This window comes from Heterocephalus glaber, unplaced genomic scaffold (assembly GCF_053883595.1).
Source record: "Heterocephalus glaber isolate CG9 unplaced genomic scaffold, H.glaber_assembly_v1.0 deba00000331, whole genome shotgun sequence".
NCBI lineage: Eukaryota > Metazoa > Chordata > Mammalia > Rodentia > Bathyergidae > Heterocephalus > Heterocephalus glaber.
Window position 1 is genome coordinate 57,212,786 of NW_028258142.1, and position 144,179 is coordinate 57,356,964.

The window sequence follows — 144,179 nt, forward strand, 5'->3', positions numbered from 1 at the left end:
AAAATTAGGTTTTTCAATGTCTAACTGGGATTGTTTTAATACAGGGCCTTGAAAATGCTGGTCAAACATTTTACCACTGTGTTACACACCCAGTCTTTATTTAATGATTTATTTTTTGAGAAAAAGCCTCACTAAATTGCCTGGGCTGGTTTTGAACTTGCAATCCTCCTGCCATTACCCTGCCTGGTTCATGTTATAATTATTTTTTAACACCCTAGATTGAGGATGGTGTGAGTTTTAAAAATGAGCAATAGTCTTAACAACATCTGAATTAAGATTCAAGAAGCGACAGGCATACCATCCTTTGAATTACTACAGGGTTACTCATTTTGTGAGGACAAATATGGCCTACTCCTACAGTGCTTTATCAACTGAGTTATATTTTTTAAAGTTGTCTTAGTCACTTTTGTGTTGCTGAAATACAGTATGTAGCACCCACAACTTAGGAGGAAAGGTTATTTTGGCTCATAATTACAGTCCATGGTCACCTGGTTCCAAGGCAGAAAATGGCATGGCAGAGGGGCATAGCAGAGGGAAATCTGCTCATGTCATGGTGGCCAGGAAGCAGAGAGAGAGGAGGACGGAGCTGGAAATGGAGATGAATCCTTCCAGGTCACTCTCACAGTGACTTGCCTCTTTCAATCAGATGCTACCTTCTAACAGCAAGTCAGCTATATTATCCCTGTGATTTAGTCACCTTCCAAAAGCCCCACCTATGAGTACATTTTCAATCTAAACTATAACATTCTGCCCTTGGCCCCCAAAACACTCATGTGTATCTTCTGATGCAAAACTCATTTAGTCCATCTCTTTCTTTTTTTTTTTTTGGTACCAGGAATCAAACACAGGACCTTTCACTTTTGAGGCAGGTGGCAGAACCATTGAGCTAAATCCCTGGCCTTCATTTAGTCCATCTCTAAGAGTCAGTGAAGTTTGAATGATTTGAGCATTGCTGAAAAGTCCAAGTCCAAAGTCACCTCTGAAACTCAAGGCAAACTCTTAGCCATGAGCCCCTGTGAAAATGAAAAGGAAAGTTAAACACTGCCAACACATGGTGGCCCAAGTTTCCATATCAAAAGGGAGGAACTGGGGAATAGAAAGAAACTGGACCAAAACAAGAGTTAAATCTAGCAGAGCAAACATTAAATCCTATGGCTCCAGGTTCAGCACCCAGCACAAGTTATGGCCACAAGATGTGAATTCCAAAGGGCTTAGGTGGCCCTGTCCTTATAGCATTACTGTTTGCAACTTCATGGCCTCTCTCTTGAGCTGGCTTTGCTCACCGCCTATGACTTTCCTCAACAGAAGTTTCATGCTCCTTGCTTTTCCAACTTCCCAGAGTCTCCACTGTACTTTTGACTTCACTCTCATAGCTTCACGCACTACCCTCTCTGGGGCACATTGTTTAGCCTTATCTTTCAGGCCTTCTTTTTAAATCTGAGTAGAACCCTCCATGACTCTACAACTCTTGTGTTTTGTATTCCTTGAAAACAAACATCATGTAGATGACACCATGGTCTGCCACCAGGCCCAGCACTTGCCAGACCCCCTTGAACCATGGCTACAGAGATGTCTGGTGCCTGAATACTGTGAATGGAATCCCAGAAAACAATTACCTAGATGGTTGTCCTGGAGCAGGGTGCCCTGGGGCTCACTTCTCAAATGATAGTTTTACACCTTTGCATCCTTAAGCCTGTGATGGATGGGGTCTTGTGAAATGCCCTAAAACATTTTTTCTGTTCTCCTCTTGCAAAGTACTTGGCTTTTTAAAAAATGCTAATCTTTTTAGCAATCAAACTGTCCTCTGCTCCAACTTTACAGGCAGTTCCTTTCTGGCAAAACTGAAAAATTTTTAAACAGGCTTTATGCTTCTGTCTTCAATATATACCTTGCTATAAGCAGCAAGCAGTACCCATGCTACAGCCTGAATGTTGGGCTTCCTTTAACTTTCCTCCTCCAGGTTAATTAGTACACTGACCTTAATTTCAGTCTCTCACAATGTTATGAGATGAACAAAATGTAGACAAACTTTCTATTAGAGTGTGACACACATGGTCTCAAGTCCAATTGCCAATGGAGTCCTTGTTCCCTACTGAAACCTTCTGAGCTTGGTCTTTACTCCATGCATTTCTATTAGCATTTTCTGAGCTCTAAACAGAGTCTTCCATCAAATTTGGCTTATAACATTCTAGGGCTTCTACCCCAGATGGTCAGGTAGTCACAGCAACAACCCCACTTGTCTGGCACCAAAATCACTTAGTCACTTCCTCATCACTGACACATAATACCTAATACCCACAATTTAAAGGAGAAGAGGTTTATTTTGGCTCATGATTATAGTCCATGGTTGGGTGGCTGCAAGGAAGAAAATGGCATGGCAGAGGAGCTTAGCAGAGGAAAAGCTCTTCATGTCACTGTAGCCAGGAAGCAGAGAGAAAAGTGAGGACCTGAGAAGGGAGATAAATCCTTTCAGATTATGTTCCCAGTGACTAGCCTCTTCCAACCAGACCCTTCCTCCTAACAGCAAGTCAACTAGATCTATCCCCTCCCGATTCAGTCACCTTCCAAATTCTCCAACTGTGAGTACATGAGGCCTTTAGGAGACATACTCAATCTAAACCATAACAAAAATGTTGATTAAAAGTTCATTTCATCTCCCGCCTATTAGGATGGCTATTCTAAGAAAGTGAAGAGATAATACATGTTGGTGAGAGTGCGGAGAAAAAGAAACCACTGTGCATTATTGGTGATAGTTATATTGGTGCAGCCATTATGAAGAAGTCCTAAAAGAATTTAAAATGTAATTACCACATGACCCAGAAACCCAACTTCTGGTCATATACCTAAAGGAAATGAAATCACTCCACGTACAGACATCTGTACTCCCCTGTTCCCTGCAGCATTCTTCATAGAAGCCAAGACATGGAACCAGCCTAAGGGTCCATCAGTACACAAATGAATAAGACACTGTGAAAGATGTAATATAATCCAGCCTTAGAAAAGAAGGTGGCCTGGAATGTAGCTCAGCAGTGCAGGGCCTGCCTGGAAAATACAAGGACTTGAGTTTGATTTCCATTACCAAAACAAACAAAAAAAAAAGAGAGAGAAAAGAAGGAGATCCTGCCATTTGCCACGACATGGTGAACCTGGAGAATATTATGCTAACTGAAGTCACCCAGACACAGAAAGAAAAGTATTGAATGATATCACTGATCTATGAAATCTAAACAAAAAACAAAGTCAGATTTATAGAGATAGAAAATAAAACAGGTTACTACAGGCAGGGGCAGGCATGAGAAGAGGAAATGGGAAGATACAGGTCAGAGGGCACAAAGTAGCAGATACATAGGATGAATAAACCTGGAGACCTAGTGTACAATAGAAGGATTATAATAAAATTGTGCTGCATTTGAGATTCCTGCCAAATAAGAAATTTTAGCTCCTCTTGCCACAAAAAAAACAAAAACAAAAAAGTAACTATGTGAGATGGTGAATATGTTAATTTGCTTCATTGTAGTAACCATTTTACCATCTATATATCCTGTTATACACATTAAATATATACAGTAAGATTTATTTTTAAAAGATAAATGAATGTTGTTGTGTTCCTTTAAAACAATAAAAAGTTCATTTCATATGTAATTTTTAAAAAGAAACGGTTCAGCAAAAGGCAAAATGAAATCTCTTCACTTGTTCATTTCAGCAAATGTTCAAAGAAGCTCCCCACCACTAACAGAATGAGCTCACAGGAACATTCAGAATATGAGGATTCCTTGGTGTGACCCTGGGACCCTGAGCATTTCTGGGAAAACCTGTATCTGCAATCACAGTTGTATAGCTCCAGGGTCCAATGCTAGATTGCAAAAGATTTCCCCTTTTGGACTTCAGCTCAACAATAATTCAACAATGTGACAACTCCATAGGAAATGAACCTTGAACAAGAGTGATGGATATCTAGCTTAGCCAGAGCTGCCCAGGAAGCTCAGTGGTAGAGTAAGTAATTATATCCTATGGCCTTCCTTGCGCACAAAGAAACACTTGCATTATGCAACCCAAGCAGATTTTATACAAAACCCCGTTCCCACTTTTCCTCTAAGTGGTTTTTGGCAGTTGTAATCAGTTCTTAATATTTTGTCCTGGTTGCAAATAAACCTCCCCTGTCCACTCTTTGGACACACCAAAGCACTGAGTGTTAGAGCTGGGACTGGCCTCAGAGCTCATCGGATCCAATCCTGTCATTTCATGGCAATGAATTTAGAGGTTGAGAGAGGGGAAGTGACTCACCACAGTCACCGAGCAAGAGCAGAGCTTGGGCATGAGCAGAGCTGCTACCTGGTATCAAGAGCTTTTCCATGACTCTATGCCACTTCTTTTAACTTAATTTTACTTTGGTGCTGTGGTTAAATCCTGGGCTTCACACATGGTAAGCACATGCTATACCACTGAGCTACACCCTCAGCCCCACTTCTTTTAGATTAGCTACAGGGTGATGAGATGAGGTACTTTCTATATTGCTGACTGGTGTGGAATTTGCAGTCAGGTGACAGATTTATGGAGCGCCTACAGCACACAAGGGAAACTCTTCAATGGGCTTATAGTCTGGTGGGGAAGACAGGTATTAAACAAATAATCCTAAATGATTAGGTACATAACTGCAAGTGTGCAAACAGCTCGATGAAGAATCGGCTGCTCTGGGAGTGTTATCTCTAGGGCTGATACACGCTATTTACATCCTCATTGGTCAGTCCTGTGACTGAGCAGTTAAATATGTTGATTCTCACCCTTGCTTATCTCCCAAAGATGTTTACATAATGTATCAGTTACTTAAGCCATCTGATTCTGCTCCTCTTTCTTCTTCTGCCTGATGATTCTACTTCCAGGAAAACAGGTACCACAAAAGAACTGAAATTCCTACAAACACTCTTACTCTCTCTCAATTGCCTTGACAACTGGAGGAGTGAGGTGAACACTTCAGTTATCTGTGAGTCTATGTACCTGTGCTTTCCCTGGGACAGGGTGTATTGGATATTGAAACCTGGTATCACAGTTAATGAGTTCTTAAATTCCTTACCTTTATATTGAAACTAAAGCAATGACTTCAAAATTGAACACAGTTTTGAATATTAATCTCTCTTCCTCTCCAACCTCTCTTCAGCCCCCCATGAACCTTTCCAGGAGACATGCCTGTGACTACTGCTCATGCCAACACGATCTCTGTGGAGGGAGAAATCCCACCGTGAATCTTTCTGGAATAGGAGTTATTGTGTCCAAATCCTATTACCTAGTTTCAGAAAAGTGTAAAGAAGGAGCAGTTAGAGGCAACTTCTAGACATAGGGCTTCCCACTGAAGAATGAATCACAGGTCATTTTTCCACATCAAGAAAGTCTGAGTTTGGGACCTGGGTTCCACCTGGAGGAGTTCAGAACTTGATTCTTTCTCCTCTGGATCTCTTCCCAGCTCATTTTCCATCCGAGGACTTTCCTTTCCCTCCTTTTCCATCTTGTTCATGAGGTTTCCATAAATCTCTTCCTTTTCCTTTCCTTTGTCCCCAGATTGATTCAGATTGTTCTCTTGCTCTGTGATGATTCCCTCCTGGCATCTCCTGGCTTTTGCTAAGTGTTGTATTTTCGTGGGTGGCCCCGTTGCCTCTCTTTCCATTGGCCAGCCTGCTCCTCTGCTCCTTCCCCAACCTAGTCCTGAGAGCTGCACAAAAGGTGGAACGGTGCAGTAGAAGGAAAAGAGCAGAACTTCCTGTCTGGTATTTCCCACCCCTGGCCGGTAACTCAAGGGAGAGGGCGTTGGCTGGTCTGGCAGAAATCACCATGTCCAAAGCAAACTGGCCTTGAGTCAGAATTCAGCCTGGGTCAGTGTTTTTTCTCTACTGAGAAATTGAGCCAAGTTTGGCCAAAGGCCCATTCAAAGTCCAGTCTGGAATATGCATCTATTCCTCGTCCCTGTCTACTTTCCCCAGAGAACCCAGGAGGCCAGACAAGCTGTTCCCACACCAGCTCACATTAGGATGGCTTGACATTTTTCCTCTCTAGGAAAACCACTGGAGTTGAACTTGCCTGTAACCAAATCTAATATAGATTTAGGACTAAAGAATAACTTCTTTTTACAGAAACCTTTATCACAGGAGTGTTTTCAACAGAACATGCTTATGTTGCATTTGAAAACATGATTCAGTATACAAATGATTCTAAATTCTTCCCAAAAATATATTCATCATGCAGAGAAAGGCACACTATGCAAGCAAGTACTCCTCCAGTTTGGGGTAAGATGGTGCCAGCCTTACCTGATCATCTTGCTCTTGTCCTTATCTTCTATCTCATACTGTCTCCATCTCTTTCTGTGTTTTTTCCTGTTCTTCCCACGTATCTAAGGTGTGGCTATGAAATTTAACCAACACATTGGGATGTAGCAAGGTAGGCATTCAATACATGTTATTAAAATAATCTGATTTGAATTGCACATTCAAATAAGTATTGTCCTATAAAGTAGTCATTCTTAAATTTATTGCGGTGATGCTGCTGTACTTAAAGCATTATTTTAGAATTCATCTCTTTGAGTTACTTTCAAATTATGTACAACTCCAGTTTATGAGCCAAACAAAAAATTACAGACTCAGAGAGACCTTAAAAATCATCTGGAATGTTTGAAGAAATGGAGCCCATAGAGTTTATGTATTTGAAGTGGTTTTTTTCCTTCAATATTAAGAAATTGTTACTTTACTCTTTTGTAAAATAAACCCAAAATGACAGCTTTATTCACCCAGTTGATTAAAAGACTTTATTATTGTTCAATCCCCAGTACCATAAAGAAGAAAGAAAGAAAGAAGGAAGGAAAGAAAGAAAGAAAGAAAGAGACTTTATTAAGCCTGTGGACATTACAACATAGGAACTATCATTTATTAAATATATACTTACGTGCCTACACTTAAGCAAGTCACTTATCACAGCAAAAACCACACAGAAGCAATATCGTAATGTCCAGTTCATGGAGGAGGTCATGAAGCTTTAAAATTAAGTGACAACACAGTTACATGGCAGTGGTGAAACTCAAACCCAGAGCTCTGTGCTTGCAAAGTCTGTGCACTGTTCACAATTCTAGTTGCACTAAATAGAGTCAAAAGATGTTTTTTTCAGAATGTTAGAAATCATCAGATTTTGTCATTATTGTGAAAATGAAAAGAACTTTCAACTTTAAGCAAAGAATTGCCCACGAATCACATACATACATTCACACACTTGGTGTACACAAGGTTGTAGAACGATGATATTTGACAGGAGATTAAGGAGAATGTGGTCCACATTTTCATTATGTTTTAAAGTAAAGAGATTGAAGTCTAGCTAGAGAGGTCTCAGACCTTGAATCAGGCCCTTTCAATAGTGAGTGGCATGGCCAAGACTAATGTCTTCCATTCTGTGACTAGGAATTTCTCAGTTGTGCAAGGTCTAGCACTCTCACAGTCACGTCCTCTTGCTCCAGGGTGACAACTTCAGGACACCACCCAACCTAGGCACATCTAGAGCCTTCTCAATAAATCATTCCACACATTGGGAAAAGTCTCTGCAAGGTAACACACTGAAATGTTGCCTAACTTCTGAAGCTGGTAACGCTCATTCTGTGAAACTCTAATGAAAGACATCTGAGAAGAAAATCACATGAAAGAAATCAGAAGGAGAAGGTCACAAGGATCTTGAAACCCCACCTCCCTGATGCAGTTTTTAATGGATTAAGGCTTGGAATAGGGAGCAGTTTATGACTTATACAATTGAAGCAGTTAGCTAAGGACAGATCCAGAAGGTAACTTTGAAGGTCACCAATTCAGTTCCGCAGTTCAATGTTTTTTGCAATGCTACCACCTTGCCTCTCACACCTATCTGTCTGGGTAAAAAGGGTCTTTACCTGCCACAACTGTAATGCTTCTTAGCTGGTATTGTACATCAAGTCTATTCTGCAAGAGCAAGAGACTGCCACCATGTCAGACCTTCTCATAAGATGTTAACTCTTTCCAGTGCGAACATAGCAAGAGCCAGCCTTGCATGGCCATGCAGATGAAAGCCACAAGGAATGTAGATAGGGACAGGAATTATTGACTGTCACAACTTGCATTGCATAAGAGAATTTGGATGGCTCAGAGTTCAGATTTCAGTCACTAAGGTTTGCCATGGAATTTCTCTTTGCAAGCTTGTATCTACAATCTGCCAGTTGATATGCACATGGTTGGCTCTGTGTGTAGCCTGAACAAAAAACCATAAGAAACTGGGCTAGGGATTTAGCTCAGTGGTTCTGCAGCCTGTCTCACAAGCGCAAGGACCTGAGTTTGATCCCTGGTACCAAAAAAAACTCCTCAAAAACCATGAGAAACTTAGAGGAGAAAACAAACCTTGTTCCCTTCAGGGACATAGGAGGACTTGTTCATGCTGTGTTGTCTCCTCTTCCAGTGGATGGATAGTTCTTTAAGGGCTGGACCATGTCTGAGTCGTCCATGTGCCTGTCACCTAGCACAGCATATATGGATGATTTGTATTAAATAGTCATGGAATGAATAAGTAGATGCTGTCACCTAGGAGATAAAACAAGTCCGATACCAATATAATGTGCTTCAAATCTTTGCTCTCAAGATAATGCTAATAACAAGTGTCTTTGAAGGACAGGCAAAAGAAGTGGGCAGTGAGGTGTCTTGGAAGTGTAGGAACTCAAGTGCTGGAGAGATGGCTGAAGTTTGCTAGTAGTAGAAGCTAAGGAGGCTGCATTCCAAGAAAAAAAAATAATGAGAGTCCATGGATATAAATGGAAACTATTGGAGTGGTGGGCAAAACTTGGACATCTCCATATGGCGGACCCAGGCAGTTTCCTTCAAATCAATTTTCCCCAAAATGAATGTTTCATATCACCTACCAACCTACTCCCCACCTCAGTTGATAATCCCATGGTCTAAGTCAGAAACCTAGAGGTTGATTCTCTTTTCATCCTAGCTAATATGACATTAAGTTGACCTGTAGCTGCCTTATAAATATTTCTCAGTTGTGTTTCCTCCTCTCAATGTGAACATGCATGCTCCACCTCAAGTTGGCATAGCCTGTCACATTGCCATAGCTTCTAACTGGTCACCTGCCTCCAGACTGGCCCTGCCCAGACACCTACACAACAATTTGCTCATTTGGGTCTTTCTTCATTCTGAAAGTGTCATAGAAAAATTACTATGCCATGTAAGAAAGAGTATTGTAGAAATATATGCACAGATATATTCTTTTATTTATTTATTTATTTATTTTGGTACCGGGGATTGAACTCAGGTCCTTGGGCTTGCACAGCAGGCAGCAAAACCACTGAGCTAAATCCTTGGTCCTGCACAAATATACTCTTTGTGTGTATATATGTGTATATGTATGTATGACGATGACTATGGTCTGAATTTGTTAATGATCTAAGTTGCTTAAGTTATGTACGTATATTTAATTTAACATATATATATTACACTCAATGAATACCTAAACACACATACACACACACATATATTCACACATGATTACACATGTAACAGCAGTCTCCCCTAATTCATGGTGTTGCTTTCCATTTTCCAGCTACTTAGAGTCAACATCGGTCTGAAAATGCTAAATGGAAAATTCCAGAAACAGTGTATGAGTTTTTGATTGCATGGCAGGAGTAATGTGATGAGATCTCGTGCATCCTGCTCCATCTGACCCGGGGTGTGAATCCTCACTCTGGCCAGCACATCCATCCTGCATCACCATCTGCCCAGCAGTCACTTAGCCATCTCGGTTATCAGACCAACCGTGGTGGTAGCCCAGGGCTCATGTTCAAGGGACCCTAATTTTACTTGTTAATGGCCCCAAACACAGAGTAGTAATATAAAGGAGGCACCAGAGCATGAAATGAAGAAGGCAGATGAGCTCTGGTGCTATGTGGCAGCTCCACAGGGCCCAGGATGAAGATCACAGTGGATACAGGGTTTGGGGGCCTCTGTGGTTTGAGGTATCCATGGGGAAGGTCTTAGAACAGATGGGAGAACAGATGTGTACACACACATGTACACATAAAGCGCACACACACACACGCACATAATGGGTGTGTATATGTCAAAAATCAGGGGAAAGAGGAAAATAAGGATAAAGTAAGACAAGTCCAGATTTTAAAAAATCTAAGACACAAGTAAAGTGCTGTAAAGTTCTACATGGTAGCTAAAATTAAACTGCAATTTCAGTTCTAGGTTTTTGGTACAGCATTCAATAAAAAGAAGAAAATAAATTGAGTTACCTAATTTGCATTGCCAATAACATTTTTAAAACTCATGCTCTCTATTGGGGGAAGAATAGCATTTTTTAGCAATAAAATATGAGAAGAATGCTTCTCTTGAGACCTCTTAAAGGAAGTCTTGTCTGATTTAATGGACAAGACTTAAAAATATCCTTCAAGCAAATATGACAACAAATGTGGCATGAAAAATATTCTTTCTTAATATACGCTTAACACATAAAATCATAATACAATTGCAAAGTAGATTTAAGCAATTCAGACCAATTCTGATAAGTCTCCAATGGTCCCTTTTGACCCAGAAGAGCGGGCTCTGGATTATTTTCTTGATTGCATGAACATCATATACTTTAGGAAAAACTTTTAAAATGTTTTGTATATAATTGACTTCCTGATAAAAGTTAAGTCCTAGAAGTTTGGAGCTTAAGTGTCCCCTAGGAGCCCAGGTGTTAAAGTCTTAGTCCCCAGCTTGATGCTACCAGCAAGTGACGGAAACTTTAAAAGGTAGGACTGGTAGCAGGTCCTGAGTCACTGGGGGTGTGCCCTTGAAGGGAACTGTGGGACTCCAGTCTCTTCCTCTCTCCTTTGTGCCTCTGCCATGGAGTAAGTAGCTTTGCTTTTCCATATGCTTCTCCAAAAGGCCCCAAAGCCATGCGGCCAACCAACCATGGCCTGAAACCTCTAAAACCATGAGCCAAAATGAACTTTTCCTCTTTATAAGCTGATTATCTTGGGTATTTGTTATAGTAATGGAAAGCTGACTAACACATCAGGCTTAGGCTAAAAGAAAATGAAAAAAAATTCACTCTATTCCATCTAAGATATTTTTAAATATTCAGAGAGAAAAAAACTAGAAAAATATATACCAAAATGTGGGACTCTGGGTAATGTGTACAGGCAAATTTTTTTTCTTATTGTTAGTTTTAGTTTTTTGTACATTTTAACAGAATTGCTTTGGTTTCTAAATTGAGGGCAGCCTGGGGCTGGGGAGGCTGGGGAGGGAGGCTGGGGAGGGAGACCAGGCAGGAAGCTTCTTAGTGGCTCTGTTTGCAGAGAAATGGGAAATGGCTGTGGTATATATTTCTTAAATTTTTATTTTAATAAATTTTTAAATCAAAGCTATTTTAAAGTAATACATACCTCAAAATCTCACCTATTTTAAAATATGGACATATAAAAGACTGAGAGAATGTGTTCCAACATATTCTTAGTAATGACCTCTGCATAGAGTTTATGTGTAGTTTTTTCTTATCAATTATGCTTTTGTACACTTTCCAGAGTTTCTACAATGCACATGTGTTAGTTTTAGATTTTAAAAAGTAAAAAAAAAAAAAATAGTTTTCCTAAAAGATAATTCTGGAGCTATTCTAATAGGAGAGAATGGTTTACCCAAAACTCACTGTGTTATTCCTGAAAAATAATCCATTCAATGACCCCCTATTGCCTACAGAATAAAAGTCCCTTAGTGTGAGACAGGAGGTCCTTTAGGCCCCTGAGTACCTGTCCAGCTCCTCACTCTTGGTTTAAGCTCCTGGTGGCTCTTCAATGTGTCAAGCCTTGAGCTGTGGTGCACTCTTTGCCTGTCTTCCTCTTCTGAAAGCACATCACTTTAAGCTAGAGTAGTCACCATACATTAGACAGCTGGTGTCCCCTTCCCTGGGAGTCTTCCCTGGACTGCTCCTCTCTGTACACCCACCTGTAGTTGGTGACCCCCATCATAATGAATTCAAGTTCCGCCTCCTGTCTGTATTCCCCCAAGTGAGCCATGTGTGCCATTCACCCTCAATTACCCTGAGAGCTGTCAAATACCACAGAGGTTGTCCAAAACTTCCCACACGTGGGAAGATCAAAGGCACTCCTCTCCCAAGGTCTTCCAGAGACAGCCTTTGTTGTGTCCTGTGAAGACAGACAATTTCTGATTGATTGTAGGAGAAGTCTTTTGTAATGAGGTATTGTAGTCATGTGAGGTGTCTCCTGATCCTGTGCTGTCCTCTTGTGCTCTTATATGCTGTATATAAACTTCACGTTCAACTCTCCTTTGACTGAGAAGGTACTTAGTGTCCAGAAGATGTGTATGTACTTGGGCCCTGGTGGTATCACTTATAACCTTCAACTATCATGCGGTTTCCACCACACTGGGGCCAGGTGGGTGACTCTCTGCAACACTACAAGCAATTGAGTTTTTATTTGTTCTAGGTTCTGAATATGACACTCATATATTAGTACTCCTCTTACTGGCATCAAGTTTCTGTCATTCTAGATGGATCAAATTCCAGTTTTACCCAAGATTTTCTCTGATGGCAAAGACCACTTTGTGTTCACCAGAACTCACTCCCTCTTCTTCCCAGCACACAGCTGGAATACATTACCCAGCATTCCCAGCAGTTACCTGTGGTCATGTGACTGGGTTCTGGCCAATGCCATGGGAGTGAAAGGCCTGGCCATAACCTCCCATAGCCAACTTGCCATTCTCTCTTCCTCCATCTCTGAGGGGGAGCCCGACATCTAGGATGACCTGGGAAATTGAACACAGAAAAGCCTCCCTCCACCCAGGTCTCTGAACGTCTGTGTGGAGTAAAGCACTCTTACTCCCATAGCTCATTTATGCCTGGACAAGAAATAAACTTCTCTTGTGGGAAGCCACAGAAATTTTAGATTCGTCAAGAGCATTTACAATTATCTTAGGAACTTCACATTCCAGAACTCTTCTAAAGGAAGCACACTCCACAGCATGTTGCAAATGGAGCCTCTCATATCTGCCTCTTCCATTGTCTCATAGCAGAAGCCCACAGAAAGAATGCTCTAGAGACATTTTGGTGAGTAAGTAAAGACACGAAACTATGCTCTGGAATGAAATTTTAGTCTCTTAAAACTTGAGTGTGACAGAGGTGGCTGTCCTGACCTTTATCCCTCCAGCAAGCTCCTTGGAGCAGAAGGATCCTGGACATTGACACTGAAGAGAATTACGGTTTGGATCTTAAATGTCTCCACAGTAGAAGCTACAGACTCCTTAGAGACTGCCAATGCTTGACTGGGAAGACCCAGAGTACTCTGCAGCTTTGGGTCAGGATATTCCTACTCTTCACCCGGCTGGGACTACAACAGTGGCCTCAACCAGGCCTGATGCCATGCCCCCCAGGACATGTGATGATGTTAGGAGATATTTGTGATTGTCATGACTGGAAGGGATGCCATTGTCACCTATGGATGGAGGCCAGGGTGCTGCTAAACATCCTGCGATGCACAGGACATCCCCCAAGTGTGCAAGGATGTGTGTGCACGCACACACACACACTCACACAGTCACACACACACACACACTCAAAGAGCAGAGAATATTCTTCCCACCCAAAGCGTCGGGATGCACAGATGGAAAACCCCTGACAGGAAAACTGCAGCAACCTCTGAGGAAGATCCGAAGAATCCCCTGGCTGTGACCCAGCCTGGGGGTGGCCCTGCCTTGAGCAAGTCCAATTTAGTCAGCCACTAAGAAACCCAGTCTGGGCGCCATCTGAGGAAGAAGGGGTGGGCAATCTGGCATGGTCCAGAGGAGAGATGGAGGTGAAGGCCACCATGGGAATCATCAAATTAGCCATAGCAGGGGGGAGAAGAAAGGCTTTGTCAGAAGTGGCGATCAGATTTTGCCATCACATATTTCTGCCTTATCTTTGAGCAGTGCTAAGTGAGACACTGCCCTCTACTTTTCCCTTTATAAGAATAGAAACATATATTTAATGAGCTACTACTTTGTGCTGGACATGCTGACCTTTGGGGATGGTTTTCACTGGGAAAAGTTCTTGGGAGAAGTGTTGTTTCTCCATAAGAAGAACCCTAATGGCGAAGAATTGCCGCAGGGTTCTAGCACTTGGCTTAGGACAGCTCCTCAAAGATTTCTGGATTCTCAATCCACCAAAGTGCAAAGGAACTTTGGGAGTTTCTATTAGTGAGTGTGAAATCTGTAAAATTTTGGTAGAGTATGGAATAATTTTGGTGGAGTGTGGAATTTTGGTCAGTATGGAATAATTCAGTGGCATCTTATGTTCATTCCCTAGAAATGAATTAAGCATCTATCATTGTCAAGCAAGTTAGTACTGGGAATGCAGAAGTGAAAACAAGTGGAAGAAAGTGTTGGCCGGTTCAGTTCAGACTGGTGGGTGTGGGATGAGAGGGAGCTCCATGTGCCACAGGATGGGCACCTTAATCAGACTGCAGGCCGGCAGTGGGAGGAGAGGCTTGGAGTCATCACAGGGCGAATGCAGGGAGCTCTGTTTCCCTCTCCTCTTCTTATTCTATTGTTTTCCCCCTAGACTTCTCATACTGGTTCCATTCACCAGGAAAATTTGTGTACACTTCTAACTTCTCACAAAGGAGTTCCTTATGGAAGGAAGGAAGGAAGGGAGGGAGGGAGGGAGGGAGGGAGGGAGGGAGGAAGGGAGGGGAAGAGAAGGAAAGAAGGCCATGGCAGACCCTGCCAGCCCCTTGCCTCTGTCTTCAGCTCCTACCACTGCCTGGCACACAGGGACCCTCACCTGAGCCCATGCAGCTCTGCACCTTGAGGCCTTTCCTGGTTAGAGAAGTCTGCTGGGCTTGCATGCAGTGCCCAGGGCCATATGTCCCTGAAATAAGCATTAGCCATTATCAAAGGGGTGTTGGTGGATCCATATCCCAGCTCCCTGGCTCTCAGGGAGGGAGAATGTGTCCTATATTATATCCCAGATGTTCCCAGCTGCCCACAGCAGGGACCTGCTCCTCTGTGCACCCTGCATTGGCTTTTCCCACTCCCTGGCCGGTGCTTCCCGGGCTCTGCTCCTGCTTCTACTACTTCCACAAAAATTCCAGTCTCAGGTCTGCTTTTGGGAAACCCAGATGGAGACAAAGCAAGTGCCAAGGAACGCACACTCACTTCGTTACTCAGGTTTAACCAGTGCACACACCCTTGATATGATTATTCTCACATTGTCCTAAAGGGCAAATGTTTATTCTTCAGGTAAATCCATGCAATTCCAAATGGGCTGAAGAGTTAGGGGTCTATCCTGAAGAACAAGGTCACTTGACATACTCATGTGCAGGGTGACAGAGGCTCCTCGGGGGACAGTGGTACTGAGGTGCAAGGTAAGGGTACCTTTTCCTATTCATCTGCTAAATGTTTTTAGGGGGCAGTGGTTGAGCCAGGGTCTCACTATGTGATTTAGGCTGGCCTTGAACTGACTATGTACCCCAGGCTGGCCTCAAGCTCACAACAATTCTCCTGCCTCAGTTTCTGAGTGCTGTTATTTCAAGCATGCTTCACTAGGCCTGGCTTGATCTGTTAAATGTGACCCAGGCAAAAGGTGTCCCAGAGACTCTGTCCACATGCTGGGCATCGGACTGGTACTTCCCAATCCAGCCTCAGGGCCTGTGATTCAATGTGACTAGCAAGGATAGGTACAATCAACACTTCCCTATGTCCCCACTTGCAATCCAAGAGCCACTGAAGGCTGGCTGTGGAATCTGTGATCTCTTTGGATGTGCATGTGTGTGCACTTGGTGAGGGGCATCTTGATGACCTGACACTTTAATTAACCCATTATTCAAATGAGTTTGAATTCTCAGAGCCTCCCGGAGAGGCAGTGCGTGGAGGAGTGGTTGATGGAGAGAGATAGTCCACGATTAAAATGTCACATGAGACAAATGTCAAAGCAGGGGTCCCACCCGGGGAGACTTATGAATTGACTGCACCCTTCCCATCTCCACCCCCTCAATCACTGCTGATGGGCAGAGGGAAACCATTTTCTGCCATCTGGTTTTTGCAAAAGTCAGGCAGTAAGCTCCCGAGGACACGGATCTTATCTTGTGCAGTTAAGAATGAGCATATGGCTGTGTACACTCAACAAGCCCTCTTAGTACTGAATGCAATCATAAAAATAGCCCAATCGTGGATATTTGATAACGTCGGCTCGAACCTTAGTCATCACGTCTGAAGGGCACTGGGTTCCCCGGGCTGGTGCCTGAAGTCTTCCAGAGGAGCCCATCAGCTGATAAGGTGGCAGGGCTATTGTGAAAATCACACAGTAGTTCCCAGGATCCTGGAAAAACAGCAGTGAAATCACAACTCTTTTTTTCCCCTTGGTGTTTGATTTTGGCTCTGAGTTCTTTTCCACTGAGAACTGGGCCAACTATCTTGTATGAACCCTTCTGAGCCTGTGAATGCTGGGAGAAGGGTGCAGGAGGGAGGCAAAGACGGAGGGAGGGAGGGACTGGAGGAAGCTCACTGGGCTCGGAACACTGCTCTGAAGGCAGGAGCCCACTGCAGTGCTGTTTGGAAGCAGGACGTGAACCACTGGCAGTGCCCAGCAAGGCGTCATGGCCCTTTGGTGCTGGCTGGGTCTGGGCCCTTAGGCCAGGACTTGCTATGATTTCCAGGGTTTGCAGACAGGTCACTTTCTCTCCCGAAAAGAACACACAGATCTCAGGTGAATGCCTCCTTGTTTGGGAATCCAGAACTGAATTCTCTTGCAGGAGGAGCTAAAAAGTCCCTATAGCCCAGCAGGAAAAAGCTCATGGGGCTGGAGATGGGCTTCCTCAGGATATACAGATGTCATGTGATTCTGGCCATGCATGTTGGCGGAATGCTGGAATGGTCATGGGATGGACCTAGCACCAGGATTTCCTGGGGAAGAACTCCCCTTCGGAATGAGTAAGTCCCTCTCCCATGCTCTGAGAAGCAGTGGGGGACACCTGCCACACAGCCTTCCTGTGATGGTAGCAGTGACCCAGGGTGCTAGAACCCAAGTTCTGTACTGGGCCAGAACAAGGCCAGCGAGGGACAGTCGTGGAAGGAAGCACAGTCCCCAAGACCAGCCCTTGCCAGTTCCCAGCAACTCTAAGGGCTCAAACACTCAGTGCCAGAGCTATTTGCCTCCACGTTCAGGGAAATCATCCTTCCTGATTCCCAGAGCAGACTGTTCCTAGGAAAGAGCAGAATCTTGGGAGGAAATCACATCATCCACGAGGAAAGCCAGTTCCTTTGTACTATTTTTCAGGGCTGCCTTCAGAGCCAATAATCTGTCATTCCTTGAATAAACAAGCACCTTATCATATCACAAACATTTATTTAACCCTTTTCTCCTGCACTGTTACCAGCAGGGAGAAAGTGGTCAGCAGGGCAGCCAGAACCCTGTGGCAGAAATGCCAAATTCCCAAATGTGACACCCAATCTGTAAAGTGTCAGTCTCCCGTGCCTCCGAGAGCCGCCAGATCTAGTCACCCAGGCCCCACCGCCACTTTACACCAGCCTCGCCTCAACTCCCAGCCCACCCCACCCTGGTTCACACCCCTCCTCCTTTGCAGACAGGCCTTTCATTCCATCCAAATGCAGTCTGGACTAATTTGTTAGGTTCTTTAGCGGTTGATGAAGGAAATGGAGGGGAGGGGCAGAGAAGCTAGTGTTTACATTTCTCCTTTTAATGACAATCCACTTGACGTAGCTGGTGAGCGTGTGTGCGTGTGTGTGTGTGTGTGTGTGTGTGTGTGTGATGTTTTTCAAAGGCATATTCCATGACTCTGACATCACCCGAAAATGAAGCAAGCAGAGTATGTAAATTCCTCCAAGCTCCCACAATCTCTGTTTTTCTCTCTGTGGGTGAATTGTGTTTTTCTTTTCTGGTGTTGCTCCCACACAATGGGGCCAAATCTTGTTCAGGACAAAGAAACATATAAATAGAACATGCGTGTGGTATATGGAGACGGAGAGAGTCTGCCTGGACAGGCGTCTGGGGGCTGCTGGGAGACCTTGTGGTCTTGGCCTGAAGGGTTCCACGTCTGCAGGTCCCCGAGGTTACAAGTCAGAAATTTCAAATCGCCGTTGTCATTCTTGGGGACAGCTGTAAATGGAGAACGTGAGATATCTGTGTGAGAGCAGTGGAATGAGACAGGACGCCCGTACGTTTAGGAGGCTGAACGACCCCACCATGAGCGGCTAAGGCAGCACTGCATGACTACCAAGCCGGCTGAAACTCTCACCTCCAGGAGGGCTTGGCCAAGGTTTCCCTGTCAGTCATCCAACAGCAAGTCTGCCCCTCGCCCTGCACACGGCAGCTGAGCCAAAAAGACAGTTGCTAGAGCGAGTTTGAACACACTAATGGGTGTAGTCCCTGAGTAGTTATTTTTGTTTCCAAGTCTTGACAGAATCACTTGTTCAATTCCCCCACTGGGTTGTATCGGAGTTCTAACATGTAAATCTCTGGTAAGGACAGGGACTAATTTATGTGGGCTGCCCTCTGCTCGCTGTCACTATCGGGGTGGCCTTGTTTTTTTGTTTTGCTTCCTTGACACGTTATTCTTTCTCAGTCACCATCATCACCATGACTGGTTCTAGACAGCCTGTCCTTGTTCAGTGTTTGTTTAGAATGTGTTCTTAGGCTGAAACTCTGTTTCAAACAAAAAGAACAAAACCCCCGCCCGGTTCCTGAAGTTCATAGGTCTTTAACAATCAGAAAATCATTACATTTTTAAAAACAAATAATCTACTACTTTATTGATAGAGCTTAGACAGCTTCATTTTATCCAACTGGTGGCGTTTTGGTATCTCACACTGAAATCCTATCTGGGCTTGAGCAGTTTTCAAAACCTGCTCTGGCTGTAACTCGAATGTAAGTCAATCCCTACGGGGTTTTCCATTCAGTAGTTTGACGAAAGAAACATATTTTCAGGTAAGTGTTAATTCTCTGCCTGAATACACAGGTGGGGGTGGGTGGCCTTAACATAAACCTGGAATCAAATGTCTAGTTCTGTTCTCGTAGCCAGTGAGTGAACCCAGCGAGGCTGAGTCCAGAGTTGCCCACAGGCCTGAGTTCAGGCCATTTCCGCAAAGGTCTTTAATGAGTCAGAGACAAGCTTGCCTTGCCATTGGCTGTGGACAGAAATAGACCTCATCTCTTCTGGGACTTGGACAGCCAGCCAGGTAGGCCTCTGACTGCTCCCAGGTTCCTCCTGGGGTGCAGCCAAAAGGCCCCGGATGTGACAGCCCTTCCTGCCTCACCCCATCCCAGAGCCTCCTCCAACCCCTCGACATTCCTAAGACTGCCCCTGATCTGTCAGAGGAAGGGATTTTTTTTTAAGACAACAAGACAATGTAAGACTGAGTACAAACTGCCTTTGAAAATGACCATTTTTTTAATCCACTGATTCCTTAAAAAGCCCTCTCCTTCCCCCACAGTGAACTTTAAATCCTTTCATCCATGGGGACCGAAGGCAAAGTATCTGGATTTTCTTTCCCAGCCAGCCCACTCGCCAGTCTGGCTTTTCTCCTCTTTGTTTGGATGCTCTTCTTTATGGCTCCTTGCCAACGGACAGATGTAAACGATTCCCTGATTATTAAGAGAAAAAATCCTAAACACACACAGCACACACACTGTCTAGTATTAATGACTACAGCTCTACAGAAGGTAAAATCAGGATCCCGAGCAGACCGTAAACTCTCAGCCTAAGTCGTATTAAAAACAAACTTGGGCAAACACGGCAATCCAAGAAAGGGGCATCTCTGGCACTTGGGGCTGTACAGGGAAGCACTCAGTGGGGAGCTTTGTTCACCTAAGTTCACCATCTTTGGGTTAGCACCCTTTGATTTCATCTTCCCCGGCTGAGAGTCAGTGACCTCGTGTTCGGTCCCAGCCATCCTGAGTCATATTAATAGCTCATTGGAGTGAAAAGAGCACCAGGCAAGGAGTCAGACTGGCCTCCCTCCCATCTCTGCTTCCTGGTTGCATGACCCAGGGCAAATTTCTGTTCCCTGCTCAGTTTCCTTGCCTGCAAACCGAGAGGGCTGAGCTAGAGACATTCTTTTCATTTTTCCTTAAGCAAATATTTATGTAGCTCCTACTCTGTGCAAGACACTAAGGATGGAGCTAAAACCAGGACAAACAAGGTGTTTGCCCCCATGGAGTAGAGGGAACAGTAGGAAAAAGATAAAGAAAGTAAAAGAAAACAATCCAAGCATCACTGTACCTCCCACACCTTTGTACACATGGACAGTAGCCTAATGTGCTTCAGATTCACTGGGAACCAAAGCCTTTGACTAAAGACGCAGGGCTGTACTATGGAACTCTAGGCATCAGCCTCAGGAATAAGGGACACGGAGGCCTTCATGACCATGGCATCCTCATACAGGACACCTGCAGGGCCAGGTGTCTGCAGGCTTCCTTCCACTTGCTGTTTCAACTGAGGAATTTGCAGAAGTAGCAGCCAAGTGTGACACAACACCAGCCTGGAGCTCCACCCTTCAGTTGAACTGTTATTTTTAGGTGTCTCCTCCCTTTGCATGCCCTTCTGTGTGCCTCCTTGCATGACTCATGACTGTGGACACGTGACCCCTCCAACATGGGCTGGCTTGTTTTGACAAATCCACTCTCCATTCCATCTCTCCTTGCACCAGCCTGAGGACTCTAGTGAGAAGAATCGTGGGCCCTCCCAGTGTCCCCCAAATACACACTACTCAACAGGACAGTTCCCCCCCCCCCAGAAAGCTGGGGTGAAGCAGCCCATGAGCCAGTGAGTTATCCACCCTTAGAGTGGAGCGCATTGCTTTCCTATTTCATTACTCCTTGTCCATAGCAGGTGACTTGACCCCAGAGTCTTGGATGCAGTGAAATGCTTTTCTTTAATTTGAGGCCCCATTACCTGGGCACCAGGCATCAAGGCCACATCCTGAAGAGCCACACCTTGCACGAGTGTTAAGATGTAGAGCTCTACATGAGATGTCAGCTCTCAAAAGATGCAAAATGAAATTGGAGTATTCCAGAGGGTGCTGAGCGTGAATCATCTATTTCTATCTTCATATGGGGGCTTTGTTTCCCTTTTGATCATTAAAACAAATACCTCCAAGTCTGTGTTTAAGTCCATATGACAAAAAGGACCAAAGCATTGCCACAGGAGTTGTGCGTGTGGCACCAGAAGCACACAGAGGATGAGGAGCAAGGTGATGGTTCCTTTCCAGTTAAGCAGCAAAGAAACTCTTCCGTCCTGAGTCTGCTGAGTGGTATCATGTCACACGTCTCACAGGCATCTCCTTTCGCCTCTTTGCGCACTGGCTTGTTTTGTGATTTCTGCTTTCTGTCGCCAGCCCTTTCTGATCACACACCATCACTACCACCATTCCCTCCACTGGAAATCTACTTCTGCCTTCCACCTGGCTGACTTGAGGGAGGCAGCTCCATGCCTTCAGAGGCAGGTGGATTTCCCTGGTCCTAAATGGCATCCTGTAATGTTTTCTTTGTAGCACTTATCACAACAGTCTTAAGGGACTATTTATTAAATTAATTTGCAGAATACCTGTCTCCACCTGATGCAAAACTTTTTAGAGAAAAGCCACATCCATTCCCTACTACTGCATAATGTCTTGCAAATAGGAGTACAGTAGTTCTTCAGAGCCTGTGTTGATTTGATCAGTATCTTTGCCCTTCAAATTTACAGACTAAAGGAAGTAGCTAGAAAAAAAATATTTCCTGTATATGATCGATTCATTTTTAGACTTCCTCTTTTGTTATATAGATCTGTTTACCCATAGAAGACCATGAGGTCTGCATTGATTGTCCCTTCACAATGTATTTTGACATCTTGTGGGGTTCATCTTATCATTAATCATCACTTCCCACCCCAGCACCCAATCTGGCTATTTTTAAGATTTTTCTCTTTGTCTACATATTCTGTCAGTTCTTTATGATGTGTCTTGATGCAATTTCTTTCTTTCTTTTCCTTTTCTTTCTTTTTTAGAGACAGGGTCTGGCTATGTAGTCCAGGCTGGCCTCAAACTTGCAGCAATCCTCCTGCCTCAGCCTCCTGAGTGCTGGGATTACAAGCGTGCGCCACCATGACTGGCTGAGTTATTTTATTAGTACAGAATGCTCACATTCCTTGTGAGAAGTTGGCACGTGTACATAACACATCTTAATTCCTTTCTTCATCCCTTTTCCTTGCCTGCCTTCTGCTCCCCATGCCATGCTCCACTCCCCTTCCTGTTTATTTTCTGCACAGGTTTGCAGTGCACAATGTTTACTCCCTTTGTGTGGAGTTGGTGCATGTATGTAACACATCCCACTTCCTTCTTTTCATCCCTTACTCCTTCCCTCCCTCCCCTCTCCTTTCTTTTCATTGACCGAAATGAAAACTCACTATATTGTCAATGAATGAATATGTGTAATATAGTAAAGCTATAAATGTATATGAAATGACATAGTGAAATGTTATATATATGCAATGAATATTCACAACATCTAATAATATTCACTATTATTCTTTCATCAGACCACTGCCCTATTATTCTCTCTTCTTATCTTCTGAAGGGAAGACCTTTGAAGGAGACCTTTTTACCTCCTCTCCTGTGCTATTTCTTTGCCTCTCTGTATACAGTTCTGTATAATTTACTTCAATCCTCAGTTCTCTAATTCTCTCTTCTACTGTTCTAATCTGCTGCCACACCCATCCACTGGTTTCTTCATTTCTGTGACTTTATCTTTCACTTCTAGAAATTCTGTGTGATCTTTTTCAAACCTGCCACGTAGCTTTTTATTGTTTCCTATTTCCTGCAGATATTTTCAAGCCTGTTTTCCATTTATTGAAATAAAATCAGCATAGTTGTTTATACACTGTGTCTGTCTGACTCTTCTGCTATCTGTTTTTGTTGGCACTAATTACAGTGCTTTGCTTTCTTTTTGCTAACGGGGATTGAACTTGGGACCTTGTGCTTGGGAGGCAGGCGGCGGAACCACTGAGCTAAATCCGCCCCCACCCTGGCCCTAGCAATCTTTAATTATGCTGCTTGCTGCCCTTAAAAAATCATTTGTACAAAATTCCTCAGGCCTCAGCGATTATTAGAGTTTAGCTCTGCCAGGTGCTTGAGGGCACTACCATTTGGTGCCATTTTCTTTTCTTTTTTTTTTTTTTTTTTGGTACTGGGGATTGAACTCAGGACCTTGCGCTTTCGAGGCAGGCAGCAGAACCACTGAGCTAAATCCCGGGCCCTGGTGCCATTTTCAATTAAATTTAGAGCTTAAAGTGTCTTGGCCCATTCCACTGACATGTATTTGGACTGCAAATGTGCAAGTACTCCTGCCCAGTGGTTCGGTGGCAATATCCTATCAAGGATAGTTGTTTGTTTCTTTATCCTTGCTTTGTTTAGTGCCAAGGTAAGCACATGGTCTCCTGGATGGGAGAAGAGGGTTTACCTCTGGTTTGCCCTTTTCCTGAGAGTGTGATCCTTGGGAAGATACCAGATTAATGGGGGTCGAAGTCCTGTGAGGGCCCCTTCTATCTTGGCAAGTCCTGGCCTTTGACTCCTGGCTTCTTCATCCTGAGCCTCTTAAAACCACAGCCAAGTCAACTTAACCTGATCAACAAATGTGGTCAGGGCAAAAGCTAATCACTTGATAATTCTTTGTTATCTTGTTAGCTTTTCAGTGTCTTTAAGAAGGATTTTACTTAATATTTTATCCAAATTTGCACTGTTTTCATTGGAAGGGTTAATATCAGTAATGGAGCCCACTAGTACCAGAGATGAAATAATGTGTGTTGGTTTTTCTTGTTTTGCTAACAACTAATCTACCTTTTTAAGATCCCTTATTATTATTGACTTCACATTTTATGTATAGATTTCTTTAGGGTGAGTTTTTGTTGTTTGTTTTAAGTTAAAAAGACAGCACACCTTTCCATTTCACTAAATCTTGTTTTTTCTAAATAGCATTTTAAAGTTTTTTCTATGTAATTTATATTTTTATTAAGTTTTTGCTTTAAAATGTATAACTTGATGCTTTATTTATTTTTGTTATCTAAATGTAAATATGAAGGCTTTAATTTTCTGCTTTAAATCTATCCCACAGGTTCTGATATGTAATACCCTTCATTTTTCATTTTAAAGATATTATTCAGCTCTATTTCCAATGGTAGACTTGCAAAGGAAATCGTACTTTAGCATTTCCAGATGCATATTTTTTTTCTTCTAGTTTTACTAGTAATTTCTAAATGAATTGCTTTGTGATTAGGGAAGCATTTCTATATTCATTCTAATTTTTAGAATTTAGTGAATCTTTCTTTGAGGACTTGCATATGATCACTTTTTGTGAGTATTCCAAGGGTATTTGCAAAGTATATCTTCAGTTTTTAAGTTACAAAAGTCAATATATATCTACTAATTTTATTAATTATGTTATTTTGTGTTTACTTGCACTAAACAGCACAATAAAAGGGAACTAAAAGTCTTATTTATAAAACTTGTAATTTTCTGCTTCTGTGTATTCACAGTGTTTGTCTTCTGCTCTTTGACTTGATGATAATTTCCCTGGGTATTAAACTGTTTAGTCATACATTGTAGACATTATCCAAATCTCTTCTACCTCCTATGAGTATTGCTGTCATAAAGCCTAAAACCAGCTGATTTTTTCACGGTGAATTAATTTTTCTATCAAGGAGTTTTTAAATACCTTTGAAATCCAGTAATTTTCTAAGATATGTCTCAATATTGATCCTTCTGTGTTAATTTTTCTTTTAACAGTGTAGCCTTTTTTCAATCTGAGTAGTCCAATCTTTAATATATGGAAATTTTAAATTATAACATTTAATTTATTTAAAATATAAAATTTAATATATGTAAATTTTAATTTACTAAAATAATATTCCTTTCTCACACTTTCAGGTGTTTTTTCTCAGGTATGTCTTACTTATTGTTTGCCCTTCATATCTACTATCTTCCTGCTGATCTTTTATAAACCTTTGTTCAATTCTATTTAATTTCATTAATTTCTCTCATTTCCATTTGGGGGTATTGAACATGATTTCAGCAGAATCTGTCTCTTTCTGCTATTTCATTGTGGTCTTTTTTTTCAGGTTTCCATCTTTGCTACGTTCTGGCAGATTCTGTTTTCTTTCCTGTTGTCCTAAATATTTCCTGAATTATTACACATTGGATTTTTTGAGCTCCTGTTTTTAAAAAATGATTGATTTATTAATTTCCTTTTTTCTTTTTAAACTCATGATAGTATATAAGGCCACAAATTTCATCTGTTTTGTGCAGTAGTTTCCTAGTGAACCATTCTCAACTCTAATTTGTTTCTTTTCATTGTTTTATTCACCCTTTTTTCATATATAGACTCTGTGGATGTTCCTTTTTTAGTACCACTATCTTTAAGTGAGGTGCTTACTGAATTAGCTGTCTGAAAAATATTGTGAGAGGCACAGGTAGGGCTACTCTCTAAGAGAACACAGATTCTTTCTAAACACGATTTTAAGTAAGAGACAATTTTTGTTTTGTTTCTTCTTCTATAGAGAGTGGCAGCTATAGAGCTGCATACAAGGAAATCTCTCTCCTCCCCCTGCCTCATCAACATACCAAATAAATAACTTTTGTTACTGTATGCTGTAGTTTGGATCTGAAATGCCCCCCAAGGGCCTGTGTGTTAAAGATTTGGAGCCCAGCTTGGAGCAGTTGGGAGGTGGTGTGACCTTTAAGAGGTGGGGCTTAGTGAGAGATTTTACCACATGTTCCCAGCCACAAAGCAATAGGGCCAATGGGTCATAGACCAGAATCTCCAAAACTGTGAGCCAAAATTAACCTTTTCTTTTCTAAGTTGATTATCCTAGGTATTTGTTACAGTAACCCAAAAGTGACTCACATACTGAGTATCAAGTCATCCAATTGCTGTTTTCCAGACACCTTCCTTCAGATGAGTGACGCGCCAAAATAATAGACTACACCTGATCCACAAGTACCCCTGTCGCTGCTACCATCTTTGAATTCTACTTTCAATCTCCTCTTTCAATCCAGTTTCCAAGTGGGGAGGAGAAACTTAAGAGTGCAGAAATTTTCAGAATGAGATAACTACAAAGAGTACCCTATTGTTCTCTTTTGAAAAAAATCTTCAGGCCAGGGTCTAGCTCAGTGGTGCCTGCCTCGAAAGCGCAAGGTCCTGAGTTCAATCCCTGGTACCAAAGGAAAAAAAAAATCTTAGTATGTTTTCATTATGAAAAGAAGAGAGACTATACTGGAAAATAGAAGTCACCTATCTCCTAAAGCTGGGGTCTCTGGGAACCAAAGCAGTATAAGAGATCAGATAGTGTTTCTGGTGACCTCAAGACAGAACCACAGAGCATGACTAAAGAGCCATGTAAGGTTTATGAAGCTTTGCAATATCTATGGGTTGTGCATTGAAGTGTTTGTGATGCTATACATTTATTTTTATATTTGTATATACACATATCTTCTATTTGTGTTTCATTAGAGATTCAGAGGACATCCTTCCAATGAAAGCTGCCTGTGCTTGCTTTCTGACACATGGAAGAAGTTCCTGCAGGGACAGTGGAACGTAACTAGTAACCACTGGGTGCTTCCCACTTCCTGAGTGCGTGGTGTATTATTCACGTTTATGACAACTCTGTACTTCATCAGTGATTATCCCACCCTTTTCACATGTCCTATAGAAGGCTCAGAGAGGATAACAAACTTAACAGAGTCACTGAGTCACCAAGGACCAAAGCTGGGATTCAAACACAGACCCCGAAAGCCTCTATTATGTCTCCCTCTCAAGAAACTAGAGCTTGAGCTGACACTTCCATGAGGACAGGAGAGTGTGAAGAATCCTCAGATTCCAGCAGTAAGGCAGGCCTGACCCTAATAAGGGGCTCCAGGTCTCCAAGGGGGTCATGCCCAGGGAAAAGGGGTGCTGGTAGTCTGCACCTCCCTCTTCTATGTACAGTTTTCTGTGGCCACTGGACAGATGCTGGAAATACCTCAGCTCCAGTCCTCATGACCCTCCTGGAATTCCTCCCGAGTCTATGAGGCCTCTTGTCCCAGTATGGGGAATTCTACTTCAGAAGGGTACTGTAAATATTAAGGAATCAGTGATTATCAATCTTTCAGCAAACATGTAGTTTAAGAGAAATGTGAAATAATCACATGTTCCCATTTAATGTCATTTATAGTCTTTGGATAACACAAAGACAATTTGCCTCTTGTCTAGAGCTTAACCATTCAGAATTTGCAAAGAAATCACCAGGCCCTTCCTGTATAAGGCATAAGGAAAGTTCTCTTCATCTTCATGCCATCTACCCCAGAGGACTGTTTTGAGTATCATTTCTCTGAGGGCATTTACAGGTCATTACAAATTAACTCTTTACAGTCAGCGTTCATCTCAGATGATAAGTTTGACCCAATTCTTCTCCCCTTATTTCCATTTTCTTCTGCAATAATGTTGACTGTCCCCAGATTAGTATATGTATTTCCAAAATCCGATTATCCACATTAACTGGGGAACTGCTATCTGGATAAATGATTTCCACAAGTGTTCCAAGAAACTTTAACCTTAATGACTTCATCATAATTAATAGTTCTAAATTAATCCTGAGAGCCTTTCCCTAGAGTTGCCAAGAAGGAATAAAACTGAACCACTCTGAGAACCTCCACTTAGTTCTTGTCCCACACGTCCATGGAAATTCCCAAGGATGGAGACCCACGGGAAAGGTAGATGGTTGGTATCCAGAATGAAATGAAATGAGGCCACTGCTCGTCCTCAAGCTGGGTGATTGCCACCACTTCTCTGAGCTTGACAGTTGCTTCTATTTCTTCTCTCTCCTCACTGGAGTGCTAGTGCATGCTGTCCCTCACTCTGGAATACCACTCAACAGTGGCTGTCATCCTTCAAAAAGGCTTTGTGGAGGTTTCAGAGAGACTGGCCTCTTTTATAACTTCCTGTCCTCCCCAGTGACACGGTCCTCAAAGGCCCTCCCTGTTGGGGCTCCCATCCTATTTACCAGCTGGGTCATATCCTCCAGCCCCCAAATGAAAAGTTTCTGGAGATTTGGGCTCGAAACCACCTCACCAGGGTATTGCCTCTTTAGTAAACTGAGTTCATACCAAGATGTTTTAAAGTAATTAAGTCTTCATTTACACCCTTTAAATATTTGTAGACCATTATCATGCCCCACAGTCAAGCAACACAGTAACCCGGTTCTGCTCTCTGTCAAAATCCTCAGGAGCAATGTTAATGCTGTTCCAGAAGATCTTTGGCAAGTAAATTGTTCTCTACCCTGCACATGGAGTTTCCCATTCCTCACAGGAATTTATTGTGTGGCACACAAACAACAGGGGTACCATCAGCTGGCCATGTAAAGTCATATTGTGTTAAACAGGCTTTTTTAAAATTTTATTTTTATCAGTACATGTTTGTAGTACATAATGATCACATTCCTCATAGGGAGTTGGGACACCTACACATCTTAATTCTTTTTTCATCCCCTTCTCCTCCTTCCTCCTTTCCTCCACCTCTTAGTCCTCTTCCCATTTACAAAAGACCTAAACTCAAAGTAGAAATAAATAAAAAAGCATAATAAAAGATAGATAGTAAGAAACAGAATAAATAGGCTTTTATACTTGTGCATTAGCTTTTTGTTGCTGTGACTGAAATATCCAATACACAATTTAAAGAGGAGAGTTTCAATTTGGTTCATGGTTTCAGAGGATTTAGTCAATGGTTGGCTGGTTCCAAGGCAGAACATCTAGAGGAGGTGTGTGGGAGCACAAAGCCTCTCTCTCCGTGGCAGCCAGGACCCACAGTGGAGGGGAAGAGTGCCAGGGAGTGATACGATTTTCAAAGGCACGCCCCAGCCAGGGATGTGGCTCAGGGGCACAGCACCTGCCTGGCAAGTGGGAGGCCCTGAGTTCGATACCCAGAACCATAAAAAGGAAAAAAAGGGACAAAAGGCAGGCCCCGGTGACCCATCCAGCTGAGTCCCACCTTCTAACACCACATTCAGCTACAGACACCAGTGAATTAGTCCACTGCTGAGTATAGCAACCCCCACGATCTGATCGATTTTCCAGGAGTCTTTTAATCTAATCAAGTTGACAGAATAGAAATGCACTCATTATGTCAATCTGTTGACATTGACAAAGCAAAGGAAGCCTCACGCCCCTATCATGGAAGTCAGGGGGAACTGTGAACATTCCAGTAGGATCCCAGCCAAGGGGAGCGAGAAGTATTGAGGGACAGACTGTGGAGCATGCAATGTGTGCTTGTGGCACAGACACACACACACTCATACGTGTGGGCGTGCGCACACACACACACACACACACACACACGGTCACATGCGCAAGCTCAACTGCCTGCACACAGTCCCAGACAGCCTGCAGGGACAGTCCTGCCCTCCTTGTGCATGCCACTTCCCTCCGTCCCAACCCCACCCCTGCACAGCTCCAAGGCTGACGCTCCCTCTTGCCACCCCTGCAAAAATCCTGACCTCTTGACACAGACAGCAAATTCCACCCCATACCCGAAACCCCAGATTTCCAGCTGTCACGTGATCTGCATGTCTCCTTATTTTGTGACTGCTACCGACACAAGGACTTGCTGTTTACTTATTGCTCCCTTATGCTCAAAATTCTGGCTTTAGGGCCGGGGATTTAGCTCAGTGGTTTCACCACCTGCCCTGCAAGCGCAAGGTCCCGAGTTCGTTCCCGGGTACCAAAACAAAATTCTGACTTCAAACTGGTAGAGAAAATATCTTTTCTTCAGATAGGGCTGAAATTAGGCCAAAATAGAAACAACAACAGCAAAAATGCTGAAGAAAAGCAGCTCTCTCCTTTTTTTTTTGGTTAAAATTCCATGAACTTTAGCGTTGATCTAATTTCTAGAAATTTCTCTTGAAACTCATATATTTTCCAAACTTCACATTTTTGTCATTTTATATTTCCATCCGTTCCAACTGCGTTTTTTCAACTCAGAGATGAGAATTATTGTGTAACAACATTTAATAGCTAATAAATTAGTCCCCTCCTTCCCATTTTTCTGAGCAAGCCTGACAGAGCCAAGGTCCTATAGTATTGGGGGGAAATTTCCGAGGCTGCTTCTCTATGAGCTGCAAGATCAGGGTTCCTTGCCAGAGCCACGCTTCTCCCGAGGAGCGGGAAGAGCTGAGATTCACCACAACCTCTCGTGGTGCAGAACTTCTAGATTTCAGAGGAGCAACGTGAATGAGCTGTGCACCGGCACACAGGCTTCCGCGTGGATTCTAGAATGGCCTGGGGACACAGAGCTCGCTGGCTGAGGGTATTCACACCAATGGGGGCCCTGCACCTTTGGCAGCACGGGGTCCCCACCTAAGGAAAGGAAAGTCCCCTTAGGAGCTGGACCACCTCACTTTCCACGCTGTCCTGGCTGGGAGAGTATCAGCTCTGAGGATCCTCGGGTGGACACAGGTCCCTGCTGTCTGCTTCAGGCCCCTCTAATTCTCTTGATGAAGATATTTTTAAAATAGTTGAGAGCCCCAGACATTCTTGAAGCCGTCATTTCCTTCCCTTCTGCTTTTTCTTTTTTTTGCACCGGGGATCGAACTCGGGACCTTGAGCTTGTGGGGCAGGTTGCTGAACCACTGAGCTAAGTTCCGCCCCCCCCCTTCTGTTTTCTTAGTGGGCTCCTTTCTTTCTCCTCCCCAGCGTTGCTGAGAGACACCCGAGAGCCCTGTTTATTGCCCTTGGCGACTCTACCTTCCACCCCCAGCCTTATCTGCTCCCTGCCAGGGGCCTGACCTTTGCTCCTTTCCTCCCAGTTCTGCGGAGAGCCTTCCACCCCGAGGATGCCGCGTGCGCAGCGGGGAGGCTGTGGGGAAATCACGCCCTGAAGGAAGAGGTTCAAGCTGTGTCAGCATAAATTTTCTTCTGCACTTGCTCTTTTGTAGGGCGGAGGGCTGGGGCGCACTCCCTTTGCAGGCAGGGCTGGGGCTCTTCTTCTTCGAGATCCAGCGGAGGACTGTGGGTCACTCCGCAGCTTCAGCAGTCAGAACAGGAGCTGCAGCTCGGGCGCTGCTCTCCTGGAGGGGTCTTTGGTCTTCATCTCAGCCAAGCCGACACACTGGCCGGCCGAGAGGCGTGGGCTGGTCCGCAGAGGCCCCGCCCCTTGGTGTTGCAAGGCCAGGCCCTGATGCCACCAGGACTTACAAATGCTAGTGTTCAGATTGTCCCCATTGTCGCTCTCATCTTCATGTCATGGGCAGTGGAAGGCCATTCATTTCAGACCAAGCAGAGCAACGTTCGCCACTTCGCTGGCCTCATTTTACAGCTCAGGAAAGAGGAGGCTGTAAACCTGCCCAGAGCAGGACTCACCCTCAGATGCGGGGCACAGAACCCAAGATGGGGACTCCCGGGTGCTTTCCGTGCGCAGATAACCAGCAGCCCTGGCTTGCCCGGGACCCACACCCTTCTTCGCACAAAAACCCCTCGGTCTCTCCTGGTCACCGTGAGCCTTCGGTACTTGGGAGCCTTGTTGCTCTATGTACCTAAAGAGTATGTTTACTGTCCTTGAAGTTGTCGCTGTGAGGGAAAAACCACAAGCACAAGAGCTGCACACAGGCAATATTTTTAAACGATGGAGACCTGAAAATTCATAAAAATAAGCATTTTCAGTTAGCCTTGTTGCTTTCTTATACTCACTTCCAACGTCACCTGTCACTAAATTGCTCCAAACGAAAGGAGTCACCTGTGGCTGGCTGTTCAGAAGAAGGAAATGCACTTTCAAATTGTCTGAGAAATTAAAACAACGTTAATAAAATAGTTCCAAAATGTTCTAACTAACTTTTGGAAATAGCTTACAATCCATCAGACTTAATCGTCTGTGTTTGAAAAATTTTAGCCTTCTGGAAAACATTGTAAGGAGCATTTGTTGTAGAGCACACCAAAGAAGTAGAAGTGCTAGACAAACTAAAACATCAAATGATGTTATTAATCCAAATATCTTACCACAGGGGCTATTTCTTTTGGAGCAGAGAGGATAAATCCAAGACCTCACTTGGCCTGAAATACACAGGTACTCAAGAAAAGTGATTATTGCTCCCTCTGGCTCAATCTATAACAAAATGTTTATTGCCTGCTTAATATATGCTTGTCACCGGTGTTGGCTATTAAAGTAAATTATAGTGAATGAGACAGAAATGGTCACAATCCTCACAGAGCTCTAGTCTAGGGGAAAAGAAAATTACAGAAATAAATATGAGTGTATTATTATTGTGATAAATGCTTTGAAGCAGAAGACTGGATATCCTGGGAATCTGGATAGGGCAGCAAATCTAATCTGAGAAAAGGATAATTGGGCAAAAATCTGCAGAATAAGCTAAACAGGCTCAGACTTTAGGAAACTGTGCTCTCAATGGGGATCCAGGGAAAGGTCCTAGCATGAGCAAAGGCCCCGAGGTGGGCAGAGTTTGGCATATTTAAGATGCTGAAAGAGGCTATTGGGCCACTGACTTGATAGACACAGGACTAATGTTTGTATTCTTACAACTTTGTAAACTCTACATGCAAGCAGAACCTCTTTAGTAGCTCCATAGAGACCACATTTGCCCCAAGACCCAGTCAGTGCCAGGGACATCACAGCAATTGCCATTCCCAATGGAGAAAGACCTTGGCATCAACAGCTTCCTGGGGTTGGGACTGGGGCTTGGGCTCACCGCGATGCACAGAGACAGGGGCAGAGTGGGATTGCAAGTGGGGTTGCCTGACCCTAAGTCCCCCTTTCTCCATCCCTAGGGCAAATTTTTCTTCCAAAATCTTCCACTCTCAGGACCCTTTGGGGTTTTCCAGCCAAAAGGGCTCCCTCTTCTCTGCGTCCTTGAGCCCCTGGAGCCTGTCCCTTCCCTGTGGAAGACACTGCACTCACACTGTCAGCAGCGTCTGCCCCTGCAGGGGGTTTGCGAGTGTCCCCACTGGGAGTCTCAAGGAATTTCTTGCACAACTGTCTCCCCCTAACTATGGTGTGAAGGCCCAGGTTCATTATGTCAGTGTTTAACCCTAATAGGAGTTACGGGGTGAACAGATGTGCTCGGAACACACCTCGCTGCTTTGCCGTCCTATCCATCTTCCTCTTCAACCTATTGCCGTGAGTGACCCAACCAGAAGTTACCACGCACTCTGTTAGGGTAGACTCTCGTCATTCACCGTCACAGAATAGGTGGCAGTAAAACCCCACAGTTTCTCAGACCTAAGTCACTGGAAAAACTTTGAGAATCAGATTTTTAAAAAATGAACACAAGGAAAGAACAACGACAATCCTGTCTTTATCCTGGTGTATTCCTGTGAGGAAAGCCTGGTGGGTGTCCCTCTGAAAGCGACAGCTGGGGCCTGCTGGAGTCTCTTTCTTAAGAATATGTGTCGCTTTGTGGTATCCCTATACCACTCCCCATTAAAGTAATAATTTGGAAGGTCTGAGATAAAGAGAACAAATCAATACAGATGGCAAAATTTGCAAAAATATTCCACCAGTTCATCAAAAAACGTGTAAGAGTTTGAGAACTGCCCAGGGAAAAGAGCCCTCCTGTATTTAGGGAATCAGGGAGCATCCCAGTGTTCTGGTCAAGTCATGAAAAGCCGCACAGGTGCAAAATTTAGCTTTTGTTTCATCTTGTGGTACTGGGGAATGAACCTAGAGCCTCTGCTCGGAACTGCATTCCCATCTCTTTTTTATTATTTTGAGACAGGGTCTTGCTAAGTTACCCAGGTTGGGCTTGAACTTGCCATTCTCCGGCCTCAGCCTCATTTTCCATCTTCAAAGTGGTTGTGTAGCTGTGATGGAAGAATATGAGAAGAATGCTTCTACAAGATTCTGCTCTTAAGATCGTTCTTCCAAAAATTCATGCTAGTTCCGAACATGCAGAGACCTGGGATATTTTCATCATAAACCTTGGCAGTGGAAGTCTGGATGAGCAGCTTAATACCACTAACACATTCTGAATACATTGTTAGACTAGGAATTGCTTCTTATTAGTGGCCCAGTTTGCTTTTAAACTATCAATATAAACAAGTTAGTTTCCATATAAGATTGATCCCCTATTGAATAGAAAATTCCTCTTTTCAAGGCTAGATTTAACTTCCAAAGTGAGAAACATAAACACCTTCTGTTAAGCAATGAGGTATAGCCCGATGTTGAGGAATTTTGGAATAATCCTTGGAAGAGCACAGAATGAGATTCATCCTACAGTGACATGAAACCTAGGAGGTAAATTAAGTTAGCATAAATCATTTTGGAAAAAATAGCGAATATTTGCTACTGTAAAGGCTATTGATGGGACATGTCCACACAGGACTGCTGGTGGCTACACACGGAAATCTGGAGGGCAAATCAGTGCACCCTAAACCCTGGGGTACCTAGCAGGCTGGCGAGTCCACCCAGAAATGTCCCACAGGCTGCAAGTTGCCAGTCTGGAAGAGGAATTTCCTGTAGTTATTCTCATTTATTTTCTTGATCCTCGTTTTCCTCTTTCCTCCTCAGATTGATTTACAGAAAAGTTTTAGAAATTGCTGGTTCTCTTATCAATGATGGCAAATATGAAGCTGTCCTTTGAATTAATCTGTCAAAAAGGGACTTTTAAAGCACTTTGTGCATGCTTCTTTCATGAAGGACATTTATTCTCTGGGCTTTCCTTAGTGCTCCGACACTAGAACCAACACAACTGAGTGGTGGTGTCCAATCCACCCACTGTTTGGGGGCTCAAAATCGTTTCTTCATTTCAGGAGATTTTTCATACTTTAGTAACAACTCTATAAAAGCAAAACCAAAACCTGTCACGTGATGGGAGTTTCCTGAGAAATTGCATATTTTGATTGATTTTTATTGAGTTTTTTTTCCCCTCACTGCATACGAATGTGTTCACTTTTATTTTTCTTGCCCAAGCCCGGAAAACAATAAATTACTCAGGAAAATAATAAAATGCACCATTGAACATTTCCTCCCTGTCTTTGGATGTGGTTTAAATGTGCTTTGTCTTCACTGAAACTCAGATAGAGATGTGGGCCCTGATGTAACAGTGTGGAGAGGGGCTGGGGCCTCTGAGTGTTTTCCCTGTTGACCTTGATGACCTTGAGAATGCAGTTAGCAGAGTGAGCCTGGCACCCTCCCCTGTCCCTCTCGTGCTCTTCCGCACATGCTTGCTCAACTACTGTGCATGTTCTGGCCACATGAAGCCAGCCCCCGCATTATGAGCTACGTGAGGCCCTCGCCAGGTCCAACCGTCTGATCTTGAACTTCCTCACCTCCAGAACTGTGAGGTAAGTAAACTTCCTTTCTTGTCGCGGGCATTTTATCACAGCAACACCAGACGGACAGAGACATCTTTCTTGTTGCTCAGCTACTCAAATACCCCACTTCTCCATACTACTTATTATGTCCCAACAAGCCTGCCACGGCTGCCCTTGCGCGTGCAGTTCCCTCTGCTTGGAAGACTGCTCCCCTCTATCTCCAGGCCCCTAACTTCGTTATTACCCAGTTACTGACTGACACCCAATTCCTCTCTTTCCTTATTCCCCACCACTGAGTCGAATCTGCTGATGTTACTTCAATTTGCATTTTTATACTAGGATTCAATATTTTCATTCTCACATGTAATCTTGTGTGATCTACTTGTTCTCATCCTTTAGACATTTACTATTGAAATATTTGTTGCAGTATTTAGAAAGTTTCTCAATAGAGTGTTAAAGATATTGGTCCTTTCTCTACTTTGAAAGTTATGGTTATCCTTGTGGGTTTTGTTGTTGTTATTGACCTTTCTTTTTTGCTCACATTGTTTTGCAAAGGGCTTTATTTTGTATCATTTTTTTAAAGTGTCTGGCTTCTGCCTTTGATGGTCTTCCTATTCACTTTTTTTTTCTCCTAGAATTTTTTACTATTCACATTTTTACTTTAGATATAACCCCATCTGGAGTTTATTTTGGTATATAATTTGAGGAAGAGATTAAATTTCTTGCCAAATGATTAGCCCAAATGTTCCAACAAAGTTTATTGAATAAACTATTCTCTCTCCAGAGATTTATGATGCCAGCTTTATTATGCACTAAATATACATGAATGTGTATGTTTTAAACTCTATTCTGTAACATTGCTTTATTATTGTGCCTTATAATTCATTTTAATGTTCAGCAATATTGCATCCACATTCTTCTAGATTAACTTTAAAATTACTTTTTCAAGTCCCTCTGCAAATTTTATGAAATTTCAACCTGATTTTATTGGCACTAAATTAAATATGTGCATTCCTCTATCTAGTTTATCTATCTATCCATCCATGCATCCATCCATCTGGACCTTTTTTCCTACACAATATCTCTTATTTATTCTTCACAATCAGCAAGTGAAGATTTTTATCCCTATTTTGCAGGCAAATTAACTGAGTCTTACAAAGCTAAAATTAATTCTTGCTAAGATCACACAGCCAGTATTTTACGAGCCAAAATTTAAACATAGGTTAGTATAAGGTCAAAATAAATAGTTTTATTTTATATAAAGTTTTAAATGATTTTAAAGAATTACAGAGTACTATGTGAAATTGAGTCATGAGGAAACAAATTTGCCATGACAATTACTATGATGGTACTTGCCAGGCATTTAAGTGATGTTTCATCTAGTAAAAGAAACATCTTAAAATGTCATGCATAAAATGCACACCAAATTTTTGATGCTGACCTTTGGTAAAATAACAAATACTGGAATATTCATTCAAATTAGTTGTTAATACAAAGCCAAAACAAAGCAATGACCAGCTAAGGCCATCTGTTTTTAGTTTACTGTGTATTCATGTAGGTAACAATACTTACCTAAAAAAAAACAGAAATTCTGTTATTATAGTAATTTTTATATGTTCAAAATACCTTCTTTCATGTTGTTCCATTTGATCCCATTTTACAGATAGATGATAAAAAAGATCTACAGGGTATTGGTCACTTCTGAATTATAATGGTGCTGGTAAGAGAAAACTTTAACTTTTATTTTATTTTATTTTATTTTATTGTTTTGATACTGAGGATCGAACTCAGGACCTTGTGCTTGCAAGGCAGGTGATGGCACCACTGAGCTAAGCCCCTGGCCTAACTTTTATTTTAGATCCTTCTCTCTCCTCATTATTGTCTCCATTGTTTGTCTTTTCCAGTATGCCATATACTAGATGTAGATGTAACCACACTATATGTAGTTGCACTTAGTACTATACGTGTAGGGTTCCATCATGTCTCTTCATGGCTTGATAGCTCATTTCTTTTAACTGCTAATATTCCATTGTGTGAATATATCACAGTTTGTTTCTCCATTTAAGGACATATTGGTTGCTTACAAGTTCTAAAAATCATGAATAAAGCCTCTATGGTTATTTTGTCCAGGGCTTTTTATGTGAAAGTACATTCTTAGCTCCTTTGGGTAAATACCAGGGAGCACAATTGGATTGTATAGTGTGTGTGTGTTTGATTATCTAAGCAACTGCCAAACTGTCATCCAAAGTGGCTGCACCATTTTGCATTCCCATCAGAAAAGGATCAAGATTTTTCTTTGCTCTATCTCCTCACCATCATTTGAAGTTATGGGTGTTTTGGATTTTTGTGTCTCTAAAAGGTTTGGCATGGTATTGTCTTATTTTAATTTGCATTTCCCTAATGACATATGATGTTTTCTTTTATAATTATATTTATCATCTGTGTATCTTCTTTGCTGAGATGTTTATTCAGATATTTTGCCCATTTTATAATCAGATTTTGTTTTATTTTTATTACTGAGCTTTTTTATTACTGAGCTATTTGTATATTTTGGGTAGCAGTCCTTTATCAGATGTCTTTTGAAAATATTTTCTTGTCTATGGCCATATGACCCTAAACATGCCCAATCTGGTCTGATAATATTTTCTCCTACTTGGTGGCTTTCTCCTCATTTTATTCACAGCATCTTTCACAGAACAAGGGTTTGCAATTTTAACAAATTCCAACTTATTAATTATTTCTTTGATGGATGATGTCTTTCACATTGTATCTTTACAAATTATCACCAAACCTGAGATCATCTAAATTTTCTCCTATGTTATCTTCTAGGAGTTTATAATTTTGAATTTTATATTAAGTCTGTGATTCATTTTGAGCTAAGCTTATGAAGCATGTAAGGTCAGTGTTACACATATTTTTGTATGAGGATATTTAGTTGTTCCAGCATCATTTGTAGAAAAGACTAATCTTTTCTCCATTGTATTGCTTTTGTTCCTTTGTCAAAGATCATTGACCACTTGGCTTCTCCTGCACCAGTACCACACACTGCCTTGATCACTGTTGCATTATTCTGAGTCTTGTAATCTGGCAGTTTTGGCCCCTCTTGCATTGTTCTTCTTCATCAATATCTTATTGGTTATTGTGGGCTTTTGCTCATTTAAACTTTAGAATTTGTCTTTTGATATTTACAAAATAACTTGCTGAGCTTTTTATTGGCTTGTATTGGGTTTGTAGATGAAGTTAGAAAGAACTGACATCTGGACAATATTGAGCATTCCTATCCATGAACATTGGATATCTCTCCATTTATTTAGTTATTCTCTGATTTCTTTCATTAGAGTTTTATAATTTCCTCATATAGATTTGTATATACATTTTTGGATTTTTACCTAAGCAATTCTCTTATTTTCCTCAATAAAGTTTTGTACTTTCCTCACATGAATAAATTTACTTAAGCTTATTCTTAAGAATAGTATATATTTTGGTTATCATATATTCACTTTGAAAATATTTAATGTCTGTTTGGTGACAGGTCCTCTGCTAGGTATTGATGATACTATGGGAAACAAAAAATAGTTGATAGCTGCATCCATAGCAATTAGAGCCAAGAGGAATATAGACACACTAACAAATATACATAATGTAAATTTAACTATGGCATAAACTATAAAGGAGAAGTACATGGTGCCAGAAAATTATATAATAAGAAAATTTACTTGGGAGGGTTTTTCTGAGGAAGTAGCAATTGACAATTGATGGATTGAGCAACAAAGAAGAAAGGGGCCAGGGATGTTGGCACATGCCTGCAATCCTGGCACTCAGGAGGCTGAGGCAGGAGGATCACCATGAGATTGAGGCCAGTCTGGGCTACATAGTGAATTCAAGGCCAGCCTGCACTACTTAGTAAGACTCTGTCCCAAAAGAAAAGAAAAAAGAAAAGAAGAAGAAGAGAAGGAAGAGCTATATGCAGAGATCAGGTAAGAAAGAGTACAAGACTCTGGAAGAAAAAAGTCAGTGGCTAGAGTAGAGAAAATGAGAAGCTGTGTGCCACAACTTGAATTTGGTAAGGAGGGCCTAATCACATAGTGTAGTATATTCAAGGGTGTGAGTATTTAACTTAAGAATGATAGGAAGCTTTGAGGGATTTTAAGAAGGACTTACAACCAGACTCCAGCTTGGCTGTGCACGCAGGCAGAGCAGGCATGGGCTGAGTGTGCCCTGCTTAATCTGGCTTGCTCCGCCCTCTCTCGACCAGGAGACCTAGCCTGAGACCTAGCCACTACTTGGATCCACACTACAGAGGCACAGGGGAGCATAAAGGCCATTGTCCTGAGCTGCAGAAGTGAACAACAAAGAGAGGGCCTCTCTCAGGCTCCCTGATGAATACTGAAGCCCACTGGAAAAGTGAAGAGAACCTCTGCAATAAAGGCACACCAGACCACCGTCCTTGGTAAGTTGGAGGGATCATCACCTCCCGTTGGAACCTGGACTATCTTCAGGGGGAGGGCAGCTGGAACCTGCAGTAGAACCTTGCAGAGTTCAACCCGGCAGGAGGACAGGGAGCTCAACTTGGGACTTGCAGCCAAAACTCTGCCTGAATCTCATGAGTCTGTGACGGGCTTGCTGAGACTCATTGACTTATAACTGCACACTGCTGCCCACGTTGTCTATAGTGACAGCAGAGACATACCCTGAAGGAGGCCCTTCATTTTTATCTTTTGTTATTTTCAAATTTACCACTATTTTTTTCTCTTACTTTTAATTTTTTTCTTCTTTGCTACTCTTTTTAATTTTTTATTTTTCTTTTTTCTTTCTTTTCTCTTTTCTTTCTCTCTCTCTCTCTGCCTTGATCCCTTGCTCTCCCACATTGTTCTTCAGCTCCCTTTGTGTTCCTGTTCTGCCCCTAATTTGTATTTCTTCTTTATCTTTCTTTTCTTCACTTTCTTTCTCTTGCCTGTGCCCTCTGGCCTCACTGCTAACCTTCCCCTATCCTTCTACTTACATATTCCTCCCTTCCCAACTCCTTCTAACTCCCCATCCTGAAGGGTAAAGTTGCTACATTGAAGAGTTTATTCACTATAAACATATGTTGGGTTGGTCCTTGATTTTGATTTAATTCACACAGTTAAAGGTGATAGATTAATAACTACCACTAATTGTCATTTTCTAAGAGGTACTTGATGCTATTGTGTTGCTGATTGTATCACTTGGGCTAAGGTGTTGTGATCTAATCAGTTGTCCTTCCTGGTATAATGAACATGAGATAGCCTCAGAGCCATTAGAAACTCAAAACCTAAAGACCAGCTATATCTGGAAGACACCTCTGAGAAGCAATCATTCCATAAGTGTTATAAATACATCAACAAAGATATTTACAATAAGCAACTTCAAAGTATCAACCCAGGAATTAAACCAAGGACAGTACCAAAAACAAAACTGAGAAGACATTTAAGCAAGGCACAAACTCAGACTTCCACCCCACAAAAGGCAAATTCTGGGGAAAACAAGGTGGAAAAGTCTGATAATCAACCACCTGGACACCCTGAACTGATAGCACAGGAAGTAACAAAACAGATGAATGAGGCTCTAGAAAAATTCAAAACAGAAATAATTTCCCAGATAACTACAGAGATGGTGAGCAGAGTGAAAGACATGATTAGAGGCTCTAGAACAGAAACAGATAAAAAAAACAGATGAGCTCAGAAACATCTGGAAGCCATGAATTCCCAGCATAAGAAAGAAATGGAAACCATGATCACCCAACATAAGAAAGAAATGGAATCCATGAAACAGATTCAAACAGATATTCAGGAGATTAAAAACTCCATTGAAAGCATGCATAGCAGATTAAGGGAATCTGAAGATAGAATATCAGATATAGAAGACAGGATTGTGGTTAAGGACCATGAAAACAGAGATTTCTTAAAAATAGTAAGGGACCACAAGAAATCAATGCAGCAGCTGCTAGATGATGCAAAGAAGAATAATGTAAGACTGATAGGAGTCCATGAAAAAACAGGAAAAAGTACAATTGACATAAAAAAATCTCTTCACAGAAGTAATAGTAGAAAACTTCCCAGACAGAGATGGAGAATTGGACATACAGATAAGTGAGGCATATAGAACTCCAACTAGCCATGATCAAAACAAAAATCTACACATAGACATATAATAGTCAAGATCCCAGAAACCCAATAGAAGAACAAAATCCTACAGGCAGTTAGAGAAAAGAAACAAATCACCTACAAAGGGAAGTCCATCAGAATCACGGCAGACTTCTCAACACAAACCTTCAAATCAAGGAGAGCCTGGAGTGAAGTATTTCAAGCCCTAAAAGAAAATAACTTCCATCCTAGACTATTGTATCCTGAAAAATTATCTTTCAAAATCGATGAGGAAATTAGATACTTCCACAACAAAGAACACCTGAGAAATTCCATGAACACCAAACTAGCACTCCAAACAATTCTAAGCAAGAAAAGACAATGAAGTTCACAACTCCATGAGGCCCAACAAAGGGAAGCCACCAGGCAAGGTTGGAAACTAAAGGGAAAGGGGGGAAAAATAATAAATAAAAGAGCCAACAACAGCAAAACATCATGACAAGGATGGGTTAATATCTATCAATTATAACTCTCAATGTTAATGACCTCAGTTCACCAATCAAAAGAAATAGACTGACAGAATGGATTAAGAAGGAAAATCCAGCAATATGGTGTATACAAGAAACACACCTGTCTCAAAAAAAATTCACAGACTGAAGTAAAAGGATGGAAAACAGTTCTCCATGTGACAGGAACCCAGAAAAAAGCAGGGGTAGCAATCTTATTTGTAGACAAAGTAGATTTCAAACCAAAACTAATTAAGAGAGACAAAGATGGTCACTACATTCTCGTGAAGGGAACAATCCAAGAGGAAGAGATGACAATCCTATATATATATGCACCAAATACGAATGCCCCCAACTATACAAAACAAATATTAATGGACATAAAAAATCAAATAAACACTAATACAATTGTAGTGGGGGACTTCAATACCCCACTATCACAAATAGACAGATCATCTAGACAAAAAATTAACAACAAAATTTTAGAACTGAACCAAGCTATTGAACAAATGGACTTAATAGATGTTTACAGAGTGTTCCACCCCACAAAATCAAAATACACATTCTTTTTGGCTGTACATGGGTCATTTTCCAAAATAGACCACATGCTAGATCATTGGACATGTCTAAGTAAATGTAAAAGAATTGAAGTTACCCCCTGTATATTATCAGACCATAGTGCAATAAAATTAGAGATAAATAACATAAGAAACTGCAAAACTCCCACAAACACATGGAAATTGAATAACACCCTCCTGAACGACCAGTGGGTCACAGAGGAAATTAAAGAAAAAACTAGACGGTTTCTAGAAGTAAATGATAATGCCAGTACAACATACAGGAATCTATGGGACACAATGAAATCAGTTCTACATGGGAAATTCACAGCAGTGAATGTCCATATTAGGAAAACAGAGAGAACTCAGATAAATAACCTAATGCAGAACCTCAAGCTCCTAGAAAAAGAACAGCATAACAAGCCCAAAGCTAGTACAAGAAAGGAAATTATAAAGATCAGAGCATAAATCAATGCCATCGAGACTAAGAGAACTATACAAAAAATTAATGAATCAAAGAGTTGGTTTTTCAAAAGAATATATAAAATTGATAAACCTTTAGCCAACTTTATCAAAAAAAGGAAAGAAAAGGCTCAAATCCATGCAATTAAGAATGAAAAAGGTGAAGTCACAACAGACCCAGCAGAAATCCAGAGGATCATCAATACCTACTTTGAGAACCTGTACTCTAATAAAATGGAAAACATAGAAGACATGGACAGATTCCTAGATACATACGAATTGACAAAGTTAAGTGAAGAAGATATAGAAATTCTAAACAACGCAATTACAATGAGTGAAATTGAAAATGTAATAAAAAATTTACCAACAAAGAAAACCCCAGGTCCTGATGACTTCACTTCTGAATTCTACAAGGCATTTAAAGAACTATGGCCATTACTCTTTAAACTCATCAAGGAAATTGAAAGGGAAGCAAGGCTTCCAAATTCATTCGTGGAAGCAAGTGTTACTTTGATTCCAAAACCAGGGAAAGGCCCAACCGAAAAAGAGAACTACAGGCCAATCACCCTAATGAACATAGATGCAAAAATCCTCTACAAGATATTGGCAAACAGAATACAGAGGGTCATCAAGAAGATCATAGACCCTGACCAAGGTGGATTTATACCAGGGATGCAAGGATGGTTTAACATTCATAAATCAATAAATGTAATGCAGAGTCAAGGACAAAAACCATGTGATAACCTCAATAGATGGAGAAAAGGCATTTGACAAAATCCAACACCCATTCATGATAAAAACCCTGCAGAAAATTGGACTAGAAGGTCTTTATCTCAACCTGATTAAGGCTATCTATGAAAAACCAACAGCCAGCATCATACTAAATGGTCAAAAACTGAAAACTTTCACGCTAAAATCGGGAACAAGTCAAGGATGCCCATTATGACAACTCCTGTTCAATATAGTTCTGGAAACATTAGCCACAGCAATTAGAAAAGAGAAAGAAATAAAAGGAATAAAGATAGGAAAGGAAGAAGTTAAACTGTCATTATTTGCTGATGATATAATACTTTACATAGAAGATCCAAAAAACTCCACCAAAAGACTTCTAGGCCTAATTGAGAGATTCAGTAGAGTAGCTGGATATAAGGTCAACACTCAAAAAATAGTAGCCTTCTTCTTTTTTTTTTTTTTTAACAATAGCTTTCTTATACACAAATAGCAGACTCACTGAGAGAGAAATTAGGTTAACAATTCCTTTTACAATAGCATCAAAAAAATGAAATATCTAGGGATCAACCTAACAAAGGAAGCAAAAGACCTCTACACTGAAAACTACAGCATTCTGAAAAAGGAGATCGAGGAGGATACAAGAAAATGAAAAGACATCCCTTGTTCCTGGGTAGGAAGAACCAATATAGTGAAAATGGCCATGCTTCCAAAACTGCTATATAGATTTAATGCAATGTCGATTGAAATTCCAACAATAGTTTTCACAGAACTAGAGAAAACAATCCAAAAATTCATTTGGAACAAGAAGAGACCCAGAATAGCAAAAGCAATTCTAGGTAACAGAGACATGGCAGGGGGTATCACAATCCCCAACCTGCAACTATACTACAAAGCTACTGTGATAAAAACAGCATGGTACTGGCAAAGAAACAGACCTGAGGACCAGTGGAACAGATTAGAAGATGCAGAAACAACTTCAGACATACTCATCCACCTCATCTTTGACAAAGGAGCCAACTACCCTCATTGGAGGAAAGATAGCCTATTTAATAAATGGTGTTGGAAAAACTGGATTTCAACCTGCCAGAGATTAAAGCTAGACCCATACCTATCACCATGCACTAAACTAAGATCGAAGTGGATTAAAGATCTAACTATTAAGACAGAAACACTAAACTTGCTGGAAGATAAGTTAGGGAGAACTCTTGAAGACATTGGCATAGGAAAAGACTTTATGAACAAAACCTCAGTAGCACAGGAACTAGCTGAAAGAATCAACAATTGGGATCTCATCTTGTTAAAAAGCTTCTGCACTGCAAGAGAAACCACCAACAGAGCTAACAGACAACCTACAATGTGGGAAAAATGTTTTAGCAGCTGTACCTCAAACAAAGGTCTACTATCTAGAATATATAAAGAATTGAAAAAAATCAGACTCCCCAAATTCAAAGACCCAATTCAAAAATGGGCATCTGAAATGAACAGACATTTCTCAGACAAAGAAGTAAAAGCAGCAGATTAATATATGAAAAAATGTTCAACATCACTGGTCATTCGAGGCATGTAGATGAAAACAACACTGAGATTTCACCTCACCCCAGAAAGAATGGCTGCTATCAAGAAACCAACCAATAACAAATGCTAGTGGGGATGTGGGGAGAAAGGAACCCTTCTCCATTGTTGGTGGGAGTGCAGACTGGTACAACCACTGTGGAAATCAGTATGGAAATATCTCCAAGAACTAGGGCTAAAGGTCCCATTTGACCCAGCTATTCCCCTGTTGGGTATCTTCCCAAAAGAATTAAAAGAATCATACCACAGCGATATACGTGCACCCATGTTTATAGTGCCACAGTTTGTAATAGCTAAAGCTTGGAAACAGCCCAAGTGCCCATCAACTGGAAACTGGATAAAGAAGATGTGGTTTTTTTTATAAAATGGAGTACTACTCAGCCATAAAGAATGAGAAACTAGAGTCATTTATAGCTAAATGAATGCATATTGAGGCCATACTCTTAAGTGAAATAAATAGGACACACATGTGTAAATACCGAATAGTTTCTCTAGTGTGAGAAACTGAAAGTGTACATAAGGATTAAAATGATTAAAATGAATAATTGATAATGTGAAATAGGAAAAGGTCCAAAGGGGTAGGGGTGGTGAGAGGGGAAGGGGAAAGGAAAGAAGGGAAAGGAAAAAATATGAGAAAAGAAAAAAAATGGAAATGAAAACTATGTAAATAGGGAAGGGTGGAGGGGCTGCAGGGCCCACAGGTGAAGGGGAAAAAAATAAGAACCAAGATACATCATGTACAGGTACAAGCACCCAATGATAAATGTAAATGTATTGTATACCTAAATGTACCAATAAAAGAATTTTTTTAAAAAAGGACTTACATGTTGAGATTTGCTTTTGAGAAGAGTCATTTTGATAGAGGGAGGAGAAAAATCAGAATTGGCACAAGTATGTGTGACAGTACACTGCTGAGGTGACTGCAATAGTCCAGGAGAGCGGTGATGGCATTTTGGGCATGAGCCAGGTGCTCGGAGGAGGGCAACACCTAGTGATGGGTGGAGCCATGTGTGAGGGGTGGAGATGACTCTGGATTCCACCTTCTTACACATTTAGAAGTGAGTGTTATTCATCAACACAGGGAACATGGAAAAACCCAGTTGGGTTTGAGATAAGTTGAATTTGAAGTTACTGTGAGATATCCAAGAGGAAACCTCAAAAAGATGATTCGAGTTTTCAAAATAAATATATATTAATAGACTGATATATATTAACTATGTTAATCCACACTACATACAATATAGAGTTACATTATGATCTGCCTTCAGTAAACTCTGAGAACACTGGGAAGGTGCATGGGAGGGAATGAGACACCTAAGCAAATGACCATTTAACACACAGGCCTCATTTTCCAACATCTTGTTGCCTATTTAACAACCATTAATCTATGATATACACATTTCTCTGTGTAATACTGTACATTATTGTTTATTAAATAAGGGTGTGGTTTGTTGTTGCTTTCGCTGGAGACCACACACCGCAGTAGTGGTCTAGCTGCACAAATGATTTTCCATGCTCCTCCATGTCCTCATTCGCAGTTAATGATGTATACCATAAAGCAGATTGGGTGACATGTATGATGAATACATATTATCTATTATTGCTTTTTTACAATGGAGTCCAGAGGAAAAACATCAATGAAAAGCAGTATTATGGCTCTCAAACCATCTTTATCAAAGAGGCCAAGACAAAATACTTCAAAGATAAGGTTATCTACTCGATCTGCAGTTTCTAAAACCACAGATGAAAATTGTCTAAGTAGAAATAGTACTCAACTTGAACAAATACACATTGGGTAGTAAAAAAGCACAAGGAAAGTTATTTGTCCTTAGCTTTCCTTCCACTGTGAACACACATACTCTGGATCCTTGGTGTGCATTGTATGAAGAACATTCTTGAATGCCTTCATTAGACCCCAGTAAGCCTTGCAGGATTTGGGGAGATAATCTTGCTGTCATTCGTCTCCTTTAGACTACTTACAGAACTGTGAAAATGGGATTTTTCATGTTATATTGCAATGAAAACAAAGTATAGAAGTAAAGACAATTCTATACTATTGTGAGGATGTAATTCATTGGCAATGGTTTCTGTTAACTGGATGTGAGCTAAAAAGACACAAAAACAATGTTCTTGTATTTTAATCACTTGGCTCATATTGCCTAGCACAAACATGTAAATCATGTCTTTATTTGGATATATTTTGTGCTCATTAGCAACTAAAATATTTTTTCCCAATTGTATTTGTATTGCTGATGTAAGTTTTGTTTCAATGTGTTAAACATGCATATAAATCACTGGGGTGTTACTGCTTCTAGGTTATTCAGTGAACAAAGGTAGGAATTATGAGTGTGTGTATGTGTATGTATCTGTGTGCGTATGTGTTGTACTAATTCACATCATACCACAGTGTAATGAAAAATACAGTTAATGTTTCAATTTTAAAAGTATATTACAGTAAAAGGTAAATAAAAACTACATATAAAAATGGATATAAACTTTTTGATAAGTTTTTAAAAATTATGTACTTTATATACATGCATAGGTACAGGTATACATATTATATTTTTTTTAATAAGCTAAAGTTTGTAAAATTTAAAGAATGAATTTTTTTCTTTTTTTTGTTAAATTCTTTTATTGGTATATTTTAGGTATACAACACAATTACATTTCTCATTGGGAATTGTACCTCTACATAATGCATCTTGGTTCTTGTTTTTTCCCCATTCCTAGCCCTCCCTTCACCTCCTCCACCCCTCCCTATTTACAAAGACTTTATTTCCATTTTTTCCATTTCTCATCATTTTTCCTTTCCCTTCTTTCCTTTTCCCTGCCCCTCCCACTACCCCTACCCCTTTGGACCTTTTCTTCCTATTTTGCATTATCAATTATTCATTCTAATCATTGGTACATTTTAGGTATACAATATAATGACATTCATCATTGGAAATTTGCACCTTTACATAGTCTCTCTTGGTTCTTATTTCTCACCCTTGCCCAGCCCTCCCTTCAACCCCTCCAGTCCTCCCTATTTACAAAGATTTTGTTCCTATTTTTCCATTTTCTCATATTAATCCCATTCCCTTCAATCCTTTCCCCTAGCCCTCCCACTTCCTTCCCCTTTGCCCCTTTTCTTCCTATTTCTCATTACCTATTATACATTTTAGTCCTTATTTACACTTTCAGTTTCTCACACCAGAGAAACTATTCAGTATTTATACATGTGTGTCCTATTTATTTCACTTAAGAGTATTGCCTCAATGTGCATCCACTTAGCTATAAATGTCTCTAATTTCTCATTTTTTATGGCTGAGTAGTATTCCATTTTATAAAAAACCACATTTTCTTTATCCAGTCTCCAGTTGATGGGCATTTGGGCTGTTTCCAAGTTTTAGCTATCACAGACTGTGCTGCTATGAACATGGGTACACATATATCACTGTGGTATGATTCTTTTAATTCTTTGGGGAAGATCCCCAGCAGTGGAATAGCAGGCCCAATGGGACTTCCAGTCCTAGTTCTTTGAGGTATCTTCATACTGATTTCCACAGTGCTTGCACCAGTCTACACTCCCACCAGCAGTGGAGCAGGGTTCCTCTTTCCCCACAGCCCCATCAGCATTTGTTATTGATTTCTTGATAGCAGCCATTCTTTCTGGAGTGAGGTGGAATCTCAGCATTGTTTTCATTTGCATCTCTAGAATGACCAGTGATGTTGAACATTTTTTCATGTATTTATTTGCTATTTCTACTTCTTTGTCTGAGAAATGTCTGTTCATTTCAGATGCCCATTTTCTGATTGGGTCTTTAAATTTGGGAAGTCTGATCTTTTTAAGTACTTTATAGATTCAAGATAGTAGACCTTTGTCTGAGGAAGAGCAGGTGAAGATTTTTTCCCACATTGTGGGTTGTCTCTTCACACTGCTGGTGGTTTCTCTTGCTGTACAAAAGCTTTTTATTAAGAAGAGATCCCACTTGTTGATTGTTTCTGCTAGTTCACGGGCAACTGAGGTTTTGTTCATAAAATCTTTTCCTAAACCGACGTCTTCAAGAGTTCTACCTAACCTCTGTTCCAACTGGTTCAGAGTTTCTATTTTAATATTTAGATCTTTAATCCATTTTGATTTTAGTTTAGTGCATGGTGAGAGATACAGGTCTAGTTTTAATCTTTGGCAAGTTGAAACCCAATTTTTCCAGCACCATTTATTAAAGAGGCTATCTTTCCTCCAGTGAGGGTGTTTGGCTCCTTTATCAAAGATGAGATGGCTGAGTGTGTCTGGCATTGTTTCTGCATCTTCTAATCTGTTCCACTGGTCCTCAGGTCTGTTTCTTTGCCAGTACCATGCTGTTTTTATCACAGTAGCTTTGTAGTAGAGTTGCAGGTTGGGGATTGTGATACCCCCTGCCATGTCTCTGTTACCTAGAATTGCTTTTGCTACTCTAGGTCTCTTCTTGTTCCAAATGAATTTTTGGATTGTTTTCTCAAGGTCCATGAAGTATGCTGCTGGGATCTCAATTGGAATTGCATTAAATCTATATAGCAGTTTTGGAAGTATGCCCATTTTCACTGTATTAATCCTTCCTACCCAGGAGCAGGGGATGTCTGTCCATTTTCTGATATTATCCTCAATCTCTCTTTTCAGAGTGCCGTAGTTTTCAGAGAACAGGTCTTTGATTTCTTTCACTAGGTTGATTCCTAGGTATTTCAGTTTTTTGGATGCTATTGTGAAAGGAATTATTTGTCCTATTTCTCTCTCAGTGAGTCTGTCATTTGTGTAGAGGAAAGCTATTGATTTTTGTGTGTTGACCTTGTAACCAGCTACTTGACTGAATTTGGTTATTAAGTCTAGAAGACTTTTTTTGGAGTTCTTGGGGTCTTCTATATACAGTATCATGTCATCTGCAAATAATGACAATGTGACTTCTTCATTTCCTATCTTTATTCCTTTTATTTCTTTCTCTTGTCTAATTGCCATGGCTAATGTTTCCAGAACTATATTGAACAAGAGTGGTGATAGTGGACATCCTTGTCTTGTTCCCGATCTGAGTGTGAAGGATTTCAGTTTTTGACCATTTAGTATGATATTGGCTGTTGGTTTTTCATAGATGGTTTCTATCAGTTTGAGGTAGAGACCATCTATTCCAATTTTTTGTAGGGTTTTCTGCGTCTATGGAGATAATCATATGGTTTTTGTCCTTGACTCTATTGATATAGTGTATTACCTTGATTGATTTGCGTATGTTGAACCATCCCTGCATCCCTAGGATGAATCTCACTTGATCAGGGTGTATGATCTTCTTGATGATCTTCTGCATTCTATTTGCCAGTATCTTATTAAGGATTTTTGCATCTATGTTCATTAGTGAGATTGGCCTATAGTTGTCTTTTTCAGTTGGGTCTTTCTCTGCTTTGGGGATCAAGGTGATGCTTGCTTCCAGGAATGAATTTGGGAGTATTGCTTCCCTTTCAATTTCATTGAAGAGTTTAAACAGTAGTGGCAGCAGTCCCTCTCTAAATATCTTGTAGAATTCAGCAGTGAAGCCATCAGAGCCTGGGCTTTTCTTAGTTGATAAGTTTTTAATTATGTTTTCAATTTCATTGGTTGATATTGGGTTGTTTGGAATTTTTAGGTCTTCTTCATTCAACTTTGGTAATTCATATGTATCTAGGAATCTGTCCATTTCTTCTGTGTTTTCCATGTTATTGGCATATAGGTTCTGGAAGTAGGTATTGATGATCCTCTGGATTTCTGCTGGGTCTGTTGTCATTTCACCCTTTTCATTCCTAATTGCATGGATTTGGGCCTTTTCTTTCCTTTTCCTGATAAGATTGGCTAAGCGTTTGTCAATTTTGTTGATTCTTTCGGAGAACCAACTCTTGGCTTCATTGATTTTTTTTGTATCATTCTCTTCATCTCCACTGCATTGATTTCTCCTCTGATCTTTATAATTTCCTCCCTTGTATGAGCTCTGGGGTTGTCCTGCTCTTCTTTTTCTAGAAGCTTAAGGTTCAGCATCAGGTTGTTTAATTGGGCTCATTCTGTTTTCCTAATATGCGTATTCACTGCTATGAATTTCCCTCGTAAGACTGCTTTCATTGTGTCCCATAGATTCCGATATGTTGTATTGTCATTGTCATTTAATTGAAGGAACTGTCTGATTTCTTCTTTAATTTCCTCTGGGACCCATTGGTTATTCAGAAGTGTGTTGTTCAATTTCCACATGTTTATGAAATTTTTCCAGTTTCTTTTGCTATAGATCTCCAATTTCATCGTACTATGGTCTGATAATATACAGGGGATAACTTCAGTTCCTTTGCACTTACTTAAACATGTTCTATGTGTGAGTATGTGGTCTATTTTGGAGAAGGACCCATGTGCAGCTGAGAAGAATGTGTATTCTGATTTTGTGGGGTGGAAGACTCTGTAAACATCTGTTAAGTTCATTTGTTCAAGAGTTCAATTGAGGAGCCCCTTCCTCTGGACCAGGAGCACTGGGACGGCTTCTCAGAAGTCCCTACCTCTGGGCCGGGAGCAGCAGGATTCAGTACCTTGGTCTGGTGGTCTGGTGACCTCTGTATCTTTGTAGTGTGGAACCAGGTGGCTGCCTGTCTGCAGAGGGGTGATTCGGCATCTTCCGCGTGACTTGGGAACTTGAACTCATAGAATGAAAGTGTCTGAAAAGAAGGACTTCGAGTGAAGCTGAGCTGGTCCCAACACCCGGAAGGAAGCTCCCCCACTGCCATCCCAAGCTCCTAGGGCAGAGAAGGTGAGCCACGCGGGCACCAGAAGCACCCGCCCGCCCCGTGTAAATGAGAAGACACGTAAACAAGTCTCAAAAACAGACTTCTGGATCACCTACAGCAACCCCAAAGGGAAACGAGATGGAACAATCTGATACTCAACCACCTGGACTCCCTGTACTGGCAACAAAAGAGGATCTGGGAGAAAAGAAATCAGAAATAATTACTCAGATAACAGCAAAGATTTTGCTCATGGTGCAAGACATGATTAATAAATCTAGAGAGGACACAGATAAAAAAACAGAGGAGCTGAGGAACATGATGGAATCCCAACATAGGAAACAAATGGAATCCATAAAAGAGATGCAAACAGATTTCCAAGACATTAAAAGCTCCATCAAAAGTCTGCTCAGCAAAATGAACCAATGTGAGGACAGAATTTCAGATATAGAAGATAAGATTGCAATTAGTGAGGAGGTAAAGAAAAATTACTTTAAAATTGTAAGGGAACATGAGAAATCAATCCAGCAGCTGCTAGATGATGCAAAGAAGAATAACATGAGACTGATTGGAGTCAATGAAGAAAGAGGAGAGAGTGCAAATGACATAAAAAAAACTGTTCACAGAAGTGATGCCAGAAAACTTCCCAAGGAGGGGAAAACAACTTGACATACAGATAAGTGAGGCATATAGGACTCCAGCTAGCCTTAATTAAAAAAAAATCTACACATAGGCATATAATAGTTAGGATTCCAGAAATCCAACAGAAGAACAAAATTCTACAAGCACTGAGAGAAAAGAAACAAATCACATACAAAGGAAAGCCCATCAGAATCACAGCAGACTTCTCAATGCAAACCCTCAAGGCAAGAAGAGCTTGGAGTGATGTATTTCAAGCTCCAAAGGAAAACAGCCTCCAACCCAGATTGATGTACCCTGCAAAACTATCTTTCAAAATTGATGGAGAAATAAGATATTTTCGTGATAAAGAGCACCTCAGGAACTTCATGAATATCAAACTGGCACCCCCCAAAAATTTCAGACAATACCCTAGGAAAAGACAATGAGGATCACAACCCCAGGAAACCCAGCAGAATGAATCCATTGGGTGTGACAAATTAAATGCAAAGGCGGAGAATCCAACAAAAAGGAAAAGTCATGACAAGGTTTTTTAAACTTTTAACTTCATCTCCCTAATGAGTGTATAATTCAATCTTGTTATTGTACTGATTGGTATTTTTCTGATTCTAGAGTTGCACACATTTCCTTGTGCTGTACTGGCTATTTATCATCTTCTTATGTCTACTTTTTAATTGAGTTGTCTATTAATGAGCTCTAAGAATTATTTATATATTCTGGTCATAGGTTATATGCATTGTAAATATGGTCTGTTTAAGGACTACTTTTCATTTTAATGATGTCATTTAAAGTTCTAAATTTTGATGGAATCTCATTTATCAATTATTTTCTTTTATACATCATGTTTTTTGTATCCTAGGTAGTTCTTGCCTACCCTGAATTCGTAAACATTTTCCCTTATTATTTCTTCTTAAAGTTTTATACTTTTAGGCTTTCATATTTAGGTTCATAGATCCGTTCAAGTTATTTTCATGTATGGAAATAAAAGATTGAGGTTAATTTTTTATATACGGATACCAGGTGTTTTATTGCGGTTTGCTGAAAACACTATCTCTTCCTTGGCTCTTGAATTGAGTTTATATTCTATAAAACGCTAATGTTAAATAATCTTTCAAAACTCAGTGGACCATATATGTGTGGTTCTATTTCTAGATTCTCCGTTTTATTCAAATAATCTATATGTCTTTCCTTTCACCAACACCTCCTTGATTACTGTAGTTTTAGAAGAAGTTTTAAAATTAAAAAACTAAACATCTGCCAACACTGTTTTTGTTTTGTTTTTGTTTTTCAACTTTTCTCGGGCCTTTGTACTCCTACATAACTTTTAAATTTCAATATCCAATTCTTCATTTATAGCAAGTATACACAGACCTGAATTTTTATGTATATCTCGTGTTTTCTAATCCTGCTAAATTCAAATACAAGTTCTAGGGGCTCCTAGAGATTTCTTAGTATTTTCTCTGTAGATGATCATTTCATCTACATATAAAGATTTTGCTTCTACCTTGCCAATCCTATCCTAATTATGTCATTTTATTGCCAGACTATTTTGGTGGGGCCTAGGTTTCCAAGTTTAATGGAGAGATGAAGAGTAAGCATATCTGCCCTTGTTCCCCACCCTAAGGAGAAAGTATTGTATCTTCTCCATTCATATAAGGCATTCTCACTGGAAGTATGGAGTACATGTCTTTAATCTGTTGAGAAGGTTCTGTTCTACTTCTAGTCTCCTGATAGCTTTTGCCGTGAACAGCTGTAGAATTTAGTCCAATACTTTTTCTCCAACTAGTGACAGGATCATATGGCTTTTTCCTTTCCTCTGTTAAAATGATGACTTTTGAGGGTGGATCTTCCAATGCTGAACCAACACTGCCATCCCTATAACAAAACCACTTTCTACATCCTGCCAGATCTGACTTCTAATAGTTTGTTTTGTTAAACAAATTTCTATCTATGTTCATACTTTTTTCTTCTATTATCTTTATCCAGTTTTAGGATTAGCACAATATTGATTTCCTAAAGTGAGACAAGAAGTGTTCCTTCTTTCTTCTGCTTTAATTGTTTGATATAATTTATCAGCTAAAATGTATATGAGCCTGCTGTTGTCATATAGGTAGGTTTTCAAGTGAGGAATATACTTTCTTTAATAGGTGCTATTCAAATTTTATATTTCCTCCAGAGTTAGTTTCATTAATTTGTCTTCCAAGGAACTTCTTAGAAGTTGTCCAATTTATTTCAAAACAGATTTTTGAAATATGCTTTCTATAGCCTTTTAAATTCTGTAAAATCTGTGGTAATGTCTCCTAGATCTTAATATTGTAATTTATAAAATGCATAATTGATATTGTGTAACAGGAGGTAAAAATCTAAAGTAGCAGGGGAAGTGGGAGGGGTAGGAGAAAGGAAAAAAGGGAAAAGAAAAAATATGAGAAAAGGAAAAAAAATGGAAACAAAGTCTTTGGAAATAGGGAAGGGTGGAGGGGGTGAAGGGAGGGCAAGGGAAGGGGAAAAAAATAGGAACCAAGAAAGTCATGTAATGGTGCAAGATCCCAATGATGAATGTAACTATTTTATAGCGAAAAGGTACCAATAAACTTAATGGGAAAAGAAAAAAGAAAAAAGAAAAGAGTTCAATTGAGTTCTAGTATTTCATTTCTTGTTTTTTGTCTAGTTGATCTATCTATGTGTGACAATGGGGTGTTGAGTTCCCCCACTACAATTGTATTAGTGCACATATGACTTTTCATGTCCATTAGTATTTGTTTTATATAGTTGGGTGCACTAGTGTTTGGTGCATAGATATTTGTGATTGTCATCTCTTCCTCTTGGATTGTTCCCTTTACAAGGATGTAGTGTCCTTCTTCATCTCTCTTAATCAGTGTTGGTTTGAAATCCACTTGATCTGCAAAGAGGATAGCTACTCCTGCTTTTTGGGGGGGTCCTGTTGCATAGAGTATTGTTTTCCACCCTTTAACTTTCAACCTATGAGTTTCCTTTTGAATTAAGTGTGTTTCTTGTATGCAGCATATTGTTGGATTTTGCTTCTTGACCCATTCTGCCAATCTATTTCTTTTGATTGGTGAATTGAGACCATTAACATTGATGATTATAACTGAAACGTATTGAGTTGTCATTGCCATGACTTTTTCTTTTTGTTGAGTTCTCCCCCTTTACATTTAATTTCTTGTCATGCCAGATGGATTCATTCTGCTTTGCTTCCTGGGACTGTGATCCTCAATATCTGTCCCTAGGATATTGTGTAAAATTCTTTGGAGTGCTGGTTTGGTATTCATGAAGTTCCTAAGGTGCTCTTTGTCATGAAAGTATCTTATTTCTCCATCCATTTTGAAAGATAGTTTTGCAGGGTACATCAATCTGGGTTGGAGGCTGTTTTCCTTTAGGGCTTGAGATACATTGCTGCATGCTCTTCATGCCTTGTCGGTTTGTGTTGAGAAGTCTGCTGTGATACTGATGGGCTTTCCTTTGTATGTGATTTGTTTCTTTTCTCTAACTGCTCATAGAACTTTGTTCTTCTGTTGGGTTTCTGTAATCTTAACTATTATATGCCTATGTGTAGATTTTTTTTAAATTAAGGCTAGCTGGAGTCCTATATGCCTCACTTATCTGTATGTCAAGTTGTTTTCCCCTCCTTGGGAAGTTTTCTGCCATCACTTTTGTGAAGAATTTTTTTATGTCATTTGCACTCTCTCCTCTTTCTTCATTGACTCCAATCAGTCTTATGTTATTCTTCTTTGCATCGTCTATCAGCTGCTGGATTGATTTCTCATGTTCCCTTATAATTTTGAAGCAATTTTTCTTTTCCTCATCATTAATTGCAATCTTATCTTCTATATCTGAAATTCTGTCCTCACATTGGCTCATTCTGCTGTGTAGACTTTCAGTGGAGTTTTTCATGTCCTGGAAATCTATTTGCATCTCTTTTATGGATTCCATTTGTTTCCTATGTTGGGATTTCATCATGTTCCTCAGCTCCTCTCTAGATTTATTAATCATGTCTTGCACTAGGAGCACAATTTCTCCTGTTAGTTATCTGAGAAATTATTTCTGATTTCATTTTTTCCAGATGCCCTTTTGTTGCCAGTTCAGTGGGTCCAGGTGGTTGACTATCAGAGTGTTTCATCTCATTTCCCTTTGGGGTTGTTGTAGGTGATCTGGAAGTCTGGTTTTGAGACTTATTTACGTGTTTTCTCATTTCGACTGGGGGGACAGGGGGTGCTGTTGGCGCCCGTGTGGATTACCTCCTCTGAGCTGGGAGAGGTGGGACAGGGGCTGGGAGCAGCAGTAGGGATGGTGGCCCAGAAGCCCCTTCCTCTGGGCCAGGAGCAGTGGGACAGAAGGCTGCCCAAAAGCCCCTGCCTCTGGACCAGGAGCAGTGGGACGGTGGCTCAGAATCCCCTACCTCTGGGCTGGGAGCGGCGGGACCCAGTACCGTGGTCTGGTGGTCCGGTGTCCTCTGCGTCTTTGTAGTGTGGAACCAGGTTGCTGTACAGAGGAGCGGGGGCGGGGCGGGGGGAGGGCTGTCCTGTGGATTGCTGCCGGGGTGCCTAAAGAATGAATTTCTTACTCCTCACCACAGGCCCTTCAAATCTGTTCTTTTGATTTGCTTTTACATAGTTGAAATTACATATATGCCCAATGTACCTAGTTATTTTCAGATAATAAAAATGCAATCCAGTATAATATTTGTATATCTCTAATTTGTCATCTAATTAAAAATATATCCCTTTCCCCAGTGACTTGGAAGCCTGTAGTGGGGACAAGAGCTTTGGCCAACTTCTTTTCCCGTATCTGGTTCTGCCCCCTTTTTTATTTGCAAATGCTTGTTCTAAACCTCACCAGGGTTGGGCACAAGCTGGGAGCTTGAGGGAGGGCAGGATAAGAGAGGACAGCCAAGGGACACAGGGGTTTTCTGTGGCTGGTACCCACGTAGCCTGGAGTAGATGCTCTCTGCCTGCATTCTCTCTGGATTTGCACTGTGAGTTCTTCCAGGTTCCCTCTTCTGCAATCCCCAACGACAATTGCTAGGATCTCTCAACTACCACACTCTTCTCATAGGCAATGCCCCTTCCTCTGACTGGTTTTCTTCTTAGGTGGAGTCACCTTCGGTAGAGCCCTCTCGAGATGATACAATCTAGCTCCATTCCACAAACCCCATATGGCCCATGGGGAACTCACACATTCTCTGCCTTGCTCAATTCCATGTGTTCAGCTTTTTCCAATCAACTTCTACCTTGCCTTTGCTCCATTGGAGCTCCTGACCAGTCACAGCCTCTTTAAACTTTTCAGGGACCAATCAGATTCCAGGTCCTGTCTCTCTCAAACCCGAGAACCAGTGTCAAACTTCTCAAATGATATTCCTGAAGCCTTACTTCTTGACTTGAAGTCTCTGCTCCTTTCCTCCCTGGAGGAAACACATGGCCCACTATCTATTCCAAAACAATAGTCAATACAGACTTTTTCAAATACAGTGAGTTCTCAGCCTTCTCCTTTACAGTCTAGAGAGGAGCGGCAGGCTAACACTGGCAAGCTGTTTCCTGGTGTCTTCGCTTGCTCTGCATAGAACATCTAGCACCACCTGAGTGGTACAGGCTGTGGAGACACCCAACAATTACTGTATTTATTTTCAGATTTGGGAGGCTCAGCTGAAACTCAGAATAAACAGGAAAAGTCCCATCTAAACATACAGAGATACATATGTATCATGAGCTCCTGCTGGTAGTATTTCAGTACATTATCATTTAAATCATGATCCTTGACAAAATACATTTGAAAAATATCGCCCTATTGTTTTGCTCTTAAGTATGATGTAAGCTACTCATTTGAGATCATTTCTTAACCATTCTAAGGGGGCTTCTGTATGTAATTTGTTTAACTCTTATCAGAAATGGATACTGAATTTTGTTAAATGCCTTTTGACATTTATTAAGACAAGCATGGAGTATGTCTCTTTTGACCTATCGATATTTTTATATTTCCTAATATTGAATCATTCATGGTTTTCTAGAATATTATTCTTCTAATACAATGCTAGATTAGATTTGCTGGGGTCTTATTTAAGTGTTTTGGGCCTGTAGTCATAAGGGACCTTGATCAGAACACATTTTGTTCCATCTTTGTCAGGTTTCAGGGAACACTAGCTTTTTTTAAAAACAGGGAAACATTCCATATTTTATTTCAGTTACAACCCTCTGTAAAATGCTTTTAACTGAAGGATAATATATGAATTCAAAAGTACACATCTTAATTGATTTTCACAAAGTAAACACCCATGAATAACCAGTATCTGGATAAAGAAACACGCCAGCAATTCTTCACACTCTCCCCACCACTGTGTTGATTTCTAACAGCATAGATTTATTTCATCTGTTATCATACCTTATGTAAAGTGTTTCACACGTATGCACTCTTCTATTCCTCTTCTTTATCTCAACAGTTTATACTTGTGAGATTCAACCATATTATTGTATGGAGTCAAATATAATTAATTCTCATTGAAATATAATGCTCTGTTATATAAATGCACCCAAAATTACTTACTCATCTCACTATTAATGAGCATGTAGATTATTTACAGTTTGAGATTTTTTTTGCTTAAATTCTTTTATTGGTACATTTTAGGTATACAATACATTTACATTTATCATTGGGTGCTTGTACCTGTACATGATGCATCTTGGTTCTTATTTTTTCCCCATTCCCTGTGCGTCCTTCACCCCCTCCACCCCTCCCTATGTACAAAGACTTTGTTTCCATTTTTTCCTTTTCTCATGATTTTTCCTTTCCCTTCTTTCCTTTCCCCTTCCCCTCTCACTTCCTTTCCCCTTTAGACCTTTTCTTCCTATTTCACATTATCAATTGTTCATTTTAATCATTTTCGTCCTTATTTACACTTTCAGTTTCTCACACCAGAGAAACTAGTCGGTATTTACACATGTGTGTCCTATTTATTTCACTTAAGAGTATGGCCTTGATATGCATCCATTTAGCTGTAAATGTCCCTGGTTTCTCCAGTTTGAGATTTTTTTATACTGTCCATGTGCGACCCATCATAGTGATGCTTCTTTTGGGGAATTGGTACCTCTATATGACATGTCCTGATCCTTCTCTATCCCTTCGCCCCCTCTCTCTTACCTTCCCCATTCCCATGACCCCTTCTCCATCTCCAAAATTCTGCATCTTGTTTCCTACCATCTGTCCTTTAATTAATTAATTGATTGATTGATTTATATTTTATGCCTCTCATATGAAAGAAATCATGTGATATTTAACTTTTTGTGTCTGACTTATTTCACTTATTATGGTCGCAACTCCCATCCATTTTCCTGCAAATGACATAATTTCATTCTTCTTTATGGCTGAATAATACCTCATTGTGTGTATATTCCACATTTTCATTCTCTGTTCACCTGTTGATGGGCATCCAGGCTGTTTGTAGAGCTTAGCTATTGTGAATTATGTTGCTGTAAACATGAGTATGCATGTATCACTGTAGTACGATGTCTAATTCTTTGAGGAAGATACCCTGAGGAGGTATAGCTGCATCAAATACAATTTTTATTTTTAGTTTTTTGAGAAATCTCCATACTGATTTCCTCAGTGGTTATACTAGTTTACATTCCTGCCAGTGATGTAGGATTCCTGTTTCCCACTTCTTACCAGTATTTTTTGCTTTAGTGTGTGTTCTTGATGGCAGTCATTCTGACCGGGGGTGAAATAGGATCTCAGAGTTGTTTTGATTTGCATTTCCCAGAAGGTTAAAGATGGTGATCATTTTATTCATGTACTTATCAATCGGCAAATCTATTGTTGTGCCTTATTATGTTGGCTTTTTTAAAAAGCTATAGCTTTGTAGTAAAACTTGAAATCTGGAATTGTGATGCCTCCCACTTTGCTCTTTTTGCTCTGACTTGGTTTGGTTATTCTGGGTCTCTTCTGGCTCTATGTGAATTTTGGCATTTTTTTTCTAGTTCTAAGAAGAGTTGCTGGAATTTTAATAGGGATTGCATTTGGTAATATGGCTAGTTTTATAATATTAATTCTGCCAGTCCAAGAACAAGTGATATCTTTCTGTTTTTTGATGTCCTCTTCTATGTCTTTCTTCAGAATTCTGTAGTTTTCATTATAGAGGTCTTTCACCTCCTTGGTTCCTAAGTATTTAAAAATTTTTTAAGCTATCATGAATGGGTTGTTTTCATGATTTCTTTCTCTGTGGGCAGTTTGAGATTTTTACAGACGCCATTCCTATGAACATTCTAGTGTGTTTTGTTTCTTAAAATACTTGCACATCATAGTAATGAAATTGCTTGGTTATAGGAAATAGGTATGGGATGTTTGCCATTTTCTTATTGTTTCATAAGGGTCCTTTATACATCCAGGTTGGAAAGATATATATCATGAAAGCAACAGCCATAAGAAAGTTGATGTGATTATACTAATATCAGACAAAATAGACTTTAAAACAAAAATTGTTAGCAGAGATAAGAATATTTTATAATGATAAAAGTCAATTCTTCAGGAAGATGTAGCAATTATAATTATATATATAATTATATATATATATACACCCAATATCAAAGCCCCAGATACAGAGAGCCAAAATTCATTGAATTGAAAACAGAAATAGACAACTAAAAGGTCATAGCTGAAGACTTACATGCTTCCTTTCCAATAATACAAAAACTAGAAATAAAATCAACAAGAAACAAAACACTTAATGTAAGAGTAAATATTTATGGCCTAAGGTTAGGCGGAGCCTTCTTATTCATGACCCCAAAAAGACAAGTGATGAAAATAAACAAACAAAAAACTAAGTAAATTAGACTTCACCAAGGTTTAAATTTTTTGTTTTAATGGAAGCAGCAAGGAAATAAAATGACAACCCAGAGATTGGGAGAAAATACTTGCAAATCATAGATCTACTAATACATAGATCTGGAATATATAGAGAATTCTTTACAAATCAAAAATAAAAATGATCCAGTTTAAAAATGAGCAATGGGGCTGGGGATTTAGCTCCATTTGGTTCCACCACCTGCCTCACAAGCAGAAGGTCCCGAGTTCAATCCCTGGTACCAAAAAAAAATAATAAAATAAAAATGAGCAATGGATTTGAGTAGACATTTCTTCAAAGAAGGTATAAAAATGCCAATAAGCACATGAAAATATTATTAGTCATAAGGGAAATGCAAATCAAAACCACAACGAGATAACACTTCACATCTGCTAGGATGGCTATAAGAAAAGATTCACATGGAAGGGGAAAGGAAAGAAGGGAAAGGAAAAATTATGAGAAAGGAAAAAAATGGAAACGAAGTCTATGTAAATAGGGAAGGGTAGAGGAGGTGACGGGCAAACAGGTAATGGGGAAAAAAATAAGAAACAAGATGCATCATGTATAGGTACAAGCACCCAATGATAAATGTAAATGTATACCTAAAATGTACCAATAAAAGAAATTAAGAAAAAAAAAAGATTCAAGTGATAACAAATGTTAACACTGGAGAAATTACAGCCCTTATATATTGCTAATGGGAGTGAAAAATAGTGGAGCCACTTTGGGAAAACAGTCTCATATTTCCTCAAAAGTTTAAGCGTAAAATTACCATATGTCCTAGCAGTTCCATTGCTAAGTATATACTCAAAAGATGAAAACAGACATGTGCATAAAAACTTGTACATGAACATCCACCACAAAGTTGCTCATGGAGGTCAAAACATGGACACAACCCAAATGTCCATCAGTTGATGAATGGATGTATAAGATGTGCCCCGTCGTAGTTACTTTCTCATTGCTTAGACAAAATACCCAACACCCACAAGATTAAGGAGGAAAGGTTTATTCTGGCTCAGTTTTTAGAGGATTTGATCCATAGCTCACTGGCTCCAAGGCATGTCAAGACAGAGGGGCATGGCCGAGGAGAATTGCTCATGGGATGGCAGACCAGAACCAAAGAGAGATCAGGAGAGGAGAGACATAGACAGACCCTTCCAGGCCACACCCCCATTGACCCATTTCCTCTGACCTGGCTTCATCTCCCAACATCACATTTAGCTATAAACTCATCACTGGACTAACCCATTGATGAGTATCACACCCGGAGGATCCAATCACCTCCTGAAAGCCCCACCTATGAGCACATGAGGCTGTGGGGACATCTAGATATAATCATAACATGCCTGTCTATTCAATGGAGTTATTCAGTAATCAGTAAGAGTTAAGTCCTTACACAGGTTCCTTATGGGTGAATCTTGGAAACATTCTGCCAAGTGAGAGAGGCCAGTGACAAAGACCACACATTACAGCATATGATTCCATTTTAATGAAATGTCCACATTAAGCAAATCCACAGAGACAGAAAGAAGATTAGTGTTGCCTGGGCCCAGGGTGTCTGAAGATGGGGAGATGGGACGTGATTGCTAATTACTACGAGATTTGGCTTATAGGTGATGAAAATCTCTATAATTGAGTGTGGTGATGATTGCACAATTCTGCAGACATCAGAAATCCTTGTACACTTTGAATAGATGGATTTTATGATGTGTGAATTATATTGCAAAAAGGATGCTAAAATAGAAAACATTTCAATCTTGTGTCATTCATGCTGACATTCTCAAAAGTATTGGCACACTTTTCTGTTTCCCACAGCGCTCGGGATGCACTGTTAAGTCGTCAGTAAGTGCTGAGCCGCTGAGTAAAACCTTTAGTCAAACGAGGCAGAGTGAAGTGACAGGATGCTTAGGGATTGACCTACACACACCGTTAGAACATTGCGTGGGAGTTGGATGTGATAAAGAACAGCAGGCTTTCCTGGGTTAGGTGAGAAGGGGAACCACCCCAGCCAACAAGCCAAGCAAGCTGCAGGAAGCCAGCGCCTATCTGCATGGCTGATAAGGACCATCTGATGCTGCCTGTTATTCGGTGAGGCCATTCTCTCCAAGAAGTCACAATATTTATTTTAGCACCAATGACTATTGAGTGTGTGTATATTGCTATACAGTGATAAAACATTGCTCTGAACAAGATCAATTTGGGAGAACAATCAGGCAGGCCCGTGAATGAGGGAGGTTGTTTATACAGAGGGTTGACAGAGCCCCATGATAGAAGCCACGGAGAAGCACTGACTGAGGCTCATAATGCGTGATGTATATTTCACAATACGGGCATCATATAAATAACTAATAGAGCAGACGAGAGACAGTGCTGATAGGACTAAAGAGAGCACACAAGAAAGTCTGCTCAAAATCTGTGCTCTTTGAAGATTTGAAAGAAATGCTCAGCTCAGCAAAGTTCATCCCGTGTTGCAGAGGTCTTCGTTCTCCAACACTGCCTTGTGGCTCGGTTGATTTTCTACCCAGTGACTCTGCCCCTGTGGACACAATGTTGAAGCATTGCACATGTGGGTTTAAAAGAATGTTTCCATTATCTATTCATATGAAAGTTGGTGTGGAAATTGCCCCACGAAATGATGTAGGAAGATGCAATTGTTTGAACTGCTAAGATGCCAGTGCTTTTCTCAGAAATCTTGTCTTCGGGGATAGGAGAAGCAAGATATTGACTAACTCGTGTGTCATTTGTCTCTAGACCATTACTCTGTGCTTCCCCAAGTACCCTGCTGCCTACCTAGAGGGGAGTCCTGTGTTGCTACTTAGCTCATGTCCCCAGGGACTGCTCCTTTCCCTGATACATATGTATTAATTCCCATTAACCTCATTAGAGCGAGGAGCAATGTGGGTACGAAGAGGAGGCCAGACAGCCAGCTGGCAGGAGCGTCAGTTACGGTCGATGAGTAACCCTTCCCATTAGCATTCAGCCTCTGTCTATTCAGTGAATGCACATTGTGACTAACTCTCCTTTGAGGACGGGTTCATCTTCCTCCAGGACTGCTGCTGGCAAAGACTTGCACACCCTCTTATCCTTTCCCTCAGCTGGAAGCTACTTTAGCTTTGAAAGACACTGAAAAAAATGGAACTGTCCAAGCAAGGGTAGACATCTGGAGGAGCATTTGGGCCACGACAACCACCAGCGACTGCCCAGTCAACATGGCTCCCTGAGAGGCCAGGCCCACGATCCACTTCAACCTGGGTGGAAGCTGAAAGAACACCCAACAGATATTATAAATCTCTTCTCAAAATCCTACAGTTCCATGGTGGGATTAACTCACTTCCTTCAACTCTCAACCCTTGAAGAGAAATGAAGAGGAACCAGGATGGCCACCCCTGACACTGATGCGGAGAGTGGCGGGGACTGCTGACCTCACTTCTCTCAGTTTCTTAGGTCCTTGGGGATCCCAGGTCTGAGGCTGTAAAATGTGCAGTGACAATTTATGGATCCTGTGGTTGGTCACAGTGCCAGAGGGCTCTGTCGAAAATTTGAAGACAACAAATAGTTTGCTCTTCTGTAAAATCATTGTCTCTTATTTCTATGAAAAGTATTATAATTCTTTGCAGGGTGGGGAAAAAGCCTCTAGTATCAATTTAAACAATGAAGCAAAGAAGGTGAAGATGTATTTTATAGCAATAATAGGCCCAGGGTAAGGGAGCAGCCAACAGGGTTAAAATGTTCTGAGCAGGGGGAAGGTAGGTGCCAAGGGTGGCGTTCAGCTCCTGCTGGGGTCCGAGTGCTGGGGTGAGGCTCTGGGTGATGCCTAGATGGGGCCAGGTGACGTTGGGGATTTCCACTCCAGAAACAGAGAAGCAAAAGACATTGGAGAGCAACAGGAAGTCGATTCATACGAATCCAACCAGGAAGGGAAGGCTGTGAGCATAGGGCGTCTTGAGGGAACAGGGGAAAGCGAGGCAGTTAGTGAAGCAGCCGCCCATAGGCACATCCTGTCCGCACAGTAATCCCACGAGGCAACCAGAGAGCAGAGAGATCGGTAAGCCTAGCCACCGTTTCCAAGAAGTGGAAGATTTAAGCTTGATGGAGTACATCAGTTCCTGCCGTCTGCTTGCTACTGTCACGGACACTGGGGTGACCTCCCTTCTCCACTGGCTAAGGGGGATCAGCAAGGGCGAGTCCCAGTTCTGATCAGCATGTGGCGGACCCAGCCGAGACCGAGTGAATTTGTGGGGTGTCCTGATCTGACTGTGGGGTCTGATTCTCTCACTTGGTGCTTGTTACAGAACACTGGGTACTGGGTGGTTGAGCGAGTTTTATAGAAAGCTCTTTTAAAACAATCTTTCAGCCCTATGTACATTCAATTATTTGTATTGTTTTTACAGCCTAAGAATGATACATATATATAAATGCTTCATGCTTATTACCATATGCTCATAGTCCCACAATATATTCCAGATTTAAAAACAAAGCAGCCTCTATGTCCATCAACAGCTGAATGGATGAAGAAAATGCGGTATTTATATACAGTGGAGCACTACTCTGGCATAAAGATGGGTAAACGAGTCATTTGTAGAAAAATGCATGCACTTCAAGAGCATAATGTTAAGTAAAATAAATCAGACACACAAGCTTCAATATCCTATGGTTTCTAATATGAGAAATCCAAAATATAAATAAATTAAAGAGCAAAATAAAAGATAGATAATAGGAAACAGGGAAATAAATCTTTTGCAAATGAGAAGGGGACCAAGAGGTGAGGGGAGGGAATGTAAAAAGAATTACGGTGTCTTACGTACATTTACCAACTCTCCACAGGGCTGTAATCACTGTGTACTGCAAACATGTACAAATAAAAATAAAAGAAATAAAAATTTTAAAAAGCGTAACAAAAATACTTTAAGGCATCAAGCACAACTTTTTCTTTGCATGAAATGGTTTCCCACTTGCTTGATGGATGATTGAAAGTTATGTAGTGTTATCAGGTAGTAGTTCCTTTAGAAATGGCTCGCCGATCAAAAAAGCATTCCCGGGCCTTCTGGCCTCAAACAAAGAATTGGAGGAGACAAGTGAAAAGCAGTGTCAAAAAGCTTATTTGAAAAGTAAGGGGTGAAAAGGAGTATGGGGGAAACTAGCTCTACAGAGCGAACTTGGGCAGAACAAGAAAAAATGAAGATGAAAGCAAAAATAAAAGTACATGCCACATCTGAGAAACACAGCGTGGGCTATCCTTGGAAGTCACTATCAGGAGGTTTGGTGATATCGGGTCTTTTATGCTGTCCTCCACATCTCAGGGGAGCGCGCAAGAAGTTTTACATAGGGGTCCTGAGAATTTGTTTGGCACTGTTCTGGGATCTTACAGTTCACAGGTCCTGCTCATTTCCCAACCGACTTTCCCATACCCTATCTCCTCTATCAGAAATAAATTCCACATCTTCATCTATGTCTGTTTTTCCAGTTAGCAATAGTGGAGCAGCTCAGCCATTTTATTAATTTTCATTTTCACGATGATGTTTGTACCTTTCTCTTGCTCTGCATATTTAAGGCAAGATTTCTGAAAGTGGGTTTTTTATTGTTTTTGTTTTTTGCAGTTATCTAAGTCTTGGAGATACCCTTCAGGGGCAAAATGCTCCAGGGCAACCTTGCTCCTTGTTGGAATCATAGCTCACAGGCTTCTAGCACCTCAGACTCAGCGCCAAATAGAAATTGTTCCCTCAGGAACAGGAAACTGGCCGTGTTAGAGCTGAGCATCTGGTAAGGGATCTGATTACAGCTTCCAGGGAGGGGACGGCCTCCTGGGGGAGCAGCACATGGTGTCCCTCAGCCTAAGTCTCCCTGTTATTGGTCACCTCCGTTATTAACTGAAGATGTAACACTTTCTCTCCACTCCCAGCCCCCCTTCCAGAAAAACTGTTCACTTGAAGATCATACAAGGAAGACAGAGAGCTGGGCATGGTGATGTAAGCCTGCAATCCCAGCCCTCAGAAGGCTGAGGGAAGAGGATCGCCATGAGCTTGAGGCCAATCTGGGCTGCATAGTGAGTTCAAGGCCAGGCTGAACTGCATAGCGAGACCTTGTCTCACAAAATAAAAAATTAAAGAGAGAGGAGAAAGCCTGGAGATGGCTTCGTGCTCTGAACCAAGTCCCCTGGACGCCTGGTCCTCCCTCCCTTGTTCTTTATCTGTGCTCATGCTTTTCTGCCATGAACTTTTTTATTATTCTAAATTGGAGGTGAGATAATCTTGGCTTCTCAAAGTGCAAAGGCTAGAGCTACTGATAAGCTCGGGCCACTACCAGGGAAGAGATGCCACCCAAACTGCCAAAGCACCATGGTCTCACTTCCGGCATGGCGTCCTGTGGGCCTCACCAGAAACAGCAAAGCCCCCGGGCCAGGTCTGGCACAGGGCAAAGGCGGAGGTCAGTGAGTCATTCGATCACCTCACCTCAATTCTCACGCTCTCTCCCTCCTCTCTCTCACCCAAGGCCATGCTATTTTAAGGAAAAAATAGAGAGATCTTTTACTCCATGATCCATATCACTGCTTGCGTCTTGGGAGATTTGCAATCATTAAGCCTTTCAAAACCATGTTTGATACCTACTGCTCCTACCATTCAGACTCACTTGTGGGCTTGTTAAACAGTCAGGGACCAAAAGTGGAACAACTTAGACATCCGTTCCTCCCCAACTAATAGGTTTCTCAGGTGTGGTGCAAAAACCTCCATGGGTAACCAGCCTGGCCAGGGAGTATGCATTCAATTTGCAACATGCGTCAGAGTTTCTAAGGTGAGAAAACTTTAGACTTCCTGAATGCATGGGCTTGAGAGCTTGTGAAGGTCTTGAAAGGAACAATAACATTTGTGTGCTTTTGAAATTCTGAAACAGATAAGAGTTTTCAACTCCCGAAGGTGAACACATATTGTTTCAAGAGCCTCCATGCACGAGCTGGGGGTATCGAGGGGCAGTGGAGCTGTTTGCAGCAGCTGCAAGGCCCTGGCTGAAGCCCCAGCAACCCCTACCCCAACCCCACACACACACCCTAAGAGCCATCATGGATTCGGCCTTGACTTCCATGTGACCTAAGTTAAAGAATGCACAGGATTCTGGAAAATCTCACAGAAGAGCACTGAGCCCAGCTAAGACGTGGAAAAGGGGAGCAGTGAGGGTCAGTGAGAGTCAGTACCCTCAATGGATGAGCAGGGATTAATGGATCAAGCATGGGATGGAGGAACTAAAGGAAAGTAGAGATCAATTTTGAAAGCCTATGTTTAAGACTTTATTCTTGTTAGGGACTAAATGTTTCCCCCCAGGCCCCGTTCATATGTTGAAGCCCTCACTCCCAGTGTGACAGCCTCTCCAGAGGGGACCTTTGGGAGTAACCAGGGTTAGATTAGTCATAAGGTGGGACCCTCGTGATGGACTAGTGACCTTCTCAAAAGGAGCCCTGTGTCCATCCTTGTCTCCATGCACACACAGTGGAAAGGCACAGCAAAAGGTGACTCTCGGAGGAAAGACAGCCTCTTTAATAAGTGGCGTGGGAAAAACAGGATTGCAACCTGTCAGAGATTAAAACTAAACCCCCATTGGGGCTGGGGATTTAGCTCAGTGGTTCCACCACCTGCCTTGCAAGGGTAAGGTCCTAAGTTCGATCCCCGGTACCAAAAAACAAAACAAAACTAGACCCCTATCTTTCACCATGCATTAAACTAAAATCAAAATGGATTAAAGATCTGAATATTAAAACAGAAATGCTAAACTTGCTGGAAAAATAAGTTAGGTAGAACTCTTGAAGACACTGACATAGGAAAAGACTTTATGAACAAAACCTCAGTAGCATGGAAACTAGCACAAAGAATCAACAACTGGTATCTCATCTTATTAAAAAACTTCTGCACTGCAAGAGAAACTACCAACAGAGCTAAGAGACAACCTACAATGTGGGAAAAAATTTTATCAGCTGTTCCTTAGACAAAGGTCTATCATCTAGAATATATAAAGAACTTTAAAAAAATCAGACCCCCCAAATATAAAGACCCAATTCAAAAATGGGCATCTGAAATGAACAGACATTTCTCAGACGAAGAAGTAAAAACTGCAAATAAACATATGAAAAAATGTTGAGCATCACTGGTCATTCAACAGATGCAGATGAAAACAATGCTGAGATTTCACCTCACTCCAGAAAGAATGGCTGCTATCAAGAAATCAACCAATAACAGATGCTGGCGGGGCTGTGGGGAGAAAGGAACCCTTCTCCACCGTTGGTGGGAGTGCAGACTGGTGCAACCACTGTGGAAATCAATATGGAGATAGCTCCAAAAACTAGGTTTAGAGGTCCCATTTGATCCAGCTATTCTGCTGGGGATCTTCCCAAAAGAATTAAAAGAATCATACCACAGCGATATATGTGCACCCATGTTCATAGAGGCACAGTTTGTAACAGCTAAAGCTTGGAAGCAGCCCAAGTTCCCATTGACTGGAGACTGGATAAAGATGTGGGGTTTTTTTGGAGTACTACTCAGCCATAAAGAATGAGAAACTAGAGACATTTATAGCTAAATGGATGCACATTGAGGCAATACTCTTAAGTGAAATAAATAGGACACTTGTGTGTAAATACCGAATAGTTTCTCTAGTGTGAAAAACTGAAAGTGTAAATAAGGATCAAAATGAATAACTGATAATGTGAAATAGGAAGAAAAGGTCTAAAGGGGTAGGGGAAGTGTGAGGGATAGGGGAAAAGAAAGAAGGGAAAGGAAAAAATATGAGAAAAGGAAAAAATGAAAATAAAGTCTTTGTAAATAGAGAGGGGTGGAGGGGTTGAAGGGAGGGCAGGGGAAGGGGTAAAAATAAGAACCAAGATACATCATGTAAAGGTACAAGATCCCAATGATGAATGTAACTGTACTGTATACCTAAAATGTACCGGCGGGCGGGGCAGAAGGTGACTCTCTGCGTGCAAACCAGGGAGCAGCACTCGTGGACCCCAGACCAGCTGGTGCCTTCAACTTGGACTTCTTGATCCCAGAAATAGAAGGCAAATACATGTTGTGCTGCTGTTTAAGCATGCAGTCTTTGATATTTTGTTATGGCCTCCTGAGCAGACTAATGTGATTCTCTCCTTTCTTCCTTTTGGACCTGCATAGAGGATGTAACTTCTCTCTATGGAGACAGAGCTGTTCCCACTTTTACCATTTTGGAAATACAACTATTTCTCCCAATTACTGTGCATATTGAAGAGGTGGTGTTTCCCATCTTCCGAAAAATCTATTCTAGACATTATTGTCTTTTCAATGAATGGGATTTTAGGCTCAGGGAAATATCTGATGGAATAGTTTACTTTTCCTGGAATAAAGTGTCAAAAAGAGGGAAGGCTGTAGCCAGAGAGGTGACCAGGGATCACACCTTCCAGGTGTCCGGGAAGAATAAAGATGGGGTACACGTGAGGAGAAGGCCAAGCTGGAGGCCAGGGCACTCAGTGTGATCCAGGGCAGACAGACAGTGTCCAAGCGGTGGGGATTTCCTATACGGGAACTTCTGTGCAATGTAGGAACAAGCATACCCAAGAGGCAGGTGGCTGAAATGGAGTCCAAGGCAAGGTCCCTGGGTCAAGGAGCTCAGGAAAGTGAGGGCTGCAGCATTGGACCAGTGCCTCAGGCTTTTCAAAGCGATGATAGGATGCCAGGTCACGAAGACCTTGAAGCCGTTTTCTCCTGCCAACATGTATCAAAGGTACCACTGTCCAGAGTTCTCCAGCTGGGGTCCTGGATGCACCCTTGAATCCTCTCCCCTTCACCCCTCCGTGAAACCATGAGCCCCCTCACAGCAGCCATTTTCACAATAGCTTTGGGACCTCCGGCCAAAGGAGAGGCCACCAGAGCTCCGTGGGAATCTGTCCCATGCAGCCAGGCACACCAGGGGTGGGGGTGGGGGGTCCTGGCTCTTCTTTTCTAGTGTCAACATGGGCCAGGGATGCAGAGATTGAGTTTCACTGCCTTCACTTGCAGGAGGGGATAATAAAAGAGTCTGTCTCAGTGGGGAGTTTATATACACATGGCACAGTGCCTGGCACACAGGACAGGCTCAAAAAATGGCTGCTACTACAATGCTGGTGTCAATGTGAGGTGTTGGGGATGTAGAATGCTGGACTAAACCTATAAAATCCCAGAATCCTTCCTCCACTGTGACAGAGAAAAGATGCACATCCAGGGTGAGAACTTCTGTTCCTGGGGGAAGAGCACAGGAAGTGAGGGCAGAGTAGACAGAGGGAGCCAGAGAATCCTGGATAGGAGCAGATGTAGGCCGGGATGAGAAACCTGGCAGGTGGGAAGCAGTGGCAGCTGGAGAGAATGCTTGTCCCTCTGGGAGCCTGTCAGAGAGGTTCGGGAGTGGAGCGGGCTGGCAGGCCACCGCGATTGTCCGGGCAGAGCTGGCAGAGGCGCCAGACAGAGATGGAGCACACGGCCTTCCAGGCTGACTCCAAGACTGGCTTGGGTGAGGAGCCCGGGGGAGCTGAAACTCAAACACTGCAGCCAGCATCCAAGAGGCAGGGTGGTCACCAGCGAGATGACCGGCTTTGCAGATGAGGTCGCTGCCAGGGAATTCTCGGTCCACGAGCACTTCCTTGGTGTTTCACAGCTCAAATTCCCTCAGCTCTGCACTGTAAAATGTCCCACATATTACTTTTCCGAAACTGGAATGTGCCTCATTGAGATTGTTTCCTTTCTCCTAAAAATGCTGTGTGTGAAATCCATGATGCCTCCCTTTGGCAGCATATTAAACTCTCAGAAACTTGAAATGTGTTGTAAAGGCATAACTGAAAGACATGAATTATGCTAGCTAATCTTCTCCTATGATGGTGTGGCATTTGAACTATAAGTCCCCTACTCGGAGGAATGCTAGGAAAAGTCAACACCGACCAGCGATGCGAAATGCAGCTAATTACCTAGGGAAATTCACGTTCAAATAAATTGATTGGGAGGTCAGCAGCCATCAGGAAATGGGCTCCTCGGAGGTGATAATAGCTAAGCCCCCACTGCTGGCCAGCTACAGTGGACGTCTTCCTCCCCCAGGCACAGCTGCCTTTCCAGTAAGCCCTTCGGAATATCTGCAAGTTTAATGCACAAAAGCTTTCCTCATTCATCCTGAAGCCTTGACAAACGTTCCTTGGCTTACTGGGGCTTCCAAAAGAAAAAGTTAAATGCAATCGGAATGGAATACAAATAGTTCTTCCTTTCAGGGTCTTCACTCTGTGAAAGCTCAGTCCAGAAAATACACTTCCTTTCTGACCACCAGGGAGCCTGCGCTGGTGCTTGGTGCTCTTATGGCCAGAGAACTCCCCCAGGTTTCCCTCTCTCAACACATGCGACTCCATATATATTTAATCAGTTTCCATCATGTTCCTGGAAAGGCATTTAGCTGGCTGCCAACAGCTTCTTCTTCTCCTGCTCTCCTACATCTGGAATCTTCCCCGCATCGCCCCCAGGTGAGCCCAGCTCCTCACGGTGGTGAACCTCCTCGTTCTGAGGGACTCGCTGCCTTCCTCAGCTCAGCTACGGAAGTCACCCGGCCCTCTTCCTGCCTAAGCCAGCCAAGCCAACTATTTACAGAGAAAAACGATGGCACAGGGGCTGGCACCATTCCAGAGAAGGAAGACCTTGGGTAAATGTGAATTAAAACATAGATCCTAGCTGACTCTGCAGATAGCATTCTTGTACAGCAGAAAGACACAGCCCTACAGTGAAGGAAAATCAATTTTTATTAATGATTTTGAATGTGCCATTGGGCTTGGGTTAATTATTTATTTGCATGAGGGTTTAGATTTATCTCATGGATATGCCAGATTATTAGTGCCTTTGACCTATGATCAACAAATCATCTCACCCACATTTCATTTTAATTGTAAAAACAGGAGACAGTGATTGGTCTCTTTTTCTAGTTTATTCGTCATTTCAGTGAACTAATAATGAAGCTTGCTATGTGTTGGACACTATTCTATGTCCTAGGGGTACAGTTCTGAGAAGAACCAATGTTCTACTTTCATGTAATTTAGCATTCTAACAGTAGGTCCATAGATGACCAACTAACAAGTAAGAAGGTGGTGGTAACCCTGGACCGCAAGCGAAAAAATGGCCTTTTATTGCTGTTCTTTATCTCCCTAAAACTTACAGCACCAATGTGAAAAACACATCAGACAAACTCCAATAAAAGGGCGTCCTACAAAGTACTTCTCCAGTACTAATCAAAACTGTCAAAATAGCCAGGCATGGTGGTACACGCCTACAATTCCAGCACTTGGGAGGCTGAGGCAGGAGGATCATGGTGGGTTTGAGGTCAGGCTGGGCTACATTGTGAGTTCAAGGCCAGCATGAAAAAGAAAAACTGTCAAAGCCATCAAAAACAAAATTTGAGCAACTGTCATAATCAAAAAGGGCCTAAAGGGGTGTGACAACCCATTGTAACATTCCTGGATGGTGTCTTGGATGAGAACAGAGTATTAAGCAAACACTAAAGAAATCTGAATAAATTGTGGACTTGTGTTGATGAAGAAAACTGAATGTGAACATCATAACTTCAGCTAGTGACAGATGTGATAAGGAACATGGAAAGGGTCAATGCTAAAAAACTTAGAGTAGGGGAGGACTCCTTGGTGAGGATGGCTCACTGGGGAGGGAACACTTGAGGCACAACTTGAGTGCCAAGAAGCCCCCCACCTGCAGAGTAGGGAAGAGCATCTGAGAAGCAGGACAAAGGGAAAAGGCCTGGGATGAATGAATGGGTGTTCTGGAAGCACAGGAGCCTTTGTGGCCTGGCCTAGCAGCAAGCAGGAGGATGGCACAGAGGGAAGCTGGAATGGCTGCAGGGACAGATCATTTTTGTCAGGAGAGCTGACAGGATTACTTGGGGTTGGTTTGAACAGAGGGGTGACTAGGGAAATGGAAGAGGAGAACCGGGAGAATGACAGAGACATTTCTGCCTTCTAGTTTATTTTAAGACTCTTAATGCAGATTTCATGTGCCGTGTGTTAGAAGCAAGACAACGACAGAAGGAAGAAAGGGCATCCCTTCCTATGTGCCTTTCTTAGGAGTCAAAAAGCAGAAGATCCCTACAACTTCTCAGCAGGTTTTGTGTCTATTTCTAAACCAGCAGTCAGCATGGGAAAATGGAGTTTGGTTTCAACTACCCAGAATTCATCCCCAATGGCAGCATTCATTTCCCCTGAAGTACACGGCAGTAGTGACTTTGGGTTCTATCAGGAGGGGTGTCGTGATTGGAGGGTGCGTATGGATAAGCAACTAAGAATATCCAGTCTGTGATAGACAAACCAAACATTTTGCAGGGGTTCAAGATTTTATTCCGTAAAAATAGGAAGAGGCACAGAGAACATAAGGTGTAGTATTACTATTTCACCAGGACTATCTCTGATTAACTGTCATCTTTATATATTCATTAGAACTACAAAAAAGGGGTTTTTGAATTGCATTGAACATTGGCAAAAACTTAAAGGTCCAAAACTTGAAGTTCCTGAAAAGATTAATTAGAATAAGAAAAAAAATCAAGAAATCAAAAAATGATGTTTAATTATATCCACAATCACTGAGCACTTCCGATGTGTCTGACACTTTCCTACTTAATATAAATTATATCATTTAATTCCCAAGACACCTTATAATAAGCTTTTACTACCACATTTTCACTTTACAAGGGAGGAAATGGGGATTGAGAAATTTTAAGGCAACTTGCCAAGGTCGCACACAGAGCCAGGATTTGAACCCAGACAGTCTGGCTCCAAAGGCTGCCTGCCTAATCGCTGAGCTTCCTACCCAGCACGTGTTCCATCCAGACTTGAAAGTTCAAACTTTAGGGCAATATTTCTCAAGTCAACATCCTTTTGGAAAAACAAAAATGTCCTGTTCTTCTCAAAGAGATTTTGATTTCATTATTTGTCTTCATGTATGCAATCAATAGGCATTTTCTTTCCTTTTTCCTACAGAAAAGTGGATCACAAAATTACAGTAGCTGCCTTTTCAAATGTTCCCCCTTCCCCAGATCCCAATACACCCGATCCCTGCAGCAGGCAACCTCTGGGAGGCAGTGTGAAGAGCCTTTCTAGGGCATTTGAAAGGAGACCTAAGGAGCCTCTAACCAGAGGAGCCCTGGGCCTGACTGGACTCTGGCCCCAGTGGCTGTCTGTATGTGACTTCAGCACACTGGATTATTGCTCAACCCTCCATGGAACTTGAGCTGAGAAGGTCTGGTCTTGGGGTCAAAGATCTTATAGCACTGACTTCCTATTGTGTGAGGAGTTCAAGCCACTAAGCCTGTCTTCTGTTAAGTGGAAAAAACACATCATATTTAACATCCCAAAGAGTGAACTAGTTAGGGGTCAAGTATGTGGAAAGAGTTTTTGTTTCTCAGAAGATCACCCCTCAAGGAATACAAAATACATCCCTGTCTCCTCCAAGACAGGTGAGACAGAAAGGGTGCTTTAGTTTGTTCCTGCTCTCTCTTTTTGCATCATTATTTCCTCAGGGCAAGGGGCATATGGCTAATATGTGTGCAGTGGAATCATAAATACAGTAGATAAAATTTCCAACGTCACCTTGGCCAGCTTCCCCTCTGGTAGCAGAAGCACCTCTCGTACCCACAGGGCTGACCCTGCCTCCAGATCAGCAGTTTATCTGTTTCCCAGTTAAAGATCACTCCAAATTGCTATCCGGGCTGCGAATGTTAAATGGGGCAATAAATATTAATATCCGGGCTGCTTGTCAGCCTGCCCAGGCAGGGACTGTGCCTCGCCCCACTCAGGCAGAGCAGAAGCCTAGCATTGTCATTTCTCTTGCCCACCCAGCGAGCACAGGGCTGCGGCTGTCAGGCGTGCAGCACTTTGCGTGGTCTTCATGCTAATGAGAGAACTTAACCAGTTTTCCCAACTTATGCCGGTATTTGGAGATCTTCTTGCTTCTGACAATACTGCACTACATATGATATTGCTGTTTCACATTATCACTTTTCATGCTGTCTCTAAGTTGGCACCATGGAGAGTTAAATGAGTTTATATAACTACTTGGTGCACATAAGCAGTGCAGAAGCCTTCGAAGTTGTGGCGGGCTACTGCTGCTATGGTGATGGCTGTTGCTGTTGTTCAGTCAAGGGCCTGAATGGGATGCAAAGCTATCCATCAACCCCCCTGACAATTCCTGTCCAGGAAGGCTGCCCCTCATCCTCTCTTGGACCTTTGAGCTCTTGCCAGGAGACACCTACCATTTCCCTCAACTCCTCCTGAGGGGAGCAGTTCACAAGGCATACCGTAGAAGAGTATTTGACAAGCTGTGGCCACCTGAGGGAATGTCAGCTGTCACCTCCCACTTTTCCCTCATGAGGACAGGCAGTCCTCCTTGGCCGCCCTGTCTCACTGGCTATAATCTCTTTTTAGCTTTTATACCATAGAATAAGGCTTTAAGTTTCTAAAAATGTTGCATTCAAAATTATACACAAGCCAGGCATGGAGGCACGTTCCTATAGTTCCAGCTACTTGAGAAACTAAGGCAGGAAGATTACTTGAGCCCAGGAGATGGAGATCAGTTTGGGCAACATAGTGACACAGTCTATTAAAAAAAAGGAAAAAAATCATGCACATACATGCAAATACATACTCATTTATGTTAATATATGCATAGGAAAATACCAACATGTCACTATTTGTGGAAGAACCACTTGTGCAGCCAAAATGATAAACTTTAAATAATAATTTTTATTCAATTAATTAACTAATATTTATATTAATTTTAATATTAATTTTCACTTTTATCAAAATATTTATTTTTTCATGTTAAATTTTACTCACCCATGTGATACCTGATGAATACATTATCCTTTCGCTCCCCTCTTTCTCACCGTATGTGAGCACCGTTAGGATTTTCTGTGACATATTTATGCCTTTGATTTTAATATCTTTATATTCATACATATTTATCTGAAAACATAGCCCTGTCTTATATTTTTTGCTTTAATGTGTTATTCTATAACTTGCTTTTTTTGTGCAACACTATGTTTTTGAAATCTCATTATGCTCATACAAACGGATCTAATTAATTCCTCTTAATGGCTATATTTTTATATGACGATACCATGATGATTCCACTCAGGGTGGACCTTTAGGCTGTCCTAGCTATTCCTTCTTACAAGCGACACTGCAGTGAATACCTCTGCATGTCCCTTACCTGTGGACACGGAGGTTTTTTGATGGACACCTAGAATCTCTTAAGACTGGGCATGAGTTTAGACCTAATAAACAATCATCAACTGCTGATCAGAATGGCCATCCTTCTTCTCTAGAATTTAGAGTTTGTCAATAGTGAGGGTCAAGGCCCCATGGTGGACTTTGGTGGCAGAGACTGGGGACCTTTTTCAGTGATGTCTGGCTGGGGTTGATCAGTGGTTGTCTAAGAGTTTTCTGTCTTTCCAGGCTGCCCAACACGGTCTGCTGAGTAGAGCGAGCAGTTCCCCTGGAATCTCTTGGTTCCTGATTGTTGGCATTGTCTGTTTGCACACTTCTCTAATTTCCAACCTGGGACACATAAGACAAGAAGAAAACCCAGAGTATTCACAGAGGTCTCTAGCTGATCTACGTTCTTCGTGGTCTTGTACCATTTTATATATAACGGCTAGAGGTTTTAGCTGTACTTAGCAGGAGGAATAGGGAGAAGTACTTCTACTTCATCTTTCCAGAAGCAAAATGCATACTCCATTGATTTAATTTGCTTTTTCTAAGTGAGGTTGCTTGTAATTTTACATGTTCACTAGACACTTGATTTTCATCTTCTAAAACTGCCTGTGCCTTCAAGTATACCCTCTGTCCATTTTCTTTTGGGGTGGACTATATTATTCCTTTGTCACTAAATGTCTGTTGTATATATTTCCAAGTCTGCTATTTTTTTTTTTTTTTGTACCAGGGATCAAACTTACAACCTTGCACTTGCGAGGCAGGTGTGGTATCACTGAGCTAAACCCCTGGCCCTCTGCTACTTATTTTTGTCTTTATTTATAATGCCTTTGTCCTACTGAGGCTTTTACATTTTAATGCAGTCAGCATGTTGTATTTTAATAATAAAAAATGTAAGAACGATATAATTAAGCATCAATGGGAAGGTAAAATCCTGTGTAACCCTTAAAGGGAATTTTTCACCCTAAATCAAGAGAGATCTAGATCTATCTTAGACCATTTTGCTGTTTGGAGATTTTTATCCATTTTCAGTATGCTGAGAGGATAAAGCTTTTCTAGCAGAGTATTCCTCTTCCCTTTGTTTTTCCCCAAAAACATTTCTGTATATTCTCTTTAAAGCTATGTTAATTCTTTTACTTTCTTTTCACTGCATCATTTCATATTTGTGGTATCATTTTATTATTTTTTGTTGTGTGTGTGTTTGTTTGTTTGTTTGAGATAGGGTTATGTTATATAGTTCAGGCTGGCCTTGAACTCACTATGTACCCCAGCCTGATCCTCCTGCCTCAGCCTCCCAAGCACTGGGATCAGAGGTGTGCGCCACCATGCCTGGCTTTTTTATCTTATTCTTTTTTTTTCTTCTTTCACTTTATTCTTCTTGTGTGGAAATGGCTCTATGTGGACCTTTTACCTGCCCAAATGTTATACAAGTAGGTTTTCTTTTTTTTTAAGCTTAAATCACAGATACTTTATTATGACAAATTAATTCTATTTAATTCTGTGAAGTTGTTCATGCTTTCTTTTCTCATATAAAATATTGATACAGGGAATAATAAAATACATATGATTTTGCTCCTGAGAATCTAGCATTTTTAAAAATTCAGACATTTTAATTCACATTTTAGTGACCAGTGTTATTTGCCTCCCTAACAGTGACCCATGTATATACTGGTAACAAAGTCAAAATTTTTAAAGGAAAGTTTTGTGCTGTATGTAAAAGAGTTAAAAGGACATCAAATGCACTCACTCATTAATTCATTTAATAAACACATTTGAACATCTCCCGGGTATCATATTGAGTTCTGATGCACAAAATATAAGTAGATTTTCACTCATTCCTCTCCCAATCCTTTCCTCTGTTGATGTTCAGATCGTCTGTGTTCTCCTTCCTGCCTTTCTCTTGCTGGAGCTGGTGAATATGATCTTTAATTCAGCTCTTCCTGGAATTCTGTTAAAAAGTCTCCTTCCTGGGGGTCTGACCTTTTGCCCTGCCTGGGTAGTACCGCCTGAAGAGGAATTGTCTCAGGCCATGTATAAAATCTATAATATAGGGGGCTGGGGATGTAGCTCAGCGGCACCACACCTGCCTCATAAATGCAAGGTCCTGAGTTTGATCCCTGGTACCAAAAAAAAAATCTGTAATATAGTTAATGTGCATAACTAACAAGACTTCTGTATTTCTATATTTTAATTTCTTAAATTATATTATAAAACAACACAATAAGCTCTAGCTTAATAATTAAATAAGAAAACTTACATGTCTTCTTAATAACAATACATGCCTGTCTTCACCCAGCACACAGATTTGTAGTTGAAATTCTACTATGGGTAATCACTGTGTTTTACTAACCTTGTCACACAAGTGCTTGTCTTGGATACTTTTCTCATTGCTGAGACAATGTTAAACACTCAAAGTTAAAGGAAGAAAGGTTTATTTCAGCTTACAGTTTGTAGAGGTTTCAGTCCACAGTTAGCTGGCTCCAAGGCAGGGTGGCATGGCAGAGGAGAAACAGTCCATGGTAAAGTAGGGCAGGCAGAAGGCAGCAAGCAGCAAACCTGCCTCTCTTAACCCTTCCAGGCTAGGGTACCTTTCTGTATTCCACACCCAGAACTATGCTAAACCAATCAGTGGACTAATTTAGTAATCACACATCCTTAATCCCAGCATCACTCACCCTAGATCCAGCCACCTCTGAAAAGCCCTACTGGTGCCCACATGAGGCTTTAAGGAGACATCTAGATACAATGCTTGTCATGTGGCAGGTCTCAATTGAATCAACTGTGTGCAGTGGGTGCAGGTGTGTCAGCCCTGCCCTGCGCCCTCCCCAACACAGCATTCCTGTGTCACCTATGCTGTCTACATGTCAGCACCATGCAATCCGGTCATGAAAAATATTGCTATCGGTCAAACAATAACGTTAAAAGTTTAGGATCTTGTAGAGCCGCATTACTAGCTGTCCAGGGCTGCTTGCAGCTCACAGGTTGCACATCTGCTCTAATGTCTTCTGAAAGATGCTCTCAAACTTTGAATTATTCTTCCAATTCCAACCGAGCAACCAAGCCATTGCTTCTGTGAGGACAACCTTCCCTCCTTTTAAAATTTCACCTGGGGCCAGAGATTTAGCTCAGTGGTTCCACCACCTGCCTCAAAAGCTCAAGGTCCCATGTTTGATCCCCGGTACCAAAAAAAACCAAAAAAACCCACTTCACCTGGCTCATAGGGCTCACCTGGATGTTAATACTACTTCCATCTCAGCGTGAGTGGAATAAAGTAAGAGAAAAGCAAGGGTTTGGTTAGGGAATGTGACATCTCCCTTTGCACACCGGGAATTCCTGTGCATTTTTCCTTGAACCATCACTATCCTTGGTGGCTTTAATTTCTTTTCTCTTCCTGCTCTGTTAAGCCCTTTGCTGTTGGGAAAGGAAAACAATAATTGCTGGTGATATTTTCATACCATGTCTCCTGTCTCCCTTTTAAGTAAGGAGACAATAATAAAATGTTGAGCACACTGATTTACCTTCACTACTGAACACCTTTATCCTGGTGCCAGGTAACAGCTTCTCCCCCGGAAAGGCACATTCTCTTCACTCTAGGCAGAAGTCCCATTCCCCAAGTGGAAGTAAGATAAGAATGGACAAGAAGAAGGAGGGTTTTTTTTTCAAACTTGGACTCTGTGTTATCATTATAGAACTTTCCAGTAGAATTTTACATTGAGCCAAGCAACAATTTCTAAAGTCTTTCATTTCTTGATGTTTCCCCAAATTAAAGCACTGTTCCTATAGGATTTATTGGTTTTATTTAATTATTACTTATTAATTTCAAGCTGCAATTTGAGTGTTTGTGTTCTCTCCAAGACTCATGTTGAAATTTAATTTCAAGCCAGGCATGATGTCACATGTCCCTAATCCCAGAGCTTGAGAGGCTGAGGCAGGAAGATTGCCTTGAGTTCAGGCCAACCTGAAATACATAGTGAGATCATCTCAAAAGAACCTTCCCCCAAAAAGAAAAAGAAATGTAATTCCCAATGCAACAACATAAAGAGGCAGGGCCTTTAGGAGGTCATTAGAAGTCCCCCCCTCGAAGCCTCATGCACTCAAAGAGGTGGCTTTTCAGAGGCGGATGGATCTAAAATGTGAGACTATAGATTAAGGGTGTGTGATAACTAAATTAGTCCACTTATTGGTTTAGCATAGTTCTGGGTGTGGATGATGCGAAGGCTCACCATGGGTGTGGGTGGCACCACCCAAAATGCTTGTAGCCTAGATGGGATAAAATACTAGACACACACAAGTTAAAGGAGGAAAGGTTTATTTTACCCTACAGTTTGTGGAGATTTCAGACCATAATCAACTGGCTCCAAGGCAGGGTGGCATGGCAGAGGAGAAATAGTCCACGGCAGGACAGGCAGGAGACAGCAGCATCAAGTCGCCCTTTCCCTTTTATCCTATCCAGGCTACAAGCCTATTGGATGGTACCACCCACACCTTTGGCTTTGTTGAATGACTACTAAATTTGTCCCATGACTATGACCTAATACCAAAAGGGTTAAGGTAATGAATAGTGAACAAGTATGAAAGTCCATTTTGGCTTAATTTCCATTTGTTCCTTTCACAAAGTTTTTCCTCACATCTCTTACCAAGTTGATTATTCACATTGTATATAAACTGGATTGCTGATATCTCATGATGATTGTCTGTGTCTTTTTATTTCTTTTTTTTTTTTTTTTTTGGTACCGGGGATCGAACTCCAGTCCTTGCGCTAGCAAGGCGGGCGGTGGAACCACTGAGCTAAATCCCCAGCCCTGTGTCTTTTTATTTCTATTAAACAGTAAGTCCAGGAGGAAAGGGAATAGGAACCCAGCTTCATGCTTTGCACATAATTGCTGTTCAATGAGTATGTGTTTTATAACTAATATTTTTTAAAACTAAAACATTTCAAACATTTTAAGAGTGCTCAGAAGTTCCAAAACAGTGTATAAGCTGCCAAGTTGGTGCTCATCATCCCAACCTGGGTGGTTTTTTGGAAGGGATGCATCCATGCGTTTAATTCACGAATATGATTGGCCAGAGGAGACTTTGAATGGAGTTTGGTAAAACACCAGCACTGGGTTACATCCCAAGCCAACTGAGAAGCCACAAGTTTCATCACACTATTATTATTTATGGCTTTATCTTATCATTACAATTTCACCATTCTGCCCTTTGCTGAATTCATCAAAAGCACAATCTCCACCCCTGGGGCTTTGGATTTGATCACTCCACTGCCTCTGAGAAGCAAGGGCGTCCACGCCTACCTTATAACAACAGTGAGTATTAATTAGGTGTCAGTCAGCTGTCTTCAATATGAAAGCGCATGTTAGCAAACATGTTGCACGTCTGCTGCAATTACGCCCCTGTGTCAGTGAGGTGGCAAAGTCCCCAGGCTTTGCAGGGGCTTTGAATGCAGTGCAAAGCCTGCTGTCTCTCAATATAAAGCATCAATAGGACATATTAAAATGTCAGCACCTTTTCAGGGATTTTGCTTATTAAAACAGCTGCAAAAGAGTACTCTAAATAAGTAACCTTAGACCAAGTGATGGACTAAGCAATCGAGCAAACATGAGCCTCCAGAAAGTTCCAGGAGGGTAAGGAACAAGGGTTTTCGATGGTGGGGAACCTGGTAAGGGGGCTCGGGGAGTCTGAATCTGCCCAGCCCTCCCACCCCAACTTGGCAGTAGATCAACTTTGACACTTCCCGGCTCTAATGTACTTCCTCCTGGTTTTGGATATTGCAGCTGCCAGGAAAGGAAGCAACGGAATTTCAATATAAAAAAAGACCAGGCCACTTCATTGCAGACGAGATGGTTCTGCTCACAGAGTCAGTGGGCCACAGCTTCTGCCGGTTTCAAGATGCTTCCAGGATAGCCCAGCAAGGTCAAATGATAGCACCAGCCTTTTTGGCTTTGCTCTTTCGGCTTCTCAGCTGCCTGGGGGACCATCTATAATAGGCCATTTTATTTGGTAAATGTTGCCCTACTTACTGAAGACAGTTTATTATTAATGACCAGAAAGGGAACTCCTGCCTCCCATGGCAAAAGCTGATATATTTGCTTTGTATAATTGGTGTGCATAGTTAGCCATGTGGCCGTTAAGCTAAAATAAATTGCCTTCTTCCCATAAGAGTCTCCCCTAGTGTCACGGGAGAATGAGAGGAAGCTGGCCACAAGACTAATCTCATCACTAACGCCATGGACCAGGCCAGAAACGGCAGAGAGGTGCCAAGCTGGAGATGAATAGCATTTTTTAATGGCTTCAAAATAGCTCTGTCTGTAAACAGCTTTGCTGAATGACAACATGTAGTGTGATTTAATTTATCAACTGCTGCCATTGCTAGATCTTCTGAGAACTTTTCCCCAGTTCTTCTATCACGGAAAAAAACTATTATCACTTCAAATGGAAGATGGGGGTGTTTAGTTTAAACAGTGAATACGATGGAAGGGTAAGAAGAAACATGACCCGAAGGCCAATGTCAGTATCCTCCAAAGGTGGCTAGCTCTTACCTGGCATTTAAAGGTGACGTAGGTTGAGATTTAATGGCAAAAGCTGAGCTCTGAACTCTAGAATGAAATGGAATCAAAGTTGAGGATGGGTCATAATGAAGGCAGCACCTCATTCTGTCTCCAGTTCTTAAGGATTCGCCTTCCGCCTGTGGAATTAACCCTTGCTCCTCCAGGCAGGTGATTTGGGAAGTGCTACCCTTTCGGGGAGTTCTCAAAGTGCTTCCACACACGTAAGAGTCTAAAAGGTAATTGATGTTACAAGTGACCACAGAAATACCTTCAGATCTCTAATTTCCAATTTCTAGATGCCTGGGAAAAGTTGTACCTCCCAACAGAAGCTGGGCTAGAGGGTCATGCTAGAGATTAATAGAAAATATGGTAATTAGCAATTCTCACAAATCAGCAGCTGCACTAAGTCTGAAATTACAGCATGAGAATGAAGCAGAAGGAAAGTTGGCAGAGCGACAGTTTTACGGCAAGAGAAAACAGTTGCAGACCATTCACAGAAGAAGTTACAGCGCAGTCAGATTTCTCTCTCTGTTGTGATGTTGGAAATGAAATGATGCCGAAAGCTGTTATTTCTTATTCTGTGTCACATGGTTCCTTCAAAATATACACAGGCCTTGGGGGCCGGGGATTTGGCTCAGTGGTTTCACCGCCTGCTGCGCAAGCGCAAGGACCCAAGTTCGTTCCCCGGTACCAAAATATACACAGGCGCAAGTACTTGGTCACCACTTGAAATCTGTGTTTGTTAGTTTAACAAAGTATTATGTATTACTTGGGGGTTTCAATCTCTCTCATGCACACATGTCTATACACACACTCACATCTTAAATGAGCCTTGTTTGCCCCTATCGTTCAATTCACTACACAGATAGTTATTTACTGCCTGAAGCGTTCTGAACATTTATGACAACTGACCACACATTACGAAAATTAAGTCACGAGTACTTATCTGTATAGTAGCATAAACTATTTGAAATCGAGACTGTCGCCAAAATTCCAAACTAGAAGCTTGGTGCCAGCGGCTAAAAAGAAAAGACTCCCTAAGAGTTGGCATACAAACAAATAAAATAAACCCAAAAAAATAACTACAGCAGAAAGTGGAGTGAGATGCGTGCCCCAAGAAGGCACAAATGAAGCAGTGAGGTCATCTTGGTCAGAGTTCCAGGGCCACTAGTCAGCGAGTGACTCTGGGCAAGTCCCCAGCCTCTCTGGGACGCCTGGTTTCCATGGTGAAGTGGAGGGAGCACCATGGGGTCAGCAGGTGAGCTGTAGGGCTGCCGGGCAAGAGCGATTCCAAAAGCACACCGGGAATGCAGTGCGATTCAGAGGAGGACGTCACGGGGCCAGGGATGGAGCTCAGTGGTGCCGCGTCTGCCTGCCAAGAGCAGGTCTTCAGTTCGATCCCTGGCATGGAAAAATTTTTTTAAAAAAAGAAAGAAAGAAACAAAGGAGGAAGGTCACCCTTGACGGGGAAAGTGGACAAGGAAGGCCACACTCCTTTGAAAGGTGGTCTTGGAGAGCTCTAAGAGCTAAATTTTCCACGGGTGGTGGCTGAGCTAGAGAGAAAGGGACTTCGGGTGTGTAGCTCTGTGGAACAGCACTTGCTGGAGATGTGTGCAAGGCCCTGGGTCCACTCCCGATACACTGCTGAGGCAAAACACCCGACACCCAGAGTTAAGGGAGGACAGGTTTATTTAGCTCACAGTTTGTAGAGGTTTCAGTCCACAGTCAGCAGGCACCAAGGCAGGGTGGAGTGGCAGCAGGCATCCAAGAAGAGAAACGGTCCATGTACAGTAAGGCAGGCAGGAAGCAGCACAAAGCAAGCAGTGGGCCTGCCTTTCCCTTTCTATTCCATCCAGGCTACAAACCTGTTGATTGGTGCCATCCACACCCAGGTTGGGGCTTCCATTATCCACACCCTTAATCCACATCCACACCTAATCCACCCACTTTTGAAACTCCTCACCTGTGCCCACATGAGGCTTTGGGGAAACACCTAGACATAGGCCGAGAAAGAGAGAGAGAGAGAGAGAGAGAGACAGTTGTCAGTACACTCTCTCCAGTGTTCTAGAACCATTAGGGCATTCTGGGGACAAGCACCTACTCAGCCAAGAAAAGCAGTTGGGAAAATAAAGTTGTCACCATAGGAGAGTGATAGCTAGGAGCAAGGTGGCCTGTGCCTTGGGGAGGTGGCAGATGGTGAAAACCAGGTGGCCACTGAATTAAGGAATTGGTACTCCAGGTACTTCTGTGACAGATTCGCCCCATTCCTATGCATCTGTCTCTTACCAAAGTGGGGTTTCCTATGCTGCCCTTTGAAGAGCTCGGCAATGCAGGCCATGGATGGAGGCTTCATCAGAGTCTCTCAGGACCGGGCAGGCATTTGGGGGTCCAGAAAGCTGGTAATCTGAGGACCTGCTGTTCAGATGCAAGCAGGAGAGAGCTCTCTGGGCCTCGCTTTCCTGGGTCTCCGGGGTGAGTGGAAGAAAGATGTGCAGAAGCCCCTCAAGGACTCAAGGACGGGAAGGTGTCTGGTACCACAGGAAGTGGGGTGGGGAGGCCTTCGCTCACCAGAACTCTGCTTTGTTGGGTGTATAATTTGGTTTCAGGTTATTCCCTTCATTTGTTTAGCACAAATTTCCAGTCCTGTCTTGTTTAACGGTTTTGGGGTGGTTTTAGTCGTTCTGGGAGAGATTACAAAAAATGTCTGACCCCCACCTTGCCTGGGGTGGTAAACAGAGCGCAGCACCCCCTGGAGGCCCAAGTAGTGTGAAGCTCGCTAGGAAGAGCTGCAGGGAGTTAGGGCTGGGCCCTGCCCCTGGGGGAGACCCCACTGTGTCCTCTCAGAGCCTGAGGAAACAGGAGGCTGAGGGAAGGCCCCTGGGTGGCCCAGAGGCAGCCTGTGTGCGGGGAGCCGTGGGGCAGGCAGGTGGTAACCCTTACAAAATTCTCTTCTGAAGCAATGAGAGGCCCACAGAGAAAATAGGACTGGTGAGGGTGGAAAAAAGGAAACTGACCATCATCAGCAGGCCTTGATGTCTCTGCAAAGTAAGACCCGCAGAAGGCAGGGCCGGGGTGGGCAGACGGCCACGGGGACCACTGGGAAAATGTAGGAAAGGAAAGGAGGCCATGCAGTCCTGAAGGCCACTGTGCATAGCAGCTCTCACAACTGCAGGTGTCGGGCCTTCGAGGGAAGACATTGTGGCCTCCCACGTGCCCACTGGCTGAGCTCGTTTAAACATGAAAAGACACTGTTCTCCTTGGGTTTGGATATGAATAGTTGCCACAGGCGAGAATGACAGGGCCACACGAGCACAGCACGCTGGACCTTGCGGTGGCAGGTGCCTGCCTAGACTGCCCTCAGATGTCCAGCAAACACCTGTTCAACCATGAAGGCCCCTGTGTGAAAAGTCCAGCTCCATGTGGATGGTGCCTCCTGGGCCTCCCAGCCAGAAGCAGTTTCCTTCTCTGCTCCACTCCCATTTGTATTTGTTCTTACTGCCATTTTATTGTTTTTGTCCCTTCTTCTTGCTCTGTGGTCCACCTCCAGACTTCGTGAGCTCCCTGGAGACTGGGACAATGTCTTCACCTTTGTGCACAAGAGGAGGCTTCAACCAGCAAAGACTCTCACAGGAGCTCCAGCCCACACAAAATCTCCTCATTTGACTTGCTGAAGTTTGTCTATTCCAGGGTAAACTAGCCCCAGCAATAGCTTTCCTCAGCCTCAGTACAATTAGGTGATTGCTTTTCATGTGCTGATTTGATAGATCATTCACAATTTTAATAAAGCTTCATTAAACCAATAAAGGAGAAGGTAGTTTATGGAAATCACAGATGAAAAGGGATACACTCTGCTTTGATATGGGGATCCTTTGCTTTCTGCACACTGTTAGTATGATTGTGGTAAGACAGATGCCTGATAGGTAACAGATAGATAGATTAGGTAGATGATAGATTAGATAGACAGATAGATAGATAGATAGATAGATAGATAGATAGATAGATAAATAGTAATGACCCACATATATGAACTGTAAGGACTTGCTCTTCCAAGTGTGACTCACAGCTGAGCAACATCCATACAGTGGAAACTTGTTAGAAATACAGATTCCCAGGCTCTGCCACAGACCTGAGTCAGAATCTGCTGATTCCTTGCATATTCAGAATTGAAAAGCACTGATATCCATGATTTTTAAAAGACTGACATAAGTAATTTACTATTAGGGAAGATTCGGTCTAACATTTTAAAACTCTATTGTTTCATTTTTCTAAAAAACACTGGTCCTGAATTTGCTTTTTGTCTCAATAATGTTCTTGAGCAGAAGTTTGAAAAACATGTTAGTTCGTTCACTTTTCAGAATCTGATTCATTGATAATAAAGTCCCCAGGCCTCTGAGACCACCCCCACTGGGAGACAACCATAACTTGGGTACTTTAGACATAAGAAACTGTCACTGAAAGTTTGAAAAACATTTTCCAAATGTTTGTTTTGTTTTGATTTTTATACATATTTTGCATACAAATTTGATTTATGTTTGCTATGGCATAGGAACATATGTTTTATTTGATCTCAACATTTGCTAATAGATGGGAACTCCTTTTCTGCCCTCTGACTTTCCTTTTCACTTTCTTCATGAATAAAAATTCTTAATTTTAGTTGAATTCAATTTACACATTTTTTCTTTTAGGATTATCTTTTTTTTCGTTTGTTTGTTGTTGTTTTTTTTGGTACCGGGGATCGAACTCCAGTCCTTGCGCTTGCAAGGCAGGTGGTGGAAACACTGAGCTAGATCCCCGGCCCTATGATTATCCTTTTATGATTAACATTTTATCTTTTATGAGATCGTGAAGCTGTTCTCTTTTTTTTCTTCCAGGAGTTTTGCTGTCTCACCTTTCATAGATCAGTGCTTGCCTGGGATTAATTTTCTAAGTATGGTGTGAGGTAGGGGTCAAGATTCACCTTGGTCCCAAGTGAGTATCGAATTGTCCTGGGCATTTCTGGAAAAGGCAACAGACTGGAGAGTTTCTCTTGTGCAGCTCTCCCTGGGAGTAGGCACAGTGTCCTGGTATCAGGAGGAGTTCCCGGCTGGGCTCTGGACCCAGCTCTGCTATCAGCTCACTGGCTGTGTCCTTGGGAAGGTCTGGAGAACTGTCTGTTTCCCCATATGCAAAACAAGAAGTGAGATTAGGTGATCTGCCTTACTTCCAGAAACATGGGGCCCAGCAAAAGTGACATCAGACTCCAGCTACAGCTTTATTAGTTTTGGGACCTCAGGGAAAGTATTTAACATATTAGGGTTCCAGTTTCCTTACCTATAAGATGAGAACAATCACACTCATATGTAGGGTTGTTGGGAGAATAAGAAAAATGTACACAAACAGTAGTGTCTGCTATTGTCAATAGTCATGCTACCGAAGAGAGTGTGCCTTTATTTAATTACAATAAAAACATAGTTGCTCCCTTTAATTAGTAATATAAGTTTGCATACAAGTTAACTACTGTGATGAAAACCTTAATTTTGCCTTTTGTAAGGAAGTCTAGAAATAGAGACATTAAAGAGATATAAAATCAGCCTTCTTGAAATTATTCTTTATTATCCTTGATTTCAAAAGTTTGTCCTAAAGATTTGTAGAGTGCAGGAAAAACAGAATGAATGCTGCAGTGGTACAGCCATAATGGTACCGGCCCATGGTGTCTTAGGAAGTCTTAAGTCATTAAATTTCTACAAAGAGACCAACTTAGGACTTTCCTGATTTTCTCACCGATCAACTAAAGTAGTTCCCATCCCTTCTTATTATTTCATTGTTTTTTCTTTTAGCAATTACAACAACCTGACATGTTTCCCTGCCTTCGTATTAATTATGTGGGGCCAGGGATGTAGCTCAGCAGTGTAGCTCACCTGCCTGGCAAGTGCAAGGTCCTGAGTTTGATCCCCAGTACCGTGAAAAAAAAAGTAATTATCTGTCTCCCTCAACTGGCATGTAATCTCCATGGAAGCAAAGGCTTTAATTTACCATTTATCTCCAGCACCTAGAATAACTGGTACATTGTATGCAGTAAATATTGTCAAATCAACAGACTGAGACAAAATAAGAACCACACAATATATTTATCACAAACAAGTAGTAACAAATTCAAGTAGGTCTGTGCTATATTTAATATGACACAGAAATCAATAAGGTATTCTGACTGCAATACTTCTGTCAACTCCAAATTCCAATTATTGTAGATGTCTAGTAATAACATTACCACAAAAAATATTACCCCTGTTAATAATCAACACATTTTTCTTAAGTGCACCTTTGGGAACTTAGAAGAGGAAATTGATATTTCCCACATACATATACGGTCATTGTTTTTTTTTAGATAAATAAAAAAGAATTACTTAATAAATATAGTTACTTAAGGAGAAAATTATCCAGAAAGTTGTTCTTTTCCTTAAATAAAAAGCAGACATGGGAATCCTGTTTTTATTATAAACAAATACTATGTTTTACATGTTTACTATTAGAAAGTTGGTCAACTTTTCCTTTACCAAAATAGATTGTTAATTAAAATAGACCAAAACCAGGAAATGTGGAAGTTAGTCATTTAATTTCCTCACCTACTCAGAGCTGCTGGGAGTCATTTCCTGCAGGAATTCCATGTCTGTCCACCAGCTGCTAACAAAATCATCAACCCAGGCAGTGGCTGATACTCCTGACTCCAATTACATATCAGGTGGCTTTCTTTAAATACTCATGGTGGAGCCAGGTCAACTGAGAAATAAATCTAAATCTCTTCTAGAATGGCTTTCCTGCACTGCTCTGAGCAGCAAAGGCTCCAATGGGAGGGACTGGAAACCTAACTTCTGGGTTTGGCTCAGCCACTAATTAGTGGTGTGACCTCACATTTCCCTCTTGTCCCCTGCCAGCCCGTGGACTGAGGGTAACAACCCTCAAGTTTTACCTAACCACCTTGTTTTTACAACGGAAGAAATAGTCAAACAGAAAGTAGCTATTTTTGAGGATGGTACAGTGCTAGTGGGTACCAATAATCCTGTAACTGCCTTAAGGGTGGATAACTTGTCCGATAGTCTTAAGGATAGTGACTTCACTGAGTTCATCCTTAGCCAAAACAATGTGCTGGGTATGAAGTAGATCGCAAATAATTCAGATGTTGATTTCATATCTTTTGCAGTATTATAAGGATTTTGGATAATTGTTTCCAACACATCTAAAATGTGCTAACTTTTTTTTAATTCCTAAATTGGATATTTCCTCAGGAAATAAATACTAATAAGATAATTACACTCTTTAAAGAGAATACCAAAAGATTTGGCAAAAAGAAAAAAAACAGCTAAATTGCGCAGGGACGGGGGGGGGGAGTTGGGAGGGTGGAACTAAAGTGTTACAGACTGGATATTTTGTGTCCCATGTGATGCAGGTGTTGAAATCCTGACTCCGCCCAAGATAGTTCTAGGGGGTGAGGCCTTGGGAGATGATTGGATTATGAGGAAGCAGCCCCACAAAGAGCCAGGTGACTGAGCTGCCTCTTCCACCACATGAGGACACCTGAAAGCTCCATCAATAAAGTAAGATGTGGATTCTCATCAGACATGGAATCTGCTTCGCTCTGATCTTGGACTTCCCAGCCTCCAAATCTGTGAGAAATACCCGCTCCTTGAAAATTTATGTTGTTAATTATATTTTCATTGCAGTAGCCCAAATGGACTATAACAAAAATATACATACTTTTCTTCTCCAAATGTTGACCTGACTGGACCAGTCAACTAGACAATAAAGAACACCACTAAGAATTGTTAAGCTGAAGTAAGTTTGGCCTAAACCTGTCTCTGTACTTGAGGGGTAAAGTTTGGCCCCACATGGCCTACATACCCAACTATGACCCAGTGTGTTGTGTACACAAATTTTAGCCTAACCTAAGAGGATACCCTTGTAGCCAAGCAGCTGAGTCTGAGCCAATCAGAGCAGCTGAACTTCCAGCCAATCCCAGAGGGTTTAAACTGCCAAACCATGACCAAATAAGGCAAATGACAAGTGTAGCCAACCAGATTGTTTCTGTACATCACCTCCTTTTCTCTAAGTTTTATGGCTTGAATCTTCTTTTTTTTTTTTCTTTTTTTGGTACCAGGGATCAAACTCGGGACCTTGTGCTTGCAAGACAGGCGGTGGAACCACTGAGCTAAATCCCTGGCCCCTAACTCCCTTTTTTTTATAATCCATCTTCTATTTTGCTCTTTATTTATACTTTGGGTTTCTCACATAAAAGAAACTGTGATATTTAAGCTTGCGTGTCTGATTTATTTCACTTAATGTTATGGTCTCAAAGTGCATCCATTTTTCTACAAGTTTGTCTCTTGCTGTGGCAGAGTAGTACTCCATGGTGTATAAATACCACATTTTCTTTATCCATTCATCCGTTGATGGGCATACCGGTTGCTTCCTAGATTTAGCTGTTATGAATCATGCTGCTGTAAACATGGGTGTGTGGGTGTGCTCTTGAAGGGGATATTAGACTGGCTCTCCCCCCACACTTTGATTCCCAGCTGCCATGAGGTGAGTAGCTTTGCTCCATCACAAGCTGCCTGCCATGCTGCTCCACCTGGCTGCAGGCCCAAAGCAATGGGTCCAGCTGAGGATGACGGGAGGCTCTGAACCCCTGATCTAAAATAAACTTTTCCTCCTCTTAAAGTGACTTCCTCAGCTATTTTGTCTCCATGACAGAAGCTGACAAACACAGGTATGAGTATACTTGGCACATAAGATGGGCTAGGGCCCTCAGAACCATCTTTGGCCTGGAACGCTGTCCAATTCTAGAACCTTCTTCTTTCTTGAGTAAACTTTTTAAAATTTAATGGGTCTTGGTTTTCCCTCTTTAATATAAGTAATATTTATATGTTTTTTTTCTTGTTTGACAATCAAAAGAAATAAAGCAGTCTGCTTATTTCCTGAATTGGATGAGGACATATTGAATTCTGGAGATCTAAAATCAAACTGAAAGAAAAATCCAACTTCTAACTGCAGAAGAACTCAGTTTCTACAGACTAAACTAAGACACCTCTGCCATGTGGGAGAGTTAATAAACTTCTGAGTGTAGGCACTACTTAGACTGTATAGGAGAAGAGAATATAAAAATCGAGGGTTCTACTATTGAATATAATACACTTTATCAAGAACTATAATTAACTTACACATTTTCATCAGTAAGTCACTTAATGATTTAGGGTCCACACACACACACACACACACACACACACAGTTTCCTGTGACCCAAGAGAAGAGCCAAATGTCTCCCACTAGCCTGACCAGACTGTTCACATTTTGTTCTCACTATCGCTAAGAGGTAAAATCCATGGAGATGTGACCTGTCCCTCTCAGAAGCTTCTAAGCGGCCTGGAATCATGGAAATGCCCTCCTCCTGATTAGTGAACATGGCCTCAATTGACATCATAGTGATTTAATTTACTTTTTAAATAAGTCTCAAATGCTGGCATTTTATAAAACAGAGATGTTTTGCTGCTGCAAGGAGCTTGGGGATTCTTTATCTCAGATTAATGTAAAGATGGGTAAAATTTATGTGTTTAATTTTTTTCTCGTATTTTTCTTATACTTGTGATGCTTACCATTGCTTATGTGCTGCTAAACTCCAGCAGATAACAAATGAGTGATGACTTAGCAAATGCATATTCATAGAAACGGTGCCCTTTATCAGCTAATGGGGACAGAGCAGGCAAAGTAGTGTGGCGCGGCAGCCCTGACATTTGGAGCCCCAGCTGATGGACACAGGTGTCTCACAACAGCACAGAAACATTTCTTCCTAATCAGAGCCTGGATGTAAGTAGAGTAGAGATGCTGGAGCAGTGCAGTCCCACCCTGGGCTCTCTGCACCCGGCCCTCCAGAGGTCCCAGGACCATGTCCACTTGTCCCCAAGAATCGTTTAGCAGAGCCTCTCTTCCCTGACCCACCTCCATGCCATTCCTGGGACCAGCTTCCAAATAAACACTGCACGCAAATCCTCGTCTCAGACTCTGCTTTTGAGAAATTCAAAGCAAGATGTTAGTATATCTAACAAATATCTCCTCGATCCCTGGAGTAGTCCAGGAAAAAATAGCACTAACAAGCATGCACTTCTTAAAATAGTAACAGGCATCCTTACTGAGTACTTACTATGTGTCAGACACTGTACCAAAAGGGGTGTGTGAGCTACTTAATCTCCATGTAATGATATGAATTGGGTAACAGTTTCTCACTTTACAGGTAGTAGAACTAAGTATTGGGAGGTTAGATCACTTGCTCACGGTGACTGGCAAATTACAGGGCTGGGATTCAAGCTCACGGCCTGTGTGTTTTTTATCAGCTCTTGCAAAACTGTGCCTTAGTCATTCATACAATAATAATTTAAATAAAACACAATGATCAACTCACAAGATCAACTCATCTGTGTCGTAAGTACAAATGCAATAAGGGAAAGAATGAATTCTGTGGGACTACTCCCATCCTCCAGAAAAACTCTCCTCGGTGTGTCTTTTCATCGTTATCAAATTTGTTTTCTTCAGCTTTAAATACTTTTTGTTTTCATTGACCTACACCAATTATACATACTTATGGGGTACGGAGTGGTATTTCAATACCTGTATGCAATGCAGGATGATCAGAGCAGGGTAGCTGTCATAGCTATCACTTCAAACATTTATCAAGTCTTTGTATTTGGAACACTCAAAATCCCCTCTAGGAGCGACACTGAAATACACAAGGAATCGGAGTCAAGGTCTCAAGCATGGGCCAGGGGCCGCTTCTGGGGCTCCCTTGTGTCTCTACGTGCTGCTCCCACATGACTGGGACTGAGGCAGAAAATCCAGGGGGACAAACACAGGCCCTCCCCACCACGTGACCCAACCACATGACCTCCACATGCCCCGTAAAAAGGCAGTTTCTGGGAGCTCTCCCATTGCTAAAAGTCCCTAGAGACCCCCGTCACTTCTCAGGTTTTCTTCCTACACAGGTAAGACAGAAATCCATTTTTCAAGGGAAGCAACATGCGGTTGTATAGAATGAAGTGTGGCAGTCCCCTCATCGGCTGCCCTTCTACCTCTGCCACTCCCTTCCCTGAAGTCCCCACTGTCACAAGTTTGATGTGCATCCTTCTGGTCCTTTTCCCACGCAAGAAACCTCCGTGTCTTGGAGTGGTAGCATGGAGCCCCGGGGACTGACGGGTCCTGGATTGCTGACAGGCTCTGTCCTCTACACGTTTGAGGAAAACAGAGCCCAGAGCAAAAGAGAAAGTGAGTAACTAATTGGATTTATGGCCTTCACTCCCAGAGCGGCCCTCTGCCCTCAGTAATCTCCATCCCGGTTCAGATGGAATCTCTCTCTGCAAAAGATCCAGGGACTCTGTGAGGAGAAAGCTGGTCCATCTCCTACTCACCCAATAAAAAGTCAGGTTGTTATTAAACTGTCCCTGAAGCTACCGTGATTTACATTCACGTTAATGGCTCTCTTTGTAGCAAAGTCCCTTCAAGAGGTTGCCCTCCCGTTCCTATTGGCTGCATCTAAAATAAATATTACACCAGCCCCTGAGAGGACAGCAAGGAGCTATTTCCCCCAAGAACTCAAACAGCGCCCAGAGTGCCCAGCGCTGCTGTACTGTACAGCAAAGAGGTAGACACGACCCAGATGTCCCCTCTTGGAAGGCGGCGGGTGTGTGGTTTGGAGTAAGACGTAGAAGTCGGAAGCTATGAATGGCACGGCTCTAAGACGGTGTGTGGAGAACTTCAAATCAGTGGGGGGAAAGAAAGAGGTGGAATGAAGTGCAAAACACAAGGCTAGGTACACAATTTCGCGCAAACAGCTGTGTACAATAATGCTATATTTTTTCAAGGAAATGTCCACGCAGGGACATATACCAGCGTGATGTAAATGACACTGGAAGATGAAAGAGAAAAACTATAAACTGAACCAGAAGGCAGCCTCTCTAAGGACCATCCGCTTCGGATGATGCTAAAAATTACTGCTTTAAGGCCAGGAATTTAGCTCAGTGGTGCCACTGCCTGTCTTACAAGCGCAAGGTCCCCAGTTCAATCCCCAGTACAAAAAAGGAAAAAAATTACTGCTTAGCACCAGAGAGGTAGTAAACAAATAAGTGAATTTGAGGGACACAGTCACTTTTTCTTTTCTTTCCTTTCTCTTTACAACCTAAACACCGTTGGCAATAAGCATTTCTAGGCCACTTTCTATGCACGTGACATGGTCTCAGTTCTGCTCTGTGACCTTGGACAAGTCAGTCACTCGTCTCTCTGAACCTCTCTGAACCACAAAACTTTTTTTTTTTCCTGGTACTGGGTATTGAACTCAGGACCTTGCACTTCCGAGGCAGGCGTGGCGCCACTGAGCTAAATCCCCAGCCCAGAGCCAAGGTTTGTTTAGACTGAAACCAGGAGGCAGCCAAGGCCTGGTGCATATGGGAGCAGTCACAGCTCTGATGTCGACTCCTAACAGCATGGGGGCAGCAGGCAAATGCTTCTGTCAGCCAAGCGCTGCTCCACTGTTATCTGCTCCCTGGATGAGAGAGGGGAGACCTGGCCACCACTGTCAGCCTGCTGATTGCAGAATCAGTGCAGCACAACCAAGACAAGACCTTTTTCCTTGACCCTCTGAGGCCCTGAGGGCCAAGGTCTAAGACATAACAGAAGGTGGCACTGTCACCCTCAGGGTTGCTTCCCCCAGCACCTGGGTTCTCAGAAGCCCTTCCAAAGCCTCCCTGTGTGTCTAGAGGAAAGCACTGCCCATGCCTGCCCCTCTCCGCCATGAGGAGAATAAACTGCCGATAAGAGCCAGGGAAAGCTCCCTCCCACAGGCCTGCACACCAAGGTCACCACTGTGGACAGAAGCCAGCAGCCAGGAAACCCAGCAAAGCAGGGGATGCACTGGGCAGAAGGAGGTTGGATCGGGCTGGCCTGGCCCCTTCATGGGAGGAGGAGCTGGTGCCAGACAGATGCACTCTGGGAAGGGGCGGAAGGTGCAGAGATCCCCCTGGGTTGTTGGCCACGTCTTGACCAAAGTGACCACCGAGCTGTCTCCAACCTCAGGGCTGGGTGTTGGCTGGCGGGTTGTAGGAATTCTCTTAAATTCAACTCTACATCAAATAAAATCACTATGGAGAAGGACTGAGAAGACTACAGAGAGAGAACTCAACCACACCATTTTATTTTCTTTCCTTTGCTCTGTTTTATTTTCTTTTGTTTGAAACAAGGTCTTGCCATGTAGTTCAGGCTGGCCTGGAACTCACTATGTAGCTTTGAACTCTCAGTGATCCTCCTGCCTCAGCCTTCCAAGTCCTGGGATTACAGGTGTGCGCCACCATTCCCAGCTCTCTCCTTCCATAAGAGGGCAGCAGTCCCAGCATTCCAGATGAGCCAGGCGTGCCGTCTGCATCAGAAGGGCCACCTGACTCACTCTGTGTCCTGGCCGCTGTCTGTAAGCAGAGGGCCTTCCATGGCCGCAGTTCACCTCCAGGTCTTCATTTGGCATGGGCAGGGCATCCAGAGCCACAGACAGCTGCCAAAGACACTTAAGCAAACCCTGGAGGACCCACTGGGGAGGAGTGTGTTGTCAACTTGCACCCACTTCTCGAGCTCCACCAGAATGCACAGGCTTCCTAGTCATAATAAAGATCTCATTTCTTTACCCTTTAAGAAGAACAAAGTCTGATGTCTTGGTGGTAGCCATTCTTTCTGGAGTAAGATCATTCTATGTATCTATCAGCAGATGAATAGGTAAGGAAAAGGTGGCATTTATACGCAATGGAGTACTATTCTGCCATAAAGGATAATCCAGACATTGGTAGGAAAGTGGATGCACCTGAGGCCATAATGTGAAGTGAGGTAAAGCAGATACACAAGCTTAAATATCACATAGTTTCTCTTATACGAGAAACCCAAAGTATAAATAATCTAAAGAGTAATAGAAAAGAGACACAAGGAAATGGGGAGATGGACCTGCAGTGAATGAGAAGGGGATCTTAAAATGTCCATGCAGCAGCTCCCCACAGTGACTGCAATCAGTGAGGTGCAAACACGGACTAATAAAGAGAAAGAAAAAGTGCGGTACACTGGCCCGGGGAGTCACTTCAGTGGCCAGTCCTCTAATGCATCCAGTCTCTTGGCAGCCCCTAGTTGTCTTCTGAAAATGTTAACAGACCACGTGAGGCCTTGTTTTGCACTGAGCCATTGGGAGAGGGAGCAGGAGAGAGGCTGTGGAGGTAAAAGAAGCCGAAGTTTGTTGTGTGCCTACAGTGACCCGGGTGCTGGACACAGAGGGAGGCCCGGCTAAAACTCAGTGGGACCTGCTTTACCTGCTCGCTGCCACTGCGGAGCCGGGAGGGGACTTGGGATCTGGGGACGCAGGGAGAGGAAGTCTCAATGCTTACCCTCGGCCTGGGGTTGTGTTGCTTCATGGATACCACTTAATGCCAACACGCCAACATGTCAGGAGGAAAGAAGAGGCAGGAAGCCACTGAAGGGTCCATTGGCAAATCTAGAAAGTTTTGACCACACGGAGTTGTATAAATAGGAAAGCACGTTAGGTAGCATGGACAGGCACCTGGCTGGGCTGGGAAAGCTTCCGGAGTCAGTGGACACAGGAAGGATGCAGCTGTGGGCTTTCAGAGCAGGTAGGGGCTGGAGCACCAGCCACCCATTCACCAAATGGCTATGCAAGGGTGCTAAGGTTCTCTCAGACACAGCGCCTGCCCTGAAATGAGCCAACTCTGATGGAGAAGCAACATGGAAAATATAAAGTGCTAATTGCCATACTAAAAAGTATGTGCTGGGGGTATATTCAGAGGCAGCAAGGCCAGGGAATCATCCTTCAGTGTAATCCTTGAGATTTTTCCTAAACCCGACTCTAATCTCCTTAAAATTTAAATATCTTTCTTTCTGATTCTGGCATTACTATATGTTGTCTGTCACTTCAGATTTTTATATTTTGGGGAGTGTGGGAGATTTTCTACATCCTCATAGGTATTTAGAACACGAAAATAAAATGCGAAAATCTTCAGAAACAATACATAAGGTAGAAAGCCAATTGGTGTTTGGAAATAATGATTGAGGGCCATTATTAGATCTTAAAGTCTTCTATAAAGTTTACTAAAAGCAGGACACGGTGGTGATCGCTGTAATCCCAGCACTTGGGAGGCTGAGGCAGGAGGATCGCTGAGAGTTTCAGGCCAATCTGAGCTATATAGTGAAACTTTGTCTCAAAAAATAAATAAATAAATAAGAGCAAACAAACCAAAAATGTTCATCAAAACATGTAGTAATGATTGAGCAATGGATAGACAATTAGAGAAATAAATAGCATACCTAGAAACATTATCAATTATATGTAGTAATTTAGAGTATGGAAAAAAATTGCCACTTAAATTAGCAGTGAAAATCTCATTCAATAAGTGGTGGTGAGTGCCTTTTACAGGGTTATCTTATAGTATAGTATAATGATACATCTCTCCTACTCCATAGCAAAAGTAATTCCAACCAGACCAACAGTTTGTAAGAAAACCTTTCACATTGCTAAACTAAAATACAGGCGGCGATTTATATACAACCTGATAGCCAAGGGTTTCTTGAGAAGAATCCCAAGGAAAGAAATCTCAAAGAATGATGTTGATGGATTTCACCCACAAGAAAGAGAATATCAGTGTCTCAGCCTCTCATGGACTAGAAACAAAGAGTGGAACGTGTGTGTGTGTGTGTGTGTGTGTGTGTGTGTGTATGTGTGTGTTTCATTTGCAACACTGATTATGTATTATTTGTGTGATTAAACATGCTGTTTCTTCCACTAAATGTCTAGGAACTCAGCTTTCAAAATATTTTTTCTTTGACCTCAAAAAACAAAAACTGTAATCAGTGTGTTCTCAGTTTACCTACATGAAGAGACCGTGTTTCAAAATACTTCAATCAGGGCCGGGGAGGGAGCTCAGTGCCACCAAGGCTGCCTGGCAAGCACAAGGTCCTGAGTTCGATTCCCAGTACCAAATGGGGAAAAAAATGATCAGAATACTTCAGTGAAGTAAATAAGCTCTCTGTCATGTCTCCACTGGGTTCAGGAAGATCCTGGAATTCCGCATGGTGTGGCGGCTTCTCTAGCACACACAGCTGGCAAGGGGCAGGACTGCTTAGCATCCCCAGTCCCCTCCTCCATGTGCAATGTGACCCCTGCCATCACAGCCACTGCTTCTGCCCAGCAGTTCCTTAGAGCAGAGAGGATATCTGAAAAAATGGATAGCGCTCTTAGGAGTCAGGTCTTATTTTTATAGGATTTTCCTTCCATACCCATATGTTAGGAAAGACATCCAGCTCCTATCAGGGTCATCCTGCTGCTATGGTATCTGGGATGTCCCCCCAGGGCCCAAGTGTTATACACCTCATCCCCAGCTGGGCACTGTCAGGAGGAGCTGGATAACTTTGAGATGTAGGGCCTGGGGGGAGGGAGATAAGGGGGACCCTGCTTTCCTGCTCTGGCTCTCTCTCTTTCACTCCTGAGCATCAAGTGAACGGCTTCTCCCACCATATGCTCCTACCCCCATGCGCTGCCTCACTACAGCTTTAAAGCACTGGCCCAAAATTGTGAGCCATAATAACCTTTCCTCTTTTTAAGTCGAATATCTCAGGTGTTTTGTTACAGTCACAGAAAACTGAGTGATACACATCCCCAACTTTACCTAGACAATATGCAATGAGAGCATAAAACCTCAAATTTTAAAGAATTTAAATGCATACACAGAAAATGGTATATTTCCCTAAGAAGTTAGAAAGTCTGAAGCCATAACTCTTTATGCTAAAATACATATTTACTTTACATAGAAATCAAAAGTTAATCTCTCAGTCCCATAATCTGCTGTCATCTTTTCTCCAAAGATTCATGTGTGGAATTAGTTTTGCATTTATATAACCAAAAGACCATGGGTTGGTTTTATCAAACCAAAGGAACACAGGCCCTGTAGAGCTATGTGAGAAGTATGACGATTCTCTCTCAAACCTACAGCATGGTAGGCACTCCAGCAGTAGAAGCAAGTAGAACAGTGAAGATCTAGTTCGATGCAGGCAGGCTTCCTTCTCTTCGGAAGCGGAAAAATGTTAACAACTTTTGTCTGGTGTTATTTTCAGAAAGGCCCCTTTTAATGTTGTAGTGACTGAACACTGAAAATATCTAAAGGTCAAGTCATGGGAGATTAATTAAATATATTACAGTCTAGACATGCTCTACAATTCAAATAACATTACACTGGTCAACTTGATATATCACTTGGATTTTTCAGTTTCAAGCAACATAAAACACTGAAACTACCTTCAAGCAAGGACTGTTAACACTGCACATCTCAGGAAGTCTGAGGCAGGAGAAATTTCAGGGCTGGTGGATTCCCAGCTTCCATAAAGTCATCAAGAATTCTGTTCTTTCCATCCCTCTCGGCACCCTCCGTGGAGCCTCACTGCCCACACATGGTCCTCCTTCACTCTTTCTTTTTTGGTGTACAAAGCTCCACATCACATCCATACACAGCCATGTCCAGAGGCCTAAGAGCCTGTTCCCTCAGGCCTCTTCCCTGGGATCAGGAATCCCCACAGACCTCCCATGACCTCTCAGAGGAAAGTCAGTGCCTGCCCCGAACTCCTCACTGGAAAGAACAATAGGATGGCCACTGTTGGTTTGGATCAAGCAAGATGAAGCCCCTGGACCATGGATGCAGTAACCCACTCTCATGCTGAGGAGTAAATCTCTGAACAAAAGTAGTAAAGGGTATCAGATGCACTGATCTGCTGCTGGCCAAGCCTGAAGATGGCCCTTTCTCCTCCACAGATTAGAGTCAAACAGCCTATGTCAAACAGTCTGTGACACAGTCTACTTGACTGATATTGTAGACCCTGGATGGCACAGCCCCATGAGACAGTTACATTGTATCCCTCCCTGTTCCTTCCTGTGCATGCCCCATCACGAAACAATCAGGCTTCTGTCAGCCTAAGCCACGTAGCCATACAGCACTATTTGCCCCGCCTTCTCTTCCTGTTTGCCTTCCACTATAAATAAAGAGGGCGTGGTCCTCCAGGTGGCCATGAGCTCCCGACAAGCTATGGTTCCACCTGGTCCCAGCTTTCAAGCATAATCTTGGTGCGTATCCTTCTTTCTTGGTTTCTTCATCTTTTCACCTCCCACCACTCTCCCCGGCTTTGGGCCCTATGCTGTGGGAGTCGCGGCACTGATCAGGACAGACTTGAATTAGACTACAATCACGAGCATCCCCAAAGTTCCCATGGCTTAAAATAACAAAATCCCATTTACTTCCCATCTATACATCACCTCGCCAAGGGCTTCTTTGCAGGGTGACTTCTCAATATCCCGGCCACAGGAAGAGCTCCAACTCAAGCATTGCCTCTCACTCACCAGAAAGAAATTGAGAGCTCAGAGAAGTGTCAAATGGGCAGGAAGTTCCACATCAGGGCCACACACGGCCACTGACCCCCAGGCCCTTCCCGAGGAGGCTAAGCAATGCTCTCGGATTCGTGCCAGGAGTGAGCAGAACCAGAAATGCTTGGCAAACCGTATGATATTGGGTAAGCAATGGGGAAATATTCATAAAATGCCGCTCAGTGAGGAAAGCATGCGGCAAACACAATCCACTTTATCACCCCCCAGTACAGCTGGCTAATTGTGGATAAGTAATAGCGGACTGAAAATGATTGTTGTCTTAACAGATGACAGCGAAATTCCTCACAAAGCAGGTACTGGATTCACCAAAACTTTCGAGGTGGGGAAGGAAAACCTGTCCGGGAATGAGGAAAATAGGGGCAGCTGACGTGCTCCATTTAAGGAAGAGAGAAAAACTTGGGAGGAGGAAGCGCAATGAAAAGGGAACTGGGAGAGAAACCCCAGGGAGTCACCAAGCGCCACTGCACACTGCCCAAAACTTGGAGCTGTCTCCCGCGGGCCTCGCCAGCGTACGCTGCCTGGGCGCTGGACAGCTCGCTGCTGTGGGGCGGCGCCCTGAGCACTGCAGGAAGTGCAGCAGCAGCCCTGGTCTCTACTCACCTAGATACCAGGGGCACCTGTGACAACCAACCATGTTGTGACAACCAGAAATGTCCCCTGAGCAATAAAATCGACCTCCACTGAGAACTACCACGCACAAGGCTCTGAAATATTCTGTTTTAAATGCTGTGCTTTGACGATGTAAACTCATCCTCACTCCGTCTTCCCTAAGCCTTTAGGAGGTCTGCCGAGCACGCTCCGGTTTCTATGTGTTTGGTTTCTCTCGAGATCATCAAGGAAAGGGTAAATTCCACAGCCAGGGTCAGTGTAAGGCACAGAGTCAAAAGCAAGCATCCCCCAGAAGCCGGAAGTGACAACCGGAAGGACAGCCTTCCCCTGGGCTTGCAGGCCCGGGCAGTTCAGGTCAGCCTTCTAGAGACCTTTGTGTGTTTATCCCGAGTATGAAACAAAGGGTTGACTTACATCTCCAAGACTTAAAGGGGCAGGGAGAAGACGAATGGGTTTATAAATAGAGAAAATAGGAAGGACTAGAACAGCAGATATCAAGGCTGCCTCCCTTACTCGGGGAAGACAGGTTACCTGGGTGCCGCCTCCCCCAGCAAGCTCTGAAGGATGCCAGTGGCTCAGCCAGGTAGTGATTGGCTCAGGAGCAGTCCAATCATAGCAGAGCTCAGGGATCTGTTCAGAACCCTTGGGCACTGTTGCTCCTTGTCCCTGTGAAGATGGGTGGCCTTACCTGGCCTTGTGGCCAGAAGGAAAGCCAGCCAGAGAATGGAGCCAGCCAGTACACAGGAGACACTAGAGGAAAGCATTCCACTTTGTTGCTTGAGTTGGGTTTCCTGTTAGTTGGAGAAGCCCTTGATTGACGTATGAATGGATGTATATGATATACTAAATAGATGTGTATATAGTCACATACATGCATGAAGATCTAAAGAGGAAAACCTCAACAATTAAGTGATTTGGATTCCAGGAATGTGGACAACTTAAACTTCCCCTTTATAGAGCATTTCTAAATTTTCAGTAATAAACATGTGTTAGTCTTGCTAGCAGGGAGGGAGGGAGAAAAGGAGGGTGGGAGGGGACAAGGAAGGGACTGGTGAGTTTTCTAATGCCATGGATTTGCCGTGTGCCGCACTCTCCCTGTGGGCCTGACAGCGCCCACCCATTGCCTGGAGCCTTCCTGTGGGTGACCCCGTCCTTCACTACCACTCTGTCCCCACCTGAACTGCTGCCCCAAGGTGGCTGTGATCCTACTGGTGATCAATATGCTGCCCACCCCCCTCCCCATCTACCCACCCACCCCCACTGCCACCAACAACACTTCTATGTTTGCTCTGTATCAGTTCTGCAAAATAGTAGGAAGAGCAACAGCAACGCGAACTCTGTCTTCAGTGTTGGGCTTCCAACCTGATTTTACAATTTTATTCATGATGATGTCAGATGTTCCCACTCCACCAAGGAACTTCCATGAACTGGATTAATTCCGTGAATTAGATGAAACAAATCCAGGCATTACTGAAATGAACTGATCGCCTTTTTCAAACATCTGGTGACAGTGATGAAAACTGTTACCATTTACTGTGTGCAAAGGTCTTTCCCTGCCCATGGGGACCATTCATTAAGGCCCATAGCTTCATTTGCTTACATGCAAAGAAAATGCAGAGCTGAAAAGCAGCAAAGTGAATTTAGTGAAGCAGATACTTAGTCAAAGCAGCAAGTTAAATTTCACCGGGTCGTACATAGGACTCCTTCTCTCCAGCCATGTGCTCAGTCATATCTTGAGCATGATCTTCCCTTTGGTTTACAAGGCTGCGTGGTAATTCCAACTTGCTGAATTAAAAGAACAGAAGTTTTTCTCCCACAGTCTAAAGGCCAGAAATTTGAAGTCCTGGGGTCCACGGGGCTGTGCTCCCTCTGAAGACTTGGGAACAGACATGGATTGTTTCTTTCAGCTTCTGAGGGCTCTCAGCCTCCTTTACGGCCACATCTGTCACCTCTGCCCCCTCTTCCTGCAGCCTTCTCCCCTCTGTCTGTCCTAAGGATGCTTGTCGGATTTAGGGCCACCTAGATCATCCAGCGTGACCTCAGCTCAAGCTCCTCCAGTTAATCATACCCACAAAGACAGCTTTTCCGAACTGAGTCACATTCCCAGGTTTCAGGCTGCCTCTTTTTAAGGAACCGCCATCCAACCCACTGCACCACTTAACGGACCTGCAGACTTCGATGTTGACACTAATATTCCTAGGTCACCTTTGACAATTTTCATTCAACAGCACTTCGGATGTCAACCATCATGCCATGTCACTTACATTGTCATCATCGACTTTCTTAAAAAATAGAAATTCAGCACCTCATTTTTCATTAAATAGCCACTGAGTTTTTTTAACCTCCTCACTTACTAAAACATTTATTGTAAAACTTTAAAAAGCTATTAACCAGTGAAATGAAGCAACTCTGTGATGCGTGCCAGCCAGTGAGAAACAAGAGTAGGTGCACTGTGTGCTACTGAGGGGCTGCTCGGCCTCTTATTTCACTCACCCCTCACCTAAAATTTGCTTCATTCCCCCAGATGATGCACAAGCATGCATCTCCTAGGCTGCAGCACTGGCCATGGGACAACCAGCCCGCGAACCAAGAGCAGCCAGCAGGGCCAGCAGCATCAAAGGCCACTCTCGACCAGAAGGATGGAGCTGTCCTGGGCCGCAAGTCCCCCACTGCTCCTAGTTGTGTCAACGAGGGCCCTGCATGCTGTCCTTCCAAGGACGGTGTGAATAATGTTACATCTGAAGATAGTGGGGAAGGGAAGGGAACACGCACCGGGAAGGGAACAAGATTGTTTTTAAACCCTCTTTCCAAATGACTTGCATGTTAAGGTCAAAATTTCAATCACTACTAAACAGCCTTGGAAGGAGTTCTTGTTCCAATGACAGTTTTACCAATGATTGAGCTTCATTTAATGCAATTAGTAATAAAAATATTAGATTTAAAATTTTAAAATCAGGGCTGGGGTGCAGCTCAGTGAGAGAGCACTTGCCTGGGATGTGTGGGTTCAATCCCCAGCACCACTAAATAAATAAATAAGGCAATAAATAAATAGATGTAAAGATTAGGAAAGTTATGGACTTAATGTAAACGAGGCAAGGTAACAAATTTAAATTAGGACAATTCCAGGAAATCATGGGTTGGATCATCTTACCTTCTTATATGTTTTCCATCTCTGTATTTTAGCCTTTTCCAGAATATCAGCCATGCGTGGTGGTGTGCACCTGTAATCCCAGCACTCAGGAGGCTGAGGCAGGAGGATTGCCATGAGCTTGGGCCCAGCCTGCCCTAAACAGTGAGTTCAAATCCATCTTAGACTACATCGTCTCAAAAAATTAAATTAAATTAAATTTAAAAATACTAAAATATCATATAAGTGGTACCTTCTAGGAGGCAATCTGTTGAGTCTGACTTCTTTAACTTAGCATAATACATTCGAGATTCATCTATATTGTTGTGTATATCAACAGTTCATTATTTTTACTGTTGAGAATTTCAATTGTATGAATGTACCACAATTTGTCTATTTTAGTATATGTGCTACCAAAGCCAGCACCACACAATTTGTTTATTCATTCCCCATTAAAGGGCATTTGATTTAATTTTAACTTTTGGTGATTGTAAATACTACTTCTATAAATATTTATGTACAGGTTTTTATGAAGATATGTTTTCATTTCTCCAGTTAACATCTCAGTGTATAAGTGCTAGAATGTCTTATGTCTTTCAAGAAATTGGTCCATTTTACCTAAGTTGCTAAATTTTTTTTAAAGATGTTTGTAATATTTTCTTATATCCATTTTAATTTCTGTAGGGTCAGTAGTAATGCCCCTCTTTCATTCCTAATTTTGGAAATTTGTGTCTTTTCTCTTTATCTCAGTCAGGTTATCTAAAGATTTTTCTTTTTCTTTTTTCCTTAAACATTTTTCAAAGAACAACCTTTGGTTACATTGAGTTTCTCTTTCTTTTAAATTTCTGCTTTAATATCTTATTGTATTTGCTTGTTTTAGGTTTAGTTTTCTTTTTCTGGTTTTTGAAAGCAAAAACTCTCTTTCTAGTTACTATTTGCATGGTATATGAGTCTTCTATCCTTTTATTTTCAATTCATCTGTATCTTTGAACCTAAGATGTAGCTCGTAAGATGGCAGTTAGATATTAATTTTTATTCAATTTTTTATCCCATTGAATTTTTCCAGCTATCTCAACTCTGGTCTGGAGCTCTTCTAATTTTAACTTGCAATTATATTTTCAATTCTGAATTTTCATTTAATTCATTTTTATAATTTCTAACTGACATTCTTTATTTGACTCATTCTAATCATACTTCCTTTAATTCTTTAGCACATGCCTTGAAATCTTTGTGTTCTAAATCCAACTAATAGACTGGTAACACTAGCAGACAGTGTCTCATCATTGCTTTTCCCCCCTAAATAGTCATACTTTCCTGTTTCTTTGAAGATTTCAAAATTATTTTGTTAAAAATGGGACATTTTTGATAATCTATTGTAACAACTTCCAGTTCTGGCTTTCCTGTCCTGCAGGTTGTTGTTACTGTCTGGCAGGTGTTGCTGTTTGCTTGCTTATTGCCTTGATGATTTACCTAGACAGTATTGGTGAAGTTCGCTTCCCCAAAGTCTTCCACTCCTGATGTCTCTCCTGGCGCTCGCATAGTGTCACAGGAAGCCAGGGACTGGAGAGAGGTTGTGCTCCACTCCCTTGAGCAAGGAGCCGCCCATCCCCTGCAGATGGAGCTGCCTGTGAATGGAGGAGAGGATGGAGAAATGGAGCCGCTTGAAGTCCTCTGAGTTATAGCTTCCCCTTGGCCCGTGCGTCTCTTCCAGGTGTGGTCAGGATGGGGGCTTCTCGAGTCCCCTCCTGTGTCACTGTGCATTCGCCAGCCCCAGCCAGGAATGTGATTGTCCCAACTGGTACTGCAACCACAGACTGGAGTCAATGCCCTTAGTGACGTCGCCGGCCTCCATGCTGCCATGGGAGGTGAGCATTGCCACTAACCCAAACCCAGACCAAGGGAGCCCTTTGGTGGCAGGAGCTGTTCCTTTGTCGTCCCCGGGCCTGGAGCTGGGCATGGGGTGAGGTGGAGAGGAAGAAGAGCAGCCACGGGCCCCAACCCTTGGGCCCTGCTTCTTACCCTGCATTTAGCAGCTTATGGAGCATAAATGCCTCTCCGATTTGGTCAGTTTGTAAGGAAACAGGTGGTTCTTTTTCTCAACTTGGCCCTGCATAGAGTGGCTTTATAAGGACACAGTTTGCCATTCTTCACTCAGCCACAGCCAGAAGTGAGCCACTAACTTACTTTTGAAAGCTACATAAAGATTAACCCTTAAATCCTTAATTACATCCCCAATGGTTCTTATCTTTAATGTTATCATCCATTCTGTAAGATTGGGAGTATTGCGTACTATCGCTTTTATTGTTTTCCTTTAAATCAGTGTCTTATGTACTCGCTTTGATGCGCTGGCATAGCTCACAGAACACCATCCTGTTCACGTCCCATGTACGACAATGTACTTAAAAGTTGACAAACACATGATGCTTCCAAGTTTATGTGTCAGTTTGGAAAACAACTTTGTTCTCTTCAGATTGCTCACAGAGCTCCTCGTGAGTGTTATGAAATAAATATCCCTGTCATCATCTCAGTGGCCTCTGAGAGATTTGGTGAGAGTAACCTTTTACAGATTGTGAAGAAATCCTAACATTCAGAGCATATTCTCTACAGGCCCTAAAACCTGCCACTCGCTATGCTAGTGAGTAATTACAATAGTAATAAAGTCACAGTACAGTATGCAACTGTGATTTACACAGGTCTGGATGCTAGATATTCTATTCTGGATGCAAACTTTTATAATGTATACCACCCTTCTTTAACTTCTATAAGTCACCTATCTACCTACATTTATTTTTATCTATTCATCTACATATGAAATTAATTGAAGTCATTTATGGTGATAATCAAATTTCATGGCAACCCAGAAGATACCTGGATACATGCTAAATATCACAAAACTGAATGTGAGCATTATAGTATAATTGTTAACACTTCAACTTCTCAAGACATACTAATCCTATATCGGATAAAAGTGCTTTAAAGCAAAAAGCATCCTAGTTCTGGAGTTCCATATTTTCTAAAATGTCACAAAAGTGTGTATTTCCAAAAGTATTAGCTCTCTATTACACACTTGTTATTCAACATACTAAAGTCATTGTGCCTTACTTTCTATTTTCCACTCTGTTACAGCATAAATCAAATTGATTTGGTGTGGCCTAGTGGTAGCACCAATAATGTCCCCGAAAAAAAGTATTGAGGAAAGGCAAAAAGAAACATAAAGAGGTGACAGTTCTTCTTCTAAATCCATATGCAGTAATAAATATATCAATGCTACCTATGGATTGTATAGAAAAATTTAAAAGGCTTTTTATAAAATTCAGGTCTTAGTCTTCCAAACACATTTCATTAAGTGAACAGCTGTTTAAGATTAACCAAAATAGACCCTTACTGTATTTTAATACTTTGGTTTCCCCAAATCATCACATTGAAGGCTTCATTTAGGGTTTTTAAAAAATCAATTATGGGGAAAATTGGATAGGAGATACGACCTGTGGGAAGTTCCCAAGAAACTAAAGAATTGACTTGGAAGTCTAGGACAGCCAGCCCATGACATGACTGCCACAGAAGCCAGCAATGTGAATGGAAAATGCCAGGTCTATGTAGGAGAGATCAGAGTCCCACTGGGCTACATACCCCTGCCAGGCATGTGGGAAGATGGAACTGAGTTCCAGACACATAGCAGAGCCATCCACAGGAGGCCAACCAAAATGGCAGAAAGACAACTGGGTAAGGAAACTGGATGTGCTTCAAAGTCAAAGAAGTTACAAGGAGATTTGGGGGCAATCTTAGAATCCTTGGGGTGTGGTTGTGGTAGGTTCTGTGCCCGTGGCTCACCACCATCCAGGCTCTTCACCCTGGCCCCATCTTCCAATAACCAAAAAGATTTGTTTAGTCACCACAGGGCCTCTTGATCAAAGAAGAGGCCACCCAAGTGCCAGCCACAGAATCTCAATGGATCTAAACCACCCACAGTAATCGCATCCTCATGGCTGGGCCAGTTCTGGCAAAGGAGAAGTCAGATGGATGAGGGCTTGAGGAAAATTGTTTGCTTACCTTATAGAAAGGAAAGAATCGCCTGCTATTCCCCAGTTCTTTCTTTTTCCTGCTAAGGACACAGTGACCCAGTAGGCACGGCTAAGAGGTGACAAACATAAACACCAAAGTCAGCTCACCAAGAATGGCAGAGCAGAAAGATAAAAAGCACTTGTGCTCTTGAGCTGTGCCAGCCAGACATCACCCTGCCCTAACTTTGTGAGAAAAATAGGCTCCTCCTTCTTTAACCATTGTAGCTGTGTCTTCCATCCGATGCAGCCAAAACACTCCCAGTAGGCAGTTAGCATGGGAAGAAGGACACATCTGGCCCTCGGATACTCTTGAAGGAGAAACTGAAACCATGGAGTGAGACGTACAAGAAGAAAGATTTAGGATCGGTATCAGAAATTACTTCTAACAAATGGAGTTTCTGGAGCAATAGGTCACCTCTGGAGGCAAGAACCCCCAGCCCAGCAGGAGGTGGTCGGCCACCTGTGAAGGGCACCATGGAAGGAATTTGTGCGTGAATTCAGAGTTCCAAAGTCTCCTTCAGCTCTAGTTACCATGCCACTCCCCTCTATTTGGAAAGGCCACTACTGGCGGTTCCGAGTTGTGCATGTGAAAGCTGACTTTGAAAGAGTGACGGGTGACTACTCATTACCCTAGATGGTGAGGGACTGAGAACTGCATCACCTTGATAGTAACATCTCAATATTTGGAGATACACAGATTCTGTTCCAAGTGTCCACGTTGGTATTGTGTTGGACCAATCTTCGTGTCTTGGTTCATTGCCACAGGTTGGATTTAAAGACTGCAGTACGTTTGTTTTTTCTGTTTAAATACCCATTCTGAGAGCAAAGCTTCACGCTGAATGAGTCGCCTCATTTCTGGCTGGGGATGGCAGAGGAGCTCACCTTCTGTGTGGCATCTTCTCAGCACCCCAGCTGTCCCGTACCTCCCGAACTGGGCTCTGAAGGGCCCCTTAGTCCGCCCCACGAGGAGCACCCTCTCCCGAGCACCTGGCCCGGTCCTGCATGTGCTTGGCAGGGAGGACAGAGCCTTTCGTGACCACACTCTGGCTACTCGAGGCTCACTCCTGGGGCCTCGCTGCAGATGAATCTTACACGAAGTTTGAATACAACAGTAATTCAGTGGGACAGTGAGAAAATTAGGCACAAATTTACGCTTTTGACCACATTTCTGCCCTCACATCGCACACCGTTCATTAAGCTCCAGCTGCGAAAAAGCGGTTCCTCACAGAGCCTCAAGAGCAACTGAAGTAGAAAGCACAGGAGGCCAAGTGGGAAGAGGGATGCAGCGGGTGGTGCTTTTTGTTCGTCTGCAACTCTCGGCTCACGTCAGGACTGACATCATCCCTCCCATTTTAGAGATGAGAAAGCTGAAGCTCAGAGACTCACAGGCAATTACCGCTTATAGGCAGGGTGCAGAGTGCCCTGGCGAGAGAGAAGCAGGTCCACTGTCCCTTAGCCGAAGCCCTCAGGAGCCCCTGCATGTAGGAATTTCTCAGATTCTAGAGGGATAAGGTCGTGCATACAAGTTTAGTAACCAACACCCACGCCGCAGTCTGTGCATCCATCTGTCATCCAACACGTTAATGTATCACTCAATACAGAGCCAGCAGTGTTCATCATACTGAGGGAAACAAAGCGAATAGAAGGCTTCAAGCTCAGGCTTTACAGCCAAAGAAGTGATGTAAACTCTTTCCACTTTCAGAGCTTTATGGATTTCAGGAGTCCAGAGAAGGAACCATGGGTCAGGTCCAGCCATAGAAAGCCCATCTGTTTGGCTTGGAGCATCGAATCAAGGGAGCTTTCCCAAAAGAAGTCACCCTTTTGCCAGACCTTGAAAAATCAGCAGGATTTCAAACACCAGAGAAGTAATATACATCTAGAAGATGAAGGGAACGAGACACAAACAAAGGAGGCACTGTAGGTTATCAAAAATGACGTTTGCCACACTCCTAAAAGAGATTGAACACTGGAAGTCCTGAGTTCTGGGGAGCCCCGGGCCCTGTGTTCTTGGTTGATGCGAGTCTCAGTCAGCAGAACCCAGGGCTGCGGTTTGGTCTGCACTACCAGCAGGAGCCCACAGGGGAGCTGGACAGAGCCCAGCTGGGTGTCAGGTACACAGTCCCCAGACCTGGCCCTGGCCCCTCTTGGTTGTGACCTCTAGAGTCCCACCCAGAGCCCACAGATGAGATCATGAGCATTTCAAGAGGAGAATGTGGAAAGAGAAAAATGTAGGTCATTTTTTCTGTAAAAATAACTCATTCTTGGTCAATAGACTTTGGTTTTGAATAACACTAATAGGAATTATTTGAGCAGCTTTTTGTTGATGGCCATTATTCAAAAGTCTCAAGGAAAGTCAGAAAATCCATCCCAACAAGTGAAATTTTCAGTCAAAAACGGAATGCTTGTGAGCATCCAGATGTTTAGTGTCCTGCAGCCTCAGCCTCAATGCTGATCACTTGGAATTAGGCTCATGGTATGAGTCAATGCTTTTAAAGCATGTCACACACAAAAATGTAAAGCTGGATTTAATATTGCAACATGATAAAAGCCAAATCCAGATAACAGTTTCTCCAGAAGAAGCAAACAGGCCCCAATAACTTGGCTAACACGTATCTAGTCATGAGGATTATATTAATTACCGCCTAGTGGCCTTGCCCTTTGTTAATAGGACATTGCCTGGTGTGCCTCCCGGCCCTGGCTTCCCAGAGGCTGGGACAAAAATCGGCAACTACATTCTACCAAAGCCCACCCGAAAGCCAGATTGGAGTGGCCTGGCATGGAGGCGTCTGCTCAACACCTCCCTAATCTGGATGGTGTCACACTAAGTGCTGATGGGAACTGCTTGAATTCCAGGGTTACCGAGCCACACATACTCTGTAAGTGACACAGCCAGTACTGACAAACGTGGGTGTGTCTGCCTCGAAATGTTAGTTTTCAGAAATACTCATAAACATGACCTTGGGCAACATAAATAAGAAAAACTGAAAGAAGAAACATATGCACTCACAAAGTGGCTGTACAAAATCTGATGCATTTGGCACCGATCTGTTCTTAAGATGAGAACTGGTGACATCGAGCCAATTCCATTAGGAGGGGAAGAAGTTAGAAAATAAAAACCTATTATATTATTAAATAACCGAGATATTAGTAATAGCTGGAATAAAATATAAAGTTGACATCTGAATAATCTACAGAGTCCAGGACTCTTCACCAACTCAAAGAAAACAACATTCACAGAGATACTGGTAAAATACTAAATACACTGGTAAAGTAACTCAAACGGTGACTATCTTGTTGTTCTCTTCATCCATTTATTCCTATATTCATTTAACAAATATTTATACAGAGCCCACCATGTGCATTGTTAAAAATATATGATCGCTGCCCTCAAAAAGTTTGCCCACTCTAGCAAGAGAGAATCAAATAAAGACAATCAGGGAACAAAATGGTAAATGATGCAACTTAAATAAATAACAGCCCTTTCCATTTGGAAAGAACTTCAGAATCTACCAGATTCTTTTTTGTGTCATTCCGAGTCATTATTTCTAAGGCGTGTCTCTTGTAAACAGGACATGATTGGATATATGCTCCAATACAATCCAAAATTTCCTGTCTCTTAAGTGAAGCATTTGTTTGCTGGTACTTAAATTTATTTCAACCATCTAATTTTGTGTCTGCTATTATTACACCTCTTTATGTTCCTGTCTTACACAAAATCAAATTTTCCTTTGGAAAAAATGGAAATAAAGTCTTTGTAAATAGGGAAGGGTGGAGGGCGTGAAGGGAGGGCTAGGAATGGGGAAAAAATAAGAACCAAGATGCATTATGTAAAGGTACAATTCCCAATGAGAAATGTAATTGTGTTGTATACCTACAATGTACCAATAAAAGAATTTAATACAAAAAAAAATTTCCTTATTCTCTTTTATTCTCTTCTCTTGTCTTGGCATTATAAATTATATTATTATTATTTTAGTAAGTTACAATTTGAAATCTAACACAGGCTTAACAGTAGCCAAGATATTCAGTCTACCCAGGTGTCCATCAACAAATGGATGGATAAAGAAAATGTGCTGTATAAACACAATAGAGGGCTAGGGTGGAGCTCAGGGATAGAGTGCTTGCCCAGCATTCAAAAGACCTTGGGTGGGATCCCCACTGCAAAACAGAGCAAACAATGAAATATTGTTCAGAATATTCTTAAAATACTCCTTCTAAGAAGAATAAGACACTGGCATTATAGCAACATGGATGGTCTGGATAACATTGTTATGTTAAGTGAAATAAGTCAGACCCAGAAAAACAAATACTACATTTTCTCGCTTGTGCGGGTGGAAGCTTAAATACTGATGACGCAGAAGTAGAGAGTACAGTAGTGTTTCCTGGAGACTAGAAGGGTCGGGGGAGAAGAATGGGAGAGGTGATGGTGAACAGTTTCAGGGGTGCAGTTGAATTAGAATTACTGCCAGTGTTTTCCTGTTAGCATGCTGTCCCTGGAACAAAATACCTGAGAATAACAACTTAAAGGGAGGAAAAGTTTATTTTGGCTCATAGTTTTGGAGGTTTCACTCCATGGTCAGCTGGCTCCATTGCTTTTAGGCCTGTGGTAGGACAGAAACATCATGCCGGAATGGTGTGCCCCAGCAAAGCTGCTCTCCTCATGGTAGCCAGGAAGCAGAGCAACAGACAGCAAGGAGCCAGGAACAAGATATAGTATACAAAGGCACACATCCAGAGACCTTCTTCCTCCAACTTGGCCTCCCCTCCCAATAGTCCACTGACCTGTGAACTAACTCACCAGTGGGTTAATCCCATCTCTAGGCCCCACCTCTGAACCATACTGCACTGAGGACCAAGCCCATTGCGGGCCAAGCCCCATACATGAGTGTTTAGGGAATACTTCATACTCAAATTGTAACAGTTCTATCTCACAGCAGCAGGACTGCACTCCTCTGGATCCCCACAGTGGCTTCCGATTGGCTATTCTGCCTCCATGCTTGGCCCCTGCTTCAGGTAACGTCTGCTGCAGAGCACCGCATGGGGGCCTGCTAGACACGCACCATACACTGCTTTATTTGCAATATCTGGAACACACTAAGAACTAAAAATGTGAGTTATCATCATCCCTATCAGTTTTTGGAAAGACATACTCCTCATCTTGCTATTTTGTTTTCCCCAGGAACAAGTATCATGTTGCTTTTAGAATAAAATGTAAAACAAAATCACTGCCTAATTAAAAATAGCATTACTTCTGTGCATTTGAAACAAATAGCTCCTATAGCCTTTGCATTATAAACTAATGTCTTTAGGCTGAATTTTACAAATTCTTTTTGTCACAAGGTATTGGAGGTGGATAATAGTTTTTGCTACAAAGAAACAGATGTAACATTGTCATTTGGATGACATTCCCAGTTACTTCAAAAGCAAAGTTTGTGACTAAGATATGAATATATCTGCACTTTCATTTGGGTACATTATACAGAGACTTTTTTGTTTTGTTTGATTTTTATCTTGTCTGTTTTCCACAAGTAGACTCATACCAGATGTAGTCAAAATATACAGTGACTTTAAATTTTTTTAATGTATTATAAAAGACACACCGCCATTAATCTCTCTCAAGGCACCCTCCCCTCAATTTCAAACACACTTATCCTGCCATTCTTGTCACTTTCTGAAGCAGTTCTGATGTCTTCTTTCATGAGTGTCTTTACAAGTTGTGATCAGTCTATGGAGAATGCTGCTGCCAATCCAACAGGAAGGTGGGCTTGTAAAACATCACAGTGTAGACACTGTTATTTGCCACTTTATTTGCCAGATCTGGCACCATGCAACTTCTAGCCCTTCCCGAAGGTCAAAATGCTCATGTAAGGTAAATGTTTTGAATCAATTCAGATTACTGAGGCAGCCACGACAGTGCAACTAAAGAATTCGCAAGAAAGAGGACTTCCAAAATGGCTTCAGAAAGTGGCAAGAATAATGGAACACGTGTGTTTAAAGTAAGGGGAGGATTTTGCAGGAGAGTAATAGAAATGTGTCTTTTACTGCAATAATTTTTTTTTAACTTTCTGTATCCAGTTTATTTCATTTAGCATTATGGTCTCAAGATGCATCTCTTTATCTACAATTGACTCAAGTTTATCCTTCTTTGTGGCATAATAGTACTTCATTATATATACATCAGATTTTATACATATATATATATATATATATATATATGCCAGATTTTGCTTGTCCATTCATTTTTCTTTATCCTATCTGTTGATGGGCATGTAGGCTGTTTCCAAAATTTAGCTATTATCAATTGTGCTGCTATATACATGGGTATGCATGTATTACTATAATATTTCTTTTTTTTCCTTAAATTCTTTTATTGGTACATTTTAGGTATACAATACATTTACATTTATCATTGGGTGCTTATACCTGTACATGATGTATCTTGGTTCTTATTTTTCCCCCATTACCTGTGGGCCCTTCACGCCCTCCACCCTTCCCTATTTACATAGACTTCATTTCCATTTTTGTCTTTTCTCATCATTTTTCCTTTCCCTTCTTTCCTTTCCCCTTCCCCTCCCACCACCCCTACCCCTTTGAACCTTTTCTTCCTATTTCAAATTATCAATTATTCATTTTAATCATTTTAATTCTTATTTACACTTTTAGTTTCTCACACTAGAGAAATTATTCGATATTTACACATGTATGACCTATTTATTTCACTTAAGAGGATGGCCTCATTATGCATCCATTTAGCTAAAAATGTCTCTAGTTGCTCATTCTTTATGGCTGAGTAGTACTCCATTTAAAAAAAAAAACCACATCTTTATTCAGTTTCCAGTTGATGGGCACTTGGGCTGTTTCCAAGCTTTAGCTATTACAAACTGTGCTGCTATAAACATGGGTGCACATATATCACTGTGGTATGATTATTTTAACTCTTTTGGGAAGATACCCACCAGGGAATAGCTGGGTCAAATGGGACCTCTAGCCTTAGTTCTCTGAGGTTTCTCCATACTGATTTCCACAGTGGTTGCACCAGTCTGTACTCCCATCAACAATGGAGAAGGGATCCTTTCTCCCCACACACCCGCCAGCATTTGCTATTGGTTGATTTCTTAATATCAGCCATTCTTTCTGGGGTGAGGTGCAATCTCAGTGATGTTTTCATCTGCATTTCTTGAATGACCAGTGATGTTGAACATTGTTCCATATATTTATTTACTGCTTTTGCTTCTTTGTCTGAGACATGTCTGTTCATTTCAGATGCCCATTTTTGAATTGGGTTTTTGAATTTGGGGGATCTGATTTTCTTCAGTTCTTTATATATTCTAGATAGTAGTCCTTTGTTTAAGGTACAGTTGCTGAAAATTTTTTCCCACATTGTAGGTTGTCTGTTAGCTCTGTTGGTGGTTTCTCTTGCAGTGCAGAAGCTTTTTAATAAGATGAGATGCTAGTTGTTGTTCTTTGTACAAGTTCCTGTGCCACTGAGGTTTTGTTCATAAAGTCTTTTCCTATGGGTCTAGTTTTAATCTTTGGCAGGTTGAAATCCAGTTTTTCCAACACCATTTATTAAATAGGCTATCTTTCCTCCAATGAGAGTGTTTGGCTCCTTTGTCAAAGATGAGGTGCCTGAATATGTCTGGAGTTGTTGAAGCCAGGCTTCCAAATTCATTTCTGGAAGCAAGAATTACCTTGATTCCAAAACAAAGGAAAGACCCAACCCAAAAAGAGAACTACAGGCCAATCTCCCTAATGAACAGATGTAAAAATCCTCAACAAGATACTGGGAAACAGAATACAGAGGGACATCAAGAAGATCATGCACTCTGACCAAGTTGGATTTATACCAGGGATGCAAGGACTGTTCAACATTTGTAAATCAATAAATGTAATACACTATATCAGCAATCAAGGACAAAAACCATATGATCATCTCAATAGATGCAGAAAAGGCATTTAACAAAATCCAACACCGATTCATGATAAAAACCCTACAGAATATTAGAATAGAAGGTCCTTATCTCAACCTGATGAAGGGTATCTATGAAAAACCAACAGCCAACATCATACTAAATGGTCAAAAACTGAAAACTTTCACGCTAAAATCAGGAACAAGACAAGGATGCCCACTATCACCACTCCGGTTCAATATAGTTCTGGAAACATTAGCCACAGCAATTAGAAAAGAGAAAGAAATAAAAGGAATAACGATAGGAAAGGAAGAAGTTAAACTGTCATTATTTGCTGACAATATGATACTTTACATAGAAGACCCAAAAAACTCTCCCAAAAGACTTCTAGACTTAATTGACAGATTCAGTAGAGTAGCTGGATACAAGGTCAACACTCAAAAAAAACAATAGCCTTCTTATACACAAATAACAGACTCACTGAGAGAGAAATTAGGGAAACAATTCCTTTTACAATAGCATCCAAAAAAATGAAATATCTAGGAATCTACCTAACAAAGGATGCAAAAGACCTCTACACTGAAAACTACAGCACTCTGAGAAAGGAGATCGGGGAGGATATAAGAAAATGGAAAGACATCCCTTGTTCCTGGGTAGGAAGAACCAATATAGTGAAAATGGCCATACTTCCAAATCTACTATATAGATTTAATGCAATGCCAATTGAAATTCCAACAATATATTTCACAGAACTAGAGAAAACAATCCAAAAATTCATTTGGAACCAGAAGAGACCTAGAAAAAAAAAAGCAATTCTAGGCAACAGAGACATGGCTAGGGGTATCATGATCCCCATCTTGAAATTATACTACAAAGCTACTGTGATAAAAACAGCATGGTACTGGCAAAGAAACAGACCCAAGGATCAGTGGAATAGATTAGAAGATACTGTAATAATTTTTTTAACCTAAACATTCACCTAATTCTGCGGTGACTCCTGTACATTGTGTCCAATTGCCTGCACTTTTTCTCAGGTACCAACTGTAAGGAAATCACATCAATTGACCTGGAATATCTCCATCTCATTCTATTAGCAGATACATAATGGTGTTATGGGCTAACCACTTTGACAACACTACATCTTTGTTGTTTTGCTCTGGGATTTTTTTTTTCTTTTAGTTTTGCTACTATGAGTAATTCCTCTGCATGCTGTCCAGATATCCCATTCCTGGAAATCTGTCTCATAAAAATAAAAACACCAGTTCCTAAAAGGGACTTCTGGATGAGAACACATATGTTAAGAGAGCCTACCAGATAGCCTTCTAAAACATCTAAAATGACTCACATTCCTGCCAGCACAAAAATGCTGAAAAGAATTTGAAGAGGTCTGGTGGGGACATCAACCTTGTCCATTACTGACAGGGGGTGGGGAGAAATTAAAATCTAGGGAAAGGAGTAATTAAGGCTGCTATGGTTATGCCACTCAACAAAGCATTCATGGTGGGAAAGGTTATAAAAATGAAGACTGCACAAATCCACAGAAAAGAGGAAAATCTTGTAAAACACCCTCTGCAAGTTGTAATGGACTACATGGTACCAAGCTCCAGGTGGAATTTAACAGTAGGTCTGGGGAGTCACTCAGCAGTAGGACACATGCTCAGTGCACTCATCACCCTGGGTCTCATCCCCAGTATCACAAAAAGAAAAAGGAAAGGAAAAAAGAATGAAAAGGCAGAGCTCAAAAACTTCCTCACTATTACAACCATCTAAAACCTTTGTTTATGTATCAACAGAATACTATTTCTTTGGAGTCAGGATTTTAAATACATTGATAATTTTTAAAAGTCTTAAAATTATTGACTACAAGAAAATATGCAAGAAAATGGTAAGCATGGTTTTGGTGGTTCTCCGTGGCTCGTGGCCCAGAACAGCTCTGCTGGGAAGAGACCTCATCCACGAGAAGCAAAGTGCCATGCCACGACTGCCAGCTGTCCCCAGATCCACATCTCCCCTCCCTGATGCACCAGGTGACAGCAGAGCGCACAGGACCTGGAGGCCTGAGCCTGGACCTGATGTAGGTGGTAACATGAGCCCCTGCAGGGCCCAAGACGGCCTTCCCAGGACATGATCTTGGAGACAGGAGCCTCCCCGCAACGGTGGCTGGGATGCTCAGGAGCCCAGGCCTGGCACAGCCTGCCCTTCCTGCCCCGTGCTCTCCAGAACCCCTCCTCTGACCTCCAGTGCTGTGACAGGTGCAGTGTCCCCTTTCAAAATGTGTGGAACCAGAAGCCTTTAGATCTGGGATTTTTTCAGACTTGGGAATATTTACATATACTTTATGAGACACCTTGAGGATAGGACTCAAGTTTAGATCCAAAATTCATGTAGGTTTTGTGTACACCTTCTCCACATAGCCTAGGTACGTAGGGGTGTTTTGGTGTGCCTGAGCTCTGATGAGACCACCCACCTCCAGGTCGGATGTGGGGCTGTCCACTTGTGATGCAAGGTGGTGCTCAAAAAGTTACAGATTTGGGGTTTCAGATATTTAGATTCAGGATACTCAAACTGTACCTTCTAACTGTGTTAACTATTGAGATTTGGGTCTTTGCCAAGAAAAGAAGAGAAAAGAAAAATAAAGGAAAGAGGGAGAGAAGGGCAAAAGAAAAGGAGAGAGGAAGGAGAGAAGAAAAGAGAAAGAGAGAGAGGTCTCTAATAAAGGCCAAGAACAGGGATGTGGACAACAACATATTTGGTTTGAAAGTACAATAAAAGTCAGCTTTGAATAATCGGTTTTCTGCAGCAATTCCACATCAGTGGTGTTTATATAAGAGTAGTTTCCTCCACGGTCTTTAGCAACTCATGAATCATAGTTCTTATCCTCACTCAGAGACAGCTACAGGGACAAATGACACAAACACTGTGATGGGAGTGAACAGACCTGAGCTCTCCTCTCTGCTGCGCTCTGACTCCCACGGGTTCAACTTCGTCCCCGTGCTGAGGATGTCTGGGAAGCTGCAGGATATTGTTTCCAGGTGTGAGGAGCCGGCCCACTATCATTCCTGCACCCCAATATCCAGCTGTCCTGGGATCCCCATTGTTCCCAGACATACTGCATCTCAGGTACCGCCAAACCTGGGCAGTGCATGCTGTGTCAACACAGCGGGGTTGAATCAACCCAGCAAGTAAGGCCTGGTTCTACAAGAACAACTCAGGAGCCAGACACCAGGCTGCTCCCTCTGCTGTGTGGTGGTCCGTGCACCAGGCACCAAGGAGAGCGAGTGATGGCCTCATCCCTGCAAAGAGTGAGTGAGATCACGGGCACAGAGTAAGAGGCAAGGTATTGTGTTTATTTCTGGAGCTGGCAGGGGTGCAGCAACTTGCTGACTTCCTAGCATTGAGGACGTTGCCTGAATACGTACGTACAGTTCATGCGACTCTCATGCCAAGGCCTCCGGGGATTCCCAAAGCAGTTCGTTGCTTTGCCTAAATGAGTCTGCTGTTGCTCCATCTCTGCAGATAAATCCAGATAAGGGGCTGCGACTTGCAGCAGTTATGAAGTTCTATCATCCTCCAATCACCCATACCTTGGGTTGGAATATTCGATAATCACCATGGGACTAAGGCTTCTGCCAAGTGTTTCCTGCTCTTATTGAATGTTCAGGAAACATTATACGCTTGCTTATCAGAGGACATTCTCAATATTAGAGTGACATATCCCTTTTACAGGTCCTTCTCTATTATGTTGTCTGCCCCTATTTTAATACAATGTCCCCAAATCCTAAAAATGTCCAGCTCACCAATGTCACCCAGAGGCCAGATTTGCAAGAATGCTGCAGACAATGCAGGAAGTTCAAATCTGGCTGTGCTATGGGTGTGTTTGGAGGAACGCTGGTTCAGTCACATCTAGCCCAGCTGCTTGATGCATTAACTTGCATCCAGGAGACCACAGTTTTGTCTGTAGCCACTTCCTGTTTCCATTTGTGAAAGAACCATCAGGCCCCTCTTCAGCCACACATCAGTTGGAGGTGATGAAGCTGGCCAAGGGGCTGTCCATTACTTGACAACAGGCACTGGGCACTCGGAGCTTCTCCAAGGCCCTGGCAGGAAACAAGGAGTGGGCGACCTCGTGTGTGGCAGCCTCTCCTCCATGGGTTTTACTCCACAGAAGACAGAACAGCACCCTAGGGCTGAGTCCCCAGGACCTATGTTAGTAGAAATTGTTCCTAAAGGTCAAGACCTGGAGCTTCCTACTGGTCTCTGTGGGGATTTGTTGCTTATACTTGGTGCTATTCCGTGATGATTGACAGTACAAAGAACAAAGAGTTCAGGAAAGCCGAAAGACATGAGACAGGGAGGGAGGGAGAGAGAGCCGGAAGAATGGCGAGAGAATCCGCACATCTTGGGACCGAGACTAGAATATGGACCTTGGCTTGTTTGATTTGAATGTCACATTACACACATCAAAGCCAGGTGTGGTGGCACACATCTGTAATCTCAGCACTCCCGAAGCTGAGGCAGGAGGATTGCTGAAGTTTGAGGCCAGCCTGGGCTACATAGGGAGACCCTGTCTCAGTCACCACCACACCCAGAAAAAAGAATCACACACATCACACATATGGCTGTGGGATTGATGTTCAGTTAGTCACAAAAGGCTCTGGTGTGCATATGATGTGGTTAACCATACAGACACTGAAGCCAGACTTCCTGGAATTAAACCAGGGCTTGGTCCCAAATTCGCAGAGTGACCTTCAGCAGTGGGCCGAAGATGTACACATGCTTCTGTTTCCTTGACTACAGATAGGATGTGTGTTCCGTGCATGTCGCATTAGGTACACCAGTGCCTGCAGAGGGCTTGGAACAGGGCAGACACACAGACAGCACTGACTTCACAGGCCTTCCCAGGAACATGGTGCATGCACCTCATTGCTCCACTTGAAAATAATCTCTTGATTGTGGGGAGAAACTGAGTGCAAGACAGTGGAAGAGAGGGGCAGAGGTGGAAGAGGGTAGAGGGACTGCAGCTGGAGCCCTGCGAAGAGCACAGGGGAGGGGTCCGGCTGACTGGGTGCAGTTCCCTACTTGCCATGCTCTGCCAGACACAGGCCAGGGCCGGAAAGGCTCAGGGATGACCTGGACATGCCATGGCATGCCACACTGGGTCCTCGCCCTGAACCCCAGCCAGACAGGCTCGCCCCCCACTGCCAGGCCCATCTGCTGCCCACCTCTTCATCCCCCATCCAAACATTCTGGGCCTTCAGGCCCAGTCCCCAGGCCTCCTGACTCCTGAAGCACCTGCCCATGGCAATGACAGGTGTTGAACAAGTTGTTAGAGAACAGGCTTCCTCCCCTGCTGCTCACCCTCAGCAGCCTTCTCTCCCTCCCTCCCAGATGCCAGCTGTCCCTGCACTGGGACATTTCCTGGGGCTGATTTCATTGATTTACTTTGCCAATGGCTTTTCCTGCACAATCGCATGAGGGGCAGAAGAGCGCAGGCCTGAAAGTAGCACTCGAAACTCATCCGTGTCCTGGCTGTGCAGCCCTGTGAGTCACACGGGCACTTCCTGACTTATTTTCTCATCTGTGAAATTGGGGACCTGCCTCCCCCACTGCAGTCCTGTGAGGATTAAAGGACACAGTGTTTGCAGGGACTCGGCCCATGGTGAATGCCCAGTGCATGTTAGCAGTTACAGATTATTCTCGTCGCTGTCATTATTACACTTGTGCAAGTGCAAAGACACCGAACAGAGAGGTGCTTTGAGAACTTCGTGCACTTAGGGAAATCCTCCTTCTCCTCTCTGTACCTAGCTCGTATACTCCCCAACACCAACCCCTGGGCACTCAGAATCCCCTTAGTCTACGAAGCCCTTCATCTACAAAGCACTTACTAGGGGTGCTGAGCAAAGACAATGACCTGAGCTTCCTTTCGCAGAACACCAATTGGAAAATAGGGTGTGGTGTGTGTGTAATGACTCCGTGACTTCCTCTGAAATCTGGTGGTGAGGGAAGATCACACCGCGCTCAGTGCAGCCTGGTCCGAATAGAGGGTTCCAGGCCATAAAATCAACACCGTTTCGCCATGGCCTTGGAAGCAAGATAACCATTAACTGTACAGCCGAAAACATCCTTGGGTGACTTTGTCTCTCCCATCAGCCCATGAGTGTAAGCCGTGTGATCATGATTGCTAATGGACTCCTTACTCGGCACAAACAGCCTCTGGTTAACCCTGGCCTGCTCCAAGGATACAAGATAGCCTTGTGCAAAGGACAAAGGACAAGAAGAACATCCCCGCTCGGTTCCAGCAGCCTTCTCCATGTTCTCATTCCCAGCAAATACCCAGGCCTCCATCCCTCACCAGTGTGCACGGAGGGAGGACAAGATGTTCCCACACAAGCTTGTTTCAAAACTGCTAGGACAGCAGCTCGAGGGATTTTGCGGAGCAGCAAGGGGTGGGCGTGTTGCTCTGGTCATGCTGAAGGAACTTGGAAAACAGAGGCAGAAAATGGGGGTAGAGTCTCGCAGAGATAACTTGGCAGTGAGACAAAAGTGAACCAACGAAAACAACACAACCTAAAAGGGAACTCGGGAGGCCTGCGGAGAAGAGGGGCATCGAATTGACAGCTTGGCCTGAAATCTGGACACTGTAAGAGACAATTTAGTGCGAGGTTGTGCCCTGGGTTGGATTTATTGCTGCTTTCCTTGTTAACTGGCCTCATGTTTAAAGTCAAAACTGTCATAGACTTTAAGGGACTTTTATCTTGGTCATTTGTGTGATCAGCCTCAAAATACAGAATCCCAAATGGGAAGAAGGATGCCCCCTCCTACCCGGGTGAGAAAAGCAGGGCCTCTAGCGAGGCTGAGATTTGGGTTTTTTAAAGGTCCTGCGTTGGGCAGGTTCTGAATGACGGGAGGTGCAGGCAGGACCAAGCGCCCCGGCAGTGGACAGGTGGCAGAAAGCAGGTGAGGGCCACGCGGGGAAGCTGGCTGGGTGGTAAAGGCCCCAAGGGGATCCCCCAACAGCTGCCTGTCCAGCTGTGGCCATGAGCACAGAGTGGAGAGGGTTTCCTATGCTTGGCCCCTTCCAAGTGAGCAGAAAGACCAGTACCACTTGGCTATGAAGCTGCTGCCAGGAGGGGTGGTCACCGCACACCCAGGGACACCACGATGCCACCCCAGGCAGGGCATCTCTGCCCCCTCCTCCAGTGTGGTGGTCTTAAAGTCAAATCAGAAACATATGACTTGTCTGCCAGCTCCAGGGCTGACCATGCAGACACAGGCAAAGCACTTGGGGGGGCAACTTCTGTGGGGCGCAGAGGGGAGAAGTGGGGCAGCCGCCTGACTGGTCCTCTCCCCAGCCCGCGCCCTCCTCCCCCTCCTCCCCCTCCTCCCCTCCTCAGTCCCCTCCCCTCCCCCACTTCTCCTTCCCGCTCCTCCCTCTCCCCTACCCCTGCCCCCCATTCCCCATCCCCTCCCTGTCCTGTCCCTCCCTTAAGCCCTCCTGGCCCAACCTGGACCTGACCCCCAAAGCCTGGTGCCCAGAGGCCCAGCCGCCCCACGGAGCCAGCCAGAGCCCAGGCCAAGCAGGTCAGGCCGAGTGTGCAGAGCTTTCAGATCCCCAGACCTTGGGTTTGTGGGGTGTGCAAGTGGGTGATCCCAGGCCACCCCAGAACCCGGCCTCCTCTGGACGGGACTGGCCAGGTCCCTGGCCCCAGCTGGGAACCAGGGCCGCACTGTGAGATTCTAGACCTGTGTCTGATTTATCTCGTGTGCATCGAGACCAAAAAGGAAAAACACTCCGCAACTAGGAATAAGCAAAAGTGCAGCTCTAGAGACACCCCCAAAATTTCATGTAACCCCAAACACTACAACTCAGTGAGTTTTACCTTTATTCCACTTCAGACAATATGTTTGTCTCTTTAATAACAAAGGGAATTGATTAGAGTTAGTGCTTGGGGAAAATGTGCTTGGTCATTTTTCCAACGGAGGAAACATAAATCCCAAAATCATCCCCTCTCTGAGAAGCAAAACTCACTTCATTTCCAAAACACAGCATACATATCTCTCAAGCAAATCCTTCTTCTCCCTAAATCTTCATCGTTGGCCACCCAACACCAGCAGCTTGCTTTTCCTCCCATCCACAGAATTTCTAAATAAAGGGACACAAGAAAGGCCCCCACCTTGGGAAACTATGTGCAGAAAGAGACTGTTGGGTTTTATTTGGAGAGCGTTTTTAATCTGAAACAAACACTTCCTGACCTCCCAAACATGCACGTGAAATCATTTATGAACCAAGTGCTGCGGGCATTTCCAACATGATTCTCCCAGTGCGGCTGATGGGGAAGGCGAGCCCAAGATCTGGGTGCATGCCACAGTGTGCCCAGGGCAGCTCAGAGGCTGGGGGTGCCCTTCCCCACGTGCCTCAAGAGGTAACAACAGTAAGGATTTTGCTCCTGACATCTGTAGTTTCAAAGATGATGAGGTGAAAGGTAATCGATTCAAACTTTGATTCAAAACGAGGTAACAGTGTGTCCCATGAAGCCGAAGGGTCCCGAGGGCAAACACTCCTCCCAGTGAACAGCGTCCTGCGTGCTCTCCCGGATGTCCACATGAGGTCGACTGCTCCACTTGGCTCTAGGGGTCCCTGGCCAGCCTGGACCAGGCCGGATTCTGGAGAGCCAGGAGCACGAGCCTGCTCCTCCCCCGCTTCCCCTGCAGGATCCTTGCAGCAGGATGCGTTTGTTATGCTGACCTTGTGAGTGAGTGACCCGAGAGAAGGACACTGTGTGCAGTCCCTGGAGTTTTCTGACCTCATCTGTCCATGTTGGTATCAATGAAGGCAGCCAGGGGAAGGGAGAGAGGAAGTGGAAAGGGTGATTACAAGGACGTGCAGAACAAGGGGCTGCAGCTGTGTTGGTGACAAAGAGTAATTACACTTGTGCTTCCTTGAAGAAGTTGTTTTGCATGGAAGGTGGGCCTGGTGTCCGCAGCACTCAGGCTACCTTCTCCTTTTACTTCTCCACGTGTTCCCAGCCTCAGTCCCAGACCCCAGGGCCAGATGACCCAGGTTCAAATCCTGCTTCTACACAACTCTATGGAGCAGCTCTGGAAGCTGTCGTGGCTGCCTCAATGTCCTGAACTGATTCAAAACATTTCTTTCTCGACCTGGTCAGAAGCAGGATGGTGCCGAATGCGGTGAGGAAGGTGGATGAGGACACACTGTGATGTTTTTACAAGCCTGCCTTTCCGTTGGAGGGCACTTGGCAGCAGCACTAACCATATAATTTTTACCACCTGCTAAAGACATTCATGAAAGAGGACTTCCAGAGCTGCTTCAGAAAGTAGCAAGACTGATGGGACAAGTGTGTTGGAAATGAAGTGGAGTATTTTGGGGAGGGTTAATGGCAATGTGTCTTATACTGTAATAATTTTTAAAATGTAAACAATCGCCGTATATTTAGCACCGTGCCTGATACTGCATGCTGTGCTCTAAAGGCTCTGCCCAGGGTTTTGTTCAGGTTTCCTCTCTTGGCAGGAGGCTGCCTGCTGCCTCCACTAATACTTCGTGCCCCTCTGGACAAAGATCAGGCCTTGTCTTCTCCAGGAGGCAGGGAAGTGCCGTCAGATTTATGTTTGAAAAGATATCAGGAGACTCTAAAGCTGTATTAGACTCCCTAAAACATCTTAGGATAGACTGAAAATACAAATATTAGGGGGAAGCTTGTCTGTACTGAACACATACAGACTCCTTTTCATGTCATTATTCCATAAACAATCATAATATAATAACTATTCACATGGTATTAGGTATTACAAGAAATCTAGAGATGGTTTAAAACATACAGCTGTGAGTGGGCTATATGCAAATACTGTGCCGTTTTATCTAAGGGACTTGAGCATCCATGGATTTGGCACCTACGGGGGTCCTGAAGCCAATTCTCCAGCACACAGAGGGACAGCTGTACTGGGCAGATGCCATTTATGGAACCCAATTCAATGAGCACCAGTTTGTACACCATTCTGTTGAATCTTGACAGTCGCCCCAGAGCCAGTTTGGAAAGGCAGACATGATGGAGAGGTAACTGGCTTTCTCTGGTTGCAGTTCTAGGTCGCAAACCAATGGTGCACTCGCTACCGCTCACTGCAGTTCTGGGAGGTGGCGTCCGTGACACCACTCCTGAGAGCTGAGAGACTGGGGCCCTGAGGTCCTCGCCCAGAGCCCCCAAGAGCAGCAAGGGACAGCGCCTCATCTGCCCCTTGTCCCTTGTCAGCCACACCAACCCTGCCATGGCCACAGTCATCATCCGGAAGTCCCTGAGAAACAAAACTACCTGTGTCATTGCCTTGTGCCTCCCCGAGTACTGGAGACAGAGTGAGCATTGATTTTTCTTGTGGCTGCCAGGATTCTGGTATAAACTCTGTGTATCAGAAAGGATGACTTTTTGCTGTCACAAGCAAGAAAATACTATCAAGTGGCAATCACAGTCGGCACCAGGGGGCACAGGGCAGGGGGCACTGCACCTGCACAGCGGCCCTAAGAAGTAGGTACTGTTACTGTCCCCATTCTATGGCGGGAGAACCAGAGCCCAGAGAAGTGGAGTCACTTGCCCTAAGTCACACAGCAGTGAAGTGGCAGGGCTGGGATTTGACCCCAGGCACCCTGTGTCCAGGGTCCATGTGGACGACCGCCACTCGACTGCAGGGAATCCACACCTCCACTCGGGGGAAGGCAACGGCTCCGGCCCTGGCTCCGCGCGTATTAAGCCTGCAGCCTGGCGCTGTTTCTCATCTTTCTGGGTGTCAGCCGCCCTGGCCGGTGGCGGTGGCAGCTTGGCGCCCGCGGAGGCGTCACTGCCTGTGCTCCAAGTGGGCCTGGAGTTGAGACTTCTGCGCAGTCTGGCGGTGGGCGCACTGCCCAGGTAGCACCCCGGGGCCTGGCCCAGCACCCAAAGCAGAAGCGCCGGCGACTCCACAGCAGCTCCTCCAACGCCCCCCATGGGGAGAAGAAGGCACTGGGCCCAGGCTCTGGCACGGGGCAAGTTACACACAAGCCTGCGGTGCCCCGGCAGAAGGGACACCTGGAGCCCTGGAGGCAGAGTGCCATCATCGTGGGGGGCAGAAGAGACCTTGGAAAGCCACAGAGAAGGGCGGCAAGGCAGCTCAGCCACCAACAGACTCCGCGGAGTCCCGGGAGCGGGAGCCGAAGCAGCGCCCATCCACAGCACCCTTGGGCGCTCACGGCAAAGGCACCCACGGGGAGGCTGCAGGGCGGGCGCGTGACCTCCCCGGAAAGGGACTCCTGCACTCAGCCTCTGCAGACAGGAGCACTCTGGTGTGGATCCAGGCTGCCCTAAGGACTAACACCCAAGACCCTGTGTCCAGGAGAGCAGCCTCTCCCAACCCTGCAGGGATGGGGCTCCCAGCCCTACACCCGGCTCGCTCAGCAGGTGTGGTCGCAGAGGCAAGGAAGCCACAACAGAGGGACAGCAGGCTGTGGCCGGCCGGAGCTGGAGCTGGAGCTCGTGTCCACGCTGGTTCCTGCAGCTCTGCTCTCCAGAGAGCAGGCTGGCCGACTAGTGAAGGAAGGAGTGAGCGGCCCACATGGTACAGCTCTGGCTCTCAGCTCAGCAGCAGTATGCCTGGCCGCTAAAAGACACCATGTTGAGCCAGGGAGTAAAGCAAACAGAGCCCTGGTGATTACAGTTAATTCAATTTAATTAAAGCGGGCCAGGGATTTAGCTCAGTGGTTCTGCTGCCTGCCCCGAAAGTGCAAGGACCCGAGTTTGATCCCCAGTACCAAAACCACCCAATTTAATTAGAGCCACAAATGCGAACCACAGTGTTGCAGTGAGCACTGAGCATCCTGACTGCATGGCAGACTCAGAATCACGCGCATAACTGATGGGCAGAGACCCAGCTTGCCACACTGGGCCCTGTGCTGGAGGCCTCTGCCCTCCACTGCCGGCGCTGCTTCTGTGTGCTGAGATTTCTCTTCTGGATTCCTTTTTCTGTTTGTTTGTTTAGGGGGGAGCAAGGCCTCACTCTGTAGCCCAGGCTGGCCTCCAACTCACGGCAATGCTCCTGCCTCGGCCTCCTGAGTGCTGGGACTACAGGCATGCGCCACCACGCCCAGCCTCTTCTGGATTCTTTAGTATTCTGGATGATTTGCTGCAGTTCTTTCCAGTTATAATACAAATTGCACTTTTAGTACTATTCCCTAAGAAAAAGTTGAGTGAAATTTTCCACCCTTTCCCTTCATTACCTGTCTTCTCACTATCTCTCAATATCCCGTCCCCTCTGCCTTCGCCCCTTCTCCTGGCTCCCCTTCCTGCCAGGCACCTGCAGCTGGCCCCAAACCTCAGTCCCCCAGAAAGCCCAGAGGTTTCCTGCACTGCACGCTGGGGTGCGAGGACAGTCCCCACAGCCACTCTCTCGCTGCCCTGATGGCTGGACACACAGCCGGGCGATCCGTGTGTGTTACCCCGACAGCTGGGCGACGCGACACCAGGCAGGCAGGTCTGGGGAAGAGCATGCAGTGCAGGCCTTCGGTGGCTTCGTGACCTCAATGTGCTGGCCTAGGAGGCCCGGTGGTCCAGCCTCGGTTTTCCCTGCTGGCTGCGCCTCACCTCCACCTCTTCCAAACACACGTGGGACTTTTCTGAAATCTTGCTGCAGCCTGAGCACACGCTGCCTGGGCCTCTCTTCCTGAGGGCTCCCACCCTCTCCCTCTAAGTTTCCAATGTCCTTCCCTGGGAAAAATTCCTGGTCACTGAGTCAGAGTGGCTTCGAATTCTCACATTGTCACAGCACCCTGTGCCTGGGTACCTGACACACTGCTCTCACCTGCTTGTTTGTATTCCATGCTGGCCAACAGCTCTGTGGGTGCAGGAAACGTGTGGCTGTTGCTTCTCTCCGTGTCCCCATGCCAGAAGCAGCAGTGGGCACATGGCAGGCGCTCACAGGCTTGCTGGGTGCATTAATGGCTGGAGAAGGGAAACCTAGGGAATGGTCGTGCAAAATGAAAGTAGGGAGGGAGACTGTGAGGAGCCTTGAATGCCGCACTTAGAGAACAGAAGCAAGACCACGAGAGAGCAGGGGAAGAGGGCAGGTGTGTGAGGGAGAGAACCCTCAAGCCACTCTGGAACCGCCAGGGTCGGGCAGCCCGGGGTGGGCTTAAAGAAGGAGGGAAAACCCCAGGGGCCCAAGCATCTGGGATTCTCACGAAATAAGTCAGCAGTGTCTGGTGGAGGTGGCTGCTACTAGGCAACACAAGTAGCACCTGTTCCTAGCTTGAAGCAAATGGGACACTTGGGGACAGGCAGGGACCCAGGGCATCAGACCAGGCCGGGAGAGGCTGCGGTGGCTGAGCGTCCACCTCCAGAGACCTGCCACTGTCCCCTCTGTGGGGGCCGCTAGAGGCAGAGCCTGTGTGTTCTACACAGTGCTAGGAATCCGCAGCCCCCAGTGGTCCTCAGTGGGCACAGGGATGGAGATAAACCCTCCCTGGGCTCCATGCTGGAGGACACAGGTACATGCCTTCGTGTCCCCAAGCTGCTGTAGGGCTTTGCTGAGCATCACCTTGTCACTTTGGTTGCAGAAAGCCTGTCCACACCACAGGGACCCGAGTTGTGCTTGTGCTGAAGCGCCCACCGGGCACAGGCTTCGAGCTGAGGCCCAGTGCCCAGCAGTGCGTTCCCGCCTCACACAGTGGGCGGTGGGTAACTGTGATTTACTGAGGGCCAGCCTCACACCACACACCCAACGGGCTGCTTTTGGCTCAATCTGCCCCCTCATGCACCCAGAGGAGGCGAGTGTCGCTGACGCGTTGTCACTGTCTGTTGGAACAGCCGCACCCGCTTCGCTGGTTGTCGAGGAAGATCGCGGTGTCTCACCAGATCATTTATGAGCCTCGAAGGCTTGCGGGTCCCCAGCCACCCTGCCCTGGGTGTCAGCAGCTCTCCCAGCAGAGTTATCACAACTTCCCCAGAGAGCACACCCCCGGTCCTCGGCAGGACGCTGGCCAGTGTGATGCCGAACCTGAACCCGGCACTGCCCTGTGGGGATGGAGAGGAGGCAGGAGGTCTGGAGAGTCAGCCCCAGCCTGGAGCTGCCCGGAGCCAGGGCAATGCCTGGCACTTCCTCCCTCCCAGGGCCTGTCCTGCTCTCCCCTTTCCTGGCAGGCTTCTTGCCCCGACTTCACCCCGGGCTCCCTGACCCCGCCCCGGTGCACCCCAGTGCTGCACGCCCTCTTCCTCTCCCTGCCCTCCCCGCTGGCTGGCTGTCTGTCCATCTCCCCAGCTGCACCAGTGTCTGTTCTCTGATGGCGACCAACTGCTTGGCCTCCCTGCTTCCAGTCTCCGGTCTCCCCGCTGTCTCTCGTGCCTTCCACCCCCTGCAGCCAGGCCTCCTGCCCTGCTTCCCAGCTCGGCTACAGCTGCCCAGCCCCAAACCCCTTGCTGACCACCCTCTGTCCTCGGCGAGCGAGCCTGGCAGGCAGAGACGGTCTGTCCTAGCAGGAGGGATTCAGAGCATCCTAGGGAAGCCCCGAGGTGTTTAATGGGGTGCTGGAGACGTCTCTACCTCCCTCCCCTCCTTTCTCACTCCAAGCCAGCCGAGATGGCAGCCGCCCCAGAAGAGATTTTTGGCTGATGGGCCTTCTCCCTGCTTCCTCCGACTTTCCCATGCAAAGCTAAAAATAGCAGACCAGAGCACAGCGGAGGCTTCCCAGTGCCTGGCAGGGAACAGCCACCATGCTCAGGGTGCAGGCAGGTGCCGGCCCGGCCTGGAGACAAAGACAGCAGCAGGAGCCACGAGGGGACTCGGAGGGGCTGGGCACTGTGGTCCTGGGAGGCAACTCCAGATGGTAGAGGAGGATTTGACGCTCACGAGTGGCACAGACAGCGGTCGACCCGGGAGCTGTCCCCAAGCTCTGTAGGGTGCAGGTCAAACGGAAAGTCTCCCGGAGGCTCTTGGCCCGCACTGAAGAGCAGTGCCATGCACAACTCCATGGCCCAGGTCACGCTGTGCAATCGCTCCTGTTCTGCCATCTGTTTCTTCCTGTCCTCCTCTAAGACGTCCTCCCAGACTGAGCCCTCAGCTAGGGGGAACTTGCGTCTGCTGCTTTAGTCCTTGGAGAGGGCTTGGAGTGTGCCTGAGTGTGTGCCGTGTGTGTGCCGTGTGTGTGCACACACGTGGGCCTGTGCACCCTGGCCCTGGAGTCCTACGGTGTGGAGGAAATGGGTGTGTGGAGTCAGGCGCTCCGCTCCCCACTCTCCCTCGACAGGGCTGGAGCGGAAAGAAAGCCCCTCCCCAAATTTGTCTGTACTAGGGAATTCCCGTCTCCTGAGCCAGGAAAAGTTGGCAAAAATGAAAGCGGGCTTTGGAAATATATTTGTAAGGATTCCTGGAAAGCGAGAGAGCTCATAAACTGGGGTTCAGCGAGGGGCTGGCCGGTGATAAAGTAAGCAGATGATCAGAAGACAGAGATACGTGGTAGAGGGGCAGAGGGAGGAGATACGGCCGCGGCTAGGGATTTCTGATCAGTGGGTAGACGGAGATGGAGGACAGATGGACGGAGACGGACGGTGGTGAGGCATAGTCTGGACACTGATTAACGGACGGCTAGACAGATGAGGGACGGTACTCAGAAGACAGGCAGATGCTGTTCTGCACAGAGTCCAGGAGGAGGAAAATCTCCCGTCACAGGCAAAGGGAGAAGCCACCTGATTTTCAGAAACTCTTCACCAAGGCGCAAGAGGTCCTCCCGCCAGACCACGCCTCCTGGGGCAGGAGCCACCGCGCTGCCCAGAGCCGGGCGTCTCGGGCAGAAGGCGGCGTTGGGACGCGGGGCTCTGCACGGCGTTCGGCCGCCCTCGCGTGTCTGCGGGCCTCTTCCTAAGCTCCAGGTCCGCGCAGCCGGCTGAGCCCTGGACGCCCCTCCCGGTGCCGCCCCTCTCCTCTCAGCCCCGCTGCTCTTCATGGGAGCCCGGGGCGTCCTGGGTGGGAGCTCGTGTTGGCCACAACAGTGGCGCCCAAGAGTGGGCCCTGCCTGAGCCCAGCGAGGCTTGGAAGGCAAGGTCGGAGGCCTGGAGGTAGGGGGCTCTGCTGACTGTGGGGCGCAGGGACCACGAGGCCCTAGGAACCAGCACTTCTCCTGGCTGTCGCTGAGCGGAGGGGCCGGGACAGAAGGTCAGGGAAATGCAGCCTCTGGGCTCCGAAGACAGAAGAGGGGCCTGAGCCAAGGACGCACCGGAAGAGGTCGGGAAGTGGGGGCACGGCCCTGGCCAGCCTTGAGTCCCACAGGTGACAGCTGGCTGACCTCGGACGCCCAGGACCAAGGACAACAGGGGAGGAAGCCCTGCGGGTACAAAGTGACTGAGCACACACGTCCACCCAGCTCACCGCCCACCGGAGGACAGCACTGGACAGACGGGCAGGCAGTGACCCCAGGCCAGCTGCACAGAAATAGGCCGCTGGGCCCTTGTGGGAGTGTGGGGAGCTGCCACGGTGCCCCCTGGTGCGGACCGACTGCTCCTCCGTCGTGTAAGCGAACGGCAGTCCCCAAGAGAGGTCGGCTCCTGCAGGCACAGAGCAAAGGGCCGAGGCAGGTGGCTGGAGGGATGGGGCTCTGGAGGGGACACAGTGCCCGTGGCTCGAGGTCAGCACAGGACAAAGATCGTGCTGGGAGACAGGCAGGAGGAAGCGGTCTGTGGCTTCCTCCAGGCAGGAGACGCGGCTGACAGAGAAGGAAGCAGGGTGGGTAGAAAACCGAGTGCGAGACCGTGTGACCAGATGAAAGGCACTGAAAAGCGCCACTGTCCCCTCCTGAGCACCTGACGGCCACAGCTCACAGCCACAGGACATCGGATGCCCCTGCTCAGTGGCAGGGACCCATCCTCGGCCTTGGGGCTCCCGGCTGTCACTGCTGCCAAGCCCAGACATGGGGCCTGCTGGGCCATCAGCCGTGAGTCAGGATCCAGCAGGAGGAGGAAGGGGGCTGGGACAAGCGTCCAACAGCAGCACCGTCCGGAGCAACATCTGTACCCCAGAGGCAGCGGCAGCGGGTGGCTCCTCATCCCCGTCTTGGGGCTCAGCTGCGCAGTGATTCTTGGGCTTTCCCTAATCCCAGCAGAAAATGCCTTCTGTATCTTAAGTCCAGAGAATAAATTCGTGTTATTCAGACCCAAGGACGCTGGCAGGTACGGGAGACGCTGAAACTCCGAGTGACAGGTTAGGAGTGTGAGGCTCAGAGAGGTGGGGCCACTCGCCCAGGGCCACGCACTCACAGCGTCTGGTGACACCAGGGAGCAGACGCCAGCACGAGGTTTGTGCACAGCACACGGCGAATGCGTATCCAGCCCACCCAAGTGCTCACCCCCAAGGGTCAGTGACCCCACTTCTAAGCCCGTGTTTCTTAATCTGGTCGGCGTTTCCACCCTCGACTGAGGATCCTTTTGAGAAACTCGTTTCCTTGTCTTTTCCCCCCTACCGTGAAGCCTCATACCACAGATATGCTACATACACAATTATTACCCCACCTACACCTGCGTGCCCTTCACAAAGAGCAGGCTGGACCTCACCCCACAGTCAGATTCAGCCCCCGCCGCTGAGAACTCATGCTCTAAGGGAAGAGCTTCATCTACAAAGATTCTCAGGACAACATTAATTAAACAGTTCATTGAAAATCACCGTACTCGGGGAGGCTGAGGCAGGAAGATTACAAGGTCAAGCCCCACTTGGGCGACGTAGCAACTTAGTATGAGCCCGTGTCAACAGCTACATAATTTTAAAAGGCTGAGCATCCAGCTCAGTGTAAAGGGCCTGGTGCAATCCCCATACTGAAAGAACAAAGAATAATATATCCACCAGTTTGACTAATAGCCATTTCACTGACAAATAAAAACTTACCTTTTAGAAACTAAAAATATTCTATAAACAACTCTTAAATCAAATTTGAGATATAAATTGAGAACACAGAAAACACACCATTTCCCAAACAGACTTTTCCCAAAGGAAAAGGCATTGCTTAAAACACATTACTAAATTACACACGATAAAAACAAGTTATTTGTGTATAATCCAAAAAATTGGGTAAAAAGGGCAATAATAAAATTTACAAAGTTTTAAAATAACTTTTAAAATGCTTCCATATCAATAGGAACTTTTGGGCCGGGGATTTAGCTCAGCGGTTTCGAAGCCTGCTGTGCAAGCTCAAGAACCCAAGTCCAATCCCCGGTACCAAAAAAAAAAAAAAAATAGAAACTTTTAAAGAAACAGGTTCAATTATATTTGTTATATAATTAAAGCTTTATAAAACAAACAAACATTTCCATGGATTAAAATATAATATCTTAACAGTGGTTCTGAATGGTTTAATTATGGGCAATTTTTTTCTTGTTCTTTTCCATATTTTCTAACTTTTTACAATGAACTTGTATTGCTTTCTGGTAGGAACCCAGTTGACTTTTTTGAGACAAGGTCTCACTACCTAGTTCAGGCTGGCCTTGAACTCACTATGTAGCCCAGGCTGGCCTCAAACCTGTGAGGATCCTCCTGCCTCAGCCTCCCCAGTGCTAGGATTACTATTGGTGTTTTTGAGGCAGGCCGATTCCCCAGCCGGCTGAGGGTGACAGGATGGTGGAGCTGTCCTCCTGGGCTGAGGGGTGGGCGTCTCTCCTCGTCCTGCCACCTGCTTGCTCCTTCCTTGCTTTGGACACCATCCCCACAGCCACAGCCAATGCTGGGAGGAGGCTGAAGCCCAGCACACCCTGTCCTGTCCACCCAAGAGGCCACAGCTTTGAATGCCACTTCGGACGCTGGGATTGGAAGTCACCCAGGGCTGTCACACAGCCCATGCCCTCCTCAGAGCCCGAGGCACCGCCTGGGGTCCCCTCAGCACGTCCCTCTCACCAGAGCCCACAGCCCTCCTCAGGCCGCCGTGCTCTGAGACAGTCACCAGGCCGCCATCGCCACCTCTCTGGGTCCCATCGCACAGAGCCCGGCACACGAAGCAGTGTGGGGACAGTGCGTCCCAGCCCTGGGGACCGCAGGCCTCTCCCGATGCTCCTTCTTCTAGTCACTCCTCCCTGTCCCTCAGGCCAAGCCCAAGAGCTGTATCTCCCGGAAGCTGCTCGGGGACGCCACCTCCCGCCTTGCCCTGCTCCCAGGACTCAGGGGACGAAGCCTGCAGCACCTTGGGCCAGAAGCTGCTGCCAGGAGCCTCCCAGTTCCAGTCAATGCCTGCCCCTGAGATGACCCGGGAAAGCCTTAGCAAAGCCTAAGAGGCCAGAATCCTCTCTCTCAGTGCAAAAGCGGGGGAGCTGGGTTCGGGGGTGCACACTTGTAACACCAGCACCTTGGGAGGCCGAGGCAGGAGGATCACAAATTTGACCCAGCCGGGAAAATTTAGGTAGACTGTGTCACAAAATAAAAAAGAAAAGAAAAAGTCCGAGGATGATGGGAAGGCGCTGAGCTCAACCCCTGGTACTGAAAAAAGAAATCGTCCACTGGGCTTCCACTCCTCCAATGCCACCCCCCACCCAAAGCTGGCAATAGGAGAGCATTTTTTAATTTTATGTTTGATTGGTAAATAAATGTTACATATATTTATCATGCAACATGTTTTGAAATAGGTACACATTGTGGAGTCACTAACATATGTGTTACTTCACACACGCTTTTATTGTGGGGAGGACACTCAAAATCTACCCTCTTAGCGATTGTCAGGTATTAATACATCATTATGAACTCCAGTCACCATGTGGTACAGACCTCTTGAAGTTATTCCCTAAGTGAAATGCCTTCACCTTCATCTCCCTAATCCTGTCTCCCCACGCCCTGGGAATGACTGTTCAACTCTACTTCTATGAATTTAACTTTTTTAGATTCCACACATGAGTGGGATGCTGTGGTAATTGTCTTTCTGTGCCTGGCTTATGTCACTTAACATCAAGTCCTCCGGGTTCATTCATGCAGTTTTGTACAACAGGATGTTCTTGTTCAGGGCTGAATAGTATTCCTTGGTGTATATATGCCACATGTTTTTTCTTATTCTTCCACCGATGGACACAAGTTGACTCCATTTCTTGGCAGTTGTGAAGAGTGCTATGATGGACACAGGAATGCAGATGTCCCTTTGACATACAGATGCCACCTCCCGTGGATCTGTGCCCACCTGAGACGGCTGGGTGTAATACAGCACACCTTCCATGAGTACCAGCTGTGGCCTCCTGCTCTGCTTGGCACGCTGGCTGGCACCTGAGTACGGGAGCAAAAGAGGTGACAGCATAGAAAATGGCACAAAGTGGAGAAGCAAGGGTCTCGTGAGCTGTTAAAGGTGTGTGGAAACCTCGAGGTGCTGAGCTGAGGCTCCAAAGCACAGCTGCATTGACACCGGGCCGGGCAGACACCGCCTTCCGGTCTCCTGCCCTTCCCCACCCCCTTGGGGGCAAGCGGTCCTCATGTCCTTGTCCCTGGCCTGGCCTGGGCCCACCTCTGTCCCCTCCTGGCCCTAGGAGTAGAGGCCTGGTCCCCCCCACCAACCCGCCGCCCCCTCATGCCCGCCGGAATCTGCGGAAACCTGACTCCTACCTCCAGCACCAGGACGCCCGAGGGAGCCCTATCCTTCTCTTGGTGCATCCACTCATCCCTTCACTTCCCTGTTTGTTCCTCGCCTCCTAACGCGTTGCTCAGATTTCATCCAGCGCCACCACAGGCTCCGACGCGTCTAGAGATGCCGACGCCTCTCACGGCACATGAGTGGTAGCAGACCCGGAACCTAGCATGGGGCAGAGGGATCAAAGCGCAGGGAGCCAGGAATGAGGGTGGCGGAGGCGGCTCTGAAAACTTGTCGAGGACGAACTGCATGATGTTCTCTTTTGTAATTAGCAAACAGGGCTGGGGTGGAGCTCCGTGCTAGAGCACTTGCCTACCTCGAGTAAGGCCCTGAGTGTGATCACGGGTACTGAAAATACACGCATGCACACGTGCTTGCAAAGCTGGCTTCATATGATTCCAAGAGATTGGTCACAGAGCCACCAGTAAGATAGTTTCCCCCTCCAAGACTTTGGGGGAAGGTCCTGCCTCGATGTCCATGGAGATTGAGAGAAAAGAGGTCGAAATGTTACAGCAACGGTGGCTGCAAGATGCAGCGGGGCCAGGGGGAAGGGAGGTCAAGTCCGAGCGCAGGCAGGGCCGGGGGAAGGTTCTAGGGCCTCCTGAAGAGGGCATGTTTGAGCTCTGTCTAAAGGGGGAGGCCAGGCTGGCAGGAGGAAGGGGAAGAAAGGGCTTCGCAGGGTATCAGGAAGGCCCTAGCAAGGCCAGGGTCTGTGAAATCCCAGAAAGTTTGCACTCGGGGCTGTTGCTGCCTGGCAGGTTACCCACACATGCCAAGGGCCAGAAGGCACAGGTTCACGGCCCCCCCGGTGCCTGTGGAGCAGCCATGGCCCTGCTCAGCTCATTCTTCCCCGCCCAGGTCTCCACAAGGTGGCTATCAGGATGCTGGCCAGGACTGGGCCTCCCCTGAGGGCTCAATGGGATCCCTTTCCAGGCACTGCGGTCACTGGTGGATTTCAGGTCTTGTAGGGCTGATGGTCTGAGGACTGTCATTCCTAGCTGGCTGATGAGCAGGGGTCACCATTAGTCCCTGGCCAAGAGGACATCGCCAGCACAGCCCTTGGCTTCATCAGCACTCTTGACCTGGGGAGATAATGGAGAAGGTCAGCACTACGTGTCTAGATGTCCCCCGGAAGCCTCATGCAGCCTAGGTGGGGCTGTTCCAGAGGAGGTGGATTTAGAGTGCGTGACGCTGGGATTAAGGGAGTGTGATACTAAATCAGTCCACTGATTGGTTTGGCGTAGTTCTGGGTGTGACTACTACTGGACCTAAGGGTGGGTAACCTAGGTAGAATACAGACAGACGGAAAGAAGCTGCTACTGGTGCTTGTTGCTTGCTGCTTGCTATTTCACTGCTTTGCTGCCTTCAGCCTGCCAAGAACTGTTTCTCCTCGGCGATGCCCCTCTTCTGTGCCACTCTGCCTTGGAGCCAGCCACCTTTGGCTGAAACCTCTACAAACTGTGAGCCAAAATAAACCTTCCCGTCTTTAATTTGGGGTGTCAGGTATATGGTCCCAGCAATGGGAAAAGTAGCTAAGACAGTCAGCTAGCAAGACCAAAGCTACCATCCTGTGCAGCCTAATCAGGGAGACACTTTCCACTCCTCTGTCAGACTCCGTTAGGGAGAAGCCAGCTGCCAGGCAGGGGACAAGGCTGCACAGGGATGTGGCCACTGCTTGCTGGGGACTATGAGGCCTCCCAAGTCCACGTGGGTAACTACAGTTGTGGTCATGTACAATAGGGTAACACACCAGCACGTGAGGGCGGAGGTGGCAGGTGCAGACCTCGAAGGGTTCACGACTGCACCAAAGACCCAGGGCACTGCGTGGTGGACATGGGACTCCTTTTTATTAACCTGCTGTTGTATTTGGTTTTGCTTCCCAAAGTCCCTGCTCTGGTTTCCTACATTCCTGTCATGCATGTCCTATGCCTTAGGTCCCCGGCTGCTCCCCGAGGGTCCCTGCTCTGGTGGCGACAGGCACAGCCGTCACTGAAACCCACCTCAGACTTACCAGCTGCAACGAGATCTTTAAACTCCTCGGACCCCGAACTGGTGACGACCCCAGATCCACCCCTTATGCATCAGAAAGCTGCTTTAAACTGTCCCGTCCGGGACAGAGGAGGGAGGGAGGGCAGCAGCACTACAGAGCTATCGCCAGCTCCGCTCTGCAGTAGGAGGCCCAGAAAGCCCAAAGGACCACCAGCTTCCCCTGAGGAAGTGGCCAGGTGTCACGATGCCTCATTACTGGAAATGTCATTGGATCGTGGTCGTCAGCACCGTGGCTGGTCTCTCTCTTCATCTTGTTTGAAAAATGTGCCTGGCTCTGGCTTCTAGGGGGTTTTACTGGCTTCTTTACCTTGGTCACTTTTCCTGTGTGTATAAGAGTGTGTTCTCGCCAAAGCTTATTTCTCCGTGCTTAATAAAGCATTTTATGGGCTACTTTTCTGGCATGAAGCCCCATCCTCTGTCCTTTGATCTGTGAACAATACATGCACAGGGCTGGTATTGAGGAAGAATTACCCTCCCAAATCCCATAGTCACGTCCAAAATACAACACTTCAAGGCCCCGTTTGGAAGACCTGGGGACTCGTTTCCTACGATCCTCACATCCTGTTAGCCGAAAACCTTGGCCCACTCGTTATTAATCTCCCAGGGAAAATAACCAAGCTGCCTTTATTTCCACAGGTTTCCATTCTTTCCACCCAAGCCTTTTGCAGTCACATTCTCCAGTTTCCACGCATCCAATTGGAGGGTGGCTGCTTCTTAAAAATGGAGCATGACAACCTTCCAAATCCAGGGGCTTTGATCTCAGCGCCAGAAGACATCTCCTTGTCTCTTAGGACACTTTTACCTTCTCGGTTCCGGCCAGAAAGGTCTCCCTGCTCTCTGAACAAGCTTTCCTCTTGGAGCATCAACCCCGATTCCTCTGTCTCCTTGGCTTAGCACAGTCACCTTCTCCTTCCAACACTTCTGCCTCCTCCTTCCCTGTGATATTTTAACTCCCACCTAGAGAGAGCCTGTAGCAGACAGGCCACGAGGTGACGGCACTGTGTTTGAAGTGGCCTGGCTCTGGGCTCATCCCTGGCTGCAGAAACAACTCACTGGAATTACTTAGGAAGCGTCCTTCCGCTTGTGCTTCCTCCTCAGTGTTTACTCACCAGGAAGACCGTGCATGAGCAGGAGGGAAAGTCTTACACAGATGGTCCCCTCTGTGAATCATCGAGGGGGGCATTTCCCCTGCTTCCTCCTTCCCATGAAAGTGACACCATGGGCAAAGTCCCCCTCTCCTCAGCTCCTGCATTCCCGGCCCCCAGGGGACCCCTGCTCAGGATGGACTCAGAAGGCAAGCCCGGTGTCACCCCCTGGCCAGGAGAGCCACCAGAACCTGCTCCCTAAGGACGCACAGGCTTCAGGCTGACCTGGCCCCTGCCACCTGCACATGCTCAGAGACAGACAGAGTCCTCAGTGGGTCACAAGAGCTGCTTGACCACTCCAGAATTATCATCTGTGTGCAGAAGACCTTGGGGTAAAAGCCCCTGTGCATGTGAAGATGCCACAGGATTGAGCCTCTGCTGGGTCCCTTCCAGGAGCTCAGGGACCTATTAAATGGCTGGGTCACCTGCACACGGCTTCGTGGCCCAGTGCTCTGCCTTCACTGCCGGCCCTCAAGTCTCAGTGTCCCCAAGGGTCCTAGCCTGGCCCACTAGTGGGCAGGAAAGAGGAGTGAGAGCATGGAGACCTCGGTCCAGAGTGCCCGGCACCAGCACATCCCAGGACACGTCACAGAAAGGGCCACTTAAGCTGTGAGGTCACAGTCCTGTCTCCCATGAGAAACCAGAGCTTCAGAATGAGCGGGGGTGAATGCAGTCAGCCCAAGTCTCCTGCAAGTCTCACCTCAGAAGGGAAGAGCCTGGCAGCAACCGCTCCCCGGCATCCTGTCTCCATCCCTGAGAAGGCAGCTCATGAGTCACAAGATCTTACTGAGGAAAGAAGTGTGGGCAGCCCTGGGTGTGTGGGGAACACCTCAGACTTGCCTCAGTCTGCTCCAAGTGGTTAAAAATCTGAATCTCAGGGTGTGACTCTCAGATGCATGCTCTAGCCATGGTGTCCTTCAGAGGTTTCCTAATAAAAATGAAGCAGCCCAGTCTGCCCTCCGTTCTGTGTTCTTACAGCCAACCAATCCCAGGTCCAAAACATTCAGGACAGACTGCATCTGTACTTAGCAAGAACGGACTCTTTTCGTGGTCACTATTCCAAACACAATACAGTACAATCACCATTTACACACACAATGTGATAAGGAAAAATACAGTGAATGTTTAAGTTTTTTAAAGTTTTATTATACTGCTTCTCAGTCTTGGCTAAGATCAAGTATAAAAATGTTACAAAAAAAATTAAAAATGTTGTTACAGTAAGAGATTCATTACCATTGATCTCCCTCAAAATACTCCCCCCCCCACTTCGAGCCCATTTATCCCATCTTTCTTGCCACTTTGTGAAGCAGTTAGTAACAAAATTTCTGTCAAATAAAAACATGACAGCGTGTTTCCTCATCCACCTTATTCACCAGATCGGCTCCATGCAACTTCTGGTACCCTAAAGTCAAAATGACCAGGTAAGGTAAATGTTTTGAATCCATTCAGCACATCAAGCCACCTAGGATGAAGCATCTAAAGATACTCACGAAAGAGGACTCCCAGAACTGCTTCAGAAAGTGGCAAGAATGACAGGATAAGAGTCAGAGTCCACACAAGAGTGCCCAGTGCTCTCTGGCACCTCTGTGCCGACCCTGCAGTTCCTCTTCCTGCAAGGCGATGCTACCCTCTGGCTCCCAGGCTCTGCTGCTCGCTGCCCTCTCCTCCCTCCTTTGCCACCATCAGTCTGGCAGCAACCCCTTCACACCAGGTCACACTGCTGGGTTCATGGGTATGTTTCCGTGATTCCCAAGCCATAAAGCTAAGATCCTACTCAGCTTTGTGTCCTAGCTTGGGGCCTGGCAAGGAGGAACCACAGGAGATGCTGGTTCACTAGAAGAAGAAACACATCAATGCGCTGGACACCTACTGGACACCCGGCGCTGGGGCTAGAGTGAGGACCAAACAGGAGCGCCTCCAGCCTGTGACAGGGTCAGCCAGTGACCGCG

At 44.0% G+C, this 144,179-nt stretch overlaps 3 long non-coding RNA genes across 3 annotated transcripts; 1 reads left to right on the forward strand and 2 right to left on the reverse strand.

Moving 5' to 3' along the window:
* Positions 1-15,298: 15,298 nt before the first annotated feature.
* LOC147830149 (uncharacterized) lies at positions 15,299-110,656 on the reverse strand. Its single transcript, XR_015444379.1, has 4 exons — positions 110,508-110,656; positions 107,928-108,082; positions 106,482-106,615; positions 15,299-18,144 (listed from the first exon to the last, which is right to left on the reverse strand). It is a non-coding gene; the product is annotated as an uncharacterized LOC147830149 (long non-coding RNA).
* On the reverse strand, positions 82,394-89,060 carry LOC147830150 (uncharacterized). The gene is made up of 2 exons (XR_015444381.1): positions 86,204-89,060; positions 82,394-85,884 (listed from the first exon to the last, which is right to left on the reverse strand). It is a non-coding gene; the product is annotated as an uncharacterized LOC147830150 (long non-coding RNA).
* Positions 102,346-103,623, forward strand: LOC110350830 (uncharacterized). Its single transcript, XR_002397719.2, has 3 exons — positions 102,346-102,403; positions 102,615-102,846; positions 102,988-103,623. It is a non-coding gene; the product is annotated as an uncharacterized LOC110350830 (long non-coding RNA).
* Positions 110,657-144,179: the final 33,523 nt, after the last annotated feature.